The sequence below is a fragment of the Rhododendron vialii genome, chromosome 6a (assembly GCF_030253575.1).
Source record: "Rhododendron vialii isolate Sample 1 chromosome 6a, ASM3025357v1".
Taxonomy (NCBI): domain Eukaryota; kingdom Viridiplantae; phylum Streptophyta; class Magnoliopsida; order Ericales; family Ericaceae; genus Rhododendron; species Rhododendron vialii.
The window spans coordinates 39,495,877-39,636,138 of record NC_080562.1 but is presented as its reverse complement, the minus strand read 5'-3'; the positions used below and the strand labels follow the sequence as shown (position 1 = coordinate 39,636,138).

At 38.2% G+C, this 140,262-nt stretch overlaps 16 protein-coding genes, 1 long non-coding RNA gene, 2 other non-coding genes and 1 pseudogene across 26 annotated transcripts; 11 read left to right on the top strand and 9 right to left on the bottom strand.

The window, feature by feature from the left end:
• Positions 1–567: 567 nt before the first annotated feature.
• Positions 568–7,108, top strand: LOC131330750 (G-type lectin S-receptor-like serine/threonine-protein kinase At4g27290). Its single transcript, XM_058364442.1, has 6 exons — positions 568–1,942; positions 3,810–3,967; positions 4,746–4,956; positions 5,235–5,472; positions 5,555–5,705; positions 6,149–7,108. Exons 1-6 carry the CDS (start codon positions 658–660, stop codon positions 6,458–6,460), a joined length of 2,355 nt encoding a protein of 784 aa, XP_058220425.1. The 5' UTR covers positions 568–657; the 3' UTR covers positions 6,461–7,108.
• Positions 7,109–7,836: 728 nt separating this feature from the next.
• Positions 7,837–11,286, bottom strand: LOC131330748 (G-type lectin S-receptor-like serine/threonine-protein kinase At4g27290). Of its 2 annotated transcripts, none has more exons than XM_058364440.1 (7): positions 9,954–11,286; positions 9,745–9,858; positions 9,365–9,489; positions 9,074–9,284; positions 8,715–8,952; positions 8,464–8,614; positions 7,837–8,377 (listed from the first exon to the last, which is right to left on the bottom strand). In XM_058364440.1, the coding sequence occupies exons 1-7, from the start codon at positions 11,221–11,223 to the stop codon at positions 8,072–8,074; spliced, it is 2,415 nt and encodes an 804-aa protein (XP_058220423.1). In that variant the 5' UTR covers positions 11,224–11,286; the 3' UTR covers positions 7,837–8,071. The 2 variants fall into 2 exon arrangements, with proteins under 2 accessions (XP_058220423.1, XP_058220422.1); XM_058364439.1 differs by having other exon boundaries at positions 7,839–8,377; positions 9,745–9,864; positions 9,954–11,284.
• A 15,265-nt stretch (positions 11,287–26,551) lies between these two features.
• LOC131331453 (calcium-binding protein KRP1-like) lies at positions 26,552–27,292 on the top strand. Its single transcript, XM_058365397.1, has one exon. It carries the CDS (start codon positions 26,740–26,742, stop codon positions 27,112–27,114), a length of 375 nt encoding a protein of 124 aa, XP_058221380.1. The 5' UTR covers positions 26,552–26,739; the 3' UTR covers positions 27,115–27,292.
• Positions 27,293–39,235: 11,943 nt separating this feature from the next.
• LOC131331450 (zinc finger protein CONSTANS-LIKE 4-like) lies at positions 39,236–40,910 on the top strand. Its single transcript, XM_058365392.1, has 2 exons — positions 39,236–39,864; positions 40,432–40,910. Exons 1-2 carry the CDS (start codon positions 39,316–39,318, stop codon positions 40,735–40,737), a joined length of 855 nt encoding a protein of 284 aa, XP_058221375.1. The 5' UTR covers positions 39,236–39,315; the 3' UTR covers positions 40,738–40,910.
• Positions 40,911–41,050: 140 nt separating this feature from the next.
• Positions 41,051–46,090, bottom strand: LOC131331451 (universal stress protein PHOS32-like). Of its 4 annotated transcripts, none has more exons than XM_058365394.1 (3): positions 45,243–46,090; positions 41,594–41,648; positions 41,051–41,389 (listed from the first exon to the last, which is right to left on the bottom strand). In XM_058365394.1, the coding sequence occupies exons 1-2, from the start codon at positions 45,907–45,909 to the stop codon at positions 41,641–41,643; spliced, it is 675 nt and encodes a 224-aa protein (XP_058221377.1). In that variant the 5' UTR covers positions 45,910–46,090; the 3' UTR covers positions 41,051–41,389; positions 41,594–41,640. The 4 variants fall into 4 exon arrangements, with proteins under 4 accessions (XP_058221377.1, XP_058221378.1, XP_058221376.1 ...); XM_058365395.1 differs by having other exon boundaries at positions 41,589–41,648; positions 45,243–46,049; XM_058365393.1 differs by having other exon boundaries at positions 41,589–41,654; positions 45,243–46,046.
• Positions 46,091–48,208: 2,118 nt separating this feature from the next.
• TRNAS-AGA (transfer RNA serine (anticodon AGA)) lies at positions 48,209–48,290 on the top strand. Its single transcript has one exon. It is a non-coding gene; the product is annotated as a tRNA-Ser (tRNA).
• A 2,798-nt stretch (positions 48,291–51,088) lies between these two features.
• LOC131328729 (uncharacterized) lies at positions 51,089–52,827 on the bottom strand. The gene is made up of 3 exons (XM_058361634.1): positions 52,274–52,827; positions 52,065–52,175; positions 51,089–51,388 (listed from the first exon to the last, which is right to left on the bottom strand). Exons 1-3 carry the CDS (start codon positions 52,799–52,801, stop codon positions 51,089–51,091), a joined length of 939 nt encoding a protein of 312 aa, XP_058217617.1. The 5' UTR covers positions 52,802–52,827.
• Positions 52,828–56,654: 3,827 nt separating this feature from the next.
• Positions 56,655–60,991, bottom strand: LOC131329301 (uncharacterized protein At5g23160-like). The gene is made up of 2 exons (XM_058362386.1): positions 60,439–60,991; positions 56,655–57,486 (listed from the first exon to the last, which is right to left on the bottom strand). Exons 1-2 carry the CDS (start codon positions 60,730–60,732, stop codon positions 56,941–56,943), a joined length of 840 nt encoding a protein of 279 aa, XP_058218369.1. The 5' UTR covers positions 60,733–60,991; the 3' UTR covers positions 56,655–56,940.
• An 8,933-nt stretch (positions 60,992–69,924) lies between these two features.
• Positions 69,925–79,372, top strand: LOC131329864 (diacylglycerol kinase 1-like). 3 transcript variants are annotated; one of them, XM_058363268.1, is made up of 15 exons: positions 69,925–69,942; positions 70,606–70,709; positions 70,850–70,915; positions 72,093–72,300; positions 72,444–72,566; positions 72,646–72,774; positions 73,049–73,134; positions 73,310–73,433; positions 73,798–73,846; positions 75,256–75,338; positions 76,137–76,204; positions 77,212–77,286; positions 78,045–78,132; positions 78,251–78,367; positions 78,737–79,372. In XM_058363268.1, the coding sequence occupies exons 3-15, from the start codon at positions 70,866–70,868 to the stop codon at positions 79,064–79,066; spliced, it is 1,530 nt and encodes a 509-aa protein (XP_058219251.1). In that variant the 5' UTR covers positions 69,925–69,942; positions 70,606–70,709; positions 70,850–70,865; the 3' UTR covers positions 79,067–79,372. The 3 variants fall into 3 exon arrangements, with proteins under 3 accessions (XP_058219251.1, XP_058219250.1, XP_058219252.1); XM_058363267.1 differs by lacking the exon at positions 69,925–69,942 and having other exon boundaries at positions 70,507–70,709; XM_058363269.1 differs by lacking the exons at positions 69,925–69,942; positions 70,606–70,709 and having other exon boundaries at positions 70,850–70,911.
• Positions 79,373–79,958: 586 nt separating this feature from the next.
• Positions 79,959–80,605, top strand: LOC131329290 (uncharacterized). The gene is made up of 2 exons (XR_009200704.1): positions 79,959–80,491; positions 80,544–80,605. It is a non-coding gene; the product is annotated as an uncharacterized LOC131329290 (long non-coding RNA).
• A 5,157-nt stretch (positions 80,606–85,762) lies between these two features.
• LOC131330262 (uncharacterized) lies at positions 85,763–89,425 on the bottom strand. Its single transcript, XM_058363791.1, has 2 exons — positions 88,513–89,425; positions 85,763–86,349 (listed from the first exon to the last, which is right to left on the bottom strand). The coding sequence occupies exons 1-2, from the start codon at positions 88,966–88,968 to the stop codon at positions 85,990–85,992; spliced, it is 816 nt and encodes a 271-aa protein (XP_058219774.1). The 5' UTR covers positions 88,969–89,425; the 3' UTR covers positions 85,763–85,989.
• A 1,318-nt stretch (positions 89,426–90,743) lies between these two features.
• Positions 90,744–91,601, bottom strand: LOC131328728 (uncharacterized). Its single transcript, XM_058361633.1, has 2 exons — positions 91,292–91,601; positions 90,744–91,110 (listed from the first exon to the last, which is right to left on the bottom strand). Exons 1-2 carry the CDS (start codon positions 91,528–91,530, stop codon positions 90,744–90,746), a joined length of 606 nt encoding a protein of 201 aa, XP_058217616.1. The 5' UTR covers positions 91,531–91,601.
• Positions 91,602–94,034: 2,433 nt separating this feature from the next.
• LOC131329854 (uncharacterized) lies at positions 94,035–95,480 on the bottom strand. The gene has a single exon (XM_058363255.1). The coding sequence runs from the start codon at positions 95,470–95,472 to the stop codon at positions 94,165–94,167; it is 1,308 nt and encodes a 435-aa protein (XP_058219238.1). The 5' UTR covers positions 95,473–95,480; the 3' UTR covers positions 94,035–94,164.
• Positions 95,481–98,072: 2,592 nt separating this feature from the next.
• On the bottom strand, positions 98,073–106,068 carry LOC131329353 (cyclic nucleotide-gated ion channel 4). Its single transcript, XM_058362450.1, has 8 exons — positions 105,273–106,068; positions 102,690–102,905; positions 101,397–101,710; positions 101,119–101,227; positions 99,969–100,205; positions 99,186–99,272; positions 98,779–99,044; positions 98,073–98,405 (listed from the first exon to the last, which is right to left on the bottom strand). Exons 1-8 carry the CDS (start codon positions 105,792–105,794, stop codon positions 98,156–98,158), a joined length of 2,001 nt encoding a protein of 666 aa, XP_058218433.1. The 5' UTR covers positions 105,795–106,068; the 3' UTR covers positions 98,073–98,155.
• An 8,725-nt stretch (positions 106,069–114,793) lies between these two features.
• On the top strand, positions 114,794–114,866 carry TRNAF-GAA (transfer RNA phenylalanine (anticodon GAA)). The gene has a single exon. It is a non-coding gene; the product is annotated as a tRNA-Phe (tRNA).
• Positions 114,867–114,963: 97 nt separating this feature from the next.
• Positions 114,964–118,476, top strand: LOC131330333 (probable galacturonosyltransferase 10). The gene is made up of 2 exons (XM_058363879.1): positions 114,964–115,372; positions 116,815–118,476. Exons 1-2 carry the CDS (start codon positions 115,172–115,174, stop codon positions 118,264–118,266), a joined length of 1,653 nt encoding a protein of 550 aa, XP_058219862.1. The 5' UTR covers positions 114,964–115,171; the 3' UTR covers positions 118,267–118,476.
• A 74-nt stretch (positions 118,477–118,550) lies between these two features.
• On the top strand, positions 118,551–120,586 carry LOC131328727 (chlorophyll a-b binding protein 13, chloroplastic-like; annotated as a pseudogene).
• Positions 120,587–121,055: 469 nt separating this feature from the next.
• Positions 121,056–123,951, top strand: LOC131330213 (uncharacterized). Its single transcript, XM_058363703.1, has 3 exons — positions 121,056–121,289; positions 121,423–121,480; positions 123,552–123,951. The coding sequence occupies exons 1-3, from the start codon at positions 121,199–121,201 to the stop codon at positions 123,709–123,711; spliced, it is 309 nt and encodes a 102-aa protein (XP_058219686.1). The 5' UTR covers positions 121,056–121,198; the 3' UTR covers positions 123,712–123,951.
• Positions 123,952–126,853: 2,902 nt separating this feature from the next.
• LOC131328726 (uncharacterized) lies at positions 126,854–130,879 on the top strand. Its single transcript, XM_058361632.1, has one exon. It carries the CDS (start codon positions 126,854–126,856, stop codon positions 130,877–130,879), a length of 4,026 nt encoding a protein of 1,341 aa, XP_058217615.1.
• Positions 130,880–133,129: 2,250 nt separating this feature from the next.
• LOC131329065 (uncharacterized) lies at positions 133,130–135,733 on the bottom strand. Of its 2 annotated transcripts, XM_058362125.1 has the most exons (3): positions 134,960–135,733; positions 134,603–134,845; positions 133,130–133,950 (listed from the first exon to the last, which is right to left on the bottom strand). In XM_058362125.1, exons 1-3 carry the CDS (start codon positions 135,327–135,329, stop codon positions 133,529–133,531), a joined length of 1,035 nt encoding a protein of 344 aa, XP_058218108.1. In that variant the 5' UTR covers positions 135,330–135,733; the 3' UTR covers positions 133,130–133,528. The 2 variants fall into 2 exon arrangements, with proteins under 2 accessions (XP_058218108.1, XP_058218107.1); XM_058362124.1 differs by having other exon boundaries at positions 134,603–135,733.
• Positions 135,734–140,262: the final 4,529 nt, after the last annotated feature.

Sequence of the window (140,262 nt, the reverse complement as noted above, 5' to 3'; positions counted from 1 at the left end):
GATGATTTTTGCACCCGTTTCGGATTCCGCAAAAATGATCGGAGCCGCTCGGTTTTTTCAAAATAGTTAAATTCTGAAGCAAAGTTGGATGATTCGTAAACGCCTTTACTGATATCGGATTGAGATGATTTCCATAAACAATATGTTTTGAACAAAATGAGTGGCTCCGATCATCTTTGCAGGACTCGAGACGGACGTAAAAACCATCTTTACATAGCTGTTGTACAGCATTTTTCTGTACCTCAATCTTTACTGCTGTCACCTACCCAACTGCCACGCTATGAAGCAAAATTGTGCATGACCTTGACCACCTCATTGGGTTTAATGATATCCCCCGAAGATTCATTCATTGTTTTAGGCAGAGTACGTATGTGATTTTGCCAGTCAGAGCCATGATTAAGTCACTAAGATCGATGGGCAGTAGGGTGGATTAATATTCATATTTAGCATGATCATTGATCGATCACCGTACGTAGTACTCAGAGAATTCCAAGTCTACTCCACCGAGTCACAGACGTTTATACTACTCCAATATCTAAGCTAACATTCAAAAGAGGTATTGGTTCGCACACACGGAGGTCTTGAGTTTTGTTATTGTCATACTTATAAATAGGAAGTAACCAGAAACCACGTACGTATACCCAACAACTAGAAAGCATGAGGACATCATCTAATGAAGGCTTCACCATACTTCTTTTCTTATCCTCTTTATTTTCCGTCTCATTAGTCTCTGAAGCTGCAGACACCGTAACGACTGTTCAATTCATCACAGAAAATGAGACCATTGTTTCAGCTGGTGGAGGCTTTGAACTGGGATTTTTCAGTCCCGGTAGTTCCAAGAATCGATACTTGGGGATATGGTACAAAAAAATAACTACTAGGACCGTGGTATGGCTTGCTAACAGGGAAACTCCAATCACCGATGCATCAGGTGTGTTAAAGGTCGTCGACCCTGGAATTCTTGTCCTCTTCAACGGATCTGGCAACATCGTATGGTCTTCCAATACGTCAAGGTCTGTACACAACCCAGTTGCGCAACTTTTGGAGTCTGGAAATTTTGTTTTGCGAAATGCAAATGATGACAACCCAGAGAATTTCCTTTGGCAGAGTTTTGATTATCCAGGTGACACGCTGTTACCAGGTATGAAGGTGGGAAAGAACTTCTTAGTTGGGCTAGATCGCCACTTGTCATCGTGGAAGAGTGATGATGATCCGGCTCAAGGTGATTATACATTCGGGATGAATACTCATGGATATCCCCAATTGATTACAGACAATGTTACTACTGTGATTTACCGGACTGGGCCATGGAATGGTCTTTCATTTAGTGGGACGCAGAACTTAAAACACAACACCATTTACGAATTCAATTTTGTATTTAACAGAGAAGAAGTGTATTATGGTTACGAGCTTCTCGACCGCTCAGTTGTTTCAAGGGTAGTGTTGCGCCAGAATGGTATTCTGAACCGCTGGACATGGGTTGATCGGACACAAGGCTGGATCCTTTACAATACTTCACCAGCTGATACCTGTGACAATTATGGATCGTGTGGTGCTTATGGTAGCTGTGACATTGGCAACTCCCCTATGTGCGGGTGTTTGGACAAATTTGTGCCTAGGTACCCAAAGGATTGGGATATGGGAGATTGGTCAAATGGGTGCATGCGGAGGACACCTTTGGCTTGTCACAAGGGAGAGGGATTCCTGAAGTATTCCCGCGTCAAACTTCCAGACACGCAGAAATCATGGTTCAATGAGACCATGACCCTTGAGGAATGTGGGAAAATGTGCTCGGAGAACTGCTCTTGTATGGCATATGCAAATCTTGACATACGGGGTAGAGGAACTGGCTGCTTGCTTTGGTTTGGGGATCTAATTGATATAAGAGAGTTCCGTACAGGTGGGCAAGATATCTATGTGAGGATGGCGACCTCTGAGTTAGGTATGTATGACTTTGTCTCCAAACTTGTAGATGAGTAGCTCCCTACCATGTGGTAAGCATATTTTTTTGTTTACTCTTGATTGCCAATTAAGGTTGTAGAAAAGAAAATCAGGCAGGGTACTCTTCTCAATTTTCTTGTCTAGGACTTCACAGGGATACACGGAACTAACAAATGGTTAGTATCGAGCAGTGCAAATGAGGCAAGACTTGATTTTGCCATGGTTTACGTACAAATACTGGATTTGTGTTATGTAAGGAGCAAAGTTGGTGTATATAGGGCCAATGAAAATTATCCATGGAAATAATGTCATCATATATAGAAACAACTTACTGCTTATTTTACCCTTTCTTATTATTTTATCTGCTTCAAGAGTACGTCAATGATTTCACTCACAGTACAAATATAATGATTTCATGAATATTACTCGTATATGTGATGTATAAAACGCTCAACAATTTACAGGTCATAACATGAACATGTAAGTTCCATAAATAGTTCAGTCACCGACAAGGATTGTGAGACATAACGGTTTTTTCAAGTAGTACGTAGGAGTGGGATGTGGAAACTAACAAAGGGAGAGTGTTACAATTCCATTTTCATGTTTAGATTGCAAATGGAGAAGTCAAAACTGTGCAGCTGAACAACTGTTCTAATGTATTTGAACATTTGATTGTATAGATGCAGTCCCGGGCAGGGACAGAGCCAGAAATTTCACTATACGGGGACGACCATGTATGCGAGAAAAAAAAAAAAAGAGAAACGTGCATAACAACGTGAATACATTAAAACTCAAAGATGTACAAAATAGTAACACTCCATACTTAATTATGCTTTTTATAAATTAACATATTGCAAAAGCATTAACAACTTACCTCAACCTATCTAGTAAAATCAGGCATCTTCAATTGCACTCGACGCTCTTTCATGTCGTTAAAAACATCGATGATAGAATCAGTATCAAACGTTTTCGCAATATCCTTTCCTATGTAAGTGATTTAGAAACTTGCTCAAAGTTTATCCCCCATCGTGTTGGCGGAGTCTAGTATTTACACATTTCATAGTTACAACTTAGATTTCACCGAGATTACTTAGGGTTCCGAAAATCTCTTCTCCTAAGTTCTTATTTTCTCGAAACTGCCTTCAAAGTCTTGACGATGTGGGATTTTTGTGCCGAGAGAGAGGGGGGGGGGGGGGGGGGTTTGGTGTGCCATGGAGATTTTTTAGGCAGAGAGAAGAGAACGTGTAAAATCCTCTTAACGATTTAGGATTTTTGTGGGTAAAAACTGGGAGTTAAATAATTGAGTACTCAGTTAACCCTCAAATTTTATGTTTTGTTATATTTAATCCGTAACGTTTAGAAATTAACATTGGTATCTTGTATTTCAAAGGTTACTAACTACTTACTATCATTTGATTTTTTTTCCCCCAAAACACTAGAAGGGGGCGAGCCTCTATACTTTCAGAGGAAATTTTTATTTTACATATAATAAGTAGAGTTTTTTTCTTCTTGCAGGGGCGACTGCCCCTACTGGCCTCTCCCTAGCTCCATTCCCGGGAGTCCCCCGAGTTGGCTCCAATGGGAAGAGAAGGGACAGAATTATTATCAGCTTGGCATTAACAATAGGAATGCTCCTGCTATGTCCGAGCCTGACCTTCTTTGTTTGGAAAAAGAAGCAGAGACAGCTTAAGAAAAAAGGTAATTCCACTTGTTATCTATAAAGGTAATCCAAATGAGTATGGAATCATCTTGTGATTGTCATTTTGTGAAAGAAACGTGTGTTTTTATACATATTTCTCCAATACACTGGTTGTGTGAAGAAGTTCCTTTGTTTTTTTCTCGTATCCATTCTTTTCTTTTCTTTTCAGTATTATTGGCAATCATCTCCGGGCATAATAACACAGATGAAAGCCAGAAGGAAGATTTGCAGTTGCCATTGTTGGAGTTGACTACAATTGAGAAAGCTACTGATAACTTCTCAATAAACAATAAGCTGGGACAGGGCGGATTTGGCCCTGTTTACAAGGTAATAATCATGTAGATCAACTGATTGTAGCCAAGAGGTAGGCACCATATACTCCTGTGCATTTGATAGGCATTCAAACCTTACTAACTGCATCTAACAATGTTGACTTTCGCCAAGCAAAAAGAAAAACAAAAAGATCAACTGTTCTCCGGTTCCTTCTTATCGATACATGTGAAGCCCAGGTAGTTTGGATGTCAAAATAGTTTTGTTCAATCTATCAGCACTCAGAAAGACATTAAGCCATGGAGTTTTTGTCGGAAAAATGCCAAATGGGAATTCGCATCAAAATTCTGGAGGCAAAATTTTCTATTTAGTTTTTCAAAGCAGTTTGGACTGTTTAAATCCTCTGAGCAAGATTTTGGATGCATTGGTTTGTAGAAGCTGAGAATCGCCTCAAAATCTGATTTTCTAGAAGGTGGGTCAGGGCCCAGGGTGGCTTTTGGAAACAGATTATGAATTCTAAAAGTTAATTACCTGCATTTGCAACAAACACTACTTTAATTTTGCTGCAGCTTAATTCATAATTCTATAGCTGCAGAAACAAGTTTATAGGAAGCATTTGGTGTGGTGTTTCTTTTATCATATGAAACTTCCTACATATTCGGAGGTTTCCCTTTTGTATGCCGAACTGTATGTATTTTACATGATCCTCTTGTTGAACCAATGCCAAACGAGGAACATAGGAAGCTACTAAAAGGTAGGCCAATGGGAAGGGAAGGAAAAGAAAGTACTACTTTTAAGTTTATGATATCCTACTTATCAAAATTGCCATCTTCAGGGTATGCTGGAAGACGGACAAGAAATAGCTGTAAAGCGGCTGTCTAGAACTTCTAGACAAGGAATTGATGAGTTCAAGAATGAAGTCATCTGTATTGCCAAACTTCAGCATCGAAATCTTGTAAAGCTTCTAGGGTGCTGCACTCAAGGAGAAGAAAGGATGTTAATCTACGAATTCATGCCTAACAAAAGCCTGGACTCCTTTATTTTTGGTTTGGCTCTCTCATAACTTTAGCAAGTATATTTTGCAACTAATCTACTCTCTGTCCAAGGTCAAGTGGGCCGAACATGTATGCAGAGAAATGGATAACTCTATTATTCTCTTTCCATTTGAAAGCATGAATTATTGAAGAACATGTAGTTCTCTTGCGACATAAGCAGTTGCATGACTTGTTCTTCCAAAGAAAATGTTATTTTTTGCTATGGGATTTGTTCCTATTAAATTTAGTCAGCAAGACTAACAACATTTATGGGATGAAAATTTTGGCAAACGAAAGCAGGCAAACATTTCTGGATTGGCCAAAGCGTTATAAAATTATCAATGGGATTGCTCGTGGGCTTCTCTATCTTCATCAAGATTCCAGACTCAGAATCATTCATAGAGATCTCAAAGCAAGCAATATTTTGCTAGATATTGAAATGAACCCAAAAATATCAGACTTTGGCATGGCTAGAATTTTTGGAGGAAATGAGATAGAAGGAAATACAGCGAGAGTTGTTGGAACATAGTAAGAACCTCTTAACATGTTCTATACAGTTACTTGCTTGTATTAATTAACACTTGGTTTCCTTATTCATTATTTGCTGCAGTGGTTACATGTCTCCAGAATACGCGGTAGATGGGTTTTTCTCTGTAAAGTCAGATGTTTTCAGTTTTGGTGTTCTTATGTTGGAGATAGTGAGTGGGAAGAGAAACAGAGGTTTCTTCCATCCAGATCACTATCTCAACCTCCTTGGACATGTGAGTTTGTACTATATCATTTGTAAATAACCTCTTGAAACATCCCCAGTACTTTTTGCCATTTTTGGCAATGCCACTGGCAAAATTTGGCTCGGATTGCCAAAATTTGGCTTGTTATAATTTCATTAAACCATCTTTTTGGAATTGTCGCTCCACTGGTTCAAAGCTTTTATGGAAAAAAGTACTCATTTTCACTGTTGAAAATCATTGGAGATCAAAAGTCCTGATGGAGACGTAGCATTTTTTGCAAATGCCAAAGTTGGCACTTGGCACAACAAATGGCATTGCCAGAATTTGGCAAGAAGTTTACCCCGGAAGTGGAGTTCCTGTTATGGTGAGCTATAGCCAAATTTTGGCCTTAGCAAGAAAATGTCTCACCCCTAGAGCTGCTCTTTTCATGTGGTAAAAATCTTGTATTGATGATATTGATTATAATTGTTCAGGCATGGACACTACATAAAGAAGATAGGTCAATTGAACTGATAGATCCGACTTCAAAGGAATCATGCTGTCCACCAGAGGTGTTGCGATCCATCCATGTTGGTCTATTATGCGTGCAACAATACCCTGAAGACAGGCCAAGTATGTCGTCTGTGGTTCTGATGTTAGGAAGTGAAGGTTCGTTGCCATGGCCCAAACAGCCTGGATTTTTCACCGAAAGGAATCTTTTTGAAGCCGATACTTCATCTAGCAAGAATGCACCAAGTTCAACTTCAACCAATGATCTGACCATCACCGTACTGGAGCCTCGATAATGTAACTATGTGAAACATTTTTGGCAGTTTGCGTTTCTTCAAACGTAAACCATTTTTGCAGTGTTGTGATTCTTGTGAAGCAGGATCAGTATAGGGAATGTTGAGGAAAGTGGAATTTGTATACCTGTACTTGTGAAGGAGAGGGAGACAGAAATGTCAAGGGGTTGCGCGATGCTTGATGAGCTGTTGCCGTTTTGGTCACAAAGAGGTAGAAAGTAGTTAGAGAGAGGGAGAAAGAGTGCATATGAGCATTTAGTGTCATATTATGGAAATTGTTTGGCAGTTTGGAAAGTATAGGCTATGGGGGAAGACTACACGGGTACACTTGATCGAAGTCAGCTCTGTTCCACGTATGGGAGTCCAGCCCAAGAAGGATCTTTCAATAACATTACAGACATTGCGCCCTATGGGTTGTGGGCTTCCAAGGGAGAATACCTCAAGCTTCTGTCATTCATGTAGAACTATGAATTGATGTTCCTCACTGTTGCTTCCTTGTATCCGGATCAAATAAATCCTTGAACTGTCAACAAGATCTTTGTGCCAATGGGTGTGTCCATTGTTGGACTATATATATCTCTACAACCTTGTGTTCAGAAGTCTAGAGAACCTTTACAGTTTCAGTCAAAAGTCATTTAATCAATTTGTTAATTTTCTTGGTTTTGATTAGTTTCATGTTTTTTGAAGGACGTCAATTATAGTAACATGTTTTGCCTAGTCTACTATGCGTGCAACAACATCCAGAGGATATGCCAAGTATGTCATTTGTGGTTCTGATGTTGGGTGGTGAGGGTGCATTGCCTCAGTCTAAACAACCTGGTTTTTTGCACTGAAAGACTTGAAGCTGGTAATCATGGGGTCGGGTATCACCAAGTCCAGTCAATGAAGTCACCATTATGCAGTTAGAAGGTCGATAGAGAACATGACTTGGTCGATCGATATCTTTGGATATTTCTAGAACCGTTGAAAAATGAGGCCTACTTTTGCTGTCTCAGGCCATCCGTTTTTGTACTGGTGTTGTATATTAAAAATGATCGGTACCCAATTTTGCCTCATGATTTTGTAGAATAGCTTTCCTTTTTGGTTGGGATTGGACCAACATAAACGGGTCATCGAGTTTCAGCCTCACGTAATTCAACATATCATGTGCTGATAATCTCAATTCAACCCTTCTTCAGAATTTCCTTTTTGTGTTGCATCAACTACAGCTAATGTGAGAAACAAACAGAAAAATCTGAACTTTGATCTTTGAAAAAATCAAGAACCTTTTCCTAGAAGCAAAATGCTGCCCTAAAAAATACTCCCTCATTGAATCCCAATGGGGACCCATAAATATATCCCTATATCATTTTGTCAATTCTGACATTTAGGAGTCTATAATACACATGTCAGTCTTTAATTTCCTTGAACTAGCAATTTACAATATATCCGCTTCTTGAAAATTATGCACCTTTTCTCTAGCTTCCAACATTCAGGAGAATACAAAAAAAAAAAAAACACAAAAAACAAAATCTATACTTGTATATCAACATAAAACACTCTTTGCATATATCACAGCCTTTGAATTCCTTGAGCATGGGTTTTACAATCAACTCCTCTATGGTGATGTATCTTTTATCTGGCTTCTGGCAGTGTTATTGTTATGTCATTTTGAGTGTAATATGTCCCTTCGGTTGAGGTATCTAAATCGGCGGAGCTTCTTTCTACAAAGAAACCAGGCTGCTTAGGTTGAGGCAATGTCACCCCTTCATTCCCCAACATGAAAACTACAGCCGGCATTGCTGGCCTGTCTTCTGGGAGTTTCTGAACACATAGTAGGCCTACTTGAATACATCTCAGTACTTGAAATTGAACATACGAATCCTCTAAACATGAATCCATCAACTCCAGTGCCTTGTCTTCCTTCCACAATAACCATGCCTGCATCAATTGCAATCCAATACTTATTTATTTAGAGCTATAGAAAGAAAAGAAAAAGAATTGTAGCTTACAATGGAGATACCCACATGTCCCAAAAGAGTGTGATGGTGATCTGAATGATGAAATTTCCTGTTCTTTTGGCCACTCACTATCTCCAACAAAAGCACACCCAAACTGAAGACATCCGACTTCACCGAAAATTTGCCATCAATGGCATACTCTGGAGACATATAACCACTGCAGATATGTGTTGCTAAATGTAAGCAACTAAACACGATGACTTGCTCCCAAAATAACCACAAGTAGGAATAAAGTCCTGGAAATCTGTGAAACTTACTATGTCCCAATTACTCGCTTTGTTTTTGCTTCTACTTGATCTCCACTGAAAATTCTTGCTATGCCGAAGTCTGAGATTTTGGGGTTCAACTCACAATCTAGTAGAATATTGCTGGTTTTGAGATCCCTGTGAATAATTCTTAATCTGGAATCCTGGTGAAGGTAGAGAATACCCCTTGCAATACCCATAGTTATCTCAAATCGCTTCGGCCATTGGAGTAGTTTTCTTTTATTATGATCTGCAAAATTTTGCATCCAAGGTGAGTAATCTGCCAGTTTCATTTTCACTCAAAACCAAACGACTCCGAGAAACAGGCATTTAAGTTATTTCAACGAGGTTAAGGGATAAGAGTGTTGTACCAAAAATAAAGTCGTCCAAACTTTTGTTGGGCATATACTCGTAGATTAGCATCCTCTCTTCTCCTTCAATGCAACAGCCCAAAAGCCTAACAAGGTTCCGGTGTTGGAGCTTGGAAATCAATAAAACTTCGTTCTTGAACTCTTGAAGACCTTGTCCAGAACTCTTTGAAAGCCTTTTCACTGCAATTTCTTGTCCAATCGACAGCTTACCCTAGAAATTGTGATACACTCGTGTTACAAGTATATAACTCACTGTTTTCTTAACTGTAGAACTGAAATTATGTACCTTACCTTGTAAACATGACCAAATCCACCCTCTCCGATCTTATGATTATTGGAGAAGTTATTAGTGGCAGTCGAAATAGTAATCAGATCAAACAGTGGTAATTCTATGTCTTCTTTTTCTGGTTCCAGACCTGTGGAATGAAAAACTAATTCATTATTAACAAATTCAACTGCATAGCCTTTGGTGATCCGACTACTTCCAGCATATAGTAGGAACGAACAAAGGAACACATAGGCGGCTATCTCCATTTTCATGGTTTAGGAGATTAGCCAGAAATACCATTTGAAACAAACACAGGAAAATCCTGACAGCACTCACAAATAGACAAGAATATTGGTCAATGGTAGTCTTTAAGGATTTTCAAAGGTTGATCAGATATGCTTACTTATTTTCTTTCCCCTCTTCCAAAATATCCACCAGCATAACAAGCTCAGGAAAAGCATCCCACAAACTGCTGATACAACTACTATGATCACAAGTACATTCTTTTGATTGAGATCTGGACCTATTACATAGAAGCAATTAAGCAAATACATATTTCAGGAAAATTTGAGAAAAATTGGGTAAAAAGTTTAGGGTACAACTTGCACGTACCTAGTTCTGATGCTGGCATCCTTACATAAATACTATCCTGCTGAACATTTTCTTGAGCAAGCTTGCGAATATCAAGCAGAACATCAAACCACATCAAACACCCACTGCCACTTCCACTTGAATCTAAAGTAGCGTAAGCCGTACAAGAACAATTCTTCAAACACTCTGCCCTGCATTCTTTAGTTTTCATGCTCGTGTCCACCCTAAATTCTAATAGGTCCGGTAATTTCACGTTTTTCACCTTAATAAATCCTTCTCCCTTTTGGCAATCAAGTGGAATTCTTCTCACACATCCACTAGACCAGTCAAAAATCCCCCATTCATTCTGCGATTGTGGTACAAATCCTTGCAAGCACTCACAGATTGGTGCTTTGTTAATTTTACAAATGCCATTTACACCACAATGTCCATAATTATCACACAAGTCATTCTGAAGTGTGAACATGAGAGCCCATTTAGAGCTCCCTTTATTTAACACAAACCGCTGGAGCAAGCCCGTATTGTTTACCATAAACCTTGTAAGGACTCCCTTAGCCTCATAAATATAATAAACCTCATCTGGTTCATTCAAAAAACTCGGTATAGAAACCGCGGTTGATTTAATACCCGAACCAGAAAATTGAACTCCATTCCAAGGCCCACTTCGGTACTTCTTCTCGGATCCTCTCCGAAGAGAAAACTGAGGCAGCCCTCCAATATCAAGTCTATAAGTGAAGTCTCCAGGAGAAGGGTCACTGGCATCTTTCCATGAAGTCAAATACCGATCTAACCCCGAGTTTGAGTCCCAACCAAACTTCATTCCGGCTAAAAGTGTATCAGACGGGTAATCAAAGCTTTGCCATGTATAGTTCTCTGTACCCGTATCACTCTTGTCTGTAAGGACAAGGTTCCCAGAATCCAACAGCCGTGCAACTGAATTTTGCACACTTCTTGAAGAATTTGATGACCAGATGATACTGTTTGATCCATTGAGAAGGACAAGATTTCCGCGGCTATTGATAATTAAAGTTCCATTTGAATCTTGTATTGGTTTTTCTCTGTTTGCTACCCAAACCACAATTTCTGGATAACTCTTGTACCATATGCCTAAAAACCAGCTTTTGGAACCGTTCGGCGAAAAGAAGCCTAGGACAAAGGTTTGGCCTGAGGAAACCAACGTCCCACCGGAGATAAGGGATTGATTTGGACTTAAGGTATCAACTGCAGAGGAGGATTCAAGGAGTGAGAATGAGATTAGAGAGCAAAATAAGATGAAAGGAATGGTCTCCATGGGAAATTCTCAGAAAGAGCAATAGTCTGCTGCATTATTTAGGGAAGGCTGTTACAAACTTTGACAATTCCAATGTGTTGAAAGTTTGCTACAATAGTCTTTGATGCGTCAACTTTTCCCGCTTAGAAGTCAAAATATTGACTTGCCCTTCGTCAAGAGTTGAGTGGGAGATCTTTCTACAGGTTTGATTGACTGAGCAGTTATTCTTTGAAATAAGCAGTTATTCCATGAAGTCAAATACCGATCTAACCCCGAGTTTAAGTCCCAACCAAACTTCATTCCGGCCAAAAGTGTATCAGATGGGTAATCAAAGCTCTGCCATGTATAGTTCTCGGTACCCGTATTACTCTTGTCTGTAAGGACAAGGTTCCCAGAATCCAACAGCTGTGCAACTGAATTTTGCATACTTCTTGAAGAATTTGATGACCAGATGATACTGTTTGATCCATTGAGAAGGACAAGATTTCCGCGGCTATAGTCTATAGATAATTAAAGTTCCATTTGAATCTTGTATTGGTTTTTCCCTGTTTGTCACCCTAACCACAATTTCTGGATAACTCTTGTACCATATGCCTAAAAACCAGCTTTTAGAACCGTTCGGCGAAAAGAAGCCTAGGACAAAGGTTAGGCCCGAGTAAACCAACGTCCCACCGGAGATAAGGGACTGATTTGGAGTTAAGGTATCAACTGCAGAGGAGGATTCAAGGAGTGAGAATGAGATTAGAGAGCAAAATAAGATGAAAGGAAAGGTCTCCATGGGAAATTCTCACAAAGAGAAATAGTCTGCTGCATTATTTAGGTAAGGCAATTACAAACTTTGACCATTCAAATGTGCTGAAAACTTGCAAGTTTGCTACTTTGCCTGCTTAGAAGTCAAAACATTGACTTGCCCTTCCTCAAGAGTTGAGTGGGAGATCTTTCTACAGGTTTGATTGACTGCGCAGTTATTCTTTGAAATGATTAATTCATAGGATGAATTTTGATACTTTAAAAATGAGGAAATCATATATCCCAAATTCAGAGAGAAACTATATGTGAAAGCATAGCTAAAGCAGATTGTAATGCTTATTTACCTACCAAATATACACATCCTTGTAAAGTCAGACCAAGAGCCATCGCAAGACATTATATCATGTATCATATTATCGATTACAATCGCACATTGCTTGGAAGAGAAATGATATATATAGTTGGACCTCTCCACCTAATAGTTAAGCTTTTGGGTTGGATATAAAGTTTCTATGTCTCTAACAAATTTTCGAAAGTGGATTCAAATGAACAAGATATCATTTGAATTTAGTGCCCTCTTTGTACTGTGATTTTCTCTTAAGGACTGCAATAGAAGTTAGAAAGAAAACATCAATTACATGCATTTTTTTACCTGATAGTGTAAAACCCATTTGACAGTTTGGATGCAGGATCAAAGATTGAAACAGCAAAGTGATTTGCCAACAAAGTCACAAAAGTGAGGGGGAATAAGACGAAAGAGAAGTCAACCTTTTCGCTCTCGACCATTTTGAAGAACGGAAAAAGAGAACTTTTCGTTTCCTCAGTTTCCTCAACACCCAAGGAAGAACATATCAATTATGTGACGCATACTCAGAAATCTTTCTAGGGTTTCAACTGTCCCAATGGAAGTAAGATTGAGAAAGAGTAATGGGTTCGAAGTGGCAGTTGAAGGTCGAAAGGCGCCCAAGCTTCTTACGCTAAAAGTACGGCGTCGTCATGTAGACGGTATATATACACATATACCAATCCTTTTCAGGTAAGAGATTCTTGATTTTTCTTACGGTTCGGATCTCGTGCGTCCACTTTTCCGATCAAATTTTGATGATTCAAATCGTTTAATGTGTTTAAAATGTATTTTTAAGGGTAATCGCGAGAAATCGGCAAAAAATATTATCAGAAAATGCTTGACTTAAGCAGTTTTTCATAAAAACGCATTTTGTGAAAAACTGCTCAGATCAAGCCCTTTCTAGTCATATATTTTTTCAATTTTTCGGGGATACTCTTAAAAATAGGTTTTAAACACATTGAACAGTTCGGATCATCGAAATTTAATCGGAAACAATGAGATCCAGACCGTAAGAAAATAACAGGGATCATTGACTTGAAAATTTCTGTATATATATATATATATATATATATATATATATATATATATGGTAAAGAAAAGATGCATTAAATAATTAAGACTTTATAGACCTAGGGCAAACGACCCCAGTCAAATCTGCAAAGAAAGCATTAGTAATACAACTAGGAATACTATGATAAACATAAAAGTCCCCGGCCAAAATGGGCGCATCATTTGCCAACGTATCCGCGCAATGATTTGTTTTCCGATAGATGTGTTTGATAGACACCTCCTCAAACGCCTCCATAAGAGACCAGCAATCGAGTAGAACATTACCAAATGGGTGGTTTGACAGACTAGTATCATTAATCAAATGAATAATCCCCATAGCATCTGTTTCCACTTCTAGTTTCCCGACTCTCTCCTCCTTTGCGAGAGCCAATCCGTCCCGCAAAGCCCAAAGTTCTGCCATAAGGCTAGAGGTTGCCAAAACGTTTCTGTGGAAACCTCCTAGCCATCTGCCATGTTGATCTCGAAGTAGTCCTCCTGTTGAGGCCTTCCCCGTGCTAAGCTCAAACGCACCATCAGTGTTTAGCTTCACAAAAAATTCCCGTGGAGGTGTCCAGCCAACCAAAATGTCCCTCAAGTGGCTGTTCACCTGTTGAGGTACAATGGGAATTGAATACCACCTCAAAGCTTTGTTCCTGATATTATTTGCAATGGAGTTTGGGCTTGGTAAACTCGAGTTGGAATTATGGTCAAGGAGACGTTGGTTATGGTCAATCCAAATGTGCCAAATGGCAAATAGGAAAATGGAATTCCAAGGCAGGCCCGAAGGATCAGAAGATTTACTCTTAGAATGCAAAAGGATCCAATCGTGGGGATTGCTGGTATGAGTGACAAAAGGAAAACAGAGAGCATTCCAGATGGCCGTAGCACACTCACAATCACACGGAGGGCATGACAAATGGTTTCCGGAACTAGGTGGCACCGTTCACAATCAGGAGTGGTTGTGATATGGCCAAAAAACCAAAAATTACGAGTAGAGATCCGCTCGTGAGCGGCCGGCTAACCAAACGAAGAGTTGAATGCGGTAGGTGCACGGAAGACGCCAAATCCATTTGCCGATTTGGAGTTGGAACGGGCGGGCTAGTATCAAGAATGGAATGGGCAGATTTATTGCTAAAATCCCAATTGGAAGTGTGGTTCCAAATGATACAGTCAGCAGCGGGATTAAACCACTGGAAAGTGGTCCGAAGAATACGGGTGCCCTTATCAAAAAGAGGTTTCCCTCCACGCATGACCCTCCAAGTGGTGGATGGTTTAGAGCACCTTCTAGAGGTTGATTTATAGTATCTAGCTGTGGCCCGTTACTCTTTCAAACAGGAGTTTACTAGCGTTTGTGCCCGTTTAATACACGAAAAAAAAATAAAAAATTAGTGAGAACTTCTTTTTATTGTCCCATATATCAAACAGGTACAATACTAGTAATAAATTGCTTCAATTTAAAATTGTGAAAAATGTAAAATACACCAAGAAAATAAAACCAAAAATAAAACGAGTGGTTTTTATAATACACAATTTCCAGGCCTGACTTGAAACTTAGGAATGGTTTGGCATTTTAATTAAGCCAGAAAGCTTTTTTTGTCTTTATTCAAAAAAAAATCGTATTTGTTAGTTTTTTGTTGATTTTTTGAGGATTATTGCTTATTCACGACGAGACGAATCTAAAAAGTAAAAAATTATGATTAAAGCCCAATTTTTTTGAATAAAACAAAATTAAGCAATAAGCCAATTTTTTCTTCTTCATTCAAAGAAAATTGGATTTTGATTGTAATTTTTTACTTTTTAGATTCCTCTCGTCATGAAGAAATAATAATTCTCAAAAAATCGATGAAAAAAAATAACAAATGCGATTTTTTTTTAAATAAGAACAAAAAAGCTTTCTGACTTAATTAAAATGCCAAACAACCCCTTAAATACATCCACTAATTTGGGGCTCAACAGAAGAGGTTTTTTATTTTTACAAAGGGAGTCGAACTTGTAAACTCTGGGTTATGCCCATTATTTCTTGTCATACTTACACCCGACCAACAAGCCCAGGGGTTCAAATATATTATTATTTCGTCTCGGGGATAAGCCCTTTACTTCAGGTCTTTTTTCGGGTGGAAATAGAAATTGCATAAAATAAAAAATGATAGTTAAGGGGTATTCAACCCTGCAACATCTTCATGGAATTGAAATTTCTGGAAAACGACAGTGTAAATATAACTAAGCCCACACCGGCCACCAAGATTGGAATTTGCAAGGATATCCACACATCTACTGGCCTCCCGAAACACGCGGTTGATGGACTTCGATCGGTCGGAACTTCCCCAGTAGCAACCTGCAATCAGAAATCAGGTGAAATAACGGGTGATGGTTGTTTTCTGCTCTTGAATTAGCAGCAAAACAAGCAATGCATGCATCAATTTCGACAACAGAAATTTTTCCAATGTTGCAAGTGAATTCACCGGTGTGATCCAAATTAAGGCCATCGTTGTCTCTGATCGGACCTCTCCCGGTTCCCGTCCCCATTTTGAGCCATGGATCCATTTGTATTCAGTTTGTAGAGCCCATCCAAAATTCTTCCGGTCTGCAGACTCTGCACCTCATTTTCCCATACATTTTGAAGGTGTAATTTTGTGTACAGAGGGCTAATGGAAACTCTTTTGGTCTAAATTTTGAAACATGCCACCCAGAACTCTTTTTACCTATCAATATTTAAGTTGGTACTTCAGTTATTATTCAACACTTTGTTAATTGCAATTAGATTAGTCTTATTTGGTCTTCCGGCTGATAATACACTTAGAGATCAACTTCAATATTCCAACTGTCTCTAATTGGGTCCTCGCATGATTCTTTGGAGCTTGTTAGAGTTAAGAACTGGATTAACCAACAGTATGGTTGAGCAAATAAAAGTTAATGCTAATTCTGCATATAGGATATAAACGATCGAGAGATTTGATTGAAAGCGCCAGATATTTGTTTTTGAAAGCTCAAGCCGGTGGAGGATGAAGTAAAGTCTTTGTTCACGGTCAAGAGTGTCTGGGCCAACTTACTCACACCTCAGCTATTCCCTTCCCCAGTCCGTTTCAAATGCAGGCCATCCATGACGGGATTTGGAAATTCATAAAAGATTTCTCTCTCGCAGCCTGGCTCCATGAGAATGCCAAGCTTCGAATTGAAAAACGTCTGGGTTTACAGCTTATCATTGTTGCCACTTGAGCTGCCCCCTTGTGGTTAGATTTAACAAAAAGCCTAGGAAACCAACTCCGGACACAATGGTGCTTGGAGCCGTCTAATGCATGTGCGCTCACGTGTAATGAACGGCTCTGGATGCAATTGTGTTTTTTTTAAATTTGTGTTCCTGTGCCTAGCATTGCTCTAGCTTAAAGCCTTTGATTGCATCTTTGCTTGAAGGGGAATGCATATAAATGTCCTAAGCTTTTTAGAATCTTAGGTTGGTGTTGGTGGTGCTGGTTCTGAGTAATTGGTTTTTGGACCGTTCCGTTTGCTTTGGCTTGTTCTGTGTCCGGCCTCTTTCAGTGGCCCTTTGCTGTTTCTTGTTTTGGTTGTCTTTGCTCCTGATTGGTGCCGGGGGGGGTGTTTGTATCATACTCCTCTCTATGAAAAACCGATCCATGCTGTTAAAAGGAGGAGTCATTTCTTTGTAATTTTTTAGGTATCGGCAATCATAAACTTGGGGCCATTGGTTGAGATATACACGAGCTCATATCTTAGTTATCCGGTTATAAAAATTAAAAAAAAGTACACCACAATCTTGGTACCACAAATTGTCAGAAAATGGGGAAAAATACATCGTACAGTGGACAGCGTGGGCTAGATGTTCCTCAATCACTGAGACCCTGTCTTCAGACCTTTGTGGCCACGTTGTGATGCCTTTCTCTGCCTCCTTTTAATCCTTGCATGCTTCAGCTTGAAATTACCAAAATCTCTTCTTTAGCTGTTCAAAAAATAAAATAAAATAAACTTTTTTTCAAAATTAATTAGCTTCTGCTTCTTTGAGTTCTTTCATGATTTGCCAACCTTTTGCGGATTAATGTCACTTCTATTCTCTGTTCATTTACCAAAAAACTGAGATTTCAACATTGCGTGATGTGGTGATCATAAGATCAATTTGAAACTACACATATTATCGATTTGTTAAACTACTTTTTCTTTTTTTTTCAAAACCATTACTTCATTATTTCCTTCCATTACCTTAAGCCTTTTCTTAGTCCATAAATCCTTCCATAACTCATGATTCAAATATAAACAGCTTCGAGGTTGTAACTCATTCCAAAAAATAGGAGAAAATTATCAAAACAAAACGCATTGCCTTCTCTTTCTATGGCATAGTCTGATGCATCCGTGTGTACTTCAAATGGCTTAATGTGATCTGGCAATTGCAATACGGGGTCATCCATCACTGCCTGCTTTAGGTCCTCAAAAGCTCTTTGACACTCTATCCACATGGTTAAGACCTTATAAGCTAGAAATGATCAACACTACAACTGCAGTCACTTATTCTTTGCTTTTCTTTGTCTTTTCAAAATGCAACAGAGACTTAAACCAAAACAAGGCCACCAAATTCAAGCTAATCAATTCATAATTTGCAGGCCAGGTGACTAGCTGGTAATGATAAGCTCCAATAGATCTAGCAAACAATCAGACATGACTTTAATTTGATCTTATGAACCTAAGATTAGATTTAAACTACAAGAAAACTAAAGTGTGAAATGAATAAATGGTAGTATTATTTTCACATTTGAACATTGCAACCAAATTTTCAAATTTGAAGTGCGATTGGCTTTAATTTGACTTTAAGTCATGAAGGATTGGCTATAAATTAGTAAATTTATAGAAGAAAAACATTTAGTAGTGGAATCTGATGGAGGCTTTTATAACCTTTCAGAAGTAGGCTTTTTAAATGACAAGGAAGTTGAGGGCTCTAGCTAGTTGGGGACATTAACCCAATTGGGGAGGCTGAGGATACGGGAAAAGGAAAATGGAAGCAGAAGTAGGTAGAAAATATGTTGGGCCTTCCTACGTCCAAGAAAAAATGTGGTAAAAAGAAGCAAAGTGGTGTTCTATTTAGATCAGCTATTACCGCTGCTGCTTTACCAATTTCTTCTGAAGGCATCAACAGGAATCATCTAAATGAGGGTCAAGCTGTTTGGACCGTAAACAAGATCATGGGCCTTCGTTATTCGGGTGATGAGAAGGATCTTATTCGTCGATTTGCGAGTATGGAAGCCAAAGATGAGGAAAGGGCTAAGGCGCATGATTTTCAACATAATGATTGACTCTTAGGTATCTCTTTGGGTCTTGTTTTGATTTTTTAGGCTTTTGGGTTTTGTTTTGGGTCTTAGGTGTTAGGTGTCTCTTTAGGAGTGGTATCTTTGTTGGTTTCTTGCCAATCTTGGTTTGTTATTCTCTCCTTTTGGGTCTGTGTTGGCTTTGATTGCTAGAGCTAGCTGTTGTTTCCCTTATGGGTTTTCTGTCCTCCAGCTTGAAACTGGTTTGGATCCTTTTAATCTTTGTAATTTATTTTTAAAGATTAATAAAAAAAATTCGCCTTTCAAAAGAAATATATATTTTGGTAATAGAAACGCAAAGTTGGTCAATCTATTCTTTCAAATATTGCCATCAAACCCTCTAAACTTTTTCCTTCTAGGGTTTTCTTCGAGGGGGTGGGGGTGGCCGACACTCGTCACCTCCACCTCCCCCCTCCTCCGGCCTCCTTCTTTTTCACCTCCTAGTCTTGTCGTGCTCCACTTCCACCTCCCCTTCCCCTCCAACCTCTGCCTCCATACTCCGTCTGCTTGTCCGGCCTTGCTGGGGTTGAATCTGGTGAAGATTTGAAGATGGGGTGGCTTGGCTTTACTCATCCGGTAAATAAGCCAACGGATCCAGTGTGGCAGGTTCCCGTGACAGTGTCCTTGACCGGATTTTTTTATTTTCTTGTCTCTTTTTGGTTCGTTTGTTTTGGGTTTTGTTGGTTTGATTCTCTCCCTTTAATGGAAGTTTTCCCTCCCTTGTGTGGGATATCTGCTGTTATTTTGGTTGTCTTTACTGTAGTTGAGGATTTATGTTGCTCTTTTTGTTTGGAGGTCGGTCACAATTAGCTGGCAAAGTCTGATTGTGAGGCTCTAGTAGGTGATCTTGGGTAGCTAAGCCTCTTGTTTGGTTATTTACTCGCCTTGGGACGATATCCAACTTGAATGTATTTTTTATGATATAATAATACAACTCCTATCATTTTGGCCAAAAAAAAAAAGAAAGATCAATACACTACTACAATAACCACAATTTTGCAATATTTTCTGTTTTGACGTGACACAATCTCAATGGTTGATTCAAATATGGGTCTTACATGAACACCACAACATTAATTGTTGTACAGCAGTAAGAGGATATAAGTACTTTCTCCAATGAAATGCTACAAAACATAAGTCAAATTAATCATTAGCTTGTGCGGATGTGAGAGAAAGCGAGAGTGTGAAATCGCCCACGGTGAAATCATCAAAACTATTTAAAAATCGCGAGAACAAGAATTTCGAGCAAGAATGCACGTAGAGTGAGAATTGAGAACACGTGATCAAAGAATCCTACCGGAGCCTAGCTACAAACACAACAAGATATAGTTCATGATGCTTAATCTTATTCGATCTAATTAGGGTCTGGAAAATCAAGGGAATGAAAAAGAAATTCATTGGGAGCAGATCGAACAGTACTGATACATGAGGCCGCCATCACCACTCGGGTTGTTTTTTAGGTTGGCATCTTCCCAAACTAGCGATTGGGTCTCGAACGGGCACTTTGTTGCCTTTCTTCTTGCTCCTGCTAGTCTCTGTAATCATCTTCAAAGATTAATAAATAAATAAAATTCACCGTTCAAAAAAAAAGACATACATCCCCATCACATTGTCCATTTAAAGCATGGATCTATCTTCTCCAATTGTACTACTACTAATCCGTGATAAGATGTAAATTATTGAACATTGAGTGTACAAGGCAGCAAAGATAGATATTGTGCGAGATATATACATGGTGTATGTCTGGCGCAGTATCACATAATTGACGGAGGAAAGTGCACTGAAATTTCCTCGTCTGCAACAAAAAAATTTCCAAGGGAAATGTTTTTCATGCCTCCCACCAATAAGGCCAATCATTCCTTTCGGGTTGAAATTACTGACTCGAGCTAGTTGGGTTAAAAACAAAGACCATATTCTATATATGAGCTGTCCATGTCCAAATTTAATTTCGCCTTGTACTTGGACCTTATGAATTAAACCCTACCACTAGTACTCTTGATCAATGCCTCCACGAGCACATAATTACCAAATTGGTACCAATTCAAAATTTTTGTTGGCTTCTGCGCTTTGATTACCGTTTTTGTTGACGTCTTACCAACTTTCTATGGGGTCTGATAAGCACGTGATTGGTCGAAAGGTTTGTGCCAGCTTAATTAGGATATACGTACCTTTTAGACAATGATCGATGATATTTTCCATTAATTCTTTCTATTAACTTGTTGGAATATCTTTATAAAAATAAAAAAAAATTTGTGATCATATAGTCAGCTATTAACAGATGTTACAACCCATTTTTTACTGCCCAATAACTTGTTAGAGCCTAACAATATGACCCAAAATGCTTACACCCAAATTATTCTATATCACTAACTAGCCTGTTCATTGTATATTCCCTTTGTCGTGTCTCCTACAAAAAAACGTGAAATGTTTGCGTAAAAAATAAAGTAATTTTGTGCAAATATATAGGTTTTACACATGTGATCCGCACACAAATTAACGTTGTCAAAAACTCCGTGGATATGAAAAGGAGAAGGGATTGCAAGCTCCAAAAAGCAGCTAGCATTCCCTTTTGAATGGCAATTTCATTGACAAAGCATACATTTATTTGTATTCCGTATTTATCGAGTCTGCCATTTTTCTTTTATTTTCTAAGCTATCGAGTCTATATATGATCAATGTGGTAGGAATCATATATGTGTAGTAGAGAGTGACCGATTCAGATGATCACGGAGGGCAGGATGATCTCAACATGTAGATCAATCAAAAGCAGCAGGAGATCGATTGGATTATCGATGGGAGCACGTGCCCTAGAATGTAAAGAGATACATCGGGCAAGATCAATTGATCGGAAAGCGCATGTTTCAGGAAAAATATAAATCCGCGCAACAAGTTCTAGGGTTAACGAAGCATGTACGATAGCCACATATAATATATAGAGTTAGGTTTCGGTGAGGGATTCCTTATTTTATTAAAATGCGGGATTCCCCTTCCCGATTGAATTTCGATGATCCGAGCCGCTCAAAGTTATCAGAACGTGATTTTAAGGGTCCCCGCGAGAATCAGCAAAAAAAATGACCGGGAAGGGCTTCATCCGAGCAGTTTTCATTGAACGGTTCAAAAAAACTGCTTGGATGACGTCCATCCCGGTCATTTTTTTTGCTGATTTCTCGTGGGGACCCTTAAAATTACGTTCTGCACACATTGAACGGTTCGGATTTTCAAAATTTGATCGGGAAATGAAAGTCCCTCATTTTAACAAAATAAGGGATCCCTCACTTGAAAATTCCTCATAATATATATATATATATATATATATATATATATATATATATATATATATATATATATATATTTATTTATAGGGGGCGGTTCAAGAGACACCCAAAAAAACACTTAAAAAACACCACATAGTTTTCGATCAAATTTTGATGATCCGAACCGCTCAATATGATCAAAATGTGATTTTAAAGGTACTCGCGAGAAATTAGCAAAAAAATGACCGGGAAAGACTTGATCTGAACAGTTTTTAGCTTAGATTTAATGAACGGTTCAATTAAAAACTGCTCAAAACATGCACTTTCAGGTAATTTTTTTTGCCGATTTCTCGCGGACACTCTTAAAATCACATTCTGCACATATTGAGCGGCTCGGATCATCAAAATTTGATCGGAAACTATGAGATTGAAATTTTGGGTGTTTTTTTAGGTGTTTTTTTAGGTGTTTTTTTGGGTGTTCCTTGAACTATCCCCATATATATATAGGTGGCAGTTCAAGAGACACCCAAAAAAACACCTAAAAAAACACCCCATAGTTTCCGATCAAATTTTGATGATTCGAGCCGCTCAATATGATCAAAATGTGATTTTAAGGGTACTCGCTAGAAATTAGCAAAAAAAAAATGATTGGGAAAGACTTGATCTGAGCAGTTTTTAGCTTAGATTTAATGAACGGTTCAATTAAAAACTGCTCAAAACAAGCACTTTCCGGTAATTTTTTTTGCCGATTTCTTGCGGGCACCCTTAAAATCACGTTCTGCACACATTGAGCGGCTCGGATCATCAAAATTTGATCGGAAACTATGAGATTTTGGGTGTTTTTTTAGGTGTTTTTTTGGGTGTCCCTTGAACCATCCCCATATATATATATATATATATATATATATATACACACACATCATGTGGTGGAGAGAAAGCTCTAGAATGATTTCTAAGATGTATCTTGGAGCATATGCAAAGATCCATATATCATTCATCAGTCCTCTTCTTCTAAAGGCAGCCTTAACTTGTTAAATTAAGGAACTCATGAGTTTGATATTGTTTTCGATCAAATTTTGATGATTCAAACTGTTCAATATGTTTAAAACGTGATTTTAAGAGTGCACGCGAAAAATTGGAAAAAAAATATAACCGAGAAAGGCTTGATCCGAGCCGTTTTTCATAAAAATGCTATAAATGCAATTTTTATGAAAATTTGTTTGGATCAAACCCTTTTCGATCATATTTTTTGCCAATTTCTTGCATGCACCATTAAAATCACGTTCGGCACACATTGAACGGTTCGAATCATCAAAATTTGATCGGAAAAAAAGAAATCCTTAACTTAGCAAGTTAAGGAAGCCCTTAGCGGAAGCTTGGTATATCATTGATCATTCAAGAGATCTCCAAGAGGTTTATATACATCATTCAATCATAAGTTTGAGAGAAGTTCTAAAGAGGATTCATAGACAAGTTTAAGTCCTTCGGTGAATCTCCGGAAGGCGTTTGGAAAGGTTTGAGGATTTAAGGTGGTGGCAATCAAGCACGGGGTGCAGAGACAGATGCATGTATGGGCATTTGGCAGCCACGGCCCCTACGTCGTTTATTTTATTTATTTATTTTTGAAATTTTAATTTTAGTATTAATTGTTTTTTTTGTTTGTTAAGAATGCCTAAACATTGTATTTTGTATTGGGCATTATTTAGACATTTAAATGTTTTACGAATGTGTTCGTTTGGGTCCCAAAATCCAATTTCTCTCTGCACACGGTCTTGATAAGTTTTTTCTTTAATTATTAATCTCTTTTTCCTTTCTATCTCTCTCAACTCATTACCGAAAAAATCTCCCTCAAAATAAACCAAACAAACTATTAGATTCGAGAACCATGAAATTTTGAAATCTTGTTGTTCATAGTTCGGCTCCCGAGTTTACAAAATCCTAGTTCCGTTCCTGACGGGGTGCATGAAAAATCTCTAAATGGGTAAAAATCACGGAAGAGAATCAAAACACTATACTCATTGTGTACCTACAAGAAAACTAAAGATTATGAATCTTCACTAGTCGCCCTAAGTTCTACTTGTTCCTGCATGTGAACCTTAAAAATAATGAAAGTTGTAACAGATATTATGTTCAGTGAAATTGCTCCATGTTCTTGTTTTAGTACTATGAGTTGCACTTATGTCATTGCATATAATTTCTTAAGATAAACTTGCCACGTCTTTTGCTTTCTCTATTTTTTTTTTTTTTTTTTTGTGTGTATACCATAACCCTATTATAATGGGCACCCTTCTAATCTAAAAGAGACAGCAACAGAGGAAATTGTATTGAAAACTTGATCAAAAAAATGAATGAATGATTTAGATGCCCGACATTGAATATCCTATGAGAGTTTGTGTATGTAGCATCGCTCCACTGTATATAACCAGGTGTAATATTTCCGTTCTATTCTCGCCTAAACTTGGTTTATATTTAGGGGAGTACTATAATACACACTCCTACTTAAGTGCATGTGTACGTACATTATGTGCGACTATGTCGCCTTAATTAAATTCATAGAAATTCATGTAAAAATTTAAACAGTTATAGAATTAAGTACATAACATTTCCAAAAAAAAAATTTGATGACATCAAGATGAAAACTCATAACATCTAAATGATATAAACACGGGAGGAAGTTATGGTACACAAGGTGTACCGTATGTCTAAATTATGATGATTTGTGATTTTCATTTTGTCAATTTTTGGTTTTTTAATGTATATTTATGATGCTAGTTACGACTTTTACTTTAAAATTAACCTGTTGAACCAGTAGCAGGTTACTCATAATTAAAAAATATTATTAGTATGTAACCACAATTATTCGTACCAGAATCCATAATATTTATACTCTAACCAAATATATGTGTACAAGACCACAAATTAAATAATGATACCCACAATTGTTATAACAATATCATAAATCGACACTATCTTACCACAACGGGTCGTATCAAAAATTCTTTGACAAGTACAATATTTTCGTAACAAAATCAAAATATGTCGTACCAAAATCAAAAATTGTTATGCCCTAGCAAAATACATGTGTAAAATATCACAAATTGAATTAAATAACCACAAATGTTATGACAACACCAAAAATTGTCATTTTCTTACTACATCATGTCGTATCAAACGAATACATGTGTAAAATACCACAAATTATATAACATAACTACAATTGTTATGACAATACCAAAAATTAATATTTTCTTACTATAACGTGTGGTACCAAAAGTAACCGATCAAAATATTTCGTAAGAAGACTAGAATATGTCGTACCACAATCAATAATAGTTGTACTCAAGCAAAATACATGTGTAAAATATCACAAATTAAATAACATAATCACAATTTTTATGACAACACGATAAAGTGACGCTTTCTTACCACAATGTGTTGTACAAAATTTAACCTACTTATTTTCAATTCCCACTATATTATTTTCTCAAATTTTAAAATTCCCGTCCTATTATCAAAATTTTCAATTCCCTCCATACTATTTTCACAATTTAAAATTTTTGGCCATACGATACCTCGATAATTTAAACTAAAAATAAAATTTTTGCTAAAAAATTTTGTCCAAGAAATTTACCAAAAGGGCAGTACTATAATCAAAAATTTTAACACAAGTACACAACTATAATTTTCTCTCAAAATATTCCTCCAGATCAAAATTTTCTCTACAAGATTTATTTCCAAAAAATCAAAAGCCCTCTAATTTTTTACATAAAAATGAAAGTTCAATGAAAAATTAATTATTTCACTTTCTTAAGGCAAGAATTTGGGTTCGACCTTTCCAATAAAATAGATTGAGTATGACCAATTTTATAGAATATAGAATTTTGCTATTTTTTAGTATAAATTACACATGAGGAAGAAGGAGAGAGAGTCAAGGAGGAGAGAACAATATGTTACCTGTTAAGCCCTTTTTTTATTTTATTAATTGATTTAATAAATGAGTGGTCCAGATTATTCACTTTTAAATTCAAGAGTTTAAAACCATAGTGCATACGGTACCCCCCCCCCCCCCCCCCCCAAAAAAAAAAAAAAAAAAAATTAGAGGTGTGTACCATAGGACTTCTCACATACAAAGTGTACCGTATGTCTAAATTATGACAATTTGTGATTTTCATTTTGTCAATTTTTTGTTTACTAATGTATATTCATGTAATTAATACTCCCTCCGTCCCTTTTTAAGTGTCCTGCTTCGTAATTTCAACTTATTAAAAAGACATCATTATTATACCTTTCACATCAACTTTTTTCTCCACTTTCCCTACTTACCCATCATCATTACACTTTTACTCACTTACTTTTTAAAAAGAAATCTACTTTTAGGGATAAAATAGACAATACACCAACTTTTATCCACTAACTTTACAAAATAGACACTTATTAAGGGACAGCCCAAAATGAAATACTGGACTCTAAAATAGGGACGGAAGGAGTATGAATTTAATTACATTCAGATATTATGATCATTTGCATTCAACAGAAGAGGTGCATACCGTACTCGATCGGTGAAGCATGGGGTGTGTATACTACAGTATTTTTGTTTTTTTTATGACATGACTCCCCCCAAGGATCCTTTGATCCCATGCAGGCTGCAGCTTCCTGGAAGGAGAAGCAATTACCATCAAAATATTCTGTTTATATATCTCTCCAGTATGTACCTTGGTTTTTACGGCTCACTCTTTCATGTGACAGACTCTCTCTCTCTCTCTCTAGATCTCTCTCTCCAGATCTCTCACTCTCTATCTCTCTCTCTCTCTCTCTCTCAACTAAAGAGATGTCTTTCACCTCGTTAATGGAATCTACCGACGACCCATTCCTATTCGACGACTACTTCCCGTCGATGGTGGAGAGGCTAGGGGCGGACGGGTTCATGGGGGAGCTGTGCAACGGTTTCCGCCTGCTGATGGACGTCGAGAAGGGACTGATAACGTTCGAGAGCTTGAAGAGGAACACTCTTCAACTAGGGTTGGAGGGAATGAGAGACGAGGAGCTGATTTGCATGCTCGAAGAAGGAGACATGGACGGGGATGGGGCTCTGAGCCAGTGGGAGTTCTGCATTCTCATGTTCAGACTGAGTCCCGGGTTGATGGACGGGTCCAAAAGATGGATGGAGGATTCCGGTGGTGCAAGTACCGGAATTGTGGTGTAGGTGCATGGTCTTTAATTATTATTACTAGTTGTATTAATTGTCTTGTTAATTTATTTTCATGAATTTTTATATTTCGTAAGTACTAAGGATGTTGTGATCTTGGTTGTTCGATCGATGCTTTGTTCTTGATGGAAATAAAAATTCAATAAGTGGATGTTAGGGTCTTGGATTGGAATAACTTGTCATCATGTTAATTAATGTTATCGGAGAAATTTGATTTTTGTTGAAACTTATTTACCTTTTTTCCGATCCTACCTTGTTGGCTGCGTTTATTTTCTCGCCATGGCCGGTGTAACTTCCGACGTCTCTTCTCTTGGCTGGATCCTCCCCGCTTTGATCCACCGCCGGTTTAATTTTCTCCTGGATAAATCGGTTTTGGCCCAACAGCTAGGTGGATCTAGCGGTTTGGGGGCATGGTCGGCGTCGGTCTCCCGCAGCGTAAATTGTTTGGTGTACCGGTATTTACCCAAGGGTTAGGTGAGCTTCCGCGACGGTTCTCAGTGCGCCGTTTCTCTTCTCCAGTGGGTGGCCAATGGCAGTATGGTGGTTTTTGGAGCTGGCTGTTTCAGTGCGGTGGTTTCTGTCTCGGTGGCGGTTGTCGGCGATTTGGCAAGAGACGTCTAACGCTGTGTTCGAAATTAGGAGTACATACATGAAGGGATTCTTGAAAAGTTCTCTTATTGTCCGTTCCTTTTCCTATTTTTCAAACAAACCCTAAGTCAACTTAAATAGGAAATATCTTTCTCTCTCTCTTCCCTCCGATTAGGGTTTCGCCAAATGGGGTGCGGGTGGCCGCCACCTCCCACCTCAATCTCTCCCTCCTCCCTCCCCGCCTCCTTTCCTCATCTCCTCGATATATACCGTTTCCATTCCACTCTTTCTTGAAGGATCTCTGCCCTCCTTATCATTTCTACTTTGATCTCCCCTCATCCATCCTTTCACCCATCTCAATCCGGCAATGTTTCAGGGTGGTGTACAGGCGACGTTTAATTCATATCTGGCGGCTTGGCTTTGCTCCGAAGGCTACGATCCTATCCTTTTCAATCCATTTGACGTTGTCTCTACTTAGTCCAATTTTTCTCTGATTCCTTCCTTCCACCTTCAACCCTCCCGATAAGTTCAGATCCCTTCAACCCTCCCGATAGGTTCAGATCCAACAAGTTTGGAGTTGACCGAGCATCGGCCAAATAAAAGAGAATGGAAACCGATGGGTTTATTTACTGTTTCTAGTTTTTCCTCAGTGGAGTTCTTACTATTCTTTTTTTCCCCTCGGCTAGGTTTCCCTAGTCCGGTTATCTCTACTCCGACTCTTGTTTCTCTAGATCTAGTGGTGGCTTTTGGTTAATAATGTTTTTGTGGTTCATGAGTTTCGCAAGATCAAAATTGTGAGGTTCTGGCGTTAGAACAATTGGGAAGCTAGGCCTATTTAGTTATTGACTCCTTTCGGGAGAGATAACTATCTTTTTTTATATATTCGATTATTTTCTATGATTGGCAATGACCATTTTGAAAAGAAAAAAAACTTACATGAAATTATTATGAAGCACTATTACGTTAGTTTAATTAATTAGTTGGAGTATATAAGTTGAGTACCATATCCAAAATCAAGGTTTTCTTTAACTCATCACACACCTTTGATCATATACACTAGTCATGACCTTTTTGTTTTCTCGGCAAATGTAACTTTCCACATATACTAAAGTTTTACCTTTCGGATTCCACCAAGAAAGTCCTTAAAATCTTTCAAAGTGTATACCTTAATGTCGAACTTCGTTTTCATCTACATTGTTTCTCTAATTTTGATAAGCTCACCTACTTCCTCTACTGCCGTTGTTGCAATATTGAATTATTTCTCACCAACCACAACGACTAAAGGCCAGAGTGTAGCAAAGTATGTAGCTTTCCACATATGTTTCTCCAAATTTTCAAAGCTATTATCAAACCATTAATTTGTATAGTTTCCACTCCAATTTTGGAGCATAACCATACCGCTTTGAGTGTCAGCTTTAATAGGTCCCTTGCTAATGAATGGAGGGATTGGTTCTTAGAGCATCCGCAATGGGAATAATCAAAACTAATAATCAAAATGTGTCACGTCAGTATTTGATTATCCATTTAATTCATAATTAAACTTAACAACCTCTACTCTCACATTGGTTATTTTTGCATCCCTAACCCAAAAAAAAAACCCACAATACAAAATGCACATATGTCCAATCGCAAATAAGTTTCAATCACGTACCCGACCACACCAAATTATTCGTTTCGATGAGAAGATTCAAATGTGGAGTGTTTTTGAGTTATTGAGTTTAGTTATTGAGTTTTGGTTATTAGTAAAAGTTGTTAAGTTTTATTATGGAATGGGTGAAATTTGGTTATTTGTTAAAAGACTTGTAATTTTGCTTATTACAATATGGAGGGTTTTTTTAGTATTATTGTTAAATTTTCTTATCCAAACTCATTTGCTTGTTAGGCCATCCACAGTGGTATAATCAAAAAAAAGATAATCAAAAGTTGACACATCAGCTTTTGATTATTCATTTAAGAGGTTGTTAAGCTTAACAATGTTGAGCTTCACAATGGTCACTTCTAGTCTATAACCAAAATAAGGGTCCACTACAATTTAACTCTCTCTCCCCCTCTGTCACGCCCTCAATTTTAAACATAAATAAATAATCTATTTCAATAAATGATCCTTGCACAATATATATATATATATATATATATATATATATATATATATATATATATATATATATATATAATACCCAAAAGAGAATTTTCAAAAGATTATTTACAAACCAAGTTTTTCAAGTTTAAACATTTACAACATTGACACCACGGCCCGAATTCCATAGCTAGTTAAAAGAGTAAAATTTAGAGGTTACATAATATCTGAAATTAAAAGACTTCAAATAAATTTACAATTTCATCTTTCCAAGAGATCATACAAAAGACGATGAAATCACTTCTCGGCGGCTTTCAAAAGAGATGAGATCAAGCATGCACACCATGCACTTCGAGTCAAGATCTTTGAGATATACCTGAAAATAATAGGTTGAGCTACACTAGCCCAGTAGAAATTTCTGTACTCAAGCTATATGTAAATGCGATGAAACATGCAATAAGAGTTAATGATTTTCAATGAACGATCGAAGGTACAAAAGGCACAATAAACCGACGAACAACGACTACGGAATTCAATACGTCTTATAGATATGCCTAGCCATTTATACATCAATCTAGAGGTAGCCTTAAACACACATCAATCAAAATGACAACGACAATTTTTCAAACCAATTCAAGTCTCCTCAAATGAATGCCACACTTGACTTTCTCATCCTTTACCATTTACCATCAAGCCTCTTTTCATAAAAGAAAACATTCCTTTTTGAATTTCAAAATAATTTTGAGAAATACTCTCGACCTCTACAGGTCAAACTCCGTTGATTCGAGTTTGAATAGCCGGAGTCCGTTGATTCTGCGCACGAATACCGGAAACCGTTGATTCGCTCAAGAATAGTCGGAGGATTTTAATAAAAATCATTTTTCAAAAAAAGACAAGTTCCTTTCTTTTCAAATTTTTAGTAGAGTCAGTTGTTTATCTCTTTCTTTAACGGTCATCATCTCAAGCAGCAAACAGTTCAAGTAACAACGTATACTTCTGACATCAATTTCAACATTCTTCATTTTATGAGAAATTCAACTGTGTTACCACCCCATGCGTGACAGTGAACTCTCTTTCCACCCGGGTTTCCGTCTTACCACACCTTGCGTAACGGGCCCTCTAGAGTCTCTGCATTACCACACCTTGCGTTGCAGGACCCTCAATTCAAAATTCACAACTCACATAAACACATAAGCATTAATAATCCGATACAAGGAGACAACACTTCTCAAGGTCACATGCTTTCATTCATCATCATTCAATGTATTATAAACTCATAAACATGTCATTTTGTATATCATTAAATACCTTAGGTTCACGTTATCCCTCAAAATCTATCACGACGCCTTATGTCACGTACCAAACCTAAAAATGACTCTACAACACATCATCCGCTAGGTTCTAAACGAGAATCTTATAGATTAGGTGCCAAAAGAACCTAGAAATGTCAATAAAACGAAGCACGAGGATACGAGTTACTCTATTCTCATCTAGACCGCTAGGAAAACCCCCATCGACCAACGATGTACCCTACGATATACTTTATAGCCTACGGTACTCAAAAACGCCTCCATAGTACATTTCTCAATTCAACAATCATCACGTCATTTAACAATGCTTAACAAGTCTATATCGATCATTAAGACGTACCACAACACTACTTTAATCAACCGAAAGCATAAAATAATGTACGAGTATCCTAACTATTTAATTCTACACCTTTCTAAGCTACGACGAGGGCCCAAAATGATCAATTGGTCAATGAACCTTTCAAGGTACGAACAATCAAGTTTGAAAGTGATTTGAAGCTATTCAAAAGGTGTTTGAAGTGTTCAAGGTTCAAACGGGCACGAGAAGAAACAAATGAACCAAATCTGTCCGAAACAGAAGAGAGGTATTGATACCCCTGATCGAGGTATCAATACCCGGCCAGAGTCTGGTCCAGAGGAGAGTGGGGTATCGATACCCCTTTCGAGGGTATCAATACCACGAAGTTTTTCTGTAGATTTTCAGCTTTTCAACAACGAAACTCCAACAACAAACAACGAACCAAGCACGATCAAGGCACATAATCAGCCCATAAACACATAGAGAGAGTAAGAAATTCCTACCTTAAGTGATTTGAACAAGACCCAAGCGATTGATCGAAGTCCAAGCGATTTCTAGACTTTCAAAGCTCCAAAATTGACCAAGAACTTCCCTTCAAGCTTGACCCACGAAATTTTGAGCCCGAAAACGCGATTGGAGGGTCGAAGGGTGGTTGATCCTTGAGGTTTTTGAGGTCTTGGAGGAGTTTTGAGTGAGAGGAGAGGAGAGGGAGAAGTTTCGGATGAGAGAGACAGAGAGGGACGGTAGAGAGAGAGAGATGAGGAGATGAAAATTAATCTCCTACAATACATACACTCCCTATATATACTCTCATATCTTTAAATCACACACTCACTCCCTCAAGTTTTAATTTCCTCATTTCAATTTCTAATTCAAATAGCCACAAAATAAGCTATATTCTCCTAATTAGTCAATTAATAAACAATTTAATGATAAAAAAAAAATTACGGGTGTCTACACCCTCTGTTTCCTGCCATTCACTTCCCTCTATTCAATTTTTTTTTTTTGGCAAAAATATATCGATTCCCTCTCGTGATTTTCTTCCCTCCTATTGTGAATTTTTTTTGGGAAAAAAAATAGAAATGTGAAAGAATAGTGCAATACCTTAATCCGGCGATGATGGGTTGAATTGTAGATGATTGAGAGATATGAACTTCACTTTTTGAGGGAAAAAAAGAGAAATAGCTTGTGGGTGAAGTGAAAAAGATAAAGAATATGCGAAGAAGAGAATAAAAAAATACCAATTGAAATACACGTGTATATAAATTTTAGAACTAGTTAACTTATGTGATGTGGAGTCTACAAATTTTGATTATTGAAAAAGGTTGCTAATTTTGATTATACAAAGCCTAAAATTTGATTATTTCTAAGGATGTTGCAAAGTTTGATTATACCATTGTGAGTCATCTTTTGCATCAACATTGTTAACTTTAAAAACAATTGACTTTTGATTATACCACTGTGGATGACCTTACAATGGGGATGCTCTTCGAGATTAGTTGAGATACACATACATAGGACACTCTAAACTACAAAAAAAGGATTGGTACAATTCATGACTCTGGATCCTTAAAACTAAATATGAAAGGTAATAAATGGTCCAAATTCACATCACCTTTCATGTTCAGTTTCATGGATTGAGTCGTGCATTCTAACATTTTTTGTTACAGAAAATAAACAATTTTTCGCAACATCGTAAATTGTGGCGGTTTTTCTTTCCCGGGCTCTTTTTTTTCTTGTCATTGTTCGAGTAACAATTCAAGCCTTGTCTATCAAAAAAATAACACAATTCAAGCCTTGTTCTTTCAAGAATGCTATCTTCCTTTCATCATTTATTTATGTTACTAATTGGTTAGCTAGTCAAACTTTTGCATCATCCTTCTGTTCTGTGTATGTTTGTGACCTTTATTTTGCTTTGATAATCAGGTCATCAGTTGTCTCATCCAATTCCTGGTTTTTTAAATGGGTTTTTAAATATTTAATTCTCATCCAATTCTCTCATTCTCTCACAAAAATAAGGACGTTCTCTAAGGTTTCTGAAATGTCACTTGACATCCGGCCAGTGTCAGTGAAATATCATTAAATTCTCTGATGTTTTTGACAAATGCAGAGATCTCCCTAGACACTTCAGAAACCTTATGGTCCATTCAATTGTCGGGAATGTTGTATGAGAAATTGGTTCCCAAGAAAAGTGAAGTAAGCTGCAGTAAAGAAAAATGAAATTTATTTTTCTATATGTGTTCTGTTGACAATAAATCTTGGAGGAAAACAAGAACTTCTTCTTTTTTTTGGCAATACATATTTTGTAAAAAAGTGTTTCTCAGTGAGAAAGTTGAAGTTGTAGGTCCTACAACTTTCATGATAACTGAACACACAAGAAATTACAGTAAAATTGATTTTTCCGTCGTTTCACATCTTTTCTGTGCAACTAAACGGGGCCTTAGTGAATGTCCTTGGTATTTTCATAAACCTCAGGGGGAGGTTTCAAATTTACTCTTTTTGCAATGTTTCCTATATACGACTAGTATTTGTTTTTTAGCAAAAGCGAATTTTGTACATATATTTGCAATGATTACTGATGTTTCTCCTTTGGTTTACATGTTTAAAAATGCTATTTTACTTTGATTTAATTGATTATTGCATTTTATTTGGAGGTCCCCACTTGTGTGTGAGTGTTCTCTTAAAAGGACTCTTTCTTTATTTATTTGTTTCTTCCATATGATAGACTTATTTTTTATATTGATTGAGCTGATGTGCTTGGTTATCTCGTGAAAATTTTTTTTACCCAACAAAATAAAATTTATTAATCTCTGAAAAGAATACAAAGATTAAAGAGGGCAAGGGCAAATAAAAGCTACCCGTGACACAAGGAGAAGCGTTGGCAAAAAACCAACAAAGAAAAGAAAAAAACTCCTCAAGCACAGCCAACTCCAAAGAAAAAATAACACCCACCGCACATATGAGACCGAAAGAAAAGACTACAAACTGAAACCAGCCACCCAACCCCTATAGCAAAAGGGAGACAAAGCACCCGAAAAACTGCAACAGTAAACTACCTTTGACCAACAACACCAAACAAAAACCCGGCGAGGCAAAACCAGCCAAAGAAGAAGCCGAAAACAAAACCCCTGCAACCGCAGCAAAACACACACAGCAACCTAACAGCATAAAGAGACACAAAAACAGCAAACTAAACCCAACAAAAATAGAAGAACAGAATCAAAACTCCACTAAAATGGAGGCACCTTCCTCCAAATCATCACAGCCATCAACAATGCCATCAAGCTCTATATCCGAAATCTCTCCTACCTCCATCTTAATATATTTTTTAATATTATCTCTCTCTCTCTCTCCTGCCATAATATTTAACGCTCAAAGTAGCGCCTATATCCATAAACTTACAAGCTTGCTTAATTAATAGGGAGTTTCTATTGCAAATGTCATGAGAATAAAGAGAAGAAAAGGGAACCTCCTTATAATTCTTTAACATCTTAGCCTCTTTTAACCCAAACTCGGAGAGAGATTTCTTCTTTTTAATCTTCCTTCTCGATCTATTCAACCTCCTTTCCAATTTTTGAATAGCCATGTGAATGGATCTCTCTCCCGAGATACTAAGCTTTAACACAATTGATATAATGTCCTGTGTATTTGGGCTTTGTCCCAACATTTATTTACTTTTAAAAAAAAAAAAATCTTGGTTGGATTCCCCTCCCCCTCCCCTATTTTGATGTACCATTTGTCAAGATTTTTGAATAAAACTTTTTCTGCCCGATCAAAAATAATAATAATAATCAACTCTGTGAATCCGGAAATCCCAACGTGCAAAATGAATACAGGTTTTTTTTTTTTTTTTTTTTTGCCACACGTTATACATCAGCGAGGGTTAGAGAAGAGTTAGTAAGTTAGTTCACGGTGGATCCAGAGATTGTCCATAACTCTAAACCCACAAACGCCCACGACGGAACTCAAATCCCAGTCTCCCTCATGGGAGGATCAGGAAATACCGAAGAGTTCCTATGGGCAAAATGAGAGCAGAGAACCCAACAGGTTTGAATAGAGGTTCCCTTGTGGCAAAACGAATTAGAGGTTTGAATAGGCCCATTCTTTATCCTTTGACAATCCAAGAGTTCCAATGGGTATCAGAGGAGTAGGCCTTATTCTTTTGATAATTTTTGGTATTTTAATTTTGGTAATGAATGGAGAGAGAAATAGAATAATAATTGGAAAGAGATAGAGAGAGAAATAAAATTAATAATTAAAAAAACAAGATAATAATTGTAAAAAGATATGAAATAATGATTGAAAAATAAAATTAAAACAAAGTAAAATATGAAAACGAAAAAGGCCGTAGTTTTGCAGCTTGAGAGCAGCTTTCGCAGTGACCATTCCCGTGGGCTGAGCCCATGGTTTAGGAAAGCCGATATATGGTCACAACGAAGGGACGAATAAACCTCCCCACACGCGCTTACGCACACTTTTACATGCACATTCCCGTCCCGGCCTTGGAGACGAGAGCCCACGCAAATGTCGAAACCAAAAACTTGGTACTAGAGCACACGCAAATATGTGGTAGAAAATATAAATAATAATTTCTCCGTAGAGACCCAATAAATAGGGATGGCAACGGGACAGATCAGAAGCGGATATTGTAATTTCCGAATCCGAACCCTTCACCCGCCTCCGAATCCACCTCGAACTCCGAACAGATATGTTTTTGGTCCTCCGTCCCCATTCCAAATGGGGAATGGAGATCCAATCGGATATCCAAATTCGAATTTAAAAGAAAACAGATTGAAATTTCCACAACAGATTGGTCCGGTTGGAGTCGAAGATCTCGTGCGAGAGAGAAATTAGTAGATTACAGAATGTAAATAGATCGAGAGATATATATAATAAAAACTGTTCAAATCAAGCATTTTTCAGTCATTTTTTTTGCTAATTTCTCACGAGCACTCTTAAAATTACATTCTGCACATATTGAACGGTTCGGATCATAAAAATTCGATCGAAAACTATGAGATTGAGATTTTGAATGTTTTTTTGGATGTCTCCGGAACCATCTCGTATGTATGTGTGTGTGTATATATATATATTACCCTGGTCGACACTCAACGTTGACGGGGGTGGACAGTGGACCGTGGCGTTGTAGAGTTGGGTGTGTTTTTGTTTTTGTGGTTAGAACCCTAAAAGGTAAAAATAAGAGGTATTTTATAGTCAGGCATTCGGATCGGAGATCGGATTCGGGGCGGATCAGATCGAAGACATACTTACCTCCAAATCCGACCCCATCCTCGAATTTTTTTTTTTTTTAAAAAAAAATGTGAATCCGCTCCGATATTCGAAAAAATCTCCGAATATCCGATCCATTCGAAGCAGATAACAGATTGGATTCGGACGGGTAGGCCGAGATGGCCATCCCTACCAACAAACTCTAATTTCAGTGTGAGGGCCTCCCCTTGTATATGAGTGTATGCAAGGGTTTGTTTGAAACTTATTGAAACGAGAAAAGAAAAGAAAATAATGTTTAAGGGAAAATTTCGCCGTTTATCTGGTTTGAGAGGAAAATTATGAGAAAATGACCGAGCACAGTTTTAGGAATAGTAAACTTTCCGCTGTAATTTTATCACACTTTCAGTCTTCATTATTTTCCTTTATTATCCCTCACATTCCACAAGTTCCAAACAGGGCGTAAGTGTGGACCACTTGAATCATCTTAAATTTGTCTGAAAAAGAAAAAAATAAATAAAAGTTGATGGGGATAGAGCTCAGAGGTGGAGGCCATCACCGTTGGACGCCACCTCCCTTTACGACGCGACCAAATAAAAACATGAATCCCCCACATCGACCCCCTCCCAACAGTCTTGATGCAGTGAACCTCTTATCTTTACTCTCTCTCTCTCTCTCTCTCTCTCTCTCTCTCATATAGTGGCTGTGGTGAGGACATGTCACCACAAATTCTAAAATTCACGGGTACCACATCCCACAAAACAAACAACAGATATCAATGGGAAGCAATAAGAGAGCGCCACATAGGATTTACATTCACATGGCCCTCACCCGTCCCCACACACCCCACAACGTCCCATGCCCAGGTTCTACTAGGTTCCTTTCCTTTCCTTTTCCTTTTTTAATGCAGGATCTCGGGATAGTTTGCGCGCATTGTGGACTAACTTTTACGGTCCCTCCCAAAGTCATTTTACGTGTTTATTCATAAGTGTGAGACGGCTCCAAAGTTGTTGACAAAGAGAATTAAACCTGAAACCTTAAGCCAAAGCCACTTAGCCAACCCATTTTCTTTCCTCATTGGTTAGTATTATTATCTATCATCTTATCTTATCCACTATAAAGTATTTTTCTTTTCTTTAATAAAGCAGGAGGACGAAAATGAAAATAAATGACTATGATTTTTCAAGAAGAGGATCGGTGGGGGGCATCGGATACTTGTGGGTGTTCACGTGGCTACGGAGCTTTCTGTGGACCAAAATTTGCCAGGTAGGCAGAGAGTGAGGTGGAACATAATTTTCTTGCTTCCCATAAATGGCATGTCATAATTATAAAGAATATCCACGGCCGAGGCTAAAGTAGTACCACATGATTATGTGGTATGGGAAATCATTTGCCTCATTGTAACATGATGTAGTTACAATTAATACATCAATAAAAGACCAAGCTGAATGGTAGCCGACATATACCGGCATTCCGATGATTTTCTTCAGGTATTAGATCAAGTGATAAGATCTTGAGAACACGAACGTACAATTCTCGCGTGATTCAATAACTAAACATGCACCGACTCTAGTGAAAGTGTTTCTTAGTGTCAAGGATTTCATTGCATAAAACGATAATACAACTTTTACAATCTGTTATCAAGTCTTAACATTTTTTTCTTTTTTTTTTTTTGCAAGAATAATTGAGGACTAAAGTTCTCTGTTACGAACTCCAAATCTTTATTGTAGAAAACATTTTATCTTCTTCTTTTTTTACAAGATTGATTTAACAACTAGAGTAACGCGTGTATTAGAACAAGATAAAGGCAATGCTGAAAGAAAAGGTCCATTCATGTTGATCCTTATCTGGCCAATATCAAATTGAAAACGATGTTGATCATATATATACTGACTTGATTAAATAAGTGGATGCCAAAAAAATATCTGAGTTACTACTATGTTAACTTGTCATTGCTGTTTCCTCACATGCACAGGAGTACCAAGATTGGGTGTTCGGACAAATAAGTCAAAGTGGCTTATTTTTTGTCCTTATTCAAATTTTTTTCGTATCACTTGACGTATCCTCATTTTTTTGGGGATTATTGCATCTTCATGACGAGAGGAATCTAAAAAATATAAAATTTTGATCAAAATCCAATATTTTTTGAATAAAAACGAAAAAAGTGACTTATTGGCTTATTTTTGTTTTTATGTGGGTTTGTTTGGCTTATTTTTTGCGGAAAAGCCAATGGCTTTTTTAGAAGAACAAGCCCAAGTCTGAAGTGAACAGACCGTTTGGTCCTTTTGAATACAATTTTGTCTGGAGTCGTCGTTTCACGTGCTGACTCCGCATGCATCGAATGGCTCTGGACGCAGTTGGGTCCGGAATTTTGCTTTAGAGTTGCGTGGCTAGCATTTTTCTGTCGTTAAGTTTAACGACTATAGCAGGCAACGTAAGAGATCCGCGTGTATCGAATGGTTCTAGGTGCAATTGGGTCCGGAGTATTGTTTCAAAGTTGCGTGGCTAGCAATTCTCTAGCATTAATCTTTACTTCGATCCATTTCTGTGCAAATAGGCCCAAGTTTTGCTGAACCTATTCACACGTGCCGGCCGAAGAATAAACTTCAATAAATTGACGTATTCAGCTGTTCGCTGCACTGTATAAAGACTTGAGAGAGAGAGAGAGAGAGGGAGGGAGAGAGAGAGAGTTGGAAGGGATGAAGAGGTGCGAACTGTGTAGCAACCCAGCGAGGATATACTGCGAAGCAGATAGAGCGCGTCTGTGCTCCAATTGCGACGACAAGGTTCACTCTGCAAACTTCCTCGTGGCTAAGCACTCGAGGAACCTCCTCTGCCGCGTCTGTCAATCCCAAACCCCGTGGAAAGCCTCGGGAACGAAGCTCGGGCCCACGGTCTCCGTCTGCAGCACATGCTTCGAAAACTCTAGCGGTGAAAAACAGGGGAGAAGAGGAGGTTTGGAGACGGAGGGAAGGCACGAAGGCGATGAGACCGACGTTGAGTTTGGAGGCGAGGAGTGCAGCGATGATGAGGAGGATGGGGAGTTGAGTGGAAGCAGCGAAGATGAGGATGAAGATGGAGGAGATAATCAAGTGGTACCGTGGTCTTTCACTAGCGCGCCGCCGCCTGTAGCGAGTTGTTCAAGTAGTGAAGCGGTGTCCTCGCGTGGTATTTCCTCCGCCGGTGGTGGTACTGGAGGTGTCTCTGCGTTAAAGCGGACGCGTGGAAATGCAGATCTAGACTCTGAAGTGTGTAATCAGTCTCCCTTATCTATCATTATGCATATTCAGGGCTGCAAACAACCTAGCCGAGCCGAGTTGTGAAGTGTTTGAGCTTCGCTTGAGATCAAGACGATCTCGACCTCGGCTGGTTTTAGCATCAAGGTGTTTGAGTTCAATTCGTTTACTAAACGAGCTACAAGCCGAATTTTTGTAAACGAGTCGAGTTACAACTAACTTAAAGCTCAATTTGTTTAGTAGACGAACTTAAAACCATGCTCGAGTTTGATTTGTATACTAACCAACCAAGTAAATAAAGAGTGGAGTCTTGAGCTGCTCCTGAACAAACTCGGTTTGTTTGCGGCCCTAATCATGAAGAATCTCTGTTTCGTTTTGAAAAGCAGATTTTATTTGTATAGGACTCTTTGCGGCCCTAATAATGAAGAATCTCTGTTTCGTTTTGAAAAGCAGATTTTATTTGTATAGGACTCCTTAACCGATTAACTTCTTTGGTTAAAACTAGATACGGTTGTTTGTTTAGTTCGTTCAGTCCTTCCATTTTATGACGTTAAGTTTCTACTTCTGCTTGTCGAACAGGATGAGATTGGATGCATTTCGTTGCGATTCAACCATAACATTGCGTCGATGGCAACAAGCTCCCCAGCATTAGAGAATGATGAAGGAAATGCCTCAGGCTTCTTCAGATCAGTGAAGTCTAAAAGACCTAACGAAGCAATTCGACCAGAAAGAGTCGAAGAGAGGAATGAAGCGGGGTCAAGGTCGATGGCGATGGCCTTAAATTCGCTAAGGGAACTTCAGCAAAACACTATATCCGACATAAACAACACCTCCGGTGTGGTGCTCGGGGTATACAGGCTGAGCAAAGATCCTGCAGTTGTCTGATTTAGTTGCTCCATAAATTAACCTCTAATTTCTCTAAGCCTAAATATTGTTTTAAGTTATTTCCAAGAGTTTTCCAATTCCTGTAAAGGATAAATATGCATGAGGTTGATTACGAATAGTATCATCTTCCTTGCTTAATGAATTCAAGTTCATTTTTTGAGGTGGATAAAGAACTTGGAAATCGCCAATTGTGAGCACGATAGCAAGTCTTCGAGGAGCAAATTATGATTCAACCGGAAGTATATCTTCCTTGTTCACCAGTAATTCCATAGAGATTGACTATAGGAGAATGATAAGTAAGCAATCCTAATCGTAAAGGCAACAAACACGAATAATATTATTACGAATCGCGTTGAAGTATGTTTTTTAACCTTAAAAGATCAGGTTTTATAACAGAATCGAGGAACATACCAAACAGCATAATACAACAAACTACTGAAGGTTGATTGCAGGCTGAATTATAAGTTCAGCATAAAACAAGCAAAAGCTGAGTTTTATGTATCAGAAAGTTGGATAAACTCATCAAAGCACACAACTAGTCCGTTAACACAAGCAGTTCATTTACATGTCATGATCCAGCCCCGACAATAACATCTAATTGACTCAAAGACCACTAAGCTTAATTTCGTAACTCGAATGCCTTCTACAGTTCCTACAGCATCAGAAGAAAAAGCAAAAGCAAATGTCAGGTATTCATTGTTATCAGAAGTAACAGCGCCATGGACTGGACAGGAAAGGTTGGAAAAAAAGAAGAAGCTACAACATGATGCCAACCACGATAGTGTTTCCCCAAGACGAAGAAATTTTAGTGACCTCAAAACGGGTGAACACCAGGAAAAAAGGTATCATACCATACCTGCAGATGTGGAAATCCAGCAGCACCGGCAACAAGTCCAGTTCCAGCTAGGTATCTGCAACTAAAAATGCAACATATTAACAAATCAACTTCAAATGCAGTTAAAGCAACAAAACTGACATTAAACACCATACGCTAAGCTCCAACCCTCACAGCATATCAAATCTTCAACCAAAGTTCTTAAATTAGAAACCAACAAAGTGAGTTTAAAATGTGCATCTAGATGAGAAAACTGAAAAGAATTGAGTAAATTACTTAATAGCCAATGCCTAATGAAACTTTATAACCGTACAATTTCTTGGGTATGTATACTGCTGTACTGTTAACAATTTTCATGTTACATGCCACCTTGGTTGCTCCACAGGGGCTATCAAAACCCAGGAAACCGAAGAACGCGGCACAGAACAACAGGGTTTTGCAGGGCAACCCACTTATTTCTCAGAACTCTTGCAAAAATACTGAACCAATGCAATCTCATCACTCATGAACCCCAGACAAGCATAATTTCCAGTAGGCCAAGAATATCCACAGTGGAATGGCACTTCATTAAGAAATCAATGACACTAAGTATAGACTTGCTCTTACGTTTTCCAAATAAGAATAAACAAAAGACAAATTCGTTCCAAATCTGCGATACAAAAATAATTTCAACTTGCAAAAAAGAACAACTTGGAATTAATCAGAGATACGATCTGCTTCGGAGATCCCTGAACTCGTACGAATACATATTGGTATTTCTAACCACCATGTTGCCTTATCCAAAGTCTAGAGGTCACTTCACTATGCAATTTGCAACAAAAGCAATTATTCCTCATACTCTACTTTTGTGTACTAGAAGGGAAAGAGTCAGTCATTTCTGCACGGGTTCAAGTATATCTGAAGACTGGGGACATATGCACCCCCGATACTTAGAGAGTCCAGAACATAGATGACACTATTAACAGCATTCTTCCCATGGTGCAAAACTAGAATCACTTTTTCTTTCGACTAGCCTACTATTATCAACACAAAAAATCACCAATTAGAATTCTCAATGTAATCTGATATTTTGTATAACTTACATAGGTCATGGGAATAATAGGATACAAGGGACAAGCAATGACCAGCTTTACAACCTCTAAACCAAAGCCAGTCTAAAGGTCAAGCGTATTTCAAGACGAGTTCTTAAGCAATCATATGCTAAAAACTTTTAGATTGGACCATAGTTGTCAAAAGCGCACCTAGGCCCCAGGCAAGGCGAGGCGCACCCTAAGCGCCTTGCCTAGCCCCAGGCGAGGCGACTTGAACAAGGCGCAGGGTAGGTGCACGAAGCGAGAAAAAGCGACCAGGCGAGAGGCGAGAAAAAAGCGCGCTTCTTTTAACTTTGATTCACAACCATTGGATCCAAGATTTAGGTTCAACATATACGTCAGTTGTTCGAAGGAGCAGTGAACTGATCGACTTCTCTGGGTCTCTCTCTCTCTCTCTATATCGAACAACAGTAGCAGGTGATCAATTTCTCTGGGTCTCTCACTTTCAATCGATCGATCAACAGAGGCACTCTCTCCATCGACTCTCTCTCCCTCTCTCTCTGAATCAACAGTTCTCTCCATCAACACTCTCTCTAGTCTCTCCAACGACACTCTCTCTCCTTCTCTCTCATGAATCAACAGCTCTCTCAGTCTCTCACCACTCTCTCTCTCTCTCTCTCTCTCTCTCTCTCTCTCTCTCTCCATATGTATATACTGTTACTCTCACATAACACAACACACTGAAAACAAGTTGATCTCGTTTGTTTAAATTGAACTTGTTTGTTTAATTATTTTCAGAAATAGGAGTAATTATTTTCAAAAGTAATTAATCTAAATATATAGAAACAAGTTCGAATTTTCTGAAAATAATTTCTTTAATGTTTGTAGCTTTATATAAAAAAAATATGTTCTTTAAATTCAAAGAGTGTATTATTACTTGAAATATAAGTGTGTGCTATTTTTCCTATTTTTTTCCGCATAGGTGCGCCTCGCTTCAAAAAGGCGCGCACCTCGCCTTGCGCTTCTCGCCTTAGGCCCAACAGGACTTTGCGCCTCGGTGTGCTTTTCGCCCGTGACAACTATGGATTGGACTCGTATATAGGTATGTGCGCATGAGAACGTGGGCGCACGTGCATCTTTGAAAGGATTCTTGAAGATAGAATCACATCTTTACCACGAGAGATTTAGCTTCTGTCAAAATTCGTGCAAGTTGTTCTAATAACAAGACGACAACTGCTCTACAGAACAAGCATCTTTACCACGAGAGATTCTTGAAGATAGAATCACATCTTTACCACGAGAGATTTAGCTTCCCTCAAAATCCATGCATGTTGTTCTAACTTCTAATAACAAGACGACAACTGCTCTACAGAAAGTATTTATATAAGAATAAGATGCACTTTGCTGCAGTCCTACCTTCCACATTATGAAAGTTAAAAACAAACAACCCCGCAGCCAAAGGCAGAAACGACACCCCTTACAAACTGCAGGTGAATGTTGGAAGTTCCAACTTGAAACATGTCAAAGTTCTTATCTACATCTAACTACTGCGCTTCAGAACAATCTTAGAACCAAAGATCTCTCTACAACTGCTTCAATCTAAATGAAAAATTTCAGTGCAAATCGATTTTCTGAAAGCCTCTTTCTGTCCTTACCTAATTTTCACTTCTTGGTTCATATCACTACAATTTTCCCGCATTCAAGCACTATAGAATTCTAAATCTAGTATTCATAGATAACAATCAATACTACAGCCACAAGGCCCACAACACTGTCTCGGCAACATTCTTCAAGAGTACACAGTATGATCAGGGTACACAATTATTGAGCAAACACATAACACACAAATCAGCCGGTAACTGGTTCTGCTCTCTTGATAATATAGATAGCAAAATGAAAAATCTTTATCAGCAGATAATGCATATTCCACACCTAAGCAACCTCAAGTGGTCAAGCCAAACCGTTGACCTCATCATTATAAATCAAGTTATTGAATACTTCGAATAAATCCCGACATTCGAAACTCCCTATAATACACAGTAAAACCCTAAAATTCCTAATAAGACTCCAAACTCTCTGACTCGACTAGTTACAAACGCTTTTTGATAAGTATTTGTTCGCAACAGGCCATGTAAACCAAAACCAAATTAATAAATACTATTGAGAATGTAAATAATCAAGTTGTTCCTCTCTCTAACAGCTTAAGGTTTCAGATGAATTGTTGGTTATCAATCTAATTTGGTATAAGTGCAGGCAATATCCTGTGTTCGAACCTCACCGCCTACCAAATGATTAAAATTTTAACGTGTTTGGCCCGCTTACGAAGGAGAGTCAGGCTACAAGTGAAGGGGCGTGTTGAGACCCTCTCTCCAACAGCTTAAGCTTTTAGATGAGTTGGTGGTTAATGGTTATCAATCTAATAAATACGAACACATTCCAACTAATTCCCAACAGACAAATTCGTACAATATTAGTAGAATTTAGAACTAATACCTAATCAAAAACATGGAAGTACTCAGAAAACTCAAACTATAAGCAAAGAATCTCAAATATGCTTGATCACGAGACAGAAAACTATCACTATCAACCATAATTCCAACGCGAGCGAAAAGGTTAAAAAAAAAAAAAAAAAACCTAACCTTTCCGGCCGTCAGCGGCATCATGATACTCCATCTCCTCCTCCTCCCTGACCTCCGCCACGGTCTCGACCCCACCCCCATCCTTCTCTTCATCAGGAAACCTAACCACCACGACGGGACACACACAATGCCTCACACAGTAATCACTCACACTCCCAAGCCTCCCATTACTCCCTCTCTTCCTAGCTCCAAACCCTCGGCTCCCCATGATCACCGCGCTCAGTCCCAGCCTCTCCACCTCCAAGCACAGCCTCTCCTTCATGTCATGGTCCTTCACGATATGGATCTTATACGGTATGTGCTCGTCCACCAAGGGCTGGGCCAGATCGGCGGATTTGGTGACGGTGAAGGTGTCGAACTCGTCCTCGAGTTTCTGTTGCGACTCCTGGTCGGTGATGGAGAGGTCGGCGGCGCCCCAGTCGGCGCCGTAGAGGACGGAGGTGGGGCGGACGTGGAGCAGGATGACGGCGTCGCCGGGGCGGAGGTAGTGGTGGACGGCCCACTTGACGGCGAAGGCGGACTCGTCGGAGAGGTCGACGGCGATGCCGATCCGGCGCTGGGCGTTGGCGGTGGGGGTGTCGGATGGGGGGTTGGCGGTGGAGGGAGGGAAGCGCGGGGAGGAGGACTTGACTTTTATGGAGGCGAGCGGCGGCAGGTCGGGTTCCATGGGAAAATTAGGGTTAAAGATTCGGTCACGGTCCGATCGTCCAGTGAGCGTAAGTTGACTGATTTTCTTTGCTTTGCTCGCACTCTCTCTCTCTCTCTCCGTGCCTGAGGAACGAAACGTAAAGAAGGAAAAGAAATGGGACGGCTTTCTCGACTGGTTTTGGGTTTTACTGATAGGTCGACCGGTTGGGCTTGTCTTTGCCTTGCATGGGCTTTTTAAGGATAGGAATAATAGGCAAGGATGAAAATTTTCACGAGCCCATTAGTGCGATGATTATCCTGTGAATTTACGGTAATAATTAATTTATGCAGAATAATTTTTTGATTTTGTTTTTATTTTTATTTTTTTATATTTGTTAGTTTTACGTCAAATTTTTATGTTATATGAGTGAATAAGGACGAGAAAAATCGAAAAAGTAAAAAATTTTAACTTTTATACAAGTATTTTGAAAAATATCCTAAGAAAAGCTTAAAACGACAGCTTTTGGACTTTTTATTGAATATTTTTCAAAATACTTGTTTAAAGTCATAATTTTTTACTTTTCCGATTCCTCTCGTCTTTACTCGCTCATATCACATAAAAATTTGGCGTAAAACTAACAAACGCCAAAAAAAAAAAAATTTGAATAAGGACAAAACCAAAAAATTATCCTACATAAAAGTTAATCACTAGCTTGAACAAAGTCGTGCCTCTTTTTCATCGCACATTGTGGTGGAGTCTATACACTTTTAATTTGAACCTCATCATAATGTGTGGTAGAAAAAGAGAACGAGGCACCACGTGGTGGTGTTCCAGAGCGCGAAATAGTTTTTCCATTAGTACTATGTGTGGATGGCTTTGGAAAGATTACTCGATGCCCTTGGAGTATCGCCGCGTGGTCTAGGCCGTACTCCCTGATTACACACATGTGAGATTCCATAGTGTTAGTCTAGAATTTTAAATCAATGTGAAGAAGAAGTCTTAGACACCACGTGCATGGCGGTGCTAGACGAAATTTTCCTGATTTTACCAAAAGAACTATTTTTGGACTTTCACAATGATAGAAAAATCCAAAGCCCATGAGAGCATCTCCAACCAAATTCTTGAGAAAAAATTCATTTTTAAGAATTCAAATAGCATATTTAACTCAAAAAGTGATTTTGAAGAATAGAACTGTTTATATCCATTCTTCTTTTTTTCAAAGTTTTATCCATTTCTTTTCAAACCTCAACTTTCTCTCCAAAATTGCCGATTTAAAAAAAACTCTCCATAATTTTAAATCTTAACCTTCTTTACAAATAATTAAATAGATTGAGAAAGAGAAAGGAAAAAAAAAAAAGAGGAGAAAAGACAACGTATATAAGGTTAATGAGGACTATCCGTATTTAAAAATTTCTGTTGTGATGTCTTCATATTTTGTTAGTTGACTTAACGGTCAACTAACTGTCCACTAATGGATGGGGTTAATTAAAATGGAAAAACAAACCTCACGAAGGTGAGAATCACTTCTCATTAGGTGGAGGGGGATTTTATACATAATGCAAACCTCAGTGTCTGTGAACAAAATTTGCTAGGGGATAGGGGTGGCCGCCACCTCCCCCCTCCTCCTCCTCTCCTCTCCTCGATATCGCCTTGGTTCTACTCTTCCATGAAGGATCTCTACCCTCCTTAACATTCCTTATATACCTCTCCCCCCTCCATCCATTCACCCATCTCCAGCGGTGTACAGGCAGTGTTAACTCAGATCTGGTGGCCCGATTTTGCTCTGGAGGCTACGATTCTATGTTCTTTAATTCATTTGACGATGTCTCTACTCGGTCCAGTTTGCCTCTGGTTCCTTCCTTCCACCTTCAATAGTCCCGGTAGGTGCAGATTCGGTGAGTTTGGGATTGATGGAGCGTCGGCCAAATAAAAGAGAAAGGAAGCCGGTGAATTAGTTTACTGTTTTTCAATTTTTATCCTCTATGTAGTTGCTTCCCCCTATTTACTGTTTATTTTCCCTTGGTTAGACCTCCTATTGGTTATTGACTCCTTCTGGGAGTAATAATTTTCTTTAATGTATTCGGTTATTTCGTATGATTGGAAATGAAACATCTACCATTTCGAGAAAAACAAAACAAAAAAACAAAATTTACCCAACCAGATATGTTTATGGTTCATGGCCTAATGTTTGACCAAGTTTGTGTTAGGAAAACCTTGATTCTTAATCAAGCTATATGCATGTAAAGGTGAAGAACGCAAGATGGCACAGAGAGAGAACATCAGATTCATTAGTGGATCTTCATCAACTTAATTGAAAAAGGATTTTTCGGCATGTCAGGTGGACGTGCCGGAGTGGTTATCGGGCATGACTAGAAATCATGTGGGCTTTGCCCGCGCAGGTTCGAATCCTGCCGTTCACGTTTTTTCTCTTTTGTCATGTGTGTTGTTTTGATCCTTCGTCCAAATTCACGACTCCATTGGTAAACTTATTTGCTGACAGTACTCTCAGTCAATAAGGAAAATATATTTAGGTTTGAGAGAAACTACGTATTCACGGCTCCTCGCAATCTCAACCGTCCAAAAGTGTTTTGGATGGCCGAGATTGAGCGCCATAAATCTTATTCATGGCTGAATAAGATTTTCTCTTTAAGTTTTTTAATATATTGAAGAATTTTTGGACTTGTAAATACTTTAATCATCTAAAAGGATGCGCTGTAATTATTAACTTGTGGATGATCCCATTAAAAATGTTACGTCAAGACCTTAACTTGTGGATGATCCCGTTAAAAATTTTACGTCAAGACCGTCGATGGTTTGTCCAGTGAAAATCTTTATCCTATGTGGTAATTGTCTACCATATAGGACTCGGTAAACATGAAAATTATGGTTCAAAACTTACATTTTTCCCAGCTAAAGTCTTGACCACTACCACATCTTTACGCAATAAAAATACTTTTGAAAACTTTACAATACACCTGATTCTAGCTACACGTAATGTGTGATGTTAATTTCCACAACCCTTAACATTGTTAACCTCACCGTTGCGCTGCTAGCGGAGTATTTAAGACTATGGGGCTATATATACTGTGGCAGACTAATTAAAGAAAAAGGAAAAATGTAATGAAGTAGTTAACAGAAAAGCTGATAATGATCATGAGTACGTTGGTGATGATCACTGAGCAACCAATAGAAACAGGTAGAGTTCAAAAAGCTTCCCACATCTCTCTCTCTCTCTCTCTCTCTCTCTCTCTCTCTCTCTCTCTCTCTCTCTCTCTCTCTCTCTCCTGAGATACAAAAACAAACTAGCAGTCTATATTGATCAAAGAAGCAGTACTGAATACTGATCATGTTGCCTCCTCGCTGAGAACACCTCCTGTGGCTGTGGCTGTGGCTGTGGCTGTGGTAGTAGAAATTAGCAGCAGCCGCTTGCTGTTTATTGAGCAGATATATAGCTAGGGATCCCACTCTCATCTTTCACACTACTTCTTTTAAGGCAGGTTATATAAATATGCTATTAACAAACAAGTTCTCTGTATGTTTTTCTGTCATTATCACGTTTTTAAGAAGCAGTACTCCAAAACTTGATTTTTTTAAAAAAAACAAAAACAAAAAAAACAGCACTACCATACCTAATAATTAAAATTTACACGTGCTTTGCCTAATTATGAAAGAGAGCTTGTCTACACGTGAGGGGCCGGATGTGTTGAGAATACAAATAATAAAGTTTTTCCACTCTCTGACAATTTATAAAGAAGGCAATTGATAGAGCGAGCTAAGGGTTTTTATGGTTTTAGAAAAAAAACCTACTCTCTAACATGAATACTACCAGTTCTAATTCCAAAGATCTTTCTCCCTTCACATTTTAGTTCCTAAATTTCAGCCATGCATGCATGTGCATTTTTTGCCCCTCAAAGAGACAGAGTAGCAAACAATAAATAATGATTTAAAATTGGCATAATATTAAATAGTGTTTGTAACTTTGTGGCTTAATGACGACACTATAATCTATAAGTAATCACTAATGCACAGTGACTGACCAAAAAATTTGACATAGCAAGGGCACTAATTATTTGTGACCGTAAAATATGAGTTGCGCGCAATTAAGCATAGTCACACCAAATAATCTTTGCATTTGTTATAAAGTAACAATGTTAAAGTATATATAATTTTTAATAACTAGTTACTTCGACGAGCTTGTGCAGCTTGACTATATGCATTTACAAAAAAATTATCACATGTTTATCGTCTATATATTTTCCTATTAATAACTGTATCAGTGTAATTTCGGGGACCAAAAGTATACATGTGCAATGTGCAGGTTCACATCTAGTCCTACAAAGATAATTGGAGATTGTTGTTTTGTACAGAGTAAATTCTTAGCCTTCCTTGTAAAAAATCAGTTCTATCAGACACCGATAAGTGCTTGATTATTCATTCATAATTTGCAGTCCTAAATTCTCAATTGAAAGTTGAACAAATGAATTAAGCACTTTTGTGGTATCCGTTGAGGTACATAATATTTTTTCAAACAAGTCACATTATTCTCTAAATAATGAACAACTGGGATCATTTACATGAACCCGAGCTCAATACAAGAGTTTGATACGTACGAAATAGTTGGTGAAAATGAGTGGGGTCACGTCCCCTCATTGGCCTACCTAATTAATCTCTTTTTATGCAAAAATGCTAAGAACACATCCAAGTGTACATCCATTAAATTTGTACATCTTCTCTCATAAGTGATTGTGGAACGCATTAAGTAATGTTATGGGTTCTATCATCACTTGTGAAAGAGATATAAAAAATGACATAAACTTTGATGTATCCCTAGCATTCCTCCTTTTTCTTTTTCTTTTTTGAATAATTAAGAATTCCATTTGAAAGAGCAAGGCAGCAAGCAGAAAAATGTAATGGCCGGAAGGCAAAAATATCATGACCAAATTTCAAGATCTCAGAAGCCGAGTGAAATTAAATCCACTGACTACTGACACAGCCGCAGAGAGAGAGAGAGAGAGAGAGAGAGAGAGAGAGAGAGAGAGAGAGATGCCAATTGGCAGAAGTCAGAAAATGTATTGCACCAATTGGGGAGTACTGACGATAGTAAACAACAAAAGGGGCAATGAAAAAGTTGTATTTCGGCTCCCCGATCACATGCATAACCCCACAAATGTGAAAAGACAAAAAACAAACAATGAAAACAGTACCCGTCCATCTGCTGCTAGTAAGAAAGCTTGAGAGACAAATCAACGGAATTAGAGGCACCAAATCGGGCAGTAGAATCATTTCTTGTAGCCAAAAAAGAATCCCCTTGATCACCACCATCCACTCCTCTTCTAACTGCAACTGAATCTTCTTCTGGTGGTAATAATAACCCGAATTCCACAGCCTTGCAACAAGTGCTAGTAGCTCCTCTGCACCCACTTTTCTCAGCCGGGAAAAACTCATACTCCATTAACACACTTCCATGGCCACCCCCTGAACTAATTCCCTTCCTATGAACTGCCAAAACCTCTGTTTCCTGAAAAATACGTACCCATGACAAACACAACCCATCAAAACCTTTCAAAACAACTAAAAAAGAAAAAAAAAACGAGAAAAACACTGGATGGTTCATAATTTGAATGGAAAACGAGGCTCGGTTTGACTTGATGTGGAATTGTGAATTTCAAATCAACGTGGTTGCGTTTGAATGTGTAATGGGCATATGTCAAAAGCTAGGTTTGATAATTTACATTTGAACTTCAGGTCTTCAATAATGAGTTTGAAGGCTTTATTATGGTGAACTTTGATATGCTATAGATTCAAAATACATGATGATCCTAAGTAGAGCCGGCCCTGAGCTAAAGCCAAAGAAACTGCCCACTTTAGGCTAAAAAAAAATCATATTTTAGGAGCCCCTCCTATTTTGGTACCTTTTGAAGTAGTCTAGCAAAGGAGGCTCAAACTTTAATTTTCTCTTTAGGCCCTTAAAAAGTCAGGGCCGACTCTGATCATTTCAATAACGTTAACCATCTTTCACTTAATTATAGTTTCACAAATCACCCATTAAGCTTCTTATACTATAAGAAGATAAGAGAAAAGTTATATGCTAAATTCCTTCATTAAGTTAACCCCAAGGGAGGGAGCCTTATTAGTTAGTTAGTTTCTTCAATAATTAAGCTATAAAATTGGTGTACCCTTGTTCAAGGCTTCACCTGATCCAGTTTTTCCTTGTTCCCGAGATTAAATCCCAGGAATCTACAGCCCGCATACTTGTCCCTCATTCCATTGAAACCTAAGTTTTCTCCATCCACGATGCGCTTCTTCTAAAACAGAAAAATTAACAGTATTAATCCCCAAAAATCAAAACTAGAACAAACTCTAAGAACTGTACCTTAGTCTATGAAAAGATAAATGGCATTACCTTGTGGCAGAGATCGCATTGACCGTTGTAGCAATTCACGTTTGGCATTGAAGAGAGCTCATTCGAGGTCTCACGAGCCACATTTCCAGCCCCAAAACCCGAATTAGAGTTCCCGAACCCATATGGTTCCACCTGAAGCTGACCCGGACCCACCTGTCCAGAGAACCCGTCTTTTCCAAGCTTTGGAAGCAAGAAACCCTGGTTCACACCCACGCCGTCGCCATAGCTGCTAACAAACGACGTCGGGTCAGGGAATGAAGCAGGAACGAAGTAGTGGTTATTCGTATGGGGATTGATATTGTGAGGTTGAAGTAGTAGTGGGTTGTGGTGGGTCGATATCTTCTTCCACCTCTCTTGCAATCTCAGCCGTTCGAGCTGGGCCACGCCCATGCCTCTCTGGGGCTGTTTCTTCTTCTCATTTGATTTAGGCTTTCTCCTTCCACTATGTTTCCCATTTTCAGGCCTCGAGTACTCATCGTCCAACCCTCCAACCGCGTCGTCTGGGCAAACAGAAACTGAGGTAGCCATTCAAATCCAGAGAGAGAGAGAGAGAGAGAGAGATTGGAGTTTAGGGAGAAGGGATATGATTTATGTGGGGAGAACAGGACAGAAATGCGGAAGGACATGGGACTATGCCTGTGCTTCTTGTGTTTGATTCCAGTTAAACATATGATATCCACTCTGTATTTTGGTAGTACAGTAGTACATAACTAACTGATTGCTATTTTCACATCCATCATAACATCTCCTAGAGAAATAACCATTTTTGTGGTTACAAGTTGACACTATGGCAAAGCCAGCTTTATATTCAAGGTTTTAATTAATACCCGCAGTATAATACTATGTACGTATCGGTTTATACATAATGGTATCTGAGCTTTTCGTTATATATCATTATACGCTGGAATTTATAATTGTGAGATGAAAAATCGCATGCATTTTAAAAGTTGATGACCAACGTACCCTATTTATGTTTGACACCTTCAATAGTATTACACCGTGATCGTTATGGATACGCGTCTTGATACTATTTAGAACCTTGATTGTACTACTTCCGTCCTAATTCGTTTGTTGAATTATCAAAATACGTGTAATTCAAAAATATACTTATATCTTACATTTTATAATATTTTTTTTATGATTTTGAAGATTTTGTATAATAAAACTAATTGAGATCTATCAAACAAGATTCATACTGCATATTAAAAACATTATGAAGTAAAAATTATAGTCAATTGTTTGAGAGGTTAAACGTTCTCAAAAAGTCAAAAATGGAACAAACAAACTGGAACGGAATGAGGCTCCGTTCCAGAACACCTTCTTAAAAAATAAGTACTTATTTCACATTTTCAAACTCAAAAATAATATAAATGAAAAATTATTTTTCAATTTTTTTTTCACCGTATAAAATATCTCAATAAGATCTATCAAACAAGATCCATATTGATAGGAAAATTATTTACGTAAACACATGATTTTTGAGCTTGAAATTGCCTTTTTAAAAAATAAGTACTTATTTCCGTTTCCGGAACGGGCCTGAGTATTACGCTTGAAAAGAATTGAACATTTTCCTCTCATCCTCCCGCTAGCGTTACATGGTTTTCAACGCGTCTATACCACCTTAAGTCCATGTCGCGGGTGAGGGCCCAAAACCACAACCTTAAACCGAGCTAGGTTGCTGCTGGTCCGTCAGGAAGGTGCCAAAATAAGCAAGCAGGAGGTATTGTGGCCCACTGTCAGTTGTAGCAAATTATATTAGCAACAAATCATTAGATTAGAAGATTCTTATTGATTAATCAACAACTGATTTCAAGCTTATAGCAAGCTCTCATCATAAGCTTGCTGTGTTGCTCTCATGAGAGGCCAGTCTTCTTAATTTGTAAGGATGGATTGAGAAATCTGTGGGGCGCTCCGTCCTACAGGGATTATAGTGCGGTACATGGGTTGTCGATCTCGGTAATGAACGGTAATTTTAATTTGGACCGTTGTTTGATGAAATTAACGGATGTATGCCACTCTGTAATCCTTGGAGCGTCCTACAGGATCCCGGGTCAAGTAAGGATACGTCAATCTACCGCAATCATATGAAGTGAGATTTGGTCGTTAAATGTATTATTCTGCTTTGATATCAACTACACTTCCTAGCTATAATGAATGAGGTCAATGTATTTGGTCGTTGAATGAGGTGCTTGACCTTTGGTGCACATTCCTGGGCCCACTGTCGTGGTGTCACTTTTTAGTGGTGAGGCTCTTAGGTCTGCGTCAGTTGAGCTGGCTCTCACATCGGTAATTTGGGTATTGTTTGTTTGTGTTTAAAGGGTCTATTATGTCTCTTCTTAGTCAACAATTGTCTAAGGGAGTTGATATGTGGAATTATCCTCTTACCCTTCTAAAAAAAAGGTCAAACTAACAACATTGTTATGCCAGCTGGAATTGGTGCATAGCCAAACCGCATGATCAACCAAAAGCTTGTCGATTCTCCAATCTCTTCTGGAAGAGAGGGAGTGTGTGTGTGTGTATGGCTGGTAGTGGTGTATAGCGAATGAAAAACTCCCATGCAAGAGTTTATGGCTGGTATTGACTACTTTTTCCATGCATCTCCATTTTGAACCCATTTAAATTGGGTGTGTCGGGTCACATGTGCTCAATGATTGGCAGCGGAATTAAGATTATTATGCCCTATCCCGATAATGCCAAAAGACTAGGGTGATACCGGTCCGGTTTCAACCGGTTTGGATGTATTTTTTGGTCGAAACTGGTTATCCGGTTTGAGATTTTTAGAAACCGGAATCGGTTGAGATAAACCGGTCCGGTTTCGACCGGCTCAACCGGTTTCGGTTCGATTTATCCGATTTTCATGCATGGGTATATTTTTGGCTCAACACATCAAAAAATTCACAATTCAACCCATAAAATTTCAACCAAAATCTATAATTCAACCCTCTTTTTTTTGGCCCAACAAAAAAGAATCAATTTTGAGCCCAATACATGAAAAAAAATACCCATAAAAACATAATTAAGCCCATAAAAATAGTTTTATATAATAAATATATTTATTAGATCAATATACACTACAAAATATCAACCAAAAACCCATAATTCAACCCCTCCCCTATGTTTTTATATATATATGTATATATTATACATATATATAACCGGTCCGGTTTCAACCGGTTTTTAAAACACATAAACCGGATCGAAATTATTTTTTCGGTTTATAAAATTTTATAAACCGGAACCGGATTGAAATTATTCAACCGGTTTAAAAAATTCGGTCCGGTCCGATTTTTCCGGTTTCGATCGATTTTTCGGTTTCGAGTAACAGCCCTACAAAAGACCATTGTCTCAAACTATCCATTTTAAGGACTCAACTTTGACGTATAATTAAACTTATTGATTGATAGACTCGTCTAACGTATTTTTTTTGATGCTTTGGACTACGAATGAATGAAGCATGATATTGTGCACTAAAAATTTCCCATTGTTTACATATGAAATTGCCTGTTACTAACGTGACCCAACGAACGTACTATTACTCCAGTACGTTAATTGCAGCATCAAAATGCATTAACGCTTACTGAAAAAACAAGAGTATTTGGACCCAAAAATGGAGCAGATCTAGACGCATGGGCAAAACAGAATCACCGCATATATATACACAAATTATCAAGTGAGAGATCCCTCATTTTGTTAAAATGAGGGACTTTTATTTTCCGATCAAATTTTGAAAATCCGAACCGTTCAATGTGTGCAGAACGTGATTTTAAGGGTCCCCGCGAGAAATCAGCGAAAAAAATGACCGGGAAGGGCTTCATCCGAGCAGTTTTTTTTGAACCGTTCAATGAAAACTGCTCGGATGAAGCCCTTCCCGGTCATTTTTTTTGCTGATTTTTCGCGGGGACCCTTAAAATCACGTTCTGATCACTTTGAGCGGCTCGGATCATCGAAATTCAATCGGGAAGGGGAGTCCCGCATTTTAAAAAAATGCGGGATCCCTTACCGGAACCCGACTGATATATATATATCTCGAAGCCCATATATATATATATATATATGGGCTTCGAGATATATGAACAGCCTTATGGGGGGCTAATAACAAAAACAAATGAGCCCAAAGAATTTAGAAAATTCGAGTTGAATAGTCATTGTTCTTCTTCCTTTTTTCCGGAACTTCTGATTTTCAATTGAAAGTCTTTTGCACCCATATTGTACACAAGATTTGACACCCTCGAACTTTGAATTATGAAATGCGCACGTAATTGCCACAAATACAATATTGATGACAAGGCCATGTTTTCTAGTGATACGTTTCGGATTTCTCTCCGCATAAACATAAAACGCAGAATCCAAAGGATAATAAAAATTAGTTGACAACGCGAGCAAAACAATCTACATTAAAACTTCATTTATTCTCATTGAATAAAGTATGAGTACAACTTATGAAGTCAAAAATGGGGGAAAAACTTCGCACATCCCAGTTGAAATAATAATCGAATGGGAATCACAAAAATAAATAAAAATAAAATAAACGTGTGATCAATGTAAAAAGGGGAGGGAAGAATAACAGACAATAACGACAGCACTTTTTACAACAAAAAAAAAATTTAAAGAAAAAAAAAATTTGTCACAAGGCGAAGCCGCCTTGCCAGCTCAAAACGGAGCCTGTCTCAACTAGCTGTGGCAATTACCCGACCGCGATTTCTCTCGAGCAGTCCTTCCATTATGACCTTCTTCTTATAAGCCTCTGAGTCAACGTCGTTAACCGGCAAATCAATGCCATTCACCGTCGAGTCAACGCTACGGGGCCTTTCGATACGCCTCCGAACCAGAAAGAGAAACATCGAAGTGCACAATATGGCAACAACTCTCCCCCAGATGGTCAACACCGCTAGGCACACAAGCAGCACACATAATCCAATAGTTGGGCCACTACATTCCCTTCCTTTTTCTGTTGATGTCGGTTTATCAACTTGTTTCAATTCGACTGGACTAGCTCCGTACGATGAAACAAGAGATGAACAAGTCCGAGTTGAAGTGCTTGCGGTGGAGGATGAATTTGGGGAAGCCCAACGACTCGAATCTGCCTCTGGAGGTCTATCCGGTGTGGGATTTACTTTTGCTGCATTTGAAGCCTTCTTGATTTTCTCTGATACGATGTTGCTCTTGGTTTGGAATGATTTTTGTCGAGCTTTTCTACTGCTAAACTTTTTCACCTGTGGATAAAAACATCGTGTGCCATAAAAATCAGTGAGAAATTTGAGGAATTACTATAACAGTAATACCCAGAATCAAATATTACTCTACTGCATTTGTCCCAAAATGTATGTCCGGTACAAAAAATGAGAACTTAAAAATTAAAAAAAAATCAAGAAAAAATTTAAAAATATGCAAGGGCTTTTTGACCTTTTTTGTCCCCAAAGTATTTCCGTTGTGCCACTTTGGTCCCCAATATTCCAATTGCTAACATTGCATCCCCAAAATATCAATTTTGTATTTAAATGGTCCCTACGACTCACGCCGTTCATTCCCTCCGTCAAAACCAAGGGCAAAGTTGGTATTTTACCTCAAAACGGTGTCGTTTGGTTGGAAACGGCTTTTTTGGTCCCCAAAGTATTTCCGTCATGCCAATTTGGTCCCCAATATTTCAATTGCCAACATTGCATCTCCAAAGTATCAATTTTGTGTTTAAATGCTTCCTGCGGCTCACGCCGTTCTTTCCCTCCGTCAAAACCAAGGGCAAGGTTGGTATTTTACCTCAAAACGGTGTCATTTTGTTGGAAACATAGATTTTTCTTATTCATAATTCTCTTAGGGTTCTCATTGAAAACTTTAAAGTCAAAAAAATAATTATGACTCTTTAGGATAAAATGATCAAAAAATTAAGATCTTCGCACAAGTTCAAATAGATTGAAAATTTGAACACTTAATTTTTTCTACCATATTTTTTAATATATAAACAACCTCAAAAAATCAAGTGTTTCAATTTTCAACCCGTTTGAACCGGTGCGAAATTTTAATTTTCTGATCATTTTATTCTAGAGGGTCATAAAAACCAAAACCTCGGAACCCAGAGGACTAAATTGACGGAGGGAAAGAACGGCGTGAGCCGCAGGGAGCATTTAAACACAAAATTGATACTTTGGACATGAAATGTTGGCAATTTGAATATTGAGGACCAAATTGGCATGGCGGAAATACTTTGGGGACCAAAAAAGTCAAAAAGCCGTTTCCAACCAAACGACACCGTTTTGAGGTGAAATACCAACTTTGCCCTTGGTTTTGACGGAGGGAATGAACGGCGTGAGCCGTAGGGACCATTTAAATACAAAATTGATACTTTGGGGATGCAATGTTAGCAATTGAAATATTGGGGACCAAAGTGGCATAGCGGAAATACTTTGTGGACCAAAAAAGTCAAAAAGCCCATATACTCCCATATAATATTTGTAAGTCATATATGAATCTTATTTGATAGATCTCATCAATATCTATCAAATTCTGCAAAAAAATTAAAAAATTATTTTTGTAAATCTATTATTTTTAAACTTAAAAATAGGTTCTTACTCCCTCCGTCCTAATTTGTCTGTTCAATATTGAGAATCCAACTTACTTAATGAACATAATGATTACACCTTAAAGTTGTTTACTTTCCAATATTTATCATTCACCTTTTTTTGAAAAGTTACTTTATTTCAAAAAAGTAAGGGTAAAAAGGAAATTTTATCCATTTAAAAGTTAAACGGACAAACAAATTATGACAAGGCAAAGTCAAAAAGTGGACAAACAAAATCGAAATGAAAGGAGTACTCCCTCCGTCCCAATTTACTTGTCCCAGTTCTATTCTAACTGAATTAAAAGATTAGTTATATCTTTAAAGTAGTAATTAATTTTATATCCAATATGGATCTTTTTTGATAGATCTCAATTTATTCTATAATTCAATATTTTCGAAATCACCTAAAACATTATAAATTACAATATATAATTAATTAAAAAGTGACACGAACTCAAAAAATGATAAGTAAATTGGAACAAAGAAAGTATTTTTTAAGTATTTATTTGACAATCTGGAACTGGACGCAAAGTATTGATCCGGTCAATTACGTGGACCGCGTTTTTCTTTGTTTTTTAAGAGTCATGTTCTACCGCGCCACAATAACACTCGCGGTCAGTGAGAACATTTTGGTCCCATCCAAATCATTATCATTATTGTCGTATAAAATTGAATGAAATATTATTGGTCCAAAAAATAACATTGATTGGGCAATAGCATCAACACAACGCAAAACATGTATCTCGGGTATTTTTTTAAAAATAATTGAATGTCTAACTAGATAGGAAGTTAATAATCAGATAAATCTTTCGTGATTTTAAGATTTGGAATGTTAGGTATTCAAACATACATTCTTTTCTCCCCTTTGGTAATGTAGGATTTGTGCGCACCTTAGACTAATCTCTACAGTTCCTCTAAAGTCATTTTGCACGCATTTGTTTACGCGAGGTGGCCCGAGGAGTTGTTATCTTTGAAAATATTAGTTATTAATCATTTAGTTTAGGGCGATTCATTGAAGTCAGTTGAGGAGGGACAACTATTTTTATGATGAAGAAAAATTGGGCAAATATGACCCAGCGATTGCCGTCTTTTGTGTAGAGTTAAATAAAAACTGAGAATATTCTAATCCATTGCCAAATTGCACCTTGGAGTATTGGGAAAGAAAAAGGCACTATCTTAAAAAATTTAGAAGAAACGGTCAACCCAACTTTCTTTCTACCAATCATTTCTCAAAATTCTAGACCGGACCACCGATTAATAATCAACCGCTCTAGAACGGGCATAATATTCAAAGTCGGCTTCGGGCATACATCGAATATGCGATTGCATCCGGTCTTTGAATTTTATCTAATCTCGAGAATTCCAATTGTTTTTATGCTCTATACATAAAATCGATACGAGAACTTATTTCTATTTTTGCAACTAAAAATGCAAGAAGCTGGACGTGCAAGACTTCACGTGATGCGTTTTTATGTTCTCCATACAAGTTTAATCTCTATTTTTAAATTACATGACAAGGGCCTTGATTAAGTTCACTTTCGTCTACAAAGTAACTTCGTATAATTGAACACCACGAGAAAAGCACAGTCAAATATGAAATCGGAAAACTAACCAACGGGTTCTTGAGCAATACGGATTTGAATAACCGAGAAAAGCTCCGGCGAGACCTCTCCTCCGTTCCACGTCCGCCGCTGTCTGGAGAAACCTTTGATTTCTCTTCCGACAGTGACGTCAGAATTTTCGGAAGCACCATATTGTCTTCGCCCTGAACGGATATAGCAAACACTGGTGGGCCGCCCGGGCAGTCCTTGCGGCGCCGCTTGATCGAACCCTCGTCGGTATCGGCCGGTCGAAAACAACACGTGAAGTAGCTGTTCCTTCCTCTGTTCCTCTCCACAGAGTTCATCGTAATTTGTAGCGACGAGAGGAGAGAGAAGTGCGGCAGGTATGTTGGGATTATGCGGTGGAGTGTATTTAGGAAGGAGAGAGAGAGATCGAAGGATCGTGTTCGTAGTTGGGTTGGTGGCGCTTCGGAATTAGGGGAATGTTGTGCCGATTTTCATCGGCTCCGTTGTTTTTGTGCTAACTGAAATTTCCTATAAATTCCCATCCCTCAAGTCAATTGTCTGGATTGGACTATAAAAAAAAACTGTACTCCGTTTGCTAAGTCATTGTTCTCTCTGGTCTTGGTATCGCTAATATTCTGTGACCTTACCGTGTTTTGGTCGTCATGTGATTGTGTCATAATTGAAGTAGACCGTTTTTTTTTTTCGACGTTTAAGGATGTCAGGGCTACATTTTTTGCGCACCGCAACTATTTTTCTTCTGATTCAATAAAAATAGGCTATCCACGTCGGAACCATAGGATTCAAAAGAAACTAATATATCTTTTGCATCCTACTAATTAATACAATAGTGACATATTACATGATCACCAAACGAAGTTATTCTTATGGATATTTCTGGGAGGATTATCCTGACCTATATTAGTAGGGACCCATTAGAACTAGCCCGTAAGAACCGGGAATACTCGGAAGGCTAGAATTTACTAAGATTTTAAAAGATTGCAAATCTAATGAATTCTAATACTTGACCACCAGCCTAAACTAAGGCTTACAAAGTCGTTGTTCTGACTGGGTAAAAACACTTGCAAGTTGCAAATACTATCCAATAACAAAAGCTGTGACTTAGGACCCAAAAAATGGCGACATTATGTGACTTAGGCTCCGTTCCGAAAATCTTATTAAAAAATAAGTATTTATTTTGTCACTTTTTATTCAAAAATAAGAAGGGTCATTCCATAAAACCCAAATAAAAAGTTCCTTCCACATTTTCAAACTCAAAAATAATATAAATGAAAAAAAAAATCAATTTTTTTACACCGTATTAAAGATCTCAATGAGATCTATCAAACAAGATCCATAGTGATAGGAAAATTATTTGCGTAAACACATGATTTTTGAGCTTGAAGTTGCCTTATACAAAAAATAAGACTGTTGCCATGATAATGGGCGCCGGCGAAGGGAAATCGTACTGGCAGCCGCGCTGGGCCGTCTCCGGCCACCGGACGGCCGATCTGAGCCGTCCAAAAATTCTATAAAAAAAAACCGAGGAGGCTTACGCAGGAGTCAACGGCATCTGAGGTGTGTAGGGTGCTTGATCCGAGCACCCCTTTTCTGTGTATATATGATCAAGCACCCTACATGGAAAATGGGTGCTCGGATCAAGCACCCTACACACCTCGGATGCCGTTGATTTCCGCGATGGCTCCCTTATTTTTTTTTTTTTTAGAATTTTTGGACGGTTTGGATTGGCCGTCCGGTGGCCGGGGACGGCCCGGCGCAGCCACCGGTACAATTTCCTTCCCCAGCCAGTCGGTACCTATACAAATTCTTCCAAAATAAGTATCACCCTTCTTATTTTCTGAAACAAACCTTCTTATTACACAAAAAATAAGTTTTTATTTTGTTTCCGGAACGGAGCCTTAGGAATTTCAATGATTGGTACCATGCCTGTAATGCGGGTGAAACGGTACCGCTTATGCCCTAAAGTACCAATTCAATCCATTATGTGGGCATCGGGCAAGATTTTTCTTCCTGGACATGCAAGAAGTGTTAGTACGTTGTTGGTAAGATTTGACCATTAATCTTGTGTATGAGAGTATACGCCACTACAATACGGAAGGCCTATTGCGAGGAAATATGGTGAGGAAAAGAGATTTCGTCGCTAAAAGTACACAATCTGTGAGGAAATTCAATTTCGTCGCTAAAAAGTTACATTTAGCGAGGAAATAATAATTTCCTCGCCAAATGTAACCCTTTTGCGAGGAAATCAGTTTTCCTTGCTAAATGTAACCTTTTGGCAAAAAATATTTTGTCACCTTTTTTAGGACTCATTAAATTTTTTATATGTAAGCCATTATTAATTATGTTCATGTATCTTTAATATCACAATGGTAAGGGATAATCAACTACATAATTCAATATCATTAGCAAATTTATTAAAATAAAAAAGTGATAAATGGAAAAAAATAGTTTCCTCGCCAATCGCATTGAATTGATGAAATAAAAATATGTTTCACACGAATTATATGAATTCACTTTTCCCCAACTGAAATTAATTGTTAACAATGTCAGTATGTTCAAATTCTACTAAAATTTATTGTTTGAATACAAATATTTTTAAGTTGCTCGGGGTGATTTAACCGTCCAATATATTAGCACCAGGGATCAAATTGCTGATATTTTTACACAAAAGGACTTGCGTCTTCCCGCATCGAACACTGCGTTTCAATTTGAAGGTCATGCCTCGACCATCAGCTTGCGGGGGGATGTCAACCAATCAGTGCAAATCAATTGATCAAGAAAAGAAGTCCTAATAATGTTAGTCATTTCAGTGGTTATATTTTATCATTTGCAATATCTTTTGTAAAGCTTATCACTTGTAACCGTATTTGTATATAAATACCCAAGGAATAGAACACTCTAGGTAACAGAGTGCATTCATCAATTCTATCGTATTGTTCTTTTGACTGTTATAAACCCAAAAAAAGGATTGGACATAGGGATTATAAGTTTGTGGATGAATGATGTGCTTTTCAGAAAAAGAATGCATGGGATATATGGATTGCTTTTCGTAGAGATAACTGATTATTACTTCATACAAAAAAAATTAATGAAAAGCTAAACAAAAGATAAAGTACTTAATAATTGCGAAATGTATTTTCAAAATATCACTAATCTATTTTCAAAATATGTAAGGTTAACCCCATTTAAAAAGAAACATAACAAATTATTACTATTGTAATATTGTAGTTGAGTTAAAATTGTTATGGGCGCATATACACAGTAAGAACAGATTAACCCACTAAAAAAAATATCGTATTTGCAGAAATTTAAAGGGCTCAAACTAATTTAGGCACTACAAAAGGTTACTAAACTTAGAGAGAATTAAAACGAAGTATAAAATAAACAAATTTAGAAAGGTATAAAGATTTATTAAAGATATATAACAAAACATTAAATTATAAAAAAATTCAATAAAAGCGAATAATGTTAATAATTTAAAAAAACAAGTTTAAAGAAACACTACGAAGGGACTAAAATTAGAGAGAAATGTTTAAAGAAACAAATTTAGAGAGGTGAAAGGATGTACAAAAAGTTTATATATAAAAAAGGCAAAGGTTTGAATTGGAAAGGAAGTTGGTGTGATGGATGGAGTGAATGCCTCCGTACAGGAGGCCACGGTTCGAATTCGCGCGGAAGCAAATGAGCTGGAGAATTATCTATTTTTAGTTTCAAGAGTTTTAGCGAGGAAAAATTTCCTCGCCTAATTGGCGAGGAAAAAATTAGTCTAGCTTTTCTCGCCTATTTTGTAAACATTGTATTAGTCTAGTGAGGAAAAACTATAGCGAGGAAAAAATTTCTTGCTAATTGAGTCAGAATAAGCGAGGAAATTTTTTTCCTCGCAAATTCTTTTTGCGACAAGCTTTTTGTGAGGAAAACGGGCGAGGAAAAATTTCCTCGCAAATACATTTTGCGAGGAAATCAGCTTTTTAGCGAGAAAACTAAATCCTTGCTACAAGTCTCTCTCGTGTTGTAGTGCGCCTACTAACTACCACCTCACTGGAAGGGCAAACTGGACTGGTGATTATTTGAGTACGTAATTTATGATTCGAGGAAACTTCTATTTCATAAACTAATCTAATTGAGCTCTCCGCCCAAGAAGAATAATTTTGTAATCTCACAAGTCACATGATACAAGGATATTCAATCCAAAACCAATAAATGTAGAGGTCCCTTGTGTTCACCTACCCCATTAATTAAGCAATGTGGAACTAATCTCTACTTCATTCTCTCACATGCAGACGTGTACCCACGTTAAGGTTTGTCAAGTGTATTCCCGTTTGGATCTGTTATCGTGGAGTTTGAATTATTTTAATTAACTTTTAATTTGGGATGGAATGGGTCCGTTCTAATTCTGTGTGTAAATTTTATATTCAACCAAAAATAATTGACAATAAATAAAGATGTTCCTCTCTGTTATTAAGTGATTTCTAATTTTATACTCAAATAATGTGAAACTAATCTCTTACAGAGTGCACGTGAATAGAAGTGTTGAGTGCAAATATTATTTTCCAAATGAAAATTATATTTATCTTTTCAGCAATATAAAGCTAGTGTTATCTGTTTTGTCTCCAGTACTAACCCTGTTTTCTCAAATGAATTTTTTTTTGGAAAATGAATAGCTTACAGATAAAAATAAAGGACGGCAAGGAGCCGAGTCATTTAAAGAACCTATATATTACGTAAGGTATGACGGGTATAAGGAATTCTTTCAAGAGAATAAATTATATCTACCGTCGGTGGAAAATCCTACTTTTCCATCACCGCTTATTATGAGTCCCACCGAGTGTCTATTGTTGTGATATAAACCATTCATATTTTAAGACCAACAATATAATATTGCTATGCAAAAAATCAGCTTGATTGGAAGTCGATAGATATATCAAAATAGTTGTTGATTTTGCCACTCTTTTTTTTGTTAACGTCACTCCCCTGCAAGTGTATTTTTGGTGCAAAAATACACTTGCAAGGGAGTAGCGTTAACAAAAAAAGAGTGACAAAATCATTTCCTATCAAAATTTGAATTTTGATTTATAAAATGAACTATCTGATTTTTGTCAATAATAATAAAGATAAATTATTCATTTCACAAAGCAAAATTCAATTTTTGATACTCCTATCGATGTCCGATCAAGTTTATTTTTTGCATAGATACACTACTATGTGGGGTCTACAATATGAACGATTCAGATTAATAATAAATACACGATAGGACCGAAAAAAATGGTGGTAAAAAAGTGGGGTTTTCCACCGTCGTTGGAAAGAAATTAACCTCTCTCTTTCATGCATGCACTTAAAAGAAGAAAAAAAAAAAAGAACATGTCAACTGGACAATGACACAAGTACAACGTTAATGTTAGGGTTTTCTCCTCTCTCTCTCTCTCTGGACTGCTATGCACGGTCGTTGCTAACAAAGACACGTGCATAAAAGTATCACTCTTCCTCTCATCCAACATTTGTTAGGGTGGCGGACTCTATTCCTCTACCATATTTATTTGATGGGCTCCCATGGCCTTCCATCAGATTAGGGATTTGGGCCCATGGTTTAGAATAGGGATTTTCAATGATCCTGGTGGATTTAGGCCTTCAATTTTTTCAGGGGGCCTCTCTGTGAATTCATCGCTGACCAAGAGAAGATTTTAGTATGGGTGTTTAATTATGCAAATGTAGAAGTTGATGTAAATTTTTAGTTTTGAATGCAAAGATTATAAATGTAAAATGTGTTCATGCATGCACCGATGCACGTAGATCAAGAGAAAATATAAAACTAATACTCCTATTAAGAGTACCTTCAGGAAGAGCAAGCAATCCACTAGTGTACTATTTCTAGGATTTCAATATATATATTATTGGGGCGGTTCCGCGAATAATCAATTAAACACTTAAAAAAAATCTTAAATCTCAATCTCATAGTTTTCGATCAAATTTTTATGATCCGAACCGTTCAATATGTGCAGAATGTGATTTTAAGGGTGTCCGCAAGAAATTAACAAAAAATATGACCTGGAAGTGCTTATTTTGAGCAATTTTTAATTGCATTTTTCATCAAATCTAAGCTAAAAACTGATCAGATCAAGCCTTACCGGTCTTTCTTTCTTTTGTTGATTTCACGCAAGTACCGTTATAATCACGTTCTGATCACACTGAGCGGCTCGAATTATTAAAATTTGATTGAAAACTATGAGGTGTTTTTTTAGGTGTCTAATTAGTTATCCTCAAAACCGCCTCGATTATATATATATCATACCCGGATATTGTTAGCAACGTGACAATCTAAAGTAGAAGCAGAGTTCATAAATCCAACAATTATTGTCGTAAAAATATAAACCATAAAAGAACCACAAACTGGCCCATACCCGTGGAAGTTATCTTGAAAGGACTACTTGGATTGTGATAATATTTTACTCCGTGTCCCAAAAAAATTATTCCCTCCGTCTTAATTTATTTGTTGAAGAAATTAAATAGGCCGAAGACTTATTTAGGTCATCATCCTAGTGTATTTGAATCATTATGTTCTCATCCTCAAATTTAAAATAACCCAACAATACCCTTGTATTCATTTCCTACAAAACGTAATAAAATTACCCATATATATATATATCGGATATACGTAGGATTTCAATCCCACAATTACAGGGATAATGCTAATCCCCTCCCCCACCCAACCAACATCACCACCACAGCCATAACAACCACCAAGAACCACCACCACCACCCAGACCCACACTCCTCTTAAACCAAAACCCAATCCAACTCCTCTCCTCCCTCTGGATCAAATAGAATCCCCTAACCTAATTAATCACACTCATAAACCCACACCCTCTCTCCTATCTCTCTGTATTCGAGAATATGACCTACCGCCGTTTCCTCCCCACCCCCATTTCCCTCCCTACCGTCGTTCATCCATAGCCGCCGATCTTCTTCTATTGTCATCGGTTCTCCGTCGTTCAACTGGATCTCCAAAGCCGCTTAGAGTTCTCCTTCATAGTCAAATCCAGGAAATTCCAGCCCCTCTGTTGCCGTTCATAGCTCCTGGCTACAGTCACGGGTCGCCGTCACCGGTGATAAAACGGATGGTGGACAGAGAGGAAGATTTCACAAGAATGGAATGGCAAACAATGGTTGAAAATTCACGGGGATGGTATGTTTATCATCTTGAATCTGTTGTTTTTTGGACCCATAGATTCATGAAGTCAGGGCCTTTTGGTTTTTCGGATGTAAAATATGGGGTGTAAGGGAATGAAAAAGAAAAAGAAAAACTGAGTTGGAGTTGTTTTTCGGATGTTTTTTGCATTTTTTATTAAATCTAAGCTAAAAACTGCTCAGATCAAGTCTTACCGGTCTTTCTTTCTTTTGTTGATTTTATGCAAGTACCTTTATAATCACGTTCTGATCACACTGAGCGACTCGGATTATTAAAATTTGATTGAAAACTATGAGGTATTTTTTTAGGTGTCTAATTAGTTATTCTCGAAATCGCCTCGATTTTATATATATATATATCAGACCCGGATATTGTTAGCAACGTGACAATCTAAAGTAGGAGCAGAGTTCATAAATCCAACAATTATTGTCGTAAAAATAAACCATAAAAGAACCACAAACTGGCATATACCCGTGGAAGTTATCCTGAAAGGACTACTTGAATTGTGACAATATTTTACTCCCTGTGTCCCAAAAAAATTATTCCCTCCGTCTTAATTTATTTGTCCCAGTTTTATTTTAACTGGATAAAAAATTAATTATATTTTTAAATTGGTAATAAATTTTACATCAAATATGGATCTTGTTTGATAAATCTCGATTTGTTCTATAATACAATATTTTCAAAATCACCTAAAACATTATAAATTACAAGATATAATTAATTGAAAAGTAACACGAACTTCCAAAAGTGACAATTAAATTGGAACGAAAGTAGTAGTTTATTACGAAAAGACGTGTAATTTTTGATTAAAAAATAAAATATATCCATGCATAATTTTAAAAATTTTTTGACACCAAATTGATAAGCTCGTAGGGATCGGTATATCAAAGAGAACCAATAATTTAAGATTAATTGACATATATCACTTGCGATCTATCATCCCGAAACGTACGTGTTCCAGCTTCACAAGAACACCTCCAGTATTCTTAGATGAACTTATTGCGTGAAACGGGATATTACAATCTCAGAGCCAAACTATTTCAAGTTGATCTTTCTTACATAAACCAATCAACATCTAAAGTAGTTGGAATTCCAAACACATCGCCGTTGCTGCAATAGTTGTTCCTCCGATCATCTTCAGCGCCACTGTTCATGTATGATGCAGACGAGTTCGAGGGAATCGAGCTAAACGAAGGTGCCGAAAAGAGTGAGCCAAATATCTATCATAATAACGGACTGGGGGACTGTGCTGTGCAACCGCCGGCAAGGCCTTGCCGGCATCGGTCCGACGATCGGAGACGTTCACTGCGTAGAGCTCATCCAGTTCTACATGTGCACCTAAAATCAACTCGATGAAATATTGTTAAGTGCCTCATCGGAACACATATAATTTGAAAAAAATGAATTCAGTGGTTTTGATCCAGTGTTTTGTATCAATTAGGATTCATTTTTTTTTCCAAGTTATATGTATTCCGATGAGGCACTTAACAATATATGATCGAGATTATTTTTGGTAAACTTGTAATATTCGACGAGCTCTACGCGGTGGACGTCTCCGATCATCATACCGATGCCAGAAAGGCTCGCTGACAGTTGGGTAGCACGCTGTGCAGCATGAAGCTGTACAACACAGTCCCTGCCTCCCATAATAACAGATACTTTCCAATTACTACTGTTTTTAAGTTATTTTCCGAAAGAGTCAATATAATGATCTATTCGGACACCATAATCCACAAAAGCCTATACTGATCGATTTTTTATTTTTATTTTTGCAAATTGATATCCACTCTCCATTTCTCCACCTATACTCGCTTCTTCTTCTTTTTTTTGTCTCTATTTCGATAAAGTTACTAAAATACCCCTATACTTTATAATTTACAATATTCAAGCAATGGCATCTTACAGGAATTTCCGTTTGACCAGAAAAAAATGGCATCTTACAGGGCATTTTAGTAATTTCACCATAACATAGAAGAAGAAAAAAGAGTGTTGGTAGAAAAATGGGAAGTGTGGATATCAATATCGTTATTTTTGCTATTGGTAGTCCATAAAATGACGTCTTGTTGTCTAGACCTTTATGGGCCGCAGAGAGAGAGAGAGAGTAAAATCAAATTAAACCATCATCGGTAATTCGGTATTGCCTTCGCTTTCCTCCCCCTTTCTTTCGTTTGTTCTTTTCTGCCAAAACGCGTTCCCTCTTCTTCGCATGTTCATTCTCCGCGACACGACGCCGTATCCTTCCATAATCACTTTCTCCTCTGGATCCCCTTCGCATTGGAATCGCTCCCTGCATATTCCTCAAGTACAATCTCTCTCTCTCTCTCCCTGCCTGCATATTCCTCAAGTACAATCTCTCCCTCTCTCTCTGGCATATTCCTCAAGTAAAACCTTGTTATGCCTACTATTCCATTTTCTTTGCTTTGCGAGGGAGATGGCGTCATTTTGACCTTCAAAATAGAGCTATGTTAGGGGTACATGAAAAATTTCTCCAAAAATGTTCGAAAAAGATAAACAAATGGTTCAGATTCACTGTTTAGATTCTACACGTCAAAATGAATATTAAATAGTATTAATTTTACTTTCTCGGCCATCTTGGGGAAACTTTTCCTGTTCTCAACATTTTTTTCAAAACAAAGCTACTTCTCAAAATGATTTTTTGATTTGTTTGCACCAACATCTAAAAATGATGAATTACTCTCAAAATCAGCTTCTTCTATTTTTATGTAAAAATGATAAATGACACAACTTTTTAGCAAACAAAATGCCACGAGAGAGGAGTAATTAGATATATATATATATATATATATATATATATATATATATATATATATATATATATATATATATATATATATATATATATATATATACACACACACACACACACACACACACATACATACATACATAAATAATACTATCTGAATGTGTATGTGTGAAGAAGAATCAAGAATGCAATTCATGTTTTAATCGCTGCAATTTGGATACATGTCGAAACATTAACCAGGCAAAGCATCTTGTGGCGTCCCTTGCTCGATTCTTGAGTCCCTTTTAGGGCTGCTGTTTGCTTTCGACTGTGGCATTTGAATATTCTGGAGAAATCTTCGTTAGGTAAAGCATCGTGTGATTTGTACCATGCCTCGATGTACTTTTGATGATTTCTTGATATTTCTTTGTAATTCGTCTGAAATGCCAAGAGATATGAAGTTCCTTGGTGAATTACGGTTTCTTTCTTTGGATTGCTTGGACAGATTGGCGTCTCAAATAATGGCCAAGGATCTCAGGCTTTCGGTGCACAATTTTCTTAAAGACAGTCGGTATTATTCACTTCTATTGGTTTTTTTTGTTTAGTTTTTTTCCTTATTTTTTGAATTAAAGGGGATACATTTTGAGATAATGACATGCCTCGTATATAAGTCAAATAAGTACTAAAAAAATAACAATCTTAGTGGAACGGGACCTGTTTCGTCTAGAAAATATGAATCGAAGTTGAGAAAGTCTGATAAGACAATGAAGACAGTAGTCTCAATCTTTTTTCGTTTTTGGTTAATTTTTTGCTTTCGATCATAATTTTGCTTTTATAGATTTAGCTTGTCAAGACAAATGATTAATCCAAAAAATTTATTGTAAATTTAATTAATTTAAGAAAAGACGAATAAAAAATTCAAAGTGAAAATTTAGGCCAATTGGGGCCTTACCTCAAGGTGGTTGCATTGGATTAAGGACTTCTATCATGCCAATCAATAATTCTTGGGATACAGAAACCGACCACAAATTAAGAAACACAAAATGCAAGTACGGACACTATACTGCAAGATTTTGTGGTGGGGTATACATCTAAAATGTTGCATGAAAAATGCATTTTCTGGCTGATTTTGTGGTTAGTTTCTATTGCGGTGGGATTATTTCTTTGACAATTTGGGACTGGATTCTGAGTCCTGTGGATTTTAGATTGTTTAAGCATTAAGGGATAACCGGGCAATCTGGTTCTTGTACTGTTGATAGCTTCTACAATACCTCAATTTTTTTATACTTGAATGAAAATGTTGGCTTCCCTTGAAAGTTTAGTGTGTTGCGTTGGTTTTATTTTTCTGCAATCCTCTCGTTCGCAAAATTCTTGTAGCTCACAGGATTTTTTTGTTGAGAATCATATAAGTGCCTTGTTCTCTCAATTTTTTTGGAGCATGGCCAGAAGGTAGAAATTTGAATGCTGCATTGTAGTTAAACTATAACTTCCGATTTTGCTTTTCTGATTCTTTTTGCCTCTTAGTTCAAAGAGGCAATCTTGTCTTAAAGATTCTTAGTGAAGTCAATCTTTAGGCAAATTACATAAATATTGACAAAAGTGTATTCCTCTGTACAACCACTATTTTCAAACTAAGGATAGTGGGTGGATAAGATCGACATTCAAGTTCCAATATACGGAGTACCATTCATCAGTGCCTAGTGTCCGTATATTCTCAAACTAAGGATACCTTTGGTATAATGCTGCAGTCCAGGAGCAGTGGCTGGTGATTCTGAATCTGGTAGCATGTTGGAGGAGTACTACATTCCTGACTACATCCTCATACCAGACTCACCATTTGATAAAGCTTCCCATATACCAGCCTGTCCTGTGATTGTATTCATCAATTCAAAGAGTGGCGGCCAGCTTGGAGGAGAACTTCTGAAAATTTATCGCACTCTTCTTAACAAAAACCAGGTATGTGCTTTTAGGTATTTCTTTGAGGATGGGTAGGATTTTATTTGTATAAATGTAATCCAGGTCTAGAGTAGGATCACTTATCTGGATATGGCTGCTCTTGTTTGTGAATATGTCCAACAGCGGGTTGTCTCATTTTTCAGGTTTTTGATTTGGGGGAAAAGGCTCCTGACAAGGTACTACACCAGTTTTATGTCAATTTAGAAAAGCACAAGCAAAGTGGGGATAGCCTGGCTACTGAAATTGAGAATCGACTGAGAATAATTGTGAGTTGACTCTGTAGCTCAAAGGTTCTGTGAGCTGGTTATCTGTTTTTTAGTTTCTAATGTGTATTGCATTCGTTAGGTTGCGGGTGGTGATGGTACGGCCGGTTGGCTCCTTGGTGTAGTTTCCGATCTCAAACTACCTCGATCACCACCAATTGCTACAGTGCCATTGGGAACTGGAAACAATCTTCCATTTGCGTTTGGCTGGGTAAGTTGTGTTGAATCCTTATGTAGGTTTTGATAAATGTGATACTTCCCAGTTTGTGCATGTTGGACGTTGTGGTTCATTTTTGTTGTCCTTCTGCCATGTTTCACTAAACTTGTTTTTCATTGTACTACCTAGTAGCGAATAGTGTCAATTAATCATATATGATTTTGGCTGTAAAATAGGTTGGTGACCTTTAGTTTTTCATGTAGATATGTTGGTCAGTTACAGATGATATTTAATAGGAGACGTGCATAACATACCTTTTGATGTACAGGGGAAGAAAAATCCTGATACGAACAGTCAATCTGTGGTAGCATTCTTGGATCAAGTAAGGAATGCAAAAGAGATGAAAATTGACAGGTAAAGTATCTGCATAACTTCTTAAATGCTGTTATACCGGTTCGATGTAAAGAGAAATAATATATTATATGTTCATTATTCCCATTGGGATGTCTATAACTGAAGTGGACAATTACGTACTTTGGTGAAGTTATAATTTCATAGTTTGAGTACCATGTCCCTTCTTATGTTTCAGCTGGCATATTTTGATGCGAATGAGAGCTCCTAAAGAAGGTGCTTGTGACCCTATTGCACCTCCTGAATTGCCGCATTCTTTGCATGCGTTTCATCGTGTGACCCAAGATGACACATTGAACAAGGTAAGTGATTTGTATCTTCCGTTATTTCTTATCTTTAATTTTTTGTTTTTGAACTTTTCTTTTGCTGTGTGCATATGAGTACTTTCTTGATAATTTTCGCCTCAAATTACATTTATGTTGAAGCTTCATCATGCATTGCTGCTGATTGTATGTTTGTAAAAGCCATTCACTTGCCTTATTTTGAGTTCATCCCATACACTCCCAATTAACACCAAGAAGTAGAACTTGATAGGAACAAGAGAAACCAGAAAGTCAGATGTCATTGAGTGATAATTCTAACTTTTCTCTTTTTTTGATTCTTTTGACGCCCACTTTTCCTTCATTTGATTGTAATTGTGGCAATCTATGTATTGGCTTCCCGCAGGAGGGTTTCCACACATTTCGCGGGGGATTTTGGAACTATTTCAGCATGGGTGAGAAATTTATTTAACAGATCTTGTCCATGAGTTCCTGTCTAATTCTTTTCATATGTTTTCTCTTGATATATAAAACAGACTGGCTCGTCAGAAAAGTTGAAACTTGTTTGAAGTTGTGTTTTGATGATATTTTTATTGGTTTATTGTAGATTCCTTTTCAGATAAGATTGCAAGAAATGCACTACTCTGGACAAGCATTGTCAATAAAGACTTCAGTATATGATAATTCTGAATAATATGATTTGCCATTAAAATGGGAAAAAAATAGAAGGAAAAAAAATAAGGTTCTATATTCTTATTGTCAAGCTGCTATTCTTTACCATTGGTGCTGTAAAATTACTTGAAATACTTATGAAGATGACCCATATACTCATTATGTTTTATGGTAAAGTAGATCGCAGTTGTCAATAGCTTGCCCAAGCGCGTGCTTTGGTCCGAGGCGCAGATAAGCGCAAGTCTAGTGCTTCAGGAATGGTGAGGTGATGCACTTGGAAAAAGTGTCACGTGGGGCAAGCGCTTTTTTGAGGCACAATTGAGGCTTGAAGCGAGCACCTTGCACGCTACGTTGAAATTCTTTATTAGCATCTTTGTGTTGATATCTGATCATTGGTTTGGGTATCATATAGACTATGTGAGTGCATGGGATGACTATCATATAGGCTATTGGTTTGGGTACATGGGATGACAACAATCTTTTATACATTGGATTCCAATGTAGTGATCAAACATAGCAAAATCATAGACTCAATGTTTGCTAGAAGAACTGCTCCACGCCTCACAGAAGACCTTTGGCTCCTCGGGGCGCCTGTCACCTTTAACAACTGTGCTAGAACCTGAAATTTATAATGGAACATGAAAAAATAGATGTCTTAAGAACCTTGGTGACTTGCTCCGGTGCCTTTCTTCTGTAAATATGAAAAGACACTAGCCAGCTTTTACATGAAATAAAGGATGCCTGTCCCGGCTTGTAAGAATAGATTTTCTAAACTATAGGAGATAAATGACTTATGAAACCACCTACAAGAGTGAAGTCCCTCCCGGGATGAGGTGATCCTCTTACCTCTATAAACTTATGTTTCATACTGTTCTTAGCCTTTCCTCTACAAACGGTTCGGGCTAAATATCCAACGATGACTTCGATGGCTGGGTAACCATATAAAATTGTGATCAATGTAACTTTGAGAAGGTTTCATACTTCAGTATTTTGTCTGGTAACTTGGGTTGCAAGAAGCCAAAGAGTTAGATGTCCATATCTTTATTTCGATTAAGTAACAAATTTTAAGAATCTTTAGCTTTTGTCTGCCAACTTGTTGAAGAGCATGATTTATCTTCGAATCTGCAATTGATTTGGTGATTTTTCGTGAGTTCTTAAGTTTGATTGTACTAAGTGCTGCATTTCCATGCAGGGATGGATGCCCAAGTGTCTTATGCATTTCATTCCGAGAGGAAGTTGCATCCAGAAAAGTTTAAAAATCAGTTGGTTAATCAGGTGGGTATTCATTATCTGCACCATTTGATGGCATTACAAGACTTTGACTTTCACCGTTGGGTATTCATGTGGGTATTCTTGCAGTACTCCGACTTTGACTTTCACCGTTGTCAGGATCAGGCTATTTTGTTTGCTGTTGGAATTTACGATTTTGTAATACCTGTAGAATTTGGAGTGGGTTGGTTTCTGTTAATTGTATTGCCTGTACAAAAAGGTTATTGGTACTCAGGCAAGCAACCTAAGCTATATGTGGTGCCACCCATGAAGTCAATAGAAATAATGGTCATAAGTTCGAACTGTCAGAACCTTGTTGCTGCATCTCTGAAGCATGAGTCTCTGGACAATTAACACCACCATTCCCTCGGCATTTTGGCATTATTAATGTTAGAATCTCTTTACTTGGTATAGAATGTCTCCCTCAGTAAACAAGTTTCGATAATCATCCATCAAGCTTGTGGATATTTGACCGCTTCAAGTTTCAGATGGTAGTTTCAGTAGTCCAAGAATAACCATACGCATTGTTTCACTGGTTTGTGGGTTTGCACCCTGGATTCAGTGTTGTTTTCTTTTTCCTTGATTCTTGCTCAATGTCTCTCTTGGCATACTGTCTAAGACTCTAAATTTTTCCTAATCTGTGTTTTGACAATCTTCAAACACTCAATATGCTTGTTTAACGCCCCATAGGAAGTTATTTCTCTCTCCTGTGGGCTTGTTGTAATTGTCTTTGTGCTCTATCAGAGACTTTCTGACTTAGATGGTTATATTTGATTATGTTTTTCCTTTGTTTTGTCTTGGTAGAGTACTTATGCTAAGATTGTGGGTGAGCAAGGATGGTTTTTTGCTTCTCTATGTCATCCGTTTTCACGGTAAGCAATGCCAGAGGTTGGTTATGAGCATTGTAGCATTGATTTACTTCTAGTATGAGTTAGATGTCTCAGTTTGCCGAATTTTTCCAACATGATAATTCCTGATATATGACCAATACGTGTCATTTATTACTGTTACTCAGCTTCTTCACCCTGAGTTTATAGAGGATAAGCTAAATATTTGCGGAGCAAAGTTCAAGTTTTTCATGCAGTACTCCGTCTTCTTATTGCATGCATTACTAGTCGACCATCTATTGGGGACCTAACTGATACATGGTTTTGCGGAATTACAGTGCACTTTTCTTTTCATAGAGTTTTCTGGTTGCCACATAGCTTTAGTTGATGGTTTCCATTAGTGGTCCAGGTTTGAGTTAGTGGAGAAATGGGGTGCCTTTAATGATGTCCTAAAAACTATAATTAAATTGTAGAACTAGATTCTAGCCTAAGAGGGGCCTGCAGCATGTTGATCTCCAACTGCATGAAACATTAAAATTAATGGCCTTGGGTTTAACCTCTAACCTTCTTAGGTTCTTAGGTATCTTTGTTCTTTACCTTTTTACTTGTCAAGAAATTGAATAAAGGAAAAGGTTATGCTCTTTCTTCATCCATGCATCTGTAAGATATAGTGTTGCTTAGCCAAGAGGCCTTTGGACCGACGGCATCAGGAGTGCACTTAAGTGAGAGAGGAGGTCAGGAGTTCAACTCCTCTTCCAAGGTTCTAATCTAATTATTCTAATAATACTAACATTCGCCAATCAAAAGAAAAAAAGAAGAAGGAAATAGTGTTACATACCAGTCATATCATATTACCTTTTTTCCGACTTCACTTCACCACAAAAGTTATGGATATAATTCATGTGAAAACACACCTTTCACTGAAACCCTTGTGGAAATTGCCCTGAGCATTTTGGTGGTTTGAATACAATACTTATTTTGTGTCCTGACTCATGGCTCATTGTTTAGCGGTTATGTTGATGTTTTAGTGACAAAGGTTGGTCTTATCACAGGAATATTGCTCAGCTTGCAAAGGTTAGGATCATGAAAAGACCAGGTCAGTGGGAAGACCTTCAGATACCTCGCAGGTAATGTCAATGGTTCTATATCGCTCTTGCTTTGATTCACCAATCTTCCTTTGACTTTAGATGTGTACCTTATGCGGTAAAACTTCGCTTTATATTTGTGTAACACAACTAGAATCAGTCATTATGCACATTGCGGTGCTCCTCCTTTTGGAAACTAATATGCCCTTTGTTAAAATACTTAATTCATTTCACATGTTTGGCAAATGGTATGCTGAGGCCCTGCCATAATTTATTTGATTGGACTTTGTGGTAAGTTAACTTATCTTTCAGGTTATTTAGATTAAAAATCAGGGACTTGTTGCTAGGAACATCAAGCACATCGGCAAAAGAAAAAGAAAAAAAATTGGATCATGATTTGACTCGTGATATCCCATGGGAGGAAATTAAATTAGGACAGTAATGGCTTTTGCATAGGTCCTGTTTCTTCTTTCTTGTCTTATGCAGCCCACTTTATTCTGCTTTGTGAAACTATTTTCATCAATGGACACAAATTCGCTTGTATTGTAAGATGCATGCCTATTTCTTCTTCGAAAACAAGCCATAATTTCTTTGTATTGTAACCTCCGCTGAATCCATGCCATCTTTAGACTAGATGTCCCCCATGTGTGGTCAAATTAAAACACTTCTGTTGTAACATTGCTCCTTGAAATTTCTGCGAAATTTACGACATCAATAATGCACACAAAAAATGACAAAACTGTCAATGATCCCAAATATTTAGATGGCTCCTTTTACTGAAATTTTGTTTTTTCATGCAGCATTAGGTCAATTGTTTGCCTCAACTTGCCCAGTTTCTCTGGTGGACTTAATCCTTGGGGAACGCCAAATAGAAAGAAGATGCGTTATGTTAGTTCTAGTGTGACTGTTTTTACTTGTTTTATATGAAACAGTTTACAGAGGCAGTATCATTCTGTCACCACTAACAAGTTTTGACCTAAAGTTCTGAATCTCTCTTTTTGGACAGAGGGACTTGACTGCTCCGTATGTGGATGATGGTCTTATTGAGGTTGTTGGTTTTAGAAATGCTTGGCATGGGCTCGTTTTGCTTGCTCCGAGTGGACATGGGACTCGCCTTGCACAGGTAGGCATTCTGTGAGCTGATTAATGGTTTTGGTATACTACTGAGGGCCTATAAGTAGGTATGTATTGTGCTGCCTGCACAATACAGTTCTTTATCTGTACTAACATGAAGGCATATAACAGTTCAAATCTTCTGATAAGAAGGTATGTATTGTGCTGCCTGCACAGTACAAATCTTTATCTGTACTACCATGCATGTGGAATATAAGAACCACTCTGTAATGCTTAAGGTCACATGAGCATAAAAGAACTTGTTGCAGTCCTGTATGCATTTGTTCTCTCTCTCTCCCTCTCTCTCTCTCTCTCTCTCATATCATTTTGCTTTCTGAATGTAGGCACTCGCTCATATCATTTTGCTTTCTGGATGTAGGCAAACAGAATTCGTTTCGAGTTTCACAAGGGTGCAGCTGAACATACATTCATGAGAACTGATGGGGAGCCATGGAAACAACCTCTTCCAGTAGATGACGACACGGTCATTGTGGAAATCTCCCACTTTGGCCAAGTAAGCATGCTTGCCAACCCCTTCTGTCGAGCCAAAAGCATTCAGGACCCTTCTTCCCCTTACGTGCCGGAGGATGGCGACTACGACAGCAATGAAGAATTAGAAGAAGAAGAAGACTGGGAAGAGAAGAGGAAGCTAGGGGCAGCTGACACTTTCCGGTTACCTGAGGGGGTTGATATTGCTCATCTCAGTTAAGCCTCACTCAACTTTGGTCATGAATTTAACATCGCCCGGCTTCAGCAAAAAACCAATTCTTTTACCACCCTCACAGAGAATATTCTTACAAATGAATCTAACATCAAATTGATTTGCCGTCAGAGGGCCTCCCCCTATCGTAATTTTTTCGTATTTTTTTCATTCTTTTCATTCTTTTCATTTGTATATATAGATGCACATCTCACTGATCCCAATAAATGTAGAATGGTATTTGTTACGCATGTCATAGAATTCGTGAAATCCTCTTCAAATCACTTTGATAGTCATGAATCATGGTTTTATACAGTCTCCTTGCTTTTGTCGATCTTGATGTCAATGTGCAGAAGAGATTACTCTACATATGCAACATACTGGAAGCAGGAACTGAGCATCCTCAAATTCTCATCCGCCATTATTATCTTCGATCGATGCAATCATACTTCAAATATTGCATTCGGATTTCGGTGTAAATGATTATTTGTTGCCCTCAAAACGACTAGTTCACAGGTGACTTCTTTAAATTACAGTTCCAATGAAGGAGGCATTATAACTTAGATACTCCATACGAGTTGGTTTAGAGCCGGTGCAGGCTGCCCTATTTACATAATGCCTGAACATGAGCGCGGGCGCCTATTTTTTTTTGGAATATCTCAAATTATTAAAAAAATTGTAAGAGTAAGAAATGAGATCGGAGCCAGATCCGGAGGATATTACGGAGAGATTATTTTCATAATAAAGTGTAAAGCAGGTGGTTTTCAGTAACTCGGAAAAACTGTGGGCCAATTAACGAAAGCGACCCTCCCCACTTTGATGGTTTAACTTCAAATACCGGTGGAATTTCCTGAGCTTTAACTATAACCGCCTCTTGTTTTCCAAACCCACGACCCACCTACCTACCTCAGGATCTTTCTCCCTCTCAGTAATGGTTTTAGCTACATATATAAATAGAATCCAACGTTCAGGAAATTTGTCATAGCAAGAAAAAACTCTCAACAAAACTGACACTGTACTCGTATATTCCGATCGATTGGGGTGAAAGAAAACATGAGCGCAGCTGCGAGAAAAGCTTGGATTGTTGCCGCGAGCATTGGGGCAGTTGAGGCGTTGAAGGATCAGGGGTTCTGTCGATGGAACTACGCCCTGAGGTCGATTCAGCGACTCGCAAAGATGAATGTGAGATCGTACTGGCAGGCGCAGAGGCGCCCTGTTTCGTCGTCTGCTGGTTCGGTGATTTTTAATAAGATGAGAGAGGAGAAAGCCAAGAGGACGGAGGAGAGGCTGGGGAAAGTCATGGAGTTGGACTGTTGGGGTCCCAGTACCATCAGATTTTAGATGAATCTGGCTTTTCTATCGGCAGTTATCGATTCAAGTCGAAAAAACACGAGAAGGGATGTCGATTCAATAATGGGTTCATTGGCCTGGTAGGTTTTTTTCCTTTTTTTTTTTTTTCTTTTTTGGGTCAAATTTGGCCTGGTAGATGTGTAGGAGGTTACTGCTTCGAATTTTATGGAGAGGAGTTTGATTCTTATTTGGGCAAAATTCTTCTATTGTAAGACAAATTAAAAAAAAAAACTGGTGTTTGAGATTTCACGAAGGAAAATTTTAAACCAAATGGGTCTCATACACACCTGAGCTCTCATTAATTTGAATTGAATACTTGGACTTTCCTTTCCATCATATCTCAACCTGGCTTCATTTCTGGAACTGGGTCCGTTAAACCAATGTAACTCATTGGTTCTTATAAGTCCTTCCGTTGCTTACGTCAGCTGTTTGTGAGAGAATCGAGGGGGGCAATATCAATCTATCACACGATAGAATATCCCCAATTTTCATCTTTCTAATTAGACAACTGCAATTGCACACTAAAATGACTGCAACTGATGATGTATAGAAACAACAATTGATGCTTTGTCTGTGCTCTGTTTTTGTATTAGAATAGAGGGAAGAGAATAGATCGAGAGACTCTCAGTTTTTCTGTTTCAATTTGAAGCTTCACCCTTGTCTACGGTGAGAGCTCGCACGGACATGGTGTCTTCAAAAACTGGGAATGGCTTTCAAGGAGTGTATAGAAGTGCGCGGTTGATGCAAATGAACTAACCTATTCGAGTCCTGCCTCGCATTCACTTTATAAAAACCATTTAAGATTGTTTTTTTTTTTTTCACACAGGGACGCTGAACCAAGTTTGATATGCATGTGATTGTCATAACATTATCCGCGCTCCCTTTTTTGATGCAGACGCTCCATTTTTTAACTTCATGTTGAAAATGGAGCGTCTGCATCAAAAAATGGAGCGCGAATATAAATTTTCTTCTATTAAAAAGCATTATTAATTAGGTTGCAATGTCACTCAGTTGAAATGAACAGCAATGCAACGTGACAAGCAGACCAAATAATATTGGTTGATCATTGAATTAAGTAAAAATCAACATTAAATAAAATGATTTTGTTCAAGGATTTTAAGTACGAGATTAAATTCTTTCTACCGGCGGTAGAAAACCCCACTTTTCCACCACTACTTTTTTGAGTTCTACCGTTTGTTTATTGTTGATTTGAACCGTTCATCTTGTAGACCTTACATAGTAGTGTATTCATACAAATGATACACTTGATCGGTCATCGATAGGAGTATTAAAAATTAAATTTTGCTTTGTAAAATGGATAATTTATCTTTATTATTATTGACATAAATCAGATCATCTTTTTTATAAATCAAAATTCAAATTTTGATATATCTATCGGCTTTTGATCAAGCTGATTTTTTGCATGACAGTACTATATTGCGGATCTTAAAATATGAACGGTTCAGATCACAATAATAGACACTCGATGGAGCCCATAATAGGCGGTGATAAAAAAATAAGATTTTGCATCGGCGGTGAATAGAATTTATTCTCTTTTAAGTACAGGTTGACAAAAGAACTACAAAAGTGTACTACTTGTTCGTGTTCTGCCTTGCATATATTCACTTGATAAAAAATTGTTTATGATTGCTTTTTTCACATAGCAAACAAACCAAGTTTGAACGTATCTAGCTTGTTAAGCTTTCATGCCAAATTTATACAGGTAACTACTAGTATTTAATTTGTTCAAGTTGTGATGTTCAAAAAATAACTTCTACTCTATAAGAGTATGAAGGGTTGGTTACTTTTGGTAATAGGAAAATGTTACTTAACAGCCCAATGAGCTATCAATAAGGTAGGAAAATGACACACAAAAGAAAAAACAACAACAATTTTCCATGTGTTAAAGTACTATTGAGTATTTTTGACAAAAAAAAAAGGTACTTTGAGTATGTTAAAAGTGCATCACAAATTGTATTTTTTGTATTCTTCTTGCCTTTTTGACAATCCATCAGGTTGTCCAGTGGCGCCTCCAGAAATATATATCTAAGTGTGGGGTCAATCATCAAGTTGAAGCGAATTGAGCGATTTCCAATTTCGGCTCGTTAAGTTTAAAAACAAGCTCGAGCCATAAAATCAAGCTCGATTGATACATTAGCCAAGCTCGAGCAACTCGAAGCTCGACTCGGTGTGGCTCAATAATAACTTGATAAATGATTGATATGCTCAATAAAGGCTTCATAAAAAATTGATAAGGGCTCGATAAGAATTTGACAAGGGCTCGAGTACTTAATGTTTGATATTGTACAATCTTAATAAAAGAACAAAACAATTTTAAATTTCTTTAGAGTAGAGTATTTTCTTAAACTTGTATATTGATATATACACTTAAAAACTGCTTGTATATGTCGTTAGTGCTCGTAAATTGTGAAGGCTATATTTTTCGCGTTGTGTTTAATTGGATTATGTTTTGAGCAAGATTGTGAGTGATGAATTTTAAGAGCGAGAAATAATCTAATGTGGTGTTAGCTACAGAATTTTTTGGGATCATTTATGGATTGAGAAGAAATTTTTTGTACAATAATAGAGCAAAAAAATCTAAAAAATAGTAGCGTTATGTTTATATGGAAAGAAGGACCCGATTTACCTAATTGTGATGATGTAAATACTGTAACAATCTGAGAATTGCTCCTTTGGATAGTCAAGCCTCTACGTGCTCTTAAGCCCAACGGTAAAAAGTAAAAACCCGAGCTACCCAATTTCGGTTTTGTTAACATCCGCCCCCACTAGGAAGATGATAATATACACAAATTTCAAATAAGTTCGGATATCAATGTAAATTTCACCGATATTAATATATTTTCACAAATATCAATACATTTTTCTCGAATATCAATGCACCTTATACCTATTATTCTACACATTTTGGACGGATGCTAGAATAATTTATTCACTTAACTTTTAAACGAAGTTTAGTAGTACTGTTTCCCTTGTAATTAACGGCAACATTAAAGAACGAGCGGTTTATAAATTCAATAAAAACTTAACGATTTCAAAAGGACAAAAATAGACCGGAAAGAGAGACAACCATGCCGAATTTTCTCACATGAACTTTTTCACGAGCCTTGCTATGGGTACACCGTTTGGTGTACACTGCTTTTTATGGGACCTATTTAGGAGTTTCACACAAATGATCGGATTCGTTCAATTTTTTTAAAACATTTTGTTAAGCATCCTTGTAAAAAATCAGCTCCGTTGGATATCGATAAAGATTTGATCGATTTTACACCCAATTTTCTGTCACCAAATCGGGCTTAGAGTCGATTAGACATTTACTGATATCTGACAGACAGAGCAGATTTTTTTCCAAGGATACTTAAGAAAATATTTTGAAAAAGTTGAGCTGTTCCGTTTATTTGCATGGAATCCTTAAATGGGTTCCTAAGAAGGCGGTGTAAATTTGGTATGGTGTACTGTACCCATAGGTTTTGTTTTTTCACCCTCCACTTTCATACCGCGGCCTTGTCCCGATTTCGGGCCCACGGCCCAATTGCTTTTTCTACAAAACAAACAACAGATCGTCTCTGGGAAACCACCGGTTTATGCTAAACCACTGCTGCAAATCCATCAGCTCTGCACCCAATGATTTCCAGCAGAACCAGGTTCGGAGATACTTCCAGAAAGGGAAACGCGGTTGCTTCTCATCACTCCTTATTAGTCCAACTGCTTCTTCCCTATATAAATCCTCCAAGAGAATCAAGACCAAATGTAATTGAGACCCAATAACGGAAACGTGCACGGATATTGAATCAGATTACAAGCCAAACAAAACCGAGTCTTGTGTCCCGATCATCAATTGAATCAGATTGGAGTGAGCAATTGTCAATCAGAGAGAACGAGTTGATTCAAGATATGAGCGGAAACAAGGGCGGGGTTTGCAAATTTGAGGAAGCATTTAAGACCACTCAACAGAACAGGAATGGTTTGACGGAGTATTCAAGCAAGGCTAAGAACCACCGCAGGTGGATCCCCGGAAGTGGGGTGAACCCGGAAAAGAGGGCGGCCGGTAACGATAAAAGGAGGAGAGAGGAGAGGGCTGAGATTCTCATGCACCTGATTTGCTGGGGACCCAATTAACATTGTTTTTGGGAGTACTTTTTTTTGTTTTGTTTTATGATCTTGTACTTTTGCAGTGTGTTCTACTCCATGTACTACTATGTACTATGTGAATTCTGAAGTACCACTGATATGAAAAGGATGCTAATTTATTTGTTTTCTTTGTTCTCTATTTCCAGTGTTCTTTTACATTGACTAGAGATAACACTGAGAGGAAACTTTGTCGAAGCTGGGATTACACTCGTATCTTTGCGTAAAAGAATCGCCAGCAGCCTCGACAATTCCTCCTTTCGGACATTTTTCCTGGCCAAACCTCCAAAATCGACTCACAGCTACCTCGCCTTCTTCCTCCCACTCCCGTGACTCGCCACAACCAGCAAGTCGCAAGTCACAGGACTGGTGAAATTAAGGGTTTAAAATGAGTGGGTTGCCGGTGATGGCTTAAGATCGGTGGGTTTCCGAAGAGGGTCAAGACTGAAATCCGTGGGTTCATAGAAATGTATGGATGTGTGTACATGTAGTTATGTGATTGTATTGGACAGCCTAAATGCCTAGGTGCCATTTTAGTTACTTCATTTATTTATTCTCCCAAGTTTAGAATAGTTCCATCGATAAGAAAAGAAAACAGTACATCAGAAAGGGGATGCAAGTTAATTATGCAATCCATTACATTTTAGACTATGCGTCACATAATTGTCACCACTCCGAAAATATACTGTCATCACATCAAAACAATCAACACATTCCTCAAAGGGATGAGAAAGTCCCGCAAATGGGAAGAAAAATCCGCACAGGAATAGGATAAACCGAAAGAACAATGACCTTCCAACAAAGGCCCAACAAAACAAGAAAAACAATCCTTCAAACTGAGGCAAAAAGCTACTTCATTCATTGACTAGCCAAACTAGAAATTGACAATTTTCCTGGACATTTTGCCTGCATAGCATGGGTAGCTCGCTTTCCGGATTTGCTTATGTGGGTTTTGTAAACAAGTTTATGAACTCAAAAGCTAATACAAAATGGATATCAGTGTGCAATTTTGTGTATACGCGGATTGGTTTCCTGATCGTCATGCAATTTTCTTGGATTGGTTTCCTGCTCTAAAGCAACATTTTGGATCCTCAAATATTTTGCACGGGGCAGAAATTTGAACTGAGCTTAAAACCATAAAAATGATGAAACCAAGCCGTAAATAACAGTCAGTACACACTGTCCATCCTCACCATTCCAACACCAGAATAAATTCGAAGACTGAAATTCATCTACCATATCCCAACCATAATCCATCGCGTTAAATCTCTCTCGTAAACATAAAATCGGAAAACTAAAAGCAAATAAGAAAAACTGTACACAAACTACAACATACTGGCCAGAATTTGATCATTGAAACACGAGCTATTCAAAACGTCAAAGCTGGAAACACCATAGCCGAAGCTTAAACATTTAGGCATGAGAAGCCACAAAACTTATAGATTATCCGGCAATTCAAAGTTTTGCGCTCCGAAAATCTGATGCGAGGCACTCTGAACAAAGACAGCAACGCTGCATTTGCTGCTGTTGAAACTTTCCGAGATGGGGAAACTAACAGTTCCTGATACCGTCTTCTTGGCAGAGATGTCTTTGACAGAGCAGAGCTTTTCGAGCTTCCTAACGACAAAGTCATTTGGCAGGACACGCCCTTGGTTCTCGCCCTTAGTGCAGTCGGTCACCAAACCGTTCTCGTATAGAGCCACCATCACGTTTGCACCTTGATGATCCACCTTAGACCTCAAAGCCCCAGTTAAAGACACTTGTAGGGTCTCTGGTGAAGGCCTCTTGAATGTTGCCTGTTCATATAAAATTTTATGAAACTCTGTATTTTCCTGAGATAACAAGGAGTTTCCTCCAGCCCCCACTGCCTAATGCGATGGCAAGTAGAGGTTCTTGAGATGATTTAGAACCAAAAATTCCAAAATGCTAACTCATGTCATCCTAACAAGCTGTTGAGTCCTATTTTCTTTGTCGAATTACTTCGCCTACTATATGTATTACTCGTCACCATCTTCATATATGGAGTAATTGTCTACTCATTCTTATAGAAGTACACTAGATTTATTATTGTACATCACACTTACTAGATGGTTCAATATCGCATTCACATATTCATGAACAACATCATATCATTTGTACCGGATTTCGAAGGGTGGAAAATCATAATAGCCCGACGAACACCAACTATGGCATTATATAGACTCATAGACAGATAGTTCTGTTTTTTCCCTTCATGGCTCAACCTCCCATTACGAAACAGGACGCATATAAAGTTCGGATCATGCATCTCTTTTTGAATGAGCACTGTGAACTTACCTTCTAAATTTCCTGGATTTGCACACAATTGGTTACGCTGCACTATGTTACCAGAAAACGCTAATATCCTAGTGAATTGTGTTTTGGAACTATCGTTCTAAAATGTGGTACACCTACATTCCAATACGATGAATTTAGCGATCCAAAGGGATCTCAAAATTTCTCCTATGAAGACTAGGGATATTAGTGCTTTAGCAAGACAAAATATAAGAAAAGTTGCTCATATCGCTTCTAGAAATTTGTTTTCCATAAATTGTTAGACAAACAATACTTTATTTTATTGGATGATTCTTGGAATGTAAGCTATAGAAGCCCACTCATGTCGTTCCAAAAATTTGGACATGCGGGTATCATGTTCCCATTCTCGTTCCTCGTATTGGAACGATTTGCGTTCCAGGTAACATAGGTTATGCAAACAATCTTATAGTAAGGTAGCATTTGTAAGGATTTGGTTGAGGAATTTTGTGAAGGAAGAGAAAATGTAGGGAAAAAATAGCTTGAACGTTTCTGTTTATTTTCTTTTCTTCCACAAATTTCTTGCAAATCTAATGTTTAAATACGGCCTAAGTGCGTAGTCGTTTCCCTTTGGATGGAATTATTCAGTAAGAAAAAGAAGAGAGGATTGGAAATTTTCACCAAATCACTCATTAGGACTGAAAGATTTGGTGAGAAATTTGCCAATGCAAAACTATTGTTTCCCCTTTGTTATCAAATTTTAATGAGTTTCTCTTTCACATCACACCATTTTTCACAATCCAAAGGCAGTAAGTATTCCCTAGCAATTTTGTCCCATAAAACCTCAAAATTCCATCAACTAAAAACATGTAGATTGTTGTCTAGTTGCAACTAACCAAACCAAACAGAGCCATATGTCCCGATCAATTGGGATTGATTATATGAATTTGTCGGTTTTAATTGAGCTCTGATGAGGGCATCAAATTCATGATATAAAAAAGTATAGAACCTTTTGAACTATCGCCACTAATGTCTATTGTGGCTTACCCCTCATCTTACCCTCAACCGTAACCATATTACTCTTCCTAATTATTGCTTCAGTCAATGTACGATAGACATGTCCAAAGACTCCAAACCGTTTAATTTATTCTATTTCATCGTGTACTCTTTCTATTTGTGAATATTCTAGTTTAATTCTAATTCTATTTTGCAAATTCTACCCTACATTGTAAAACAACCATGATTTGTATTGAATTCAGAACAATTATTGACTAATTTTTTGTGTAAGAACAATATTGGATATCGCAATATATTGTATTCCGGCGGAATTATTGACCCCCTGTTTTGGTAACAGTTTTTTGGAATACAGAGGAAACAGAGATTCCCATGTCTGGATCTACATGCTTCTCCGAGATCAACGAAAATCTGGACAAAATAATTTTTTCTTGTTCGACAATCAAGGTGTCAAGGCCAGTGCAAGCGCACCTCAACTAATCCCGCAGACCATCATGCCGGGACTAGAAAATTTACAAGAGTAAAATTTCTTGTGACCTGATCCTAAGTATCGAACTTGATCAATTACGTGGGAAGCAAATCCACTAATTAACCGGATTAACCCTAGAGCTGGACAAAATATTTAATACCTTGTATCACATGGAGAGAAAATTAAAAAAAACCCGAATACTAACCTGGAGCGTAGGAGCAGGGAATCTCGGTGCAGAGGCGATGCAGGAGAGAATAGCATCCTCGTCATTGCCAAGACAATGGGCCGTGCCCTGGACCACGACTTGCGGCGTGAACATGGTGTCCTGCTTCAGGGCCTCCACATAGGCCTTTTGCCTGACCGTCCACTGGCTCGACCCAAACGGATCCTTCCACCCCATGTAATCCCAGTAGTCCACGTGGTACGCCAGCACCACCACCGGCGTTTCCAGATTGAAGTCGCCCCTTCCCAGCCTCGACACCACCAACTCCGCCGCGGGCGAGGTGGCGCAGCCCTGGGAGGAGAAGAGCTCCACCACCACGGCACCTCCCCTCCTCAGCTCCTCTGCCGTCACGTCCGCTGTGGCGGCTTCGGAGGAGTCGTTGTTTTGGGAGGAGGAAGAGGTGCCTCTGGATCCGAAGCACGAGAAGAGGCGCGGCATTGCGTCGCGTCGTCCCGGGCGGCGGAATAGAGGTGGTTGTGGTGGAAGCGGCGGTGGCTAGGAGTTTATCAGTGTTTAATTTTTGGGTTTTTTTTTTGGGGTTCTCTTGGTTGATCGGAAAGGGAGAGACAATGGAGAGAGATGCGATGTGAGAAAAAGAGAGAAGGATTGGGGTGTGGTGAGAGAAAGGTGGCGAAGGAAACGGTGGGAGAAGGGGTTAAGAATTGCCTTTTTATGACAGGAAGTCTATTTTTTATGGTGCAATGTACCCAATAAAAAAATAATGATATTTCTTACTTTTCTTTCAGGAAGTATTGTTCCGTCACGCCATATGATTATATGTAAGAAATTTTCTATATTTATATCGAGACCAAAGCTAAAATCACACCGATGGTATTATTATGGGCCTTATCAAATTATGTTCTAGTAAGTTTTCGCCACTCAACCAGGCTGTCTATTTGTCTCTTTTTCACAGGATCTAGAATTTTAAAAGTGAAACTGGGGTAAAGAGAGGTATGGGTAGAAAGCCAGGTAAAGGGAGTCGTCGGTGGTTCGTTTGAATTGGGTAAAGGGTTAGATTTCGTTGCCGACACGATTTGTGGGGTGGTGACACGTTGTTGTTGTTGGTTTTGTCAAAATTATTAGCTGGAGGGGCTGGTGTTGGATGTCAATCAGACCACCACACCACACCACACCCATTCTAGACCCTTTTTTTAGGTAGAGGAAGACGAGATGGTTTGACAAGGAATCTCAACGACTATATAATATAAAAAAAAACAGATCGATACATCTACTCAATCTAACTAAACTTTACCCAATGGGGTTGAGAGAATATATGGTAGGTTAAATCATACTACTTGTTAAATGACCTATAAAAACACTGATTGAACGTGAATTTTATTTGGAATTGTATTTTAAAGTTGTATGACACTCTATTTTGAATGAAAGTATTCTTTGATGTTGTGGCACACGTCTTTCTTTATTGGATTTATCACGGAACGTAGACGATTCTGTCTTGCTTGATGGAGCTATGCTTTTCATCTTCTCATTAACTTTTCCAACAGTACTGAAATAAGGAACATGACATGGAAATCAACAACGTTGTAGATTCACTTTGGACAATTGCAAGCTGTCGTTGCCATTCGGGTCCAAAAACTATGGACCACGAGTACTTGGCCCAGTAACGCGAAGCCGAAGCCCACGCTTAAGTAGTGGGCTTAATTCAGGAGCATGTGTTATAGTTGGGCTAAAATATCCCGCCCATTGGAATGTAACAGGAAAAAGTTTTTTTTTTTTTGGGTAATAGTAGTAATATGTTTATTTGCTCAAAAAAATTGTAAAGAAAATTGATACCGAATAAATAACAAAGTTCAATTTTATTTAAAAAAATTGTACACTTTGATAACCAAGTGTTCAAGTCAGCTTATGTATACTTCAATTAATTTTAGAAAATCAATTACAACGTCCACTCACGGAATCTTCCTTCTCTCTCTTTTTGAGAAATTTTTTAGTGCTGGTGGACAAGGCCACGTGATGCCCGTGCGTGCATCTCGGCCGTCCAAACGTGTTTTGGATGACCCAAATTTGTTTGGGTAATTTTTAAGTGCAAAATTACCAACACACGCCCTCAAAACCCAAACAAACTTGGGCGCCGAGATGCGCGCAATGACACCATGTGGCCGTGCCCACTTGGCACTGAAAAATTTCTTTTCCTCACCAATCACTCCCAACCCTTCCATATATCAAGTGGGGAATGAGAACTATGAGTATGAGTATCACCCTCTTCCCTTGGAGATAAGGACTCTTCTTTGTCGACCAGTTCCCTTTGCTCTCAGTGAAACCAGAAACAATTCGAAGACAGGAGAAAGGTGAGGACCAAACCCAAGACCCTTCATATCATCGAGTATCAAATCCGGTTTCTTGATTGAAGACTTAATCTCTGCATCGGAAGCATCAAGAGGGGATGGGAAAATAGAAGTATGATCCTCGTTTGCGGGCTCTTCTTCTTCTTCTTCTTTTTTGTATAGTTTCCTTGCCTTCTTTCCTATGTGTGCCAACCGGTGGGATTTAGAAATGTAATCCTTCACATCTTCCTCTGTTGTGTTCCTCGGCAAAACCTTCTTCTTCCCAATAGTACTACTACTTCAATAAGAGAGAAAAATAGTAGTATTACATTCAGCTTGGCAATTCAAAAATCTAAAACTTTTTGAGTTAGAACTTGGAAAATCAAGAACAGATTAATATCATTGATAATTAATAAACAAAATAACGACAAGCATTATTGGAAAATTTTACAAAATTGAGAAAGCGAAACAAATTTTACCTGATGGGATTATTGAGAGTGGTCTTCTCCCTCATCACCCTTTCACCTTTGGAGATATCAAGACCACGAGATGAACCGGCCCTGATCAGGAGATCAGACTTCTCTCCCATCGCTTTCAACCCCTCTCTCTCATCCAAGCACTCCTTGTGATTTCTTGGAGATACCAAATTTTCTTCCGCCAATATTTGTTCACCTTTACCAGCAGGTTTCTTGAACAGAGACTTCTCATCATTCTCCATTCTTTCACCCTTAAGAGATGTTCTTTAATTTAGAGAACGTATAGTACTGATAAATTTGTTTCCATTGTGAGAAAGGGAACTGAGATAGCACTACTATGTATTTATAGGAAATAAAATGAGAAGCCCAAGAAGGGTTGGATCAGCTGTTAATTCGTAATCAAGAATTCTTTTACGGATTGGGATTTCTTGATTTTCTTTTTATTCTTTTCTTTCTTTTTTATTGTAATCAAGAATTCTAGGGATTTCTTGATTGGAAAGGAAATGAACTCAAAGTTCTCACTCTGGAGTCTGGACCAATTCGGTTTCCTAAGGCTACACGTAATCTGAAATTGGCCCCCACTTCACTCCCTTTTTGGCCCTATATACGCTCTCTTTTTGCGTTCTTATTTATATGCAATTTTTTAATGTGTGAAAAAAATTAATTAGTGAAAGAGCAAATCTTCAAAATTCACATGAAGGAAGCAAAAAGGAGTGTGCTAAAAATAGTTTGTCCTAATTTTGTAGTCTGTTGTACAAGTGGTGTCCGTCTCACTCGGCTAAAACTCCCGTTAAATAAATCCTCTTTTTTTTTATTTTTTATCTGCTTATGCATATCCTCAGCATATACTAAGAATAAGCTTAATAAAATAATACTAGTATTCTTTGGAATTAAAGTGAGGAGAGAGATGAAACTTGAATAGAGAAGAAGAGAAACGTTTTGTTTGGTTGAGAGTTTAGTTTAGTTTAATTTTGGTAGTAGGTGGAGAGAGAGATAGAGTAATGATTGGAGAGAGATAGAGAGAGATGAGAAAATAATAATTAAAAAAATAAGATAATAATTAGAGAAAAAAATAGAGTAATGATTAAAAACAAAACTAAAACTAAAACAGAAATGTTTATTGTTGAAAATATAATATTTTATTATTTCTTAACTGACTCAACACATTTGTTGAGTTAGTATGGTAAAATAGCCGGCCATTTTGTTGTAGCATCATTTTTGTATTTAGGCTAGTCAAAATACCTAAAATTTCATATAACCAAGCAGTTGAACTTGCTGGTCCATTAAAAAAAAGATGTCCAAATGAAAAGCGCTTAGCGCTTAGAACATGTACATCAGCGTAGGTAAATAGAACATATTAGAAAAAATAGAGAATGGAAGCCACAAAAACCCTCTATACCAACATAGCAAAACACAAAGGTAAAATAGCTAGCTTTCATGGAATGGGTCGGTATTTTTACTTATGTACTATTCATTAGCAAAACATAAACAATAACTGTTTCTCTCTCCTCCTCCTCTCTTCTCCCGTTCTTCTTCACCTCTCTCTCTCTCTCTCTCTCTCTCAAATTGATGAGCACTTGACTCATGAAGTTCAACTGGAAGATGTAAAAACAAAGCTTTTGAGCTACTGAAGAAACCAAACTTTGGCCCACTGCCGTCTCCCAATCGCCGATCTTGGCCCAAACCAAGCGACCAACTGATTCCTCACCGCGTGGATCGCCGGCACCACCTTCCACAGCTCGTCGTTCCCCTCATCATCAAGATGGACCGTGAGTAGCACCTCAATGAAAATAGTACTGCAATTGAAAATAGTACCGCCATCTCCCAGCCTCTTTGGCGATGGTAAAGGGGACCGATTGTGAGTTTGGGGTTTTCTGATTTTGGACAGAGGTGTAGAGAGAGAAAAAAAAATTATTGCAATTGAATAATATTTTATATTATTTTATGCGAATAGAGATGATAATAGAAAGATTTGATGTGAGGTAAAGAAAGAATTGAGTAGATAAAATCAAAAAAAGTAAATTATTGAGTAGCTAAAATACATCTTCTTATTCTTGATGTACATGCTCATACTCGGGCAATGTCACGTCAGCTACTCCTATAAAATTGTAGATGCAACATAGTGTATTATGTATATATGCACGCTGGGAGCAACAATGCCTACCTTTGTCCCTAAAAAAATTCCTTCATAAATTCGGGGACAATTTTCGGACAAATTAAGAAATAGATTCATAGAGCTTGTTTGGTACAGATTTTGAAGGAGAATTTTTGGAAATAAGTGGAGATAAATAGATACAAAGATAATAATAATAAATGGCGACGAACTTTATTAAAAACCGTGCTGTGAGAGAGGGGATGGATATGAAAGTTCCAAACGAGCAAAGCTTACACTGTGCGAGTCCATTTCAAGATTGAACAACTATCATGATGGTGATTGCGTTCAGAGAAATGCTATGATATAAGAAAAAGAAACATGAAAGTCTCCAAACCTTTCATTCTCTTTCATGAATTGATTCTGAACTGTCTATTTTTCATTCTCTTTCATGAAAAGATTTCGAGCTGTCCATTCTCTTTCATGGACACTTTCAAGTATCCAGTGTCATGTATTCTATCATGCCCTTGCATTCACAATATTAGGTCAGCCAGCCATTTGTTTTCAATAACCAAACCATAGTCCACAAATAACCAGTTGGCTAACAAGCGAATTAATACCAAATAAAATAAAATGGAGTACTCTATCTGCAAGTAAAAAACCTTAAAACTGTTAGCCAAACTCCTAACCATAGAAAACAGAACACCCCTAATTTGATTTACAAAACTTTAGCAGCCCTTCTCTTAATTAGTGTCGAGATCCAAAACCACTTTCCCCAGCCTGATCACCACTCTAAACTCCCACCCATTCCACTGCCATTGCCATTGCCACTGCCACTCCCACTCTCACTGGAACCATGCCCATTGCCATTCCTGTTGTTCCTGTTCCTGTTCCTGTTCCTGTTGGCGTTCCCGTTCGCAACCCTTCCGACAATTACCATAGCAAACCCCAACTCCCCGCCGTTATAACGAAACGACCACACCTGCACAATCATACATGGATCCAAATCGTGCTTCTTGTAAACATCTTTCCACTTCCCGTTGAACAAATACATCGAGCTCACATTCCGCCCGCCGTTCTTCGGCATGTCCCAACGCTTGAACACCAGGTCCAGATTCCGGTCCCCGTTCGGCTCGATGAACACCACATGAATCCCGTTTATGTTTTTGTTCCTGTCCGGTCTCCTCCCTTTTTTTTTCCTTTTTTGCTCAGCATTTTCAGATTTTTTTTCCTCAGCATCCGGTCTCCTCCCCATGAGGTACTCTTGTTCCCTTATGGTCAGGAAATCCGTTCTATTCAATGCGTTAAACGGCAACGATATCCGGTTCTGACCGGACTCCAAGTCCGTCACCGTCAACTGCTTCTGGATCACAAGCTTCACGTCCGACCCGTTTTCAATCCGAATCTTGTCCATGATATACTCAGGCAAGTCCGGCTTGTAATCATCTAAAATATCACCATTAATGACCCATTTCTTAAATCCCTTATTGTTGCTAGTCTTCGTCTTTTTCATAACCCTAAAAGCATCTTCTTCTTCAATAATAATTCCCTTATTACTACTTTCAAACCACTTTCGCTCATCAACAAAACCCCTTGTGGGATTATCACCTATTTCTGCCGGTTTCTTGAGACTCTTCTCCGTCATCAGTCTCTCATCCTTCGATATGTCGAGGGACGTTGACAAGCCGGGTATGTAGATGCAATTCTCTCTCATCAACATCCTCTGTCTCTTGGCGGCAGCCTCAGGTGTTGGGCAACAGAAGTCCTCTTCTCCTCTTGGCGATATCGGAAACTTTTCTCTTCCCTCCTCCACGTATGCATTGTTGATTAGAGACTTTTTGTTCTGTTTCTCGGATATGTCAAGAGGGGATGAGAAAATAGGAGTATGATCCTCATTTGAGGGCTCTTCGTCTTGATCCTCTTCTTCTTCGCTTTCACTTTCGCTTTGAGATATCATTAATTTTTTTGCTTCTTCTTTATATAGTTTCCTCGACTTCATTCCTATATCTACCAACAGGTCAAAGTCGAAACCAGAACTGTAAGGTTTGCTCTTGAGATCCTTTGTATCTTCCTTCGTTAAATCCCTCGGCATAACCTTCATCTTCTTCCCCGCAGTAGTCCTTCAAAATAAGAGAGGAAAATTGTATTTGAGGCCCAATTAAACTCTGAGAATGAACTGAGAGAAATTAGAAGCATTTATATAGGGGAGATGTATAAAAGGAAACCCAAAGAACTAAAGAAGTCCTGATGAGGAAGGAATATATCAATGAAGTTAAACTTTCCAATTATGGACCAATCTGCTTTCCTAAGCTCAACTGTGACCTAAAACCTTGATTTAAATACAACTAATGACAAGCATGAATTTAAAATTTTACTTAGCCAACTTCAAAAAAATTCACAAATACACAAGATAAATCTTTGTTTCGATTGTTCGTTACTATCTTAAAACATTTTGACTTGGAACATCTAAATTGACGAGTTGAAAATTGCGAGCGAAGAACAGATTAATCTCAATGATAAACAAATAAAGACTAGCATGAATATAATATTTTACGAAAGAATATGTTTAACAATTTCAATCCCATCTCAATGTTGTTAGTGGCCAATTAACCTGATTAAAATTCACAAATAAACAATATTTTTGTGTTCGATCGTTCGATACCATCATATTACATTCTAGACTTCAAAATTCTAGAACGACAAGTTAGAACTTGCAAATCAAGAACAGGTTAATCTCATTGATAAACAAATAATGACAAGCAAGATTCGAAAATTCAAAAAAATCAAGGAAGCGATATAAATTTACCCATCAGGATTCTTGATCAGAGTAGTCTTCTCTCCCATCGCCCTTTCACCTCTCGTTCCGCACCATGAACCGCCCCTCCGGAGGATAGACTTCTCTCTCATCTCCTTCAACCTCTCTCGCTCATCCAACGCCAAATTGCCTTCCACCATTACTTGTTTACCTTTATCAGCAGTTCGCTTGAACAGAGACTTCTCATTCTCCATTCTCTCATCCCTAGAGATGTCAATGGAAGAACCCGAAACAGGATTTTCTCCCAACGGCTCTTGGGTTGGGAAAACCAATTTTTTCCCTTCTTCTTCTTCAATTGCTTTCCTTTCTCTTTCCCTCTGGGCCCTCGCAGATATCCCAATAAAAATGTCTAATTCGTTCAAAGGAGGATCAAACTTCATGTTCTTGACATCTTCTAATGTTATATTCTCCATCTTCTTCCACATGTTTTTTTCCTTCAATTCAGAGAAAATATTTACTAGTTAATATACTACTGAAATGTCTTCCAATTTGCGAGAAAGAGAATCGGTGACAGTCCTGTGTCTGTTAGAAGAAGTAAGGAAAATATGGGGAAAACCCAAGAAGGGTTGGATTCGTTTGAAATTGGGTTTTTCTTGATTAGTGTTGGTCAAGAAGTAGGATTAGGGTTTCTTGGTTGGAAAGGTAAGTAATGATCTGAGAGTTGTAATTCTGGAGCAATTTGGTTTCTAAGCCCACCCGTAATCTAATTATATTGGCCCCCACACATCCCTGATCATGTAATATTAAGACTGTAATTGCCCTGATTATTACTGTCACTAATTAAGTAGCGCCTTGATCCCTAATTAAAATTGACCGTCACAATTACCCTGGAAATAACTTTAGATATAATTATAATTACAGAAGGTTACATGTTCAAATCTAACGGCAGCCAACCATTACGAATCTTGGCACCACTGGAGGGTTAGCCGGTTGTTAACTTCACGACCTCGAAATTAGTCTACGTGCGTGAAAGATGGCCCGGACATTAAAAATAATAATGTGTTAATGAAGTAGTATAAATTCATATGAATTAAGCAAAAAAGTGAGCGTATATACAAAAAAAAAATTATACTGTACTAAAAATAGTTTTTCCTAATACCATTAAGTAGAAATAACTTGATTATTGTCGTTAGTCTGAAGACAAAAAATTTAGTGAAAACTCACCCTTACTTTGTACACAATACACTTTAAGAGGCCGTCGCAAGAAAATATTGATACCATTAGAATTATGGTGGAGCTCAAATCACCCAATGGGCATGTTTGATGGCGGAATATATATAATCCTCCATCCATGGTACAAAGGAACATATAGGGCCACATGTTTCTTAGGATTAACTAGTCCTAGATTTGAGGTGCAGGACTAAAGTTTGGACTACACTAAAAGAGGATTATTTGGCTTAATACTCTCTGTGGGACTATCCAATACTACTTGAGGTGAGGGGGTAGCATTCGTTAATCTGAACCATTGAGATTATTCTCCTCTTCATCCAATGCTGCATATATACAAGCTCATCTATTATTTATGGATCCACATGTCACTAATTTCCATCATTGATCTCATCTTTTATAATTCTTTTAAAAATAATCTGACAATCAAACGTGTCAATCGGGAAACGGGAACCTTTGGAACATATGTTCCACGCATGACTGCCGGAGCTTTAAACAGCTAATTGTGGCGGGAAATCGAGTCCCCATTAATATGCTCAAGTTCCAATTCTTGGGCTGTTTTGATGATCAAGAAAAGAATAAAAAGCCTTTCTGAATTAAACTGTTTTTTAAGGCAAGCCCATTAAGCGCTATCTAAAATGAATAAAAGGTAAGCCCATTAGGGACATATATATGGGCCTTTGGTCCCATTACGAAACAAATGAAAGCCCTGCAAAGAAAGTGTTTTTTAGCTCATTAAGCTCCAATTTAATGAGTTTAATCCGCGGTATTTATACAAACTTCTGCTTTGATTTCAGAAATCAAAATCATCTTGATTAGGTTTGGGTGAAGTCAATAACGCAGTATAAAGCCTGAGCCTATCTTCCCCAAGGGAAGAACACCGCGACAAGGGCCTTCTGGGCCTAATGAACGACAACGATGTGAGCGTTAATCGGTGCCTGTACCTCCTCCAAGCCAACTGGATCGCCACCGCAGCCCATGTTCTCCATCCTGGGGAGTAGTATCTTGCGCTCCTCTTCACTTTCTCATTCACAAATGTGTACCTGCACGGGTGCCTCGAAGTGAGAAATCGATTGATTTCATCGATTTTCAAATAAGCAATTTGCATCGATTACTCATTTGATTCCATGACATGAAAACTAAGTGAAGAATATCTATATAAAAACTAGGACATAATAAAGTAAGCAAAGATTGTGTATCACGTGAGTTGAAATCGAATTTTTTAACTACTTAATTGGAGTCGATTTATTAAAAATAAAGAAAATTCAAGCCAGAAATTAGTTTTATTTATTTATTTAATAATTGAAAAGTTAAAATGGTTTATGAATACAAATTACCGATGTATAATTTCGTTTTACAGAGGCTAGCTTGATTAATTTCATATGATCCATTGAAAAAAAGTTTCGGAGTGTATACCTAAAATGTTGAGTGACATATTTCACATCCTCGGATTCTAGTCCGAATGCCTCCGTGGTCCCCACAGTGACCAGAGAGGATGAAGAAGGCGGTAGCCGTTCGACGAAAGGTCTCCTGAGGCACCACGAGAGAAGTTCATCTCCGCTGAAGTTTCCCGGGCCTAGCATGCAGCAACTCTCGACGCCGTCTCTTAGTACTTGGCTGCTTTGAAGATGACCCCTCACTATAAACAGCATTCTCTGAACTGGGTCTCCCTCTCTTGTTATCTGCATTCAATTTCGATTATGAACAGATGAATGCTACGGAGGAAGATTAGAAATGGTTCCAGATCAGATGGCTCATTTATTTTTGTACAAATTTATGCAGAGAGCTATTAAATTTTCATTCAAAGTAACACTACTACTTACAGTTTCTCCCTTTGTGAATATGAGGGACTTCACGCGGTCGCAGATATTCTCTAGGACTAGATTATCCATATGTTGGAATAAAGGTACCTGAAAACAAAGTAAATTAAGCGGAGATTAATAAAATTCTTTTGCTTATATAACAAAAAACAGAGTAAATTAAGCAATTAGTATTGTATTACCCAATTAAATAATTAGTGCATAATGGGAATTAACAAAGGGTCAAGGATATAGGGTTGGGGAAATTATAGTTACCCCCCTCGAACTAACCCTCGCATACACTTACCCCCCTTTAACTTTTATTTTTGGCACTTAACCCCCTTAAACTAACTGAAATTCAAACAGTCATAACTTCAAACGGTCATAACTTCTTCGTCCAAAATCGAAAATATGCAAATTATATATCGATTTCGAGGTCTTGAAGTCAGCTTTCTAATGACACTAAAATCACATCACAATTCAAAACACACATAAAGTTATGATCAAAACGGTCTTTCTGTCTACCGGCCCTTACTCTTTTGATCATAACTTTCTGTGTGCTTTGAATCGTGATGTGATTTTAGTGTCATTAGAAAGCTGACTTCAAGACCTCGAAATCAATATATAATTTGCATATTTTCGATTTTGGACAAAGAAGTTATGACCGTTTGAAGTTATGACCGTTTGAATTTCAGTTAGTTTGAGGGGGTTAAGTGCCAAAAATAAAAGTTAGAGGGGGGTAAGTGTATGCGAGGGTTAGTTCGAGGGGGGTAACTATAATTTCCCCTATAGGGTTTTCATATTTACCTGTCTAACCAAGTCTAAGCAGAGATGGTATTTGATATCTCTCCTCAGCCCTTCAGGGAGGTTTCTGATCATCTCACATTCGTCCACTCCGCGCATCGCAGCCCACCGCTGCCTCTCATAATTCCGCACCCTCTGCTTGAACGCCGGTGGCAAGTGTCTCCTCCTCATCCACCACTCTATGTTCCTCATCTTCAATTTCATCGCTTGTTTCTTTGACGTAGTTGCATGCAGAAACACCTGTATTTTCAAATTAGCAACGGTGTACAAGCAACGAAATTGGACACGAGGAGAAATCATGCCTGAAATATGCAAGTCATTTGAAAATAAACAAACCATCCAGATGCTTTTAGTAACAATAATGTCGTAGTCTTTAATTATGGAAGAAGTTTTGTATTCGTAAGAAAATACAGAAATGCTACTTGCACAACCGTTGTGTTGGTTGTGTGCGTAATTCTGACCGTCCAGATGTATTTGAACGGTCTAGATTTTAAAAAAACTCTTCCAAGGAAAAATTTAACTTTTATGGGGAAAAGTTTGAACTAATCCTGGCCATTTATTACAGCAACGGATGACTAGAGATTGGTTGTGTTGTATTTTACAGAACCGTTGTCTGTGTAGCACTTTTGAAAAAAATACTGGCTATTTTCCGGCCACACTCGATCGGTATCTGCATTATTGATTTTATTCACCCAAACACAAAAGCCTGGACCTATACCATAATTAAAAACAGAACAAAACCTGTCTCCCTGTGCCTTTATTGGATTTGGTCATGTACCACATCAGATGACAGCAACTGAAATCATGAGAGGATTGACATGGCTGGGCAAACCTTACCATTTTATGTTATCGGAATAAAGATCCCAAACTCTGGAGACAGTCATGTGCATCTTTGTAATGCCTCTAACATCATTTGCTTTTTTACTTCTTATCATAATCCAATTTAGTAAATTCCGGGTGGAAACATTTTGTGCTCCGGTATGGTTCCTCGTCGATCAGTGTGTGGTTAGGTGACCCATGAAGCAGTGCTCTGTGTGGTTAGGAGTCAATGTTTTCCGGTGTGGGTTAGGAGTCAATGTGTGGTTAGGAGTACCGTTTTGTACTGAATAATGTTTATCTTTAATTATTCATAAGAAAAAGAAGAGCGATTTACCTTGATATTTCCGATCAACATCGTGACCAAAAGGAGTCCAGTCGTTAGAACTATAATAATAAAGACCACCTCTAGGCAATCCGTCGTGCTCTCCAAATTCCCAAAGGTACTGTTTTCATAATCCAAACTTTATCAGACTCACAACAACAGGAAACTATAACTCTAGGCAGCCAAAAAATTTACCCGAAAAATTGCTCTGAAAGCACTCTAAAAAAGATTTTCAAAAACCAATTGCGAATGAGAAAACAAAATAAAAAAGAAAAGAAAAAAGGGGGTACCTGAGAGTCATGAGGCCCCAGAAGATGGGAAAGAGGATCTTCTCCAATCGGCTTTCGTTGGTGACAAGTTGAACTGTCCATTTATAAGCTCCAAAATCAAAGTTATCGTCATTCTCCAGGCAGGCAGATCTTACTTGCTTGTTATCCCCCCAAAGCAGTCTGGTTCTGTCTCTTACCAAGCTTGTGGTTCCATAGTAAATGGGATCTTCACAAGCCAACATTCTCAGCCCACACCCCTTTGTTCCTCTGCAATGCTTTTGTAGGCATTTTGCTGCCCTCTGGATTCCCAGTAAGTACCAACATGCTCCCACTGCCTGCATAGCATGCACATTAATTGTGTTATGGTTTACATGGTTTAAGTATCAAACGATAACACAGATCGAGAACAGGAAAAGAGTGATCTTTGCAATTCCAATTTCAAGTTGGGTTGCGCGTTAGCGTGCTATTGGAAATGACTATGTGGTATGGAGACATGCAGTGATTGATCTATGAATTATTTCATTAAATGTGGCATTATTTTTGTACTTTTAGAAAATTTTCCCCCATTAGCAAACGTAAAGGACATTTTTTTTAGGAAAAGATGTTGAAAATTAGATTTATCTCTGCACTACCTTTTATGTATTCTTATACAGTTAGCCCCTAATGTGCACATCCATACAACATATATACTAGTTGGTGAATCTAAAAGCATATAACCAAGAGTCCTAATTAACCATCAAAAGGATTCTTATTGTAGCATAGATTGGTAGACTCAATATGGAAATTGGGTTGTGTCGACTTGCTTTCAAATTGGGTTGTCCAATGATCTTTGGTACATGAATTTTTTTTTTAAAAAAAAATTGAAGACTAATATGATTTCAAATAAATCAGTTTTTAAGATCACTAAATTGGATGATATTAGGGAAGATGCGCACAAGAAAAACTGGACATCTAATTATTTAAAAAAAAAAAAAAAGTGTTGTGAGATCAGAACGTTGCAAAAACCAGCTCAAAAAGAGTAAAAAGTAGCCTAATTTCCGCTATGACTTTTGGGTTTTTTCTTGTTTTTGTTCTTATTAATTTTTGTTTTTGCATTTGTCAGTTTTGTGCCTAATTTTTGTGAATTATTGATTCATCTCGTCGAGACGAATCGAAAAAGTAAAAAATTATGACTTTTTTTTTTTTTTTTTTTAAATATCCAAGATAAAACTCAAAAAACCCTTAGCGGAACTTAGCTTAAATTTGTAAAAAAATATGCATAAAAGCAGCTCAGATGTGGATATTAGTATTTTAGTGTAAGTAGTTAAAGCTTACATGGGATGCAACAAAGTAAGCAATCATGTTGAGGGCGATCCCCCACCAAACAGTCCCGAAGATGTAACCGGAGAGGTTTTGCATGCGGCGGAGGAGGCACACGGAGTGGTAAATCTTGGGGAGATACTGGAAGAGAAACATTATCAACAACACCGTCATCACTGCAGTTGTTGATCCCCTCTCCAGCAGAGCTGGAATGGCTACCCATAGTACTACCTGCAAGCAATTTAATTTATTCCAATGTACTCCTTTAATTTATTCAGCTTTTTATTTTATTTAATTCTAAGTCAATCAAGCACGTGCATTTATACTGTAATTTCCATGGAGGCCGGCAAGCTGGAAAAAATATCTTTAATTCCACTTGCAAGCAGTAAATGACAAATAGAGTAGTAAGCACAGGGGCCGGGTTCACTCTTCATTATGACAGACAAATTTACTGGAGTCCACTTGCAAGTAATACAGTATCTTTTAACATACATACATAGTAAGCACACGGGAATGAGGTATCCGTCGTTATATTTCTCATACGTGAAGAGAGTATCCGTCATTAATGAGAACCTCAAAGAGTCTCGACAGTGGCAGAGCTATTATGTTAGGGCCCGGGGTCCCGAGCTTTTGAGTTTTAGGCTCCATTTGTTTGAATGTATTTTACATATTTTCTGGTGTTTGGTTGTTAAAATTGCTGTAAAATGATTTTTTGGAGAAAATCCTTTTCACCCTTTGGCGTAAAATGATTTATCATGCGAAACTCGGTAAGTTGTTTTTTTCCGTTCTGTTCTCCCATTTTCCACGTGAACCACGACCACATTCTACAGTAATTCCCAACACTTTTCCATTTCTGACCGCTTCCTCACTGCATGTGAATAATCTCTCTCTCTCTCTCTCTCTCTCTCTCTCTCTCTCTCTCTCTCTCTCCCTCCCTCCTTGCACTCCAGCAGGACCAGCACACACCCATTTCTGTTCTCTCTCTTCAAAGCTTTCTCCAAACATCAACTACTCACATACTAGGCCAATTAGATGAGCTATTGTCTACCTTTTTTTTTCTTTTTTTTTTTTTTGTAAAAAATTTACTAGAATTCAACCAAGCACAAGAAAATAAAAGTTAAAAGTATTTTTTGAAAAAATATTTTACATGAAAAATATTTTACATTATAAAATATTTTACATCAAAACAAACGGAGCCTTAAAATTTTTATTTTGTATATACGTAATTTTTAATATTATTGATAATTATTCGTGTATAGCTATTTATTATCTTAATAATTTTGGTTTGACTTGACAAAAAATTTTTATTTTATATTCTTAAATTCTTTCATAAATAAAAAATAAGCACGTAACAGTTGAAGTAGCCTAGGAAAAAAAAGATAAAATGATTGATATATTTTAACTGCATTAGGCTATAATCATTTCAATGTAAAATGTAATGTATTGAAAACAAAAACTTAATGATGTAATAAGTATATTATTTGATAAAAAAATATACGTCAAAATTAAACTAATGATAAAAAAAAATCTAATGATTTCCAGTATTCTTCACTGTCATGAGAGGGGATAATATCAAACGGAGCACCCTCCAACCCAAATTGAAATCCACAAATTAGTTGATTTAGTACCCATTTTACCCTTTTGAACGATGACGAAACGACACACCTGCCTCACATGGTCGCACTGATCAACCCCGCGCATGCATACAAATTCAGAGTAACTGAATTTGTCATCTACACTAGCTTACAATATCAACCTTAACCAAAACCATTACTCACTGGCTGCAACTCAACCACACTCGTTGGGCAGAGCCGCAGAGATGATAAACCAACCAATCTACTCGAGTCCGAGTTTGTATTTGCTCATTAAAAACTCTTCTCGATCAGATTGACTTGTTATAGAAAACAAAGATTGGGTAACTTTTGAGATGTGTTAAGCTTTCAAATCAAGCTACTAATCAGACCGTTCAGCTTATAATAGTATTTAAGATATTTAAGACATTCAAGATCAACTCGTTTAGTGCTTATCAAAAAAAAAAAAAAATGAGATCAACTCGTTTGAGATTTGGCCTGCCTGATAAACACTACAAAGTATAGACATATTGACATATTTTTGAAGCTTATTAGGTTTTCAAATCAAGCTTAGATAATCCTCCACTCGATCTGTTCCGCTCTTTTATTAGCCATATCATTATAAAATGACCACATATTATTTCGAGTGTAATATTGGTAATAGAAGTTTGACACTCATTTTTCTTTAATTCTACTCTTATTGGTGTTTAGGTTTTGCAAATAATTCCTGCGCAAATGGGTTTATCGTGCTGGGTGAGTTTAATGTGGTCCTGCCTAGACGTTACTTTTGCCGTATGTTTTGAACTTTTGGTTGGAATCCCTCCCCATTTTCATAATAAAATATGACTTTTGTCGATAAAAAAAATATAGCCCTGCCTAGACGCGTCCCGATTAATACATATAAGCGTTATAATTGTAGGATTTATAGAAAAGATGTTACAATTATATGAGTTCGCCACTCGAAGTTTAACACCCAAAATTGAAATCCTGCGTTCGTCGGAGATGAAACTAATAAAAGAATTCTGACCTGTGGAAGAGGTAGGATAACAAAGAGATCCAAAAAGAAACCCTTTCTGGCCTTCAAGTAGCCAAGAGCAACTGCTCGAGCACTCTTGGTTTGCAACCGGGTGCTTTCGCCGGTGCCACCCACGGGTGCATAAGACAGCTTGTTCATCTTGAGCTGGAGACACATGTTCCACACGTGCAGGGCGTCCGTCATGCACCGGAGCACCGTGACGGTGACCGCGAACCACCCGTCCACGAACAGGCACATGCACGTGTCGCTCACGGACAGCGCGTAGAAGAAGAGCGGGTCCAAGAACAGGCCCGTGGCGCACACCAGGAGGAATACCCGGTTCCATTCTTGAACCCACGTCGTCCTCGGGTCCAAAACCCGGCCCACTGACCATCCCCTACTCCTTCCCCCTCGTGGAGTTTTCATCTCCTCCGAATTTTCTTCCTCCACCTCTTCCTCCTCCTCCTCCTCCTCCTCTTCTTCATCGTCGCTGTCGTGGTAATTACCATGTGAAATCTCTTGCTCACTTGCCATGAGAGAGAGAGAGAGAGAGAGAGAGAGAGTGTGTGTGTGTGTTTAGGGGTTAGTACTGAAATATGTTGAGAAGAAGAGACAATAATTGGAGTGGGAAAACAGGGTGGAGCTGAAGGGGAGATATGGGGGGAGAAGTGAGAAGTAGAAGACAGATAGCATGATGTTGTCGGATTTGCCCTTGCCCCTTCAATTATGATCCAGTGAGTTTATGAGTTTTGGAGTATAAGTGATTAAGGCTGGTGCAGTTTTGGCCACATGCAATTTAAGAGATATGCAGTTGCTCTGTAGATTTACTAGTATAAAGGTGTTTATAGGTGAAGTTCATGGGAGTTTGGCCACATGCTATTTAAGTTGGCACTTAACTATACGTTTCTACAGCACTTGATTAAGACTATCCAAGCTGGGATCAACCAGAAGTTTTTTCTTTGTGGCTTTCATTTTTTTATGTTTGATGTACTCTTTGTCGAGTTTTATTAAAAAAAATTGCCGCCAGTCGAAAAAAAAAAAGGGATAAGTTTTTCCTGACGTATCATTAATGAGTTAACAAATAAAGTGATCGAATGACATAAAACGAAAAATGAATAATTAGTAGATTAGCCCTATTCCAGTTTACCTTCATTTTGTAAAAGTTCTTTTTTTCAATTTTTAAACTCAAATATAATGAAAATAAAAAATAATTTTTTAGCACCGTATAAAAGATCTCAATGAGATCTATCAAATAAGATTTATATTGATAGAAAATTTACTTGCGTAAACACATAATTTTTGAGCTTAAAATTATCTTCTTTTTCAAAAAATTCTTTTTTCACACTCTGGAACACCCCCAACCTAAGGGTGGACACCAAAAAAGGTATAACTATAATAGGGATAGTTTGAAAATTAATTCCGGAAGATTAATGGCGTTAAGAGGAAGTGATGATTGTTCAAGCCTAATTAAGTAATTATTTAGTGCTCCTTAAGCACTGTCACCATCAGCATCCACCACATGGTGATTTAGGATCCTCTAAAACTATGCACATATTCGTGTAGGGTTCATGACTAAGCATATGAATCTCATGTGAATGTGTGGTGATAGAAGATTATAGAGTACCACGTGACGATACTTTAAGAACACCTAATAAATTTTCAATTTAAGTGACGTGGTTGATAAGGAGTACTCGTGTTTTTGTTCTTGTTTTTGTTTTTTGAAAAAAAAGAAGAGAAAAAGCTAGGACTCACGATTCACTGCGTTTTGGATTATGACATATACCTATCGCGTTTTTTCCATATCAAATTGGTCTTTGCTTAATTATTTTTTGCTTATTTGGTGTTGGTTATGAGCCACCTCAACGGCTCATGTTTTATTTAATGCAAAAAATGAAAGTGAAGGTTCATCTTATGAGCACATTTTTGGTAGGTATGGTACGTGCACTTTTATATAACTTCATTTATGAAATATAAAAAACTACCCTTTGTTTTGTTGCAAAAGAAGTTCATTAAGAGAGAACAATTACAAAATTAGGCGCCCTCAAAGAAGATATTTTATAGTGCATTAAATTCTGAGAGATCTCATCATCATGATCTGAACTGTTCATTTGAAATTAAAGGAATCGTACGTTGATCGAGAACTTTAATAGTACCGAAACATGATCTAATGAGATATCTTCTCCACGATTAGATCATGCTGACTTTTCAAAAGTACCGAAACATGATCTAACCGAAACTTTAACAGGGATTCAAATTTCACGAACCACATCCAATAATGCTGGCTTTTCCCGAGGAAAAACAACAACAACAACAACAACAAGAGAGATGAAAGCAAGAGGGGGCATGAAATTGAGTAGGGTAGGATTGGGCCAAGGAAGTTAGGGAAAGGGAGGTGTCAATTGGCAAATAAGTTAGAACAACACAGGTTCTATGCAATTTCCTCCCTTTGTTTGTTTGTTAATCAATCATGCACTACCTTTTTTCCTCTTCTGCTTATCTCCCACACGGCCCTTTGCGAAATGTGACCGTTAAAAAACTCTCATCTGATCTAGGCGTAGTTTCCCAATAGTAGCCCATGCTACAATTTTAGACAAAAAAGCCAATTCATTTCTCTAAAAGCCAACCTTTGGGCGTTTTGTTTCCTCCGTTGGAAGAGGCTTCTTTGGAACGATAAGTCAGAGAAACCTCTTTAATACTTTTAGCCCCTTTTAACACTTTTGGAAAACAATTAAGTTGCCTTTTTGCACTTTTAGTAGTTTTAGCATTTTTGAAAAACTACCAGTCACTATACTATCAGTTCGATCTAAAAGCAATATCAACAGGTACCCAAAAAAAAAAAAATTTGCCGACCAAAAAAAAACAGGTACCAAAAATATACAGTATTCATACATAAGTATAGGTATAGTAACCTGAAAATATTATTTCCCCCTTTCGGTTGGATTGTCTTTTAAATCTTACCTTTTTAACTCTAGAAAGCTAAGAGCAAGTTCATTCTTCAGTGCCGACCGTCAAATTCCAACGTCTCAAACGTAATGGTTTAGTTTAGCACAGAGTCGAAAAGAAAAAAATACTAATATGAACTCTTTTCGACTTCCCAAACAAAGCCTTACCTTCGTTATTTTTTGCTTTATCATTTTTAGGAACTTTTGGTTAATGGAGTGCTATATATACATGGTGTTTTTTCTTTGGCCAAAAAGGGTGGCTATGGAATTTTTTTCTCATATTTAGAAGGTCACAACATTCTTAGCCTGATGGATATTGTTGGCATGGTACAGATTTGGCACAAGGCTCTTATTATAATATAGGACCCCAAACATTAATCAACAATTCAAGATTATTGGACATGCTTTGTCTTTCCAAGTTAGGAATATAATAAGAGATTTTTCAAACACAAACCCAGTTAATGATTGAAGAGACAGGCATGCCTTATCTTGCAATTTCCTCAGAAAAGGTTCATATCACATAGGCGGAGCTAAGATTTACATAGGGGAGATCGGAACTTAGTATCCAAAATTTCACATATTCTCGTGGTTGTTGAATATTTACGTTTTCCTCACATATAATTTAAAATTCAAACGTGAAATCTAAAGAATAATGTTCTACGAGAAAAATATAGCCACTTTCTAATTATACTTATATATACTTGGCAAAACATGCATAAATACACATAAAAGAAAGTAATATATTGGTTTCCACTATATAACTAATTTTTTTAAGAGTTTGAAAGGGCCGATATAGTACATTAATTATGAATGAATATTTAATGTGTATTCTACACTATATATAGGGTGAGTCTAACGAGTTTTGGCCTGGTCCACACCCTTACAGTTCCCTCCATCTCTAATTATAATGAGTTGTCCTTGAACATATTTAAACACGTCTCGGTGTACTTTATGAACGTTAATAATAGAATGACCACAAGCTTAAGTGGTTAACCTATGCTATTTTTGGGTTCTAGCATGCAGTAAACGGTATTTGAATTAGGTTACCGCCATATGACTAATTTCCTCATCGGTGTAGTTAAAAGCGAGTCATCCACAATGAGACTAAAATATTCACGAAAAACACTCAAATAGCCTAGCCCAAGGGCCAAGACTATGCGTTGGTGAGTCTACATTGAAAATCATATATTGTGCCCAGGAACTCAGACACGAACATAAGCAATGGCGAATACACATTGTTGTGGTTAGGCAGTTGCTTACTCCAATTTCAACATGTGGAGGACAATTGCAAAGATTTCACTCACTGAAACCCCAAAATAACCCTGTTTGTCTCTCACTTTTCTAAGGTAAAACTTCTGTCATTAACAATGTTAATGGGAGTTGGAAGATTAAACTTCAATAAGAGGTAGGAGGATGGAAGTTGGAGTTGTCTGAACCAAAGCCAATAAGTGAACAAAAACTTGTGATGAGTTTGAAAAGGGAAATTGATCCTCTCTAGTCCATGTTTTGGACGGAAGGAAACAATCCTCATCGAGACCTTTTATTTGCTGCGATCAATGGTTCAAATGTATTTTTAACTCTTACCGATAAGAGTTTGTGAGAAAATCTAAACCATTAATCTATCAATGGACGATCCAAATTAGGATTGTCTCCTCCAGACTGGAGAGGATCCGGATCCTTTCGAAAGGTAACAGCAATTTATGCCATAAAAATTATTCGGTGGTCTTACCGATGTCTCAACACCTTTATTCGGATTGAGCTTATTTTTTGCAAGGATCATAAACAAAGTATTCTAAACAAAATGAGCGGTTCCGATCATTTTTTTGAAACCCAAAAGAGGCCCAAAAAGTCATTTGTACTCGCTGGTACAGCACCACTCATATTTTCGTGGGCCAAGTATTCAGCGTATGAATACCACGGAAACACGAGCTTGTTCGTTTTGGATCTTAAAACCCCCCGCGGACGGTTCTTAATAAATTTTCTCTATCTATCTTTTTTCACTCATTATTCTTAAAAACCTCCCTCTAAATCCAAACCGAATGGGGTCCAAGTAACCCTCCTCCCTCTCCTACCCAAAGGTACGTAGTAAAAGCAAAAAAACACACTATCACGGAGTATATATAACTGCCTTCAGCTCACAAGGGAAAAAATAACACTGAAAAACTGGACCACACAAAAGCCTGGGGTTGGACTATCCAAACCTCATCAGATGGGCCTGGGGCTGTGTTGGCTGCATCTGTTTTGGGACAATCATCGAAATCCTTCCAAGAGATTTCCACCCTTCCGTACGGATATTGATCGGTCCTTTAAAGAAAGCAAACACCAAAACCTCATCACATGCATGACCCAGCTTTCTCGTTAATAGTCCAAGAGGAGAGGCCCAATCTGTCTCTTTAATTACTGTACTCTCTCTCAAAACTCATCACTCGGATATATATATATATATATATATATATATATATATATATATATATATATAGGTTAAAAAATACAGTACTACCATATTTACGGTTTACCATTTCATTTCCCAAATCGATCATGTGAACATAACGCTCTTTACTGAGAGTTCGATCCTTGGGGTCAAGCTGTAATGAATTAATTTCTAGCCTAGTTTCGGCGCCAATGAACTGTCTTTGATTGAATCGAGAATGAGATTAGTTGAAAATGCGCGTAAACTGACCCAAACATCTCTAACCGATAGAACCAAAAAAAAAAAGTTTGTATTATAGTTCGAAGCAATGTACACCAGATCTTTATGTGGCCAGTGAGCGGGTGCAGGCGGGCCACGATATCCCATACATTTGAGTAATTATGTTTTCATCATATTTATTTTGTTACTGAGAGTATTCAATATTTTGGCTCCTTCGAAATCTTGAGTGATTTATTTTAGCCTCAAATTTGATTAATTTACTTGAGTCTCCTTCGAAATTGAGTATATATGGCTCGCTCTTTATCAAATTCTATACCATTCACCACAACATGTGACCGAAGACGATATAATGGTTTGATATATATGCTGCATCAACAAAGCAGAAAGAGCTTGACGCTATTTTTACTCTAGATATGCACGTACATTTACCTTCTCTACTTCTCTTTCCGAAAGTAGTCCCTCCCTCTGAATCGCAACTGTAGAACCTGTTCCTATCGCTTCGGCTGCTGGTTTTTCCCTGCTCCAATTAGAACAAAATCAAACACTCTCATTAGTTGAAAAATTAACTCCAAGATCCTGCATGTGGAGGACATGAATAAACAAAATGGGTGAACTACACTATTGATATATACTTGAAACAGATAAAGACAGTAAGATGATAAAGATGATGTGATGATGTGATCGATCCTGTTTGATACAGATCCAATGAATTTGGAATTTTACTGAAAAGACCGTAAATCAAGCCTCCTCTCATCACTCATGGAAATATCTCAACTCAAGGAGCCAGCATAAGAACTTAGAAGGGCTCCATTTACTCATGCCTCTACTTATTTCTTGTCCATGCGTGAGAGCTAGCTAACCCTGGTTTTATCCGCTAGCAAAATAATAAGTAAAATGTGTTCCATGGCAACTTTGGTTTTGTGCTTTGTGCATTACATCTGCAAAAGTAGGCCTCCATGTAAATACTACTCAAAGTCCTCAAAGACCCAACTGTCCTCAAAGAGAAAATTTTAGTTCCTCCTTCCCCTTCAGCTAGCAACAATGGGATTAATCAAAATCCAGTAGCTATATTCATTGAATTGGACGCAGACCACAAAGGACAACAGACTTTGAAATCATTATTGAACCAAGGGTAGGTTTGGATTAAAAAGTTGAGTAACTTTTTTTTTGGTTTTTATTCAATTTTTTTTTTGCGTCAAACTTTTGTGATTTATTGATTCGTTTCGATGAGAGGTATCGGAAAAGTAAATTTTTTTGATCGAAACTCATAATTTTTTGAATAAAGACAAATATAAGTCAATAAGACAACTTTTTTTAGTCATCTTTGTCTTTTTAAAAAAATTTATGAGTTTCGATCAAATTTTTTTACTTTTCCAATTCCTTTCACCGAGAAGAATCAATAAGTAAAAAAAGTTTGATGCAAAATTATAATTTTTTTGAATAAAGACAAAAAAATTACTTTTGAACTGTTGAATCCAAATCACCCCGAAATAACAAGAGGCTTTTACATTAGGTTTGGTTCAGGCCATAATAAAGTACTGACATGATAGCTACTAATGTAGAAAGGAAGAGAGAAAATGGCAAAGGGTGGATTGTGTCATGACAATGATCAAGAGGTCAAAATGCAAACAACAAACACCCCACGGTTCTTTACAAGCCAGGTTTAGACCTATTTTAAGAGCAAAATTGGTTCTCATGCAAGGTTTGCATACTTCTTTGAATCAAGAGGAGGGATGGCTGCTATGCATTGCAAGGGTGTAGTATTTCTGCAATTGTTTCTAAATTGACAATGGCTCAAGGGCGGAGGTGTGTACCGGCTGGGTTGGGCAGTACCCCAGATGTGCTCAAAAAAATAAAAAAATTATATGTCAATTTCCAGTCCAAATAAGTTTAGCCCAACCCGGCCACCATCTCATTCAGCCCAACCCACTATCCTCCCATTCAGCCCAATTCAACCCACCATCCTGACATTCAGCCCAGCCAACCCACAATCCAAATACTCCTAATTTAGAACAGGCAAACCCAGAAAAGGACTTGCTTCTACCCCTTTTCTTCTTCGATCGGAACTTCCTTCTTCAAACAAAGATGCTATATGCACAACGGTTGTGCAAAACATCAAGCACAACCAATCTTCATCCGTCCATTATTGTAATAAATAGTCAAGATTCGTTCAAACTTTTGCTTGGAAGAGTTAAACTTTTCATTGGAAGAGTTTTTTTAAAATCTAGAGCGTCCAAACACATCTGAACGGTCAGAATTGATTACACAACACACACAACGGTTGTGTGAGTATCATTTCCGTTCTTCGAAAAGCTCGACCTTTCGATGGCAGAAACAGGGGATTTTTTTAGGAAAAACTCTTTTGTTGTTCTTCAAATCAAGAGTGAATATATGTTTCTATGATTATCTACATTGAAAGATGAGATGTTGAAGATATCGACTTAAATTTGATAATAGATAATTTCTACTTTCTGAAACATCGTAGGGAACAACTTAAATAGTGTGTACGTTTTTTGTACTTTTCTTTTATTTATTTTTAAATATTTACTCCCTCCGTCTCTTTTTTGTGTCCAGTATTCCATTTTGGGCTGTCCCTTAATAAGTGTCCATTTTGTAAAGTTAGGGGGGGTAAAAGTTGGTGTATTGTCTATTTTGTCCCTAAAAGTAGATTTTATTTTGAAAAGTTATTGAGTAAAAGTGTAATGATGATGGGTAAGTAGGGATAGTGGAGGAAAAAATTGATGTGAAAGGTGTAATGATGATGTCTTTTTAATAAGTTGGAGTTACGAAGCAGGACACTTAAAAAGGGACGGAGGGAGTATATATTTATGTACGAGTTTGCCTCTTTTTGAACATATATATAAATTTTGGGTTAGCCCAGGACGAAATAAATTCCTAATTAATTCCGCCCTTGCAATGGCTGCTACTGTCTAACAGATATGCAGGGAAAGAAACTCCAGAGTTTTTCAGAAATTGTGCTTGGGAATTGAAAGGGGATGTAATTGGGAGTACGTTGTATTAACTCCTGGAGAAACATCAGAAAAACAGACTTAGTAAAGTTTGTGCATAGTAAAGTTTGTGCATTGAATGGAATATCTCCCCTAAGGTGTTTACCTCTTTGTAATGTGATGTTTTGGATGTAATTGGAAACCTTATGTTTGTGTTTCTGCTTGTTGCCATGTCGTAGTGAAGGGTTTGTTTGTTGGCTGTTTTGTGTTCCTATTCCTAGTTGGTCTCTGTTGTTCTAGTTTTCGAGGTATGTCCCTTAGCACCTGTAATTGGTTGCGTTCAATGTAGTAACTTTCCTAAACAAAAAAAAGAAACATCCACGGTTGCACAAATCGATTTTCACTAATGAACCACCGGGGGTGGTTGCCTAGCTAATAGCAAACGCTTCACTCTCAGAATCTTAGGGTTCAAGAGTTTGCAGGTTTGAGTCAAGCAGATGACGTCCGCTCAAACCTTGCAACCTGCTGACCCCTGGCCATGTCCCATTTACTCTTGGTGAGGCGGTCAAAATTTATGAGTGATTGATTCCTCAAGGACTCGTCACGGGCCTAGAGTCGTATGGTCACGCCCAGAGAAGGTTACTTTAGCCGGTGGCATCCTCCTCCACCCTTTTCAGCTCATCAAAAGAAACTCAGTGATCATAACTTGATGATCGAGAGTAATTATTCAATAGTCCGATGAGTACCGCCATGTGGGACCACTGACCACACGTTCCCGTGAAATTCATCACTTGGTGGTAGATCCCACAGGAACATGTGATTGTAAACTAGTTTGGAGTACTATGTGATGGTGCTCCCATATTATTGCAAAATTTCATCAAATTGCAAGGGGAGTAGTACTGTAGTAGAGTGAGAGGCGACAGTAAGGAGGAGGGAGGAACTTTCTACAGATCAATTATTTAATATGTTATAACACTAGAAGGTGGACACCAAGCGGGGATAGCTCAGTTGGGAGAGCGTCAGACTGAAGATCTGAAGGTCGCGTGTTCGATCCACGCTCACCGCATTTTCTTTTTTCCCGTTACTTCATCTGTTTTTTTATATTACTTCATCTGTTTTTTTTATAGTAGTAGTAGTTTGATACAGTTGCACCGACACTTGGAGAGAGAGAGAGAGAGATTAATTACTCCATTTTCTTCTCAACTGCGACAACAAACTTATCATCTCCCCTGCTTCCTTCAATATCATCTACTGAACACACTACACCGGACGAAAACCCTAATTCCTCATCTTCACTCTCTCTCTCTCTCTCTCTCTCTCTCTCTCTCTCTCGATATACTTACGTGCCATATATGTGCATGAGTACATTGCATGCATTTTGGTTTTGATTCGTTTTATATCTTGATCCCGGTGGGACCCCCGATGAGGCGAAGACCCGTTGATTTCCGAAGGCCGGCGAGAAGGAGATTTTCCAAGGTGTTCTGGTTCACGTTATGTGGTGTTCTGTTTTTGATTGGCTTTGCTCTTTTCGGTCGTGAAAGAGGATCAACGTCTACGTCAGCAATGGTTAAGGTATTTGGCAACACATTTTCTTCTACACCTGTCAGCTCGAATTTACGTTTTAATAGATGTGGAATTTACATAGTCGTTCACATGCATATCGATGAGTCCTATGGTTCAGGAGCGCCGGTATTTTTGACTCTAATGTCAAGGTCAGTTTACGCACATCTTTACATAGTCGTTCACATGCATATCGATTAGTCCTGTGATCCAGGAGCGCCGATATTTTTGACTCTAATGTTAAGGTCAGTTTACGCACATCTCGACTAACCCTAAACCAATCCCACCATGGGCTAAATTAAAGTGAGAACAAATGCCTCGTATGGACAGGCCACAAAAGAGTTGATAGTCTATCAGAGACCTTAGGAGGAAACAAACTCCTAAGTTGCAACCTAGATGAGGCCAACCCCTTGGGGTCGGTGGAGGGCCGTTTGAAGTCGTGCATGGACTACTCTCAGAATAATTGATATTTCCTAGGAGATCCTGAACCTGAGACCGACCCACGAGGTGTTGGAAGCAGTTTTGAATTGTTCTCTGAATTCCCCCAAATTGTTTTCTTATCAGAGTGAAAAAACGATGGGTTCCACTTTGCTATTTTTCTTAAATGCAGAAGGGGAGTAGGTTTTGTGGTAACAAAAGTGGAGGATTTGTGGTCCTGATGGTGGGACCAAAGTAGCAAAGCTTTGGATTACTTTTAATTTAGTCATAAAGATTATTTGATCCCAAAAATAGTCCGATATTTTAATGCCGAAGTAGGTTCCACTTTGCTATTTTTTCTTTTACTTTTGAGTATCTTGATTGCTTTAGGTTTGAAAAAAGGTTCAACCTTTTCGAATGTGAAGCAATAAGAGCAGTTTGAACTTTTTACATCTGGTATTGACTTCGATGGTTTGATTACCACTTCAACACATTTAGGCTTTTAGCGATGCATTTGTTCGAGTACGCAGACCCAACAAGTCTTGAATTAATTATGGATAGCCCTTCTGAAACTTGGTGCCACAATCGTTGGAGCTAGAAGATTATGGTCTTCAATCTCGTTGCTTCGCCATGGTTTCCAACACTCTAAACTTAATTAAACATATGAATTAAACTGAATTATTTGTTCGTAATATTTTGGGTTTAATGTGCTTTGCAATTTTTGGTCGAGAAACATGATTAACCTCAACATCAACAATGGTTCAGGTATTCACATATGTGTACATGCACTTATACATCCATATAGCTATGAAGCACCGACACCTCTAGAGGTCGATGTATCGCCACATGGTGTGTCCAATAATTTAATTTAAACTTATTGCAGTGGTTTCCAATTGTTTAAATGATAATTTACGAACCTGAATTGTTGTTCATAAACATTTCCAACTGCGGACATTGGAAGCTCATCTTTATCACTTCTCCTTTTGCGTGTTTCATCATGAATCCCAACTAAAACTGAAGTGATTATTATATTGTAGAGGTATTACAGGCGCAACAAATTTATGGAAGGCATTAATATCACTGAAGAAATGTTGAGCCCACACTCTATACCCCGGCAGCTAAATGACCAAATTGCTCTTGCAAAAGCTCTTATTGTGATTGCAAAAGAAAGTAACAACCTTCAGTTTGCATGGGAGCTAAGTGGCCAAATGCGCCACTCACAACTACTCCTTTCAAATGCAGCGACTAGGGAAATACCATTGACAGGCACAGAATCGGAGATAGCAATTCGTGACATGGCTTTTCTGTTGTATCAAGCTGACCAACTCCATTATGATAGTGCAACCTTGATCATGAGACTGAAATCCAGGATCGAGTCGCTTCAAGAACTAGTTCATTCTGTAAGTGAGAAGAGCACGAAGTATGGGCAAATAGCTGCTGAGGAAGTCCCAAAAAGCCTTTATTGCCTTGGTATAACATTGACTATTGAATGGTTTAGAAACACAGATTTCCAAAAGAAACTCAATGGTGGAAATCAGATTGCTGACAAGCTGAAAGACAACAGTCTCTATCACTTTTGTGTCTTTTCTGACAACATCCTTGCAACTTCAGTAGTTGTCAACTCAACTGCTTCTAATTCCATCAATCCTAATCTGGTTGTGTTCCATATAGTCACTGACAACATTAATTATGCCCCAATGAACGCCTGGTTTTCCACGAATACTTTTCGTGGATTGACAATTGAAGTTCAAAATTTTGAGGCCTTCAGCTGGCTCAATGCTTCTTATGTTCCTGTCCTAAAGCAGCTCCAAGACTCAGACACTCAGAACTATTACTTTTCTGGGAATAATGACGATAGTCAGACCCCAATCAAGTATCGTAATCCTAAGTACCTCTCAATGCTTAACCACCTCAGGTTCTACATTCCTGAAGTTTTCAATTCACTGGACAAAGTAGTGTTTCTTGATGATGATGTTGTGGTTCAGAAAGATCTGTCGCCGCTTTTCTCGATTGATCTGAATGGAAATGTAAATGGAGCAGTGGAAACTTGTATGGAGACATTCCACCGATACCATAAGTACTTGAATTACTCTCACCCAATTATACGTGCACATTTTGATCCAGATGCATGTGGTTGGGCATTTGGAATGAATATCTTTGATTTGGTTGAGTGGAGGAAAAGGAATGTAACTGGAATCTACCACTACTGGCAGGAGAAGAATATTGACCGGACCTTGTGGAAGCTGGGAACTTTGCCACCTGGACTTTTAACTTTCTATGGGTTGACAGAACCTTTGGATCCTCACTGGCATATTTTGGGATTAGGTTACACGACTGTCGACCGGCAATTACTACAGAATGGTGCTGTACTGCATTTCAATGGAAACTCAAAACCGTGGTTGAAGATTGGGATGGGGAAATACAAACTGCTATGGGATAAATATGTTGATTATTCTCAGCCTATATTGCAACAATGCAATGTTCATTGACTGTGGGACAGATTCGATTTGCCAGGCGATAAGGTACTTTAAGATTTTGAAGAGCGAACTTCAGAATTTTCTGTTAAAACTTTTTGACGGCATCAAGTAAGGTTTAATGGCTGGGAGATGGGCGTACGTTGTTGTTTTATCAGTTACCTGCAGCAGTTTTGCCTTGTTTTGAGCTGCAATTGCTACGAAGTTTCATCTCTCATCTTATTAGCCTTATTTCTCTTCGCAATGATTTTACAGTTACTTCAATTCATAATAGGGATGTGTGTGTGTGGGTGGGGGGGGGGGATGGGATGGTATCTGCCTGCTCACAGAGGAATAATAAGAAAAGGTTAAAATCAGAATCATGCACTTTGAAGATGTTTAAATGGCATACCCTATTCATACCAAGGTAGTGAAGTTTAATGTGGCATTAACCTTGGCCTGTATCATCTTGAGTTATAGTGAATACTTTGGAACTATGCAATCATAGAGTTTGCACTATGGAACTTTCATGCACAATCATGTAAGAGATGGAGGAGATTCATGAAATCCATGTAAATCAATGTGATTGGTATTTGCTAAATGTTCAAATAATCGCTTTTGTGCAGGTTACTCATTATTATTTTTTATCCAACAGTTGGTAGTTGAATTTGCTTAACAATGGCAAAGAATATGGCTAAAAAACTAGTAGCCAGGATTTAAATTGTGCCCTGAAACAAGAATTGTATCAAGGCCATTGAAAAAGTGTTAATTCAATTCCAAAAACAAAATCACGACACTTTTTGATATCGTTATACTTTATGACGGTTTTATGTTGTTCAGATTGTTCATTCGGTTTAGATTTTTGATGTGATTTAGCACAAAAATTGACTGCTTGTATTTACTGGATTTATTTAAGTAGTCCGAGCTCAATGAGAGGGTCGGTGAGGTCTGTTTCTTCCTCAAGAGATTCTCCCTTATCTCTGTTCATTAAGGTAGACTGCAAGAAAGATATATATATGGAGCTGTAGATCCCAGTCAGTTCCTGTCCATCAGAATGCGAATAGATGGCAAAAAATATAGAAATTTACGACTTCGTTTTCCAAAGTGACGAATCTCTGAGAGACGAGTCACGAGACAAATTGTGCAAATGAGAATATGAAATGAAGGTCCTTCATACCTGGTGAAGAATTTCCGGACAACTATGGAGACACTACCAGTTTTATCCGCCAACCCTGAGGCTTTTGCCAGGAACAGGGCTCTTGAGGTAATTGAAGCACCTTGTTTGCCTCTTAACTACTTTCTGTTAACCAAAATATTTAGCAGTTTCTTCCCTGATCATTGAATCTGAATAAAATGTATGTTTCTCTCAATAACCACTTGGATCTAGTTAAATTTCATTTTAAAGGATGGATTTTGCATTAATATTTACGAACAAAGTAAAAATAGCGGCAAAGTCCTAAAGAGAATTTAAGTTTGATGAGATGGTAATCTATGGAGTAAACAATTACTAATAGACTAAGTTCCATCATTATGAAAGTATTTTCATGGAATTTTCACAATCTCAGGTCATCCACAGGAGATGGGCGATGCTCGGAAGCAATAGGTTGCATCATTCCAGAAGTCCTTGAGAAATGGGTCGAAGTGGATTTCCAAGAGCCTGTTTGGTTCAAAGCCGGAGCCCAAATCTTCTCTGAAGGCGGCTTAGACTAGTAGGGCACTCCTAATCCTTTCCACGCCCAAAACATTCTGGCTGTGCTCGGGTTCCAAGTGATCCTAATGGGCCTCGTCGAGGGGTTCCGCGTTGTGGACTTTCCGGATTCGGAGAGGGAAACAACCTGCACCCCGGTGAGCAGTACTTTGACCCGTTGGGCCTTGCCTTGCCGATGACCCATCCCCCTTTGCTGAGCTTAAGGTGAAGGAGATCAAGAATGGGAGGCTAGCCATGTTCTCAATGTTTGGATTCTTTGTCCGAGCTATTGTTGCTGCAAAAGGACCACTAGACAACCTCTTGGATCACCTTGCTTCCTCAATTTTTTCCCCCTTATCAGTTGGATTATTATTATTATTATTATTTTTTTTTTTTGTGGTGGAAATGTCGATGCATGGAAAAGGGTAGCTTGTGTAGATTCAAAAGTTCTAAAAAAAATTAAAAAAATCTCTGGATTTTGTTATTTTGTTACAAAAGTGATTTTCCGTCGATGTTGACAAAAGTCTCTTGTTAAATCATCTGGAATGGAGGAAACAATTCTTGCAATACCATTGCTAAAGGTTTCATCTGACATAGCTTTCAAGCAATGCATTGTCAGATTTTATAAATTGGGCTCAAACTAATATTGGTGATGTGTATAGTGTATGAAATGTGTTGTTCTCTATATACACTTTTTGAGTGAAAGATATTATTTTGATTTTTGAATCCCACACAAATAATCTACAACTATCATTAATTTTAAAATAATTTTTTGACTGACCGCGCAAAAAATAAACTCGGTTAAATATATGCAAATGGTATACTTATTTTCTAACTTTTCGTTCAGATTTCAAGAAACTTAAATTATGAATTATCAAAAAATAAGGTAAAATAATTTTCACTATTCTTGTACATGGTGTTATGAATATGTGTAACTTTAACAAAGGGTTGCGGAAACTAGAACATAAATCTTGTCTAACTGAATTTCCACCACTCAACCATCCAATCGTTGGCAGTTTGTTCAGTCCGCGACTGGATGAAGTTTCCAACGAAAAACCGAACTGACCGACCGAACCGAATCATTTTTGCAATAACCGTTTGCACCAAACCGAGCCGAATTCAGTCGTTACGGGACAACCCACATGTCAGATCTTGGTCGTCCATCCATTTAGCCTAAGACTAATCCCTGCCGTCCATACCATCCACCAAGAACCCCTAATCTAGCGTTCTGTAACCTCTGTTGCAGGAAAACCCTAACGATCTTCTGGTTCAGTTATAGCGATGGCGAAGAACAGAAACAAGAAGAAGCTTAAAAATGGATCTACAGCTATGGACATCGCCTCCGATCAGACGGTCGCTGATCGCGTTCTAGGTACTAGCATATGTTCCCCGCTTTTATTTCGCTCCTTTCTTATTGAGTCAGAACATGTTCTTTTACTTCTACTCTTTTATTTTGTTTTTTTGGCGCAGCCATAAATTGTAGTATTTTAACTGTGTATTTGCAGCAATGGATACCTCAGAGTCTGCAGCTCCAAACCCATCTAAAATCGCTGCCCCCAGCAGGTCAGCATCAATTGACCCATTTTTATGAACTGTTACTAAACGTACAGATTACTTTAGGTTATACTTCCTCCTCCCAAAATAATAGTTCCCTACGAGCATACAATTTTCGGATAAAAAAAATGAAGTACTTCCGTTCATAATTTTTAGATTTTTTTTTGCACCAAATTAAAGAACTAATTGAGATTGAATTTACATGCAAAAACAGGTTCTCCCTTTCATATAGTAATAGATAAACCTGTGTTTTCCAATCTCCTATTTAAAAATGCAATATCGCCTCGGATTCCTGAGATAATACGGGCGTATGTCGTGTTTACTAGTTTGGATTTAGGGCAGATTCAGAGGAAGTTTTCTCATGCTTTACATTAAAATCAATTGAGACAAAAGACAGAAATTTTATAGGAAATTTCCCGGACTGAAGGGGTTTTTAGCTTACTCTTGACAAATATTTAGGTTTCAATCTAGGTTTTCAGTCGTAGTCAAGCTGTAGCAACAAGAAGTGGGAAAAATGGCCTGCCTATGTAAGCATCGTATGAGGTACTCATTGATGTTTTGAGGGTAATCTCATGCTCAAACAATTATGAAGAACAGAGTGATCCTTGTAGACCTGTGGTTTGGAATGTTTGAAATAATCCCCAACAGCTTCTTTTTATTTTGAATCCAAATTGGCCCTGACTATTGATGTTAACCATCCTTTACTATGAATCGTATGTTGATCATTTAATTGAAAGGAAATAATGTGGCAAAAGGATATATTTATGACTAGGAGTGTAGTTTACTTTATGACTTAAAGAAGAATGCTTCAAATAGACCTTGTTACAAAAACAGCTAGCAGATTTAAGTTAAATCATGTCAAGTTCTAGTAAGATCAAAATAGTGTGGAGTAGGTTGAGGTTCTTTTCTCCTTTTAAAAGTGACACTGTTTATATCACGCTTGGTTTTTGAGGTAGCTTTATGAATGGTGGGGCTTTTCTCGATTTGTGTATCGATTCTAATGATTTCTTTCTGCCGGTTGGGGCTAACATATCCTGCTTTCAATATTTTACTTTTCTGAGTTGTGTGTTCTTAGTTTCCTACTCCTATATCGCACAATTGCTGGCTTGATTCATAAATTGTGTCACTCAAGAAAGCCTTGATAATGGATTCTGCAATCTAGTTGGTTAATGGAATCTGGATAAGTTTGTTGAGTAGATCCAGTCAAATTGTAATTATTGTCAGGATGAGAATTGAGATATTGTAAGTGCAAACAATTTGGTGTAAACAAAGGCCCCCACCCTGGTCATTAGTTTTTTGGGGGTACTCTGAGGCTTTATATGAGCTTGTTTAGAAATTACATAAACAATGGACACCAATTGACCTGCCATTGTTTGAGAAAATTTTCTGGTTCTGTGAACCCTGTAGTATGGGAGTCCTCTTTACTCTTGGCAACTAAAAAAATGGATGTACGAAACACTTTTTCGCATTCCAACGGTCGAGACCTATACGTGGCTGTAGAAGCTAGGGAATTTGCAAGCCCAATGGCAGGAACTTTTGAAGTACTTTGGGCGGAGTCCAATCTACCCCTCCAAGATTCAACAAGGTTTTTTACACTCACTTTCAATTCAATCACTAGATTGTGGAACGCTAGAAAGATTTCTAGTTTTAACTTCAAGTTCAGCCTCAAAAGCCTTGTGTATGTTCTTTAGTGGTATTGAATACATTTGCTGCTTTGCACTACTTCGCCCTCGTGGTCTCTAAAGTCAATTTCCGCCCCAGCCTTCCTAGACCCCAAAAACACCCCATCAATGTTCATCTTCCACCACCGAAGTGGTGGAGCAACCACAAGTTGCGGGATAAAGGTTCACTAGAAAGTTTTTCCAATACATCCAAGAGGAATACCCGAATTCCCATCTGAATAACAAAGTCACAGAACCAGGAAATTTTCCACAAACACAGTGGCAGGTCAATTGGCGTCCATTGTTTATGCAAGTTGGGTCTTCGTGGTTGCCAACGTGCCTTTTTTTAGACTTGCTCTTTGCTACCTTAGTATCAGCACCATTTCCTTTTGTTTCTTCTTAATCTTTTCTCACAACAGGAGTTTGAAAAGGGGTGTACAGATGAAAAGATCAAAGAACGTCCGAAAGATGAAAGCCATAGCCAAAGCAGTATGTAAAAGTGAGAAATCAGTGGAGAAAATTTTGAAGCACGAAACCAAGATATCGAGAACGCAATCTGCAAAAAAGCTCTACGACTGAGTGACTTACTGCATCTGTTCAATAGAATAGGCTTAGGACCATAACATCATTTTTGTGGTTTTTGTTCCAACTCTGTAGTAATTTCCCTTACAAGGTTGATTATGGACAACATTTTCAGTAAAACTCATCTGAGCAGTTTCAATTCCAAATAACTGCATTTGCAGTAACTATTCAGAATTGGTTGTGGGGTTCAGCTTATTCCATGTATTTATAGCATCACAAAGTAAGAATTTGTTTCAAGAATTCCATGCAGAGGTGATTCTCTTCTCTGTAATAATCTTTTTGTTTTGGGGGGAATGAGAGGATAGTAGCTGTGCAATACAATGAAAGATACGGAAGTTGCTCTGTTTTCAGATGAAGATCCTTGTCTGTTAGACCAGCTCGGCCGGTAGGTATTGAGCCCTTTCGTGCAATGAAAGTCCATCTGTAAGGGATAGTTTGGTTGATAGATTCTTGTCTCAAGTTTGGCGGATAGATTCTTGTCTCATAGTTTGGCTTTCAAGTCCTTTCTGGTATTTGCTCGGTTAATCTCCTGTGAGGAAATGGCCAAACAATAGCAAGTGGGTATCCAGTTGGGCTCTGTAGCCTCTTTTTCCAGGTTCGGACTTGTTGGGCTAAACAGAAGAACTACAATGTCCCAAGTGCCTATATCTGGATGCTAGAAAATACTGGCCCTATCAATAAATCTGTAGTCTGTACCACTTAAACATTAATAAACAGAACCCAATGGATAGATATGGGGTTCTACGTAAATGATTGAAGTCGTTCAATTTGTTTAAAATATATTTTTAAGAATTTTCATAAAAAAAATCTCATTCAACTCATTCGGACTTCGGATAATTGCAAAGACCAAAAAGTGAATGAATGAATCAATCTCGTACCCATATCCGATTGAGCTATTTTTCCACATGAAATCTTTTTAAAATAATTTAAATGAATTGATCTGATCCGATTATTAATGTGGGATCTTGAGGCGAGTCCTACACAATTCAATATATATTTGGCGGTCACCAAATGGCGTACCTAGTCTGCTGCTTTAGTTTTTGGACAATGAACTGGGCTATCCTCATCCTCTCTTCTTGAGAGCTTCTCTCTCTACAATGAGAGCTTTTCAGCCCCCTAGTGAGGCCTCTCTATCCACCTAGGTTTTCTTGCTCTTTGTTTTTTCTGGCTTTCTTTTATTCATCCCTCTTCTAGCCAATCACCTCCAGTATTCTAGTTTCTTTTTCTCCTTTTTTATTCAGTTTCTTTCTTTTCCTTTGCTTTTTCTTCCTCTGTTTATTCCCTATCTTTCACCCTTTTGATCTTTCTTCCTCCGTTTTTCTAATCTTTGTCTCCAGTTTTCTTTTATTTCTTTTGTTTTTTATCTAGTCCGTTCTTTCTTTGTCTTGGTCCTGGCCTCTTTGATGGAAGATCCAGTGGTTATTTCGTTGGATGAAAGTTTTGAGGAATGTCCAAAGAACGCTCAGTTTATTTTGGTGGGCAAGTTTCTAGCCTCCAAAACCCTAAATCGAGCGGCTGTTCAAAAGATACTCGAGAAAGCTTGGCGTACAGAGAAGGAGTTCACTATTTCCTACTGGCGGGATAATGTTTACGGTTTTGGATTTCAGAATGAAGATGATTTGTGTCGGATTATCAGCAAAGGGCCGTGGTCTGTTATGGGTTCGATTCTTATTTTGAGGAAATGGGATCAGGCAAAGCCCTTCAGTGATTTGGATTTTGATTTCAGTCCATTCTGGGTCCAGATTCATGGCTTGCCGTTAGGTTTTCTCAACTCCAAAACTGGGATGGTTGTAGCTAAGAGCTTGGGTGAGGTGATTGCGGTGGAAGAGCCGGGGGATCGCGGTAGAATGACGAACTTCTTGAGGGTTAGGGTCTGGTTGGATGTCTCGAAACCGCTCAAGAAGGGCTTCTTTCTCCGTCGATCCAAGGAAGATGATCTTTGGGTCCGTTTCAAGTATGAAAGATTATCGGACTTCTGCTATGGGTGTGGCAAGGTGAGCCATACAGTAAATGAGTGCAAGGAGAAGCGAAGTTTTAGTGCTAAGGATTGGGTTTTTGATGGAAGTTTGAGAGCAGAATATGCAGTGGTGGATACGATTCAGTACGGGGATAAACCGTTGCCTAGATTGATTTATCCAGAAGGAAGGAGACCGGTGGGAGACGACAGTGGCGCGTGTAGTGGCTCGGTAAAGGATCGCGTGGCTAATCCGAGTGAGGATATTCCCTCCCCTAATCCCGAGGTGAGACAGAATCAAGGTGGAGTGGAGCAGATAATGATTCGTACAAGTCCGTTAGAGAGTGACACGTATAGAGGAGAAAGTAATGAGGTGGAAGATTTGTCGTTAGGATCGATTTCTTCAGTCCAGCAAAATGTCAGTGGTACAATTGTGCTGAAAGATGGTTTGGTTGGGCCCAGATGTGGGCCTTCGAGTGGGGGTGAAGCAGTTTCTGATGGGCCTATTTATTATGTTGAAGAACCGGATAGCCCTAGGCCCAATGCTGGAGTAGACAAGGCTAAAAGTCCAGAGGAGTTGCATTTTAAACCAAAATCTCCTTTTCGGGAGGCTTTATATGTGGAGCTTGGAAGAGTTGGTCAGTACCCTAGAACTGGTGAAGAGGGGCTTGTAACAGCTTTCAATAAAGCTTTGAATCTCAAAAGAAAAGACGTGGGGGAGCTAGAGAGAGAGCAGGGGAAAAGATTGAAGGGGTCCAATTCTGTGGAAGCAGGTCAGCAAGAGTTTGTTCTGGTCCATCTATCTGATGGAGAAAAGGGTTCCTCTCGAAGCCCTCATCGAATTGGTCTTGGAAGGGGAAGGGGTAGACGAGGAGGTAGGGCAGGCAGAAACATCAACAAAGGCTGGAATAAGATCCCGATTTTGTGCGATGTTGATTTGGTGGATGTAGAAGTGAGAGAAGGGGATAAATCAGGGGAGTCTGATCATGAGGGAGTTATTGGGCCTGAGATCTCTGCTTCTGGGGGTTCAATTCAGAATGATGAAGGGGCGTTGGTGGCTGGCCTTGAACAGCCACGGGTGCAATGGTGATGCTCAGCTGGAATGTTCAGGGGATAGGGCGACCCCTGACATTCCAGATCTTACGAGGGCTATGTATAGCCCATCGTCCTCTAGTGGTATTCCTCATGGAGACAAAAAATAAGAGGGTGACACTAGAAAAAATAAGGAGGAGTCTCCGTTTCAATAATGGGTGCTACGTTGACCCGGATGGTACCTCAGGTGGACTTGCTCTTTGGTGGTCTGATGAGGTAATTTTGGATGTTCGTTTTAAATCTAAAAATATGTTTAGATGTGTAGTTAAATGGCCTCGTGTTAGCTCTCCGTGGTTAGTTACCTTTGTTTATGCTCCTCCTATTTGGAATCATAGATTGGAATTTTGGAATAGTTTGAAGATGGTTGCTAGAGAGAATATTTATCCATGGCTGTGTGTTGGAGACCTTAATGATTGTGGATCCCAAGCTGAAAAGCAAGGTGGAAACCCATGCAGCAGGGGTAGACTGGATCAATTTCATAGTATGATTTCAGAGTGTGAATTTATGGATCTAGAATTCAAGGGGCCTTGCTATACTTGGTCTAACAATCAAGGAGGGGAGAATAACATCCGTATTCGTTTAGATAGAGCTTTGGCTTCTGTGGCTTGGCGCAATTTATTTCCTCTTTCGCAGGTCATGCATGAACTCCGGGTGGGCTCGGATCATTGCCCTCTTTTGATCAAATGTAGTGTTCCTTTAAAGAAAGTTCCTTTTAATTTTAAGTTTGAATCGAAGTGGACTACCCATTCGGATTGTGGGCAAGTGGTTACCAGGGCATGGGACTTTCATCAAGGAGGCTCTGATTTATTTGGTTTAGTTCAAAAATTAAAGAAATGCAAAGCAGCTTTGTTGGAATGGAGCAGACAGGTTTTTGGCAAAGATAAGTTGAAGTTGAAGCTTTTACAGAGTAATCTCAAAGCTATTCAAATTCTCCCTTTTTCACAGGAAAATTTTCTTAGAGAAAAGGAGATTTTGAAGGAGATTGAGATTCTTTCATTGCGAGAGGAGATGGCTCTTCATCAACGGTCTAGAGTGAATTGGCTTTCTTACGGAGATAAAAATTCTGCGTTTTTTCATGCTACTATCAACCAGAGGAGGCAACGTAATCAAATTTTGATGCTTAAATCTGATAGAGGAGACTGGATCCAGGATGAGGATGGTATTAATGGCTTAATCTCTGAATATTTCTCAAATTTGTTCGACCGTTCAGGAATTAGAGAGTTTTCAGATGTGCTTTATGTGGTGGATAGATGTATTACTGACGAGATGAATCGTGATTTGGTAAGAGAAGTGTCAGTGGAGGAGATTAAGCATGCTGCATTCGAATTGGGTTCCCTTAAAGCTCCGGGACCGGATGGATATCCGGGATTTTTCTTTCAGACCTATTGGGGTAAGGTAGGGGAAGGAGTGTGTAAGGCAGTGAAGCGTTTCTTTTCTAATGGGTTCATGTTGAAGGAGTTAAATAATACTAATATAGTTCTGATTCCCAAGGTTATGTTTCCTGAATCATTGGGTCAGTTCAGACCGATTAGCTTATGCAACTTCTCCATGAAAGTGATTTCTAAGGTGATGGCTAATAGGCTTAAGAGTATTCTTATAAAGGTTATCACCCCAAACCAGTCTGCTTTTGTACCTGGCAGGATGATTCAGGATAATGTTATAGTGGCTCATGAGGCGTTCCATTTTCTGAAGATGAAGAAGAAAGGGCAGGATGGGTTTATGGCTGTCAAGTTAGACTTCAATAAAGCATATGATAGGGTGGAATGGGATTTTGTGGAAGCATTGCTGGTAAAGATGGGATTTCATCAAAAGTGGGTTCAGTGGGTGGTTCAGTGCATCTCAACTGTCAGTTTTAATGTGTGCATTAATGGAGAAGCTAGAGTGAAGATCAGGCCAAGAAGGGGAATTCGTCAAGGAGATCCTTTATCCCCCTATTTATTTGTGATTGTGAAAGATGTGTTGTCCCGAATGCTTTCAAAGGCCTGCAGGAACAAAGCTCTTGTGGGAATCAAGATGGCGCGTAACTGCCCTCAATTGTCTCATGTTTTCTTCGCAGATGATGCCATTCTTTTCCTCAAAGCAGAAATGCAGTATTGTAAAGCTCTTAAGGCTATTCTGAAGAATTATGGTATGGCATCAGGACAAAGGATCAATTTTGATAAGTCAGGTATTGCATTCTCTTCTAATTTAAATGCAAATGATAAACAATTGGTCTGTGATTTTTTTGATATTCCTTTGATGAAACTGGACTCCAAATATTTGGGGCTGCCCTCCTTTTGGGGCAAATCCAAAGCTGATGCCTATCTTTATCTTGTGGAACGTGCTCTTTATAAAATGCAAGGTTGGAAGTGCTCCCAAATGTCTCAAGGGGGCAAAGAAATTATGATTAAGTCTGTGGTCCAAGCAATTCCTAGTTATGCCATGTCTTGCTTTCTTCTACCAAAGAGTATCTGTGATAAGCTCAATTCGATAGTCTCCAACTTTTGGTGGAAAGGGGATCCAGAGAAGAAAGGCATACATTGGAAGAGTTGGGAGTGTATGACTCGACCTAAGGAGGAAGGGGGGATGGGATTCAGAAATTTCAGAGCAATGAATGAAGCTCTTCTAGCTCGTCAAAGCTGGAGGTTGCTTAAGAATCCAAATGCTTATTGGGCAAAAATTCTTAAGGGTCTTTATTTCCCTAAAAGTTCGTTTCTTGAGGCAGTTAAGGGGAGTAGAGCCTCTTGGGTCTGGCTTAGCATTCTACATGGGAGAGAGACTCTGGCTAAAGGTTTAAGGTGGCAAGTCCAGGGGGGGAGCCAGATTAAATTCTGGGACGACAAGTGGATTCCTTCTCTTCCACAGTTCAAAGTAGCCACTCAGAAGCCTGTGGGAAGTAGCATCGAATGGGTAGCAGACATCATTGATAAAGAGAGGGGTTGTTGGAAAAAGGAGAGACTAAATTTGGTGGTCTCTGCTGAAGAAATTCAGGCCATTACTTCTATCCCTATTTCCTTATTTCTTAGGGAAGATGTTCTGGTTTGGCATTTTTCTTCTACTGGTGTTTATACAGTAAAATCAGGTTACAGAGTTGCTTATCAAGCTCTTTTTCCTCTTAGTAGTATTCCCTCGTCTTCTTTTGTTCCTAATAAAAATATGTGGGATATTATTTGGAAATTGGACATTCCTCATAAGATGCGACATTTTTGGTGGAGAGCGTGTAGTAATAGCCTTGCTACTAAGGAAAATCTGGTTCGTAGAAGGTGTGGTGTATCAAAAGTCTGTCCTATTTGTGGGGATACGGATGAAGCAATTGAACATCTGATTTTTAATTGCCAATGGGTTCGAGCAGTGTGGTTTGGTTGTAATATCCATCTTAATCTAAATCAGGAGAACTCTTCTTCGATTCAGAGGTGGACGTCTCAGGTTGTGGAAAATTTGAAAGGAAAAGAGTTATGTCAATTCTTAGGTAAGGCAGTAACAGTTGCTTGGTTTATTTGGAAGACCCGTAATGAGTTCATTTTCAACTCTGATCCTATAATTCCTGAGAAAACTGTTAGGAGAGCTCTTCAATGTCTCTGTGAATTCTCAGAAATTAGGATCCCACCTAGTATCCATATGGATAACCCTTCTTTTGAGGACAGTTATTCTCATTGGAGGGCTCCGGATCAGGGATGTTACAAGTTCAATTGCGATGCTGCAGTAATGAGCCAAAGGGGAGAAGCAGCGGTTGTCTCAGTTCTGCGGGATTGGAAAGGAGATCTAGTGGATGGCAGAGTTGGTAGAACATCGGTAACCAGTCCGTTACAGGGAGAACTGCTTGCTATTCGGCTGGCTTGCGAAATGGCTGGAGCTCTTGGGATTTCTAATGCTTGCATTGAATCGGATAACCAACAAGCTATCAAGTTAAGTGTGTCTGAGTTGGTTCCGCCTTGGGAAGTGATGTCTTTGGTATCGGATATCAGGCAGTTTAGGCAATATGTTGGGCTGAGTTTTTCTTGGGTGAAGAGGACTGGTAATCAGCTAGCTCATTTTGTAGCCACTAAGGCAATTAGGAATTTGCTTCCTTTAAATTGGGTGGCTGCGCCCCCGTCGTTTATTTCTTCTGTTGTTAGCAGAGAGTCTCCTCCTTTTCTGTAGCCTTGTTGGCATAGTTTTGTTGATCAAAAAAAAAAAAAACTGGGCTATCCTCCTCCTTCGTTAGCCGAGTAAAAGTAGATTTGGTCCTATTATCATAAATGGACATGGAGGCGGTGGTCCGGTGGAGCAGATAAGCTCATAGGTCATTTGCTTCCTAATTTGTTCAGGCAGTCAGGCCATGACATCAGTGAATGGAAGCGACAAAGTAGAGCACAACCCCATCTCTTAAAATAATCAAAAATTCTAACAGCAGGATAATCCGCATGGACAATCCGCAGGAACAACGCGTTTGGCTCCATTTTGGATATCGAAAAAATCTAAAAAAATATCTATAAATTTTTGAATATTATTTTATGGGATCCTGTAAAAAATCAGCTCCAGCGGATATCGGTAAGTATTACTTTTGGATACTTAGGTGTGTCATTTTGCTCCTACTTATCCAAAAGTAATATTTACCGATATCCGCTGGAGCTGATTTTTTACAGGGCCCTATAAAATAATATTCAAAAATTTATGAATATTTTTTTAAATTTTTTCGGGATCCAAAATGGGACCAAACGCGTTGTTCCTGCTCATAGCAGGACTGTAAAATAATTTGATGATTTATGACGAATGGAACCATTATCTATCCAACATCTGTTAGATTGGCCAGACAGACGTGCCACCCAAAGAGTTTCGGTTTCTCGAATATTTTGGAGAGAGAGAGAGAGAGGAGCACAAATATACATGCCTATTGCCTAGTGAAAAGAGTTACGAAAGAAGTCAAAAGGTTAGCCGAATCCGGCTGAAACGAATGATTAGCCCCACGATTCATCCTCTCACTTTCTTTTCAGATTCCCAGCCAGAGCAAAAAGTTCACCCTGCCCAAATACTTTAACCACATGATTCATCCTCACTTTATTCAGTTTAGGGCTTTATTAGGCACAGCAAAAGTTGACCCTGCACAAATTCTGTATTTTTTTGTTACTAATAATTAAGTGTCCGGATTAGCTTACATATTTTTTGACTAATTTTAAGATACTATAAAACGAGATTCCACTTGCTGGGACCCCACTTGAAGCCAGAGCAAATACTCTATATGGACTGATCCCAAAAGAATAACATTTGAAAAGTTTTAAACTTAAAATCTTAAGAGAACGCAAATTCCTAAATCACATAACTTGATCACTAGGCTAACTCATTGGGGTTACCCTGCACAAATACTTAGAACATCCCCAATATGTAGTTATAGTATTAGATATGTGTTTTATATGACAAAGGTAGAAAAATAGGACTCAATTCTGCGAATGTGTTAATTCAGATAATCCTTGTATGCTTCAATGGTATAGCTAAAGAATGTGTTACATAGTGATCTCCTAAATTTGTCTCATTCTCGCTCGTATATTTCAATGGTATAGCCAAAGAATGTGTTACACATAGTGTGATCTCCTAAATTTGACATGTGAATTGTCTACGTGTTATTTGGGATCTTTCCTTCCCTTTCATGTCAAATTTGACATGTGATATCAAATATTTTCTTTAACTACTTTACTCCCCAACACTTACAATTAATTTGAAAACATATCTAAATAAGAAAATTTGACATATTAGTTGGAGTGTGTATTTTAGAGATGCTAAATTTTAATATGTCAAATTACCACATAGGGATCTCCAATTGCAACATGACAAAAAAGAATTAGAATATATATATATATATTGAAGTGATTACTTTAGGGAGGGATCCCATTTGATTGCCAAACTAAACTACTACTCCCTCCGTCCCTTTTTAAATGTCCTGCTTCGTAATTCCAACTTATTAAAAAGACATCATCATTACATCTTTCACATCAACTTTTTCCTCCACTTTCTCTACTTACCCATCATCATTACACTTTTACTCACTTACTTTTCAAAAAGAAATCTACTTTTAGGGGTAAAATAGACAATGCACCAACTTTTACTCACTAACTTTACAAAATGGACACTTATTAAGGGACAGCCCAAAATGGAATACTGGACTCTAAAAAAGGGACGGAGGGAGTATCAATTTTGTGTTGGACTGTTGGGTATATATGTAAATCTTAATTCGTCTTGATTTGCCACTTTCGCTGACTTAGACAGTAAGAATATGACAACGACCATGTCAAAGTCGATCACTTTCGCCAACTACGACAATGACTAGGATGAAAATTCAAATCGCAAACAAAGATATTACGATAGTCGATAATGTAATATCACGAGATAGATATATCTATGTAGTCACTATACGCATTAGCTAATGTAATTTTTCCATTCAATACATAACGAAAATTGATAGTGGATAAAAATAAAAATAAAACATTATGAAAATTGATGTAGTAAAGGAAGGAGTACATAATTCTTGCTTGCTTGATAATTCTTGCTTGCTTGATAATTCTTCCTGCAATTGTAGTCAAGTTTTGTTGGATCAAATACACAACAAATAAAATTTTGGCAAATGTGACCCCCTGTATACGAAACCATGCACACAATTGTGGTGTCCTGATTAGCCATGCAAGGATTCCCATTTTCTCCTCCCTTAATCCTTCCAAAGCAAAACTTGATAAACAAATTCCGATCATCTATCAACAGTTGAAGACTCCAGAACTCTATCCCTTTCTCAAAGTTACCAAAAACGTAACTACCCATAATTCAATTCTCGGAATGAGCCCCACGGTTGATCATCTCCATGTACTGATTCAACGACTCTTGCCTCTGCAGCCTCATCTCCTCGTTGAACTTCTTTATAAACGCCTCCACCCGCCGGTTCAACTCGTCCTGACTCGGCGAGGATTCCTTCTTCAACTTCCCCGACCCGGACGGTTCCCTCCTCAGCTTCTCCGGCCGCCGGTTCGCCGGGCTGGCGGTGGACCGGTCGTTGAAGGTTTCCGATTTGATCATCATCTGGTCGTGCACTTCTTCTTGTAAGTGGCCCACGCGATTGTGGGTTTCCCACGTGTCGGATTTTCTCAGGTGCCTCGCCAGCGGCATTGGGCGGCCTTCCGTGATCGTCTTCCACGTGTTCTCTAGCGTCTCGTGCCGCTTCGGTTTTGACACTCCCAATGTTCTCCCACCTAAAACACACGCAGTAGAGAAATTTTTGAAATTACGCATGTTTACCGTCAAATTAGTAGTACAAGCTGTAGAAGAAAATGACAAGACACATGTCCAAACAAAAATCCAAATCTATATATGGAACGATCATGTTCGTCGAAAAAAAGCCAAACAATTGTGTGGATCTCAAATGTATCGATTTACGAATAACGAACAACCCTGAACACATTTATATCTTGTTATCGATTAGTTTTGGTTATATATTGGTACATTTTCAATTCTCAAGCTGGTTTACCTCTGTCACGGCCAACCATGACGTTCTGATGGGTGATTGGGTACTTTAAAATTAGTAAAATTCACAGCTGCTATAACCGATTCTTGTTAAGCTTCATATGATACTCTCCGTGACATTTACAGTGCCCGAGTAACCGTTACGTTTTGTAATACCGAGGTTTAAAACATTAATTTCGATAGAACTTCGAAGGGAGGTTAGTTGTCCTTTTCCTCACCGTTTTCACGGATAGAATCGGAACCTTGGATAGCAAATCCCGAACCTGGGATACCAAATCCCGAACGGGTTCACCGCTGTCACGGCCGACGATGACGTCACGGTCCACAGACACACACATACACAAACAGAGAGAGAGAGAGAGAGAGAGAGAGAGGAGGCACCTTCAGGACTGGATTTGACACCTTTCCGGTGACCGATCCTCCCAGAAACCGGCGGTCTCTCATAAGACGAAACCAAGTACTCCGTCGCTGAATTAACCTGCGGGGACGACAACGACGTCGCAACCGCCACCTCATCCTGACCGCTCACATCCTCCGCAGCATTCAAATCCAACGTCGTCGTCTTATCGCTCTCCACCTCCCCCATCCCACCGTCCACCTCTCCACCCACATCGAAATCCTCACCTTTCACCAACACCTCACCATACCCGTACCCAAACACGGGCGGAACCTCCACCGCATCACTCTTCCCGTCAACGCCGTCGTACACCGCCGCGTAACCCGCCTCGAAATCCTCACCTTTCACCACAACCTCACCATACCCGTACCCAAACACGGGCGGAACCTCCACCGCATCACTCTTCCCGGCAACGCCGTCGTACACCGCCGCGTAACCCGCCTCGACCTTGACCGGCGCCGGAAGAACCACCACTGCCTCATGCGGTGAATCTTCAATGACCTTGTTGTTCTGAAGCTTGGACGAGGCGACGATGGTGATGATGATGCAGTTGATGACGAGGTAGAGGTACGGAGGCCTGAGCCACGTGAGGACAACTTCGGAAGACGCGAATTGTATTATGGTCGGAACGGAGAGTTTCAGGATCACGGCCGCGAATAGAACGCTCGTGGATATCAAGACCGCTCTGAGCGATAACTTCGGAATCGCCATACTGCGTGATGATTATGCCTCCTCAGCTTTTCTTTTTTGAGGAAAAAAACAACGACTGTGCTTCAAATGATCGAAAATTCTGTAAGACGATTGCAATTTGTGTCGGGTAAGCTGAGCCGTACACCAAGTTATACATATAAAAAAAAAGATGACGTGCTTCAAATTATCAAAAATTATGTAAGATGATTGGGAATAAACTGTGACACCTGAGTTCTAAAAGAAAAAAGAAAGATTATTGTGGTTGAAGGGGGAGAGATGATTAGTGTGAGAGAGAAATGGTGGGGTGGGTTTGTGTGTATATATATGTGGAGGTTGAGAGAGATGGAATTTGAAGGGAGGAAGAGAGGGGGAAAGGGGTGGGGATTTATTGAAAGGTGTGGGCTTTTGGGGTGCTTGCGTTAAATTTAGGGATGGGTCGCTTGGTAGCGCCATCTCCCGTTATAAATTACTAAGAAGTAGTCCAAAGTTTGAAATTATACAACAGTACTTGAGAATCGTCACGTGGTACTCTAAACTATTTTACAGATATTTTTGTGGAGTCTACCATTAAGTGTATAAATCCTATAAAAATGTGCAGTTGTGTAATGGTCCGAAGTACCATGAGGCGATACTCCCGAACAATTAAATAATTACTCACTTGATTGCATGGGCCCACGGTCTTCCACATCGTGGATCTTTTGATGACACGTGGTTCAGTTTTGCTAACCTTGGTGCGAGACACTGGAAGACTGTTAGGTACTCCCTCCATCCCAAATTGGATGACAATTTTTGAAATCTGTGTCAATTTCAATTCCTTATATTTTTCAATATGAATCTAAAAAAATATGCAATATAGATCTTGTTTGATAGTTCTCGATTAGTTCTATTATACAAAGTTTTCAAATTCGTGAAAAACATTATAGATTGAAAGATATAAGTAATAAAAAATGACACAAATTTCAAAAGTTGTCATCTAATTTGGGAATGAGGGAGTATTAAAATGTGGGAAATCGATCAGTACAGTGCTACTAGTTGGTATGGTTCAACTTTTTCATTCCAACTGTGGAGCTTCCGTCAAATGCATGGGATCATTCCACGGGGCTTGGAAGTTCGAACATATAAGGAGGAGTTATGATACGTATTAGAACCACTCGATGATCAATCTCTCGTTTCCACGGACAAGTGATCGATCACAATTCATGTAGCCTGCGCGGATAGGGTAATAAAAACACTTAACATATATAGTAAACCACCAGTAATCTTAATGATTGTAGAAAAGTTAATTGTCGTTAAGATTACAAGTGTTCTACTAAAATGTAGTACTCCTACTAGTAGTTTTTGGATGCAACAGAATCACAAATTAATACACTAATTATACGTCACTTGCGTAGTAAGTATCCTTTGTTTTAATATACGATTTTGTGTTATAAAAATGATGTACGTGTTAGTGTAACACAGTATTCCTGATTAATTTTTTCTTGTGCATAAAAGTAGGGAGGCATACATAGTGAAGCGAATTAAAAAATGGTTGATCAAAAGCCGGTTTAAATCACCATAAATAATCATATAGTACTGATGTTACGTACGTAAATGTAATCCAACTCTATAAATTATACTCGTTTAAGAGATCGATCAGTACTAGGTTTGTGTTTCAAGTTTCACTCAATGCAACTTTATCTTTACTGATAAAGAAATGTATACCAATAATACAATTACAGCTATTCTTATTGAAGAAAAAGTTCATTTGGTCAAAAGAGTCTATTACGACTTATAATAACTTTAGGACTGCTCTCAATTTTCAACTGCATACTTAAATCATCATAAGGTAACGTGACTGAGGTCTGAATTTCATGGCTCAACTTGTCTAGGTCGGCAAGGAAGGTGAAATTTGGGCCGGCCTTTTGTGTTTGGATAAAGAGCCCCTACTCATCCCTAATCTATTCTACTACGGAGTATTAGCCATACCAATGAGGAGTAATTATTCAATACTCTCGGAGTATATGAACAGTAAACTCCCTCTTCTTACATAACATGTGGGTCCCATATGTGTCCTCCGTGTGGGCTCCACATGTTATGCGAGAGGATAGAGTTTTCATATACTCAGGGAGTACATGTTGAATAATTTTCGACCAATGAGAAGGTTGTTTCTAAATTCAGGAGTCCTGGGACAACCTTTGGGTGCAAGTGCCCATAGCCCCTTATTAAGGTTAAACGTACATACTCTTAGTACCATTCATACGTGATAAGACTTTAGCCTTGGCCCTAATATAGGTGTGGTGAGATTCCTTTAAAATTGTGGCGCGGTATGGTGTGACGAGATCGACAATACTTCATGGCGGAGGTGACAGTTACCATACTTATACTAGCTTTTCTTTTTTAACATAAAGAATGCGATGAATATTCCCAAAAAAAATAACTTGCCGCAATTGATTATAGTACTAAATTTATAATTCTTCAGCTTTCCCAAGCTCTACATGTTTCAAGAAGTAATTAATAATCTAAGAGTAGAGTCTGAACTTTTCATGTTCTAATCACATTTTATATGCAAAATCCAAGCCGTGTTTGTCAGAACTAGTGAGACACTTTAAAAGTATTATAACAACATTTCCAACCACAACCTTAATTTACCGTACCTCCAGGCACTGTTTGAGGATCCTAATTGCAAACAACCACAACCTTAATTTACCGTACCTCCGGGCACTGTTTGAGGATCCTAATTGCAAACTTTGTTTAGTCCAACGGCTTCCATGGTTTCCTTGGTTGAGCACATGAAAGACAGCTATCTTAGTATGAACCTGGGCTGACACCACACTAGTCAATGTCAATAAAATCAAGAAGAATAAGATTAAGGCTGTGTTTTTTTTAAACTAATTCACTCCATTCTTTTACACTTTAACTTATTTTCCCTTCTTAAGCTTAACTTATTTGTAATTTTGTGTGTGTGTGTGTGTTAGGTAATTAAGTTTAAGTTTAGAAGAATTGATGAACTTAACTTATTTTCTGGTGGTTGCTTAAAATCTTTCTTTCATGGGTGGCAGAGTTCTAGACCATAGAACCTTGCAGACTAAAGTGGCCTACTCTATCGCAGTAAGGGTTTAAGCGATCGAAGTGACCTAACCTGGCTCCATCTAGAAGGGCCTCGGTCATCTATTTAAGTCCCAAAATGGGAGAAAAAAATAAGTTAAGTTTAAAAGAACGCAGCCTAAGGGTACTCAAGTCAAAAAAGATCGCACACGTACAGTACACGAAGTTCTCGAATCTCGACTTAACTTTAAATGAGGGGCAGCTCGATGCGTGACACTGGGTCTCTGTGTGATGCTAAGTTGGGTTAAATAGCAATAGTGGTCACTTGTCATCGAGATCTATAGGACATGAACCCTCACCACTATCTTGCTATCTAGTGAAGAGAAAAAGTTTCAAAGTTTGCATCATACACAAAATCATAAAAATTGTGTATCTTCTCCCATTTGCTTTTCTTGTCGTGGAGCACTTTGGTAGTATATGCCTAATAATCAAGTAAATATTAGTGCCCCTCGCATGCACTCTACGGCACACAAGGCTTGTAGGTCTCCCCTCAAGCTTGAGTACTGAACTACTAATTAAAATTCAGACATTTTCACCACCAAGAGTACTTATGGGTAGGGGAGATATTTAAGTCACGTGGAAAGAGGGGGGGCTCCCCTTGAGCTATTGTGTGAGTGGAATACTTTACTAGATTAATCTATCGTGAATAAGGGGTTTTTTTTTTGTTTTTTTTTAAGGCCCTTGAAAGAGCTAAGTCTCGTTCCGCTAAGAGAAATAAGTATTTTTTTTAAATTGAAAGTGATGTATTATGAAAAAATGACATGTCCCGTAAAACGAGAAATAAGTACTTAAAAATTAAGAACCTTACTGGAACGGGGTCTAAACAACTTTACCCGACTCTTGTAAAAAACGGGTAATCATTGGAACTCAACCATGCCAAGACGAGCATCGGATGAAGATAACACTTTCCAATGCACCACGTAACAATCTTTACATGCCATTGTATTAAGGAGCTAGACGGGGCGGCTGGCAGGCCCCGACACCCCCTAGATTTTCTATATGTTGTAGGGAGAGGTTTAAATTTTCTATATTTCCTTTGAAATAACATTTATCGATCTTCGTTTGATCCTCGTAATCTTGTCTTCGCCACTGTTGGAGAGAGTCCATCAAGGAAGACAACAGATATTTTATAATTTGAGTGTCGACAAACACAACAAGAAAGCCTCTTGTGAGCAACTTGTTTAATTAGCAACCCATTTCGATAGTTAATTTTCTTATTAGCCCCCCACCCTAATAAAGATCAAAGCACTCATCATGACTGATCCAAATGGAGCAAATCAGGTGTCGCCATATACAAGCAGCTAGCTAGCACAAGGCCCAATCGCGCACGCAATGATTATTAGACGAATTCAATTCAATATTGTCAATAGAAGGTAGATCGATATTTCAGCTACCAGAAGAAGATTAGATTAATTGGAACGTACGTGTGAGATTTTGCGAGCGTACACATACGTACGTACGTGCTTGAATTTACTACTAACAGATTGCGTGATTAATTAGTCAAGTGTGTGAATCATTAGGACTTGACCAAAACTTGATTTTAGATCCCTCACCTATTCCCCTGTCAACATCGTTACTGTTCCATTCGAATGCTACCTGCAATCGACTTGTTGGCTATTCGATTTTTTGAACCTGTGGTGAGGGAGAGAGAGAGAGAGAGAGAGAGACAACTGATTGAGCACGCGAAATGATTAGCGATCGGAGAACATGGGTACAGGGTGTAACTCGTGAATAGTAGTTTGCTATTATTTTTTTGTGGATGTAGATACACGGTTGAAACACATATATTTTTATAAATGATGAAGACGCTGTGATTCCAAGCTTGGTCAGAGTGTGGGTTGAAATAAATCAAGCTCTTTTAACCTTCTTT

Coding starts and splice junctions, on each gene's coding strand:
- LOC131331451 (XM_058365393.1), bottom strand. CDS start 45,909: ATGGAACCCGACCTGCCGCCGCTCGCCTCCATAAAAGTCAAGTCCTCC.
- LOC131330333 (XM_058363879.1), top strand. CDS start 115,172: ATGCATTTTGGTTTTGATTCGTTTTATATCTTGATCCCGGTGGGACCC. Junction 115,373..116,814: donor CTACGTCAGCAATGGTTAAG/GTATTTGGCAAC, acceptor ATTATATTGTAG/AGGTATTACAGGCGCAACAA.
- LOC131328729 (XM_058361634.1), bottom strand. CDS start 52,801: ATGGCTACCTCAGTTTCTGTTTGCCCAGACGACGCGGTTGGAGGGTTG. Junction 52,176..52,273: donor AATGCGATCTCTGCCACAAG/GTAATGCCATTT, acceptor TTTCTGTTTTAG/AAGAAGCGCATCGTGGATGG. Junction 51,389..52,064: donor ACAAGGAAAAACTGGATCAG/GTGAAGCCTTGA, acceptor CGTATTTTTCAG/GAAACAGAGGTTTTGGCAGT.
- LOC131328728 (XM_058361633.1), bottom strand. CDS start 91,530: ATGGAGAATGATGAGAAGTCTCTGTTCAAGAAACCTGCTGGTAAAGGT. Junction 91,111..91,291: donor ACTCTCAATAATCCCATCAG/GTAAAATTTGTT, acceptor CTCTTATTGAAG/TAGTAGTACTATTGGGAAGA.
- LOC131331453 (XM_058365397.1), top strand. CDS start 26,740: ATGTCTTTCACCTCGTTAATGGAATCTACCGACGACCCATTCCTATTC.
- LOC131330213 (XM_058363703.1), top strand. CDS start 121,199: ATGGCGAAGAACAGAAACAAGAAGAAGCTTAAAAATGGATCTACAGCT. Junction 121,290..121,422: donor GGTCGCTGATCGCGTTCTAG/GTACTAGCATAT, acceptor GTGTATTTGCAG/CAATGGATACCTCAGAGTCT. Junction 121,481..123,551: donor AAAATCGCTGCCCCCAGCAG/GTCAGCATCAAT, acceptor TTCTCACAACAG/GAGTTTGAAAAGGGGTGTAC.
- LOC131328726 (XM_058361632.1), top strand. CDS start 126,854: ATGGAGACAAAAAATAAGAGGGTGACACTAGAAAAAATAAGGAGGAGT.
- LOC131330262 (XM_058363791.1), bottom strand. CDS start 88,968: ATGCCGCGCCTCTTCTCGTGCTTCGGATCCAGAGGCACCTCTTCCTCC. Junction 86,350..88,512: donor TCCCTGCTCCTACGCTCCAG/GTTAGTATTCGG, acceptor TTATATGAACAG/GCAACATTCAAGAGGCCTTC.
- LOC131329065 (XM_058362124.1), bottom strand. CDS start 135,329: ATGGCGATTCCGAAGTTATCGCTCAGAGCGGTCTTGATATCCACGAGC. Junction 133,951..134,602: donor TGTCAAATCCAGTCCTGAAG/GTGCCTCCTCTC, acceptor CGTGTGTTTTAG/GTGGGAGAACATTGGGAGTG.
- LOC131330748 (XM_058364439.1), bottom strand. CDS start 11,223: ATGGAGACCATTCCTTTCATCTTATTTTGCTCTCTAATCTCATTCTCA. Junction 9,490..9,744: donor GAAGAGGGGAAAGAAAATAA/GTAAGCATATCT, acceptor TTCATTCCACAG/GTCTGGAACCAGAAAAAGAA. Junction 8,953..9,073: donor TTTGGACGACTTTATTTTTG/GTACAACACTCT, acceptor AAAATTTTGCAG/ATCATAATAAAAGAAAACTA.
- LOC131329301 (XM_058362386.1), bottom strand. CDS start 60,732: ATGAACTCTGTGGAGAGGAACAGAGGAAGGAACAGCTACTTCACGTGT. Junction 57,487..60,438: donor TATTGCTCAAGAACCCGTTG/GTTAGTTTTCCG, acceptor TTTTATCCACAG/GTGAAAAAGTTTAGCAGTAG.
- LOC131329353 (XM_058362450.1), bottom strand. CDS start 105,794: ATGGCAAGTGAGCAAGAGATTTCACATGGTAATTACCACGACAGCGAC. Junction 101,711..102,689: donor CTTACTTTGTTGCATCCCAT/GTAAGCTTTAAC, acceptor CATGCTATGCAG/GCAGTGGGAGCATGTTGGTA. Junction 100,206..101,118: donor TGTTGATCGGAAATATCAAG/GTAAATCGCTCT, acceptor TTGAAAATACAG/GTGTTTCTGCATGCAACTAC.
- LOC131330750 (XM_058364442.1), top strand. CDS start 658: ATGAGGACATCATCTAATGAAGGCTTCACCATACTTCTTTTCTTATCC. Junction 4,957..5,234: donor CCTGGACTCCTTTATTTTTG/GTTTGGCTCTCT, acceptor AAATTTTGGCAA/ACGAAAGCAGGCAAACATTT. Junction 5,473..5,554: donor GCGAGAGTTGTTGGAACATA/GTAAGAACCTCT, acceptor TATTTGCTGCAG/TGGTTACATGTCTCCAGAAT.
- LOC131329864 (XM_058363268.1), top strand. CDS start 70,866: ATGGCCAAGGATCTCAGGCTTTCGGTGCACAATTTTCTTAAAGACAGT. Junction 73,847..75,255: donor TTGGAACTATTTCAGCATGG/GTGAGAAATTTA, acceptor ATTTCCATGCAG/GGATGGATGCCCAAGTGTCT. Junction 78,368..78,736: donor ATGGGACTCGCCTTGCACAG/GTAGGCATTCTG, acceptor TTCTGGATGTAG/GCAAACAGAATTCGTTTCGA.
- LOC131329854 (XM_058363255.1), bottom strand. CDS start 95,472: ATGCCGAGGGATTTAACGAAGGAAGATACAAAGGATCTCAAGAGCAAA.
- LOC131331450 (XM_058365392.1), top strand. CDS start 39,316: ATGAAGAGGTGCGAACTGTGTAGCAACCCAGCGAGGATATACTGCGAA. Junction 39,865..40,431: donor ATGCAGATCTAGACTCTGAA/GTGTGTAATCAG, acceptor CTTGTCGAACAG/GATGAGATTGGATGCATTTC.